At 44.5% G+C, this 121,896-nt stretch overlaps 2 protein-coding genes across 4 annotated transcripts; one reads left to right on the forward strand and one right to left on the reverse strand.

Annotated features, from left to right (window-relative positions):
- The first annotated feature begins 21,654 nt into the window (after nucleotides 1-21,654).
- Nucleotides 21,655-92,269, forward strand: LOC137528880 (inositol-tetrakisphosphate 1-kinase-like). 2 transcript variants are annotated; one of them, XM_068250602.1, is made up of 11 exons: nucleotides 21,655-21,901; nucleotides 45,046-45,070; nucleotides 47,645-47,767; nucleotides 54,213-54,330; nucleotides 55,425-55,520; nucleotides 71,687-71,727; nucleotides 72,467-72,514; nucleotides 77,357-77,522; nucleotides 80,096-80,163; nucleotides 82,667-82,826; nucleotides 86,422-92,269. In XM_068250602.1, the coding sequence occupies exons 1-11, from the start codon at nucleotides 21,807-21,809 to the stop codon at nucleotides 86,634-86,636; spliced, it is 1,155 nt and encodes a 384-aa protein (XP_068106703.1). In that variant the 5' UTR covers nucleotides 21,655-21,806; the 3' UTR covers nucleotides 86,637-92,269. The 2 variants fall into 2 exon arrangements, with proteins under 2 accessions (XP_068106703.1, XP_068106704.1); XM_068250603.1 differs by lacking the exon at nucleotides 72,467-72,514.
- Nucleotides 91,573-107,998, reverse strand: CCER2 (coiled-coil glutamate rich protein 2). Of its 2 annotated transcripts, XM_068250600.1 has the most exons (6): nucleotides 107,861-107,998; nucleotides 103,185-103,231; nucleotides 101,040-101,133; nucleotides 99,123-99,191; nucleotides 97,573-98,327; nucleotides 91,573-91,951 (listed from the first exon to the last, which is right to left on the reverse strand). In XM_068250600.1, exons 1-6 carry the CDS (start codon nucleotides 107,904-107,906, stop codon nucleotides 91,877-91,879), a joined length of 1,086 nt encoding a protein of 361 aa, XP_068106701.1. In that variant the 5' UTR covers nucleotides 107,907-107,998; the 3' UTR covers nucleotides 91,573-91,876. The 2 variants fall into 2 exon arrangements, with proteins under 2 accessions (XP_068106701.1, XP_068106702.1); XM_068250601.1 differs by lacking the exons at nucleotides 103,185-103,231; nucleotides 107,861-107,998 and adding an exon at nucleotides 101,525-101,598.
- Nucleotides 107,999-121,896: the final 13,898 nt, after the last annotated feature.

The raw sequence follows: 121,896 nt of genomic DNA on the forward strand, positions 1-121,896 counted from the left end.
TCACTTCCTGAGGCGGAAATATGAAGTTCACTGAAGTGTATTGACAAAATACATTTTCGCACATGCGCGACGCAAAACAATTTAAAATATCTGCAGCGCCATTGATTTACGTGTCTTCATGTCGCCGCTGGTGTTCGCCGATAACGCGCTGTTGTCATTGCGTAAAAAATGGATACTTCTGGTATATTGCACCACGGTAAGTTTGAAATGCCCAATAGGTTTTCATTGCTTTTACGTTACCCTGCGGTAAAAAGGGGGAACGCGACGCAATGAAAATGTCTCAGTGTGAAAGGGGCCTCTGTTCTCTCTGAAATAATTAACACTGTGTACAGGGTTTTTTTTGTTGTTGTTTTTTTAATATTATTAATTTATTTGTAAAATTCCTCTATTTCAACCTTCTTTACTATCACTATGTTCCCTATATGCACCATGGGGCTGTCATGAAAAGTAATTTCGTTGTGTTACACAATAACAATAAACTTCTAGAATCTTGGAGGTATAAAGCATTTCATTTAGCTCCCTGGTGGTATGATTCTTTTTGGAGTTTAGGGTCTAGAAGCGGCACAATATTTTCATGAGCTTTTAGACCCTAAAATTCTGAAAAAAAAATCATACTGCAGAGAGATCTGCAGCAGCCCTTGCATATTATGCACCACCTAGGAATCCAGTGCTGCAATTCTTCCTCCTGTCCTCTGGGTGGTGCTGCTCTACCACTATGGTGAGATTGCTGTCTGTGGACATGTGCCAAATGGCGATCTCACCCAAGGGATCTAAGTGCTGGTTCACACGGGCGCCTGCCGGCTTTCGTCTGCGTTGCGTTTGGTGGCGTTGCGTTTCGGCTTTCATCGGCTTTCAGTTGTGGTCATCGTTTTTTCCCCCCAATTAGCTGTGGTGGTTAACTGCCCCAGAATGCTACATGTAGCGTCCAGGGTCGCCTCGAACGCCAGGGAAAATCGGGATCGGAACGCCACGTTTGCATGAACGCCAGTAAAAGCCTGGTACAAACGCTCCCATTCAGTTGAATGGGAGCATTTAACGCCAAGTCCCGAATGCTGGTGGTAAACGTGGGGTAGACACCCGTGTGAACCAGCCCTAAAGCCTTGGAGGACTGGAAGAAGACTGGAAGAAGACTGGCAGCGAACTTCCAGATCCCGAAAGCTCTGCCTATACCTCCCAGCGACTGCTCCAATCCAGGCTTGGAATTACCGCTCCCAGCTTCTTTTCTTCACCCCAAGCCTGGATCAGGATCACCACTAAGGAGGTTAAAGCAAACCTGTGAGGTTTGTAAACAAAGAAGTTAAGTACTTAACTCAGGATATGGAAGCCTCTGGATCCTCTCGAGGCTTCATCCGTCTCCCTCCACCTTGCTGTTCCAGCACAGTGTCCTTCTGAAGCTTGCGGCTCCGCTTCTAAACAAGCACACACTTTGCCTGCACAGTAGCACGGACCCACTCGTGCTTCAGTGGAAAAAGCCAAGCACAATCTGGTCCGTGCTACTGCGCAGGCACGAGCGGACAACAAGCGCTTGTTGATGGTTTTCAGCTGGACCCAGTGAAGGAACGGAGAGGAATAAGCTTCTGGCTACCCTGTACTTAGGTGGCTACCCAAATTGGGCTCTTTTTCACTACAGGTTTCCTTTAACCACTTTATCCTATCTGGAAGGCTCATATGCAATTCACTTTTTCACCTAAGTTTTCTCCTAGGAGATAATTTTTAATTTTTGATTTCAAATAACTTTCCAGCACTTTTCAACTAAAAAAGCACCAAAAAGTAGGTGAAAAGGTACTATAAAATTTTAATTATTTTCTTCCTTTCGTTTAAAAATATCACCTAGGAAAAAACTTAGGAGAAAAAGTTAATTGCATTTGGGCCTATCTGTGCTTGTCTACCTCGACACATATGCATGTCCAGTGTTGCTGTGGGGAGTGCCTACGCAGGCGTACGCTCAGGGCCGGATTTGTACTTCTTACCGCCCAAGGCCGACTATTACCAGCCGCCCCAACCGAAACCGTATCCTACCACCTCTCTCCACACACACCAATCCAAAAATTTTTGGCCCTATGGTGTCCACTATTGGGGCTAGTGCCGAGGTCTCCATGGCAACATGAAGTGAATCAATCATGTCACACGGGGGAACTGGTCAATCAAGCGATCTACAGGTGATGGGCGTGGCGGGAGCCTTCCACCACACACACATAGTCAAAAGTGGCTCACAATTGGACATTGGGTGGGGTCAGCAACACGTAAAAGTGAGTCCTGTACCCACTGCTGTCTCCAGGGTAACAGCGCTGGCCAATCAATCATTAAGAAATGGGTAGTGTAGGAAGCTGCCTTCTGTATTCTGTACTATTTGCTGGTGCTGCCCTTGGTCCTTTCATCCCCCACACCAAGTGTGTGAGACCCGGCCTTCTGTAACTGCCTGGAGCTGCTGCTATGTCATTGGACAAGGTCTGGCTTTTTGCTAGTCACACACTGTTCACAAACGTTTGGTTAATGGACTGCAGCTGCCTGTAGCACAGCACAGGCAGATGCCAGCTGGTACTAATAGTGCAGTTATCCTGACCACTTTCATTTGTTTGGACAATTGCAAATAATGCCCTGAAAATAATGCCCACTGTCTGCAGGCCGCCCCTTGTTTATCTGGTGCCCTAGGCCATGGCCTATGTGGCCTTGCCAGAAATCCGGCCATGCGTACGCTCCCATCGCTCATTCATGGCGGGATTTACATGGAAGCGATTTGTAAAGGGGAATCAGCTGGCAATCTCAGTACCTATAAATGAATGAATGAATGATGAGGCATGTTGATTTATAAAAGTGAAAGTAGAAAGTGTAGTTGAAGAAAAGATTGAACACTTCCTGGTACAAACACAAACAAATACATAATATATTGTCGTATTGTCTCCATACATTTCAGTTTCCTAGAAGTTGATGAGGACCAAAAGTCTGAAACAGGCTGTCTGCATGTGGGGTTGATGTGGCTCTGTAATATTTAAAGCTATAGGCTTTCTATACACCAGCGGTTCTGGATGCTTGCCTGGCTTACAGGGGCGAAAAGAGATAATTTGCATATTCAGTAGTGGTGCATTGTGGGTAACCACAAATGCTCACTTATAGCTGAATTATTGCAAGTTTCCTTTTGTTTTAAGAAGGCAAATTTCACCTACAAGTATCAATAAACTCTCTTTCTAGATGGTGTGTAATATTTCTCTGGACAGTAATGAGCAGTTATGTGAAAAATAAAGTACGCTCTCTTTCAATTTTATCTATCGGGGCAGAACGAAAATCATCTTTTCCTTAGCAGGTTCTACAATTAATATCTACTCTCAAGTATAAAACAACATATAGCAGATTCCACCATGTCATTACAGTATTTATATGACAAAATCCAAGAAAAGGGGACACATGAATCTGCACATAGGGTCTGGAGGGGGGCCGGTCCGTTGAGAGCACTTCATCTCATACAGGGTGCCACTTGGGTGCCTCTGCTTTTTTTTTTCAGGTTTATTTCAGAGATTCAGGCAAGGATGAAATCACCTACCTTGGACGTCTGGTCCTATTCCCAATTTAAGAATTTTTCATCCAGCTAAGGCAGTAGGCCGGATTTGGGCCATGATATCACCTCATTTGAGGCACTCTGCAATGCAAAGGTCTTTATGACAAAAGGAATCTCATAGATATGCACCCTCTTGGTAACCTGTGGAGATCAGGCGACCACCCTAGATGGGTGACTGATCTTGGATAGACCTTCTCAGACCAACAGTGGCAGAAGACTGATCCTGGCTCATAAAACATCAACTTCAGCCTGTAGACAAGAATCTTAACCTAATGGTACTATACTCCCGATAAACTTCATAGAATGTCCCCAAATTTTAGTTCCCTATGCTGGAGATTTAAATCTCAGACAGGCTCTCTTTTCCACATATTTTGGAGCTGCCCACTTATAACCATTTTCTGGGATTCTGTTAAGTCCAGTATCACTATGATTACAGATGTCAAGCCCTTATTGGACTTGTTCTATTATTTCTTGCATAATATTCCCAGAAGCCTAGGTAAATACAAAAAGTTTTTTGAGTCTTTAAAGACATTTAATAAACGCAGCCAGGATCATAGTTGCCTGTAGTGATGGCCCGAACGGTTCGCATTCAAACGCGAACACACAAACTTCGGTGGTTCGCGTTCGCGGTGAACCGCAAACTATATGCGAGTTCGAACCGCCCCCTATGCTACATCATTAGGCTCAACTTTGACCCTCTACATCACAGTCAGCAGACACATGGTAGCCAATCAGGCTACACTCCCTCCTGGAGGCCCCCCTATAAAGGCAGGCAGCGTCGGCCATTTCCCTCACTCGTGGCTGCAGTAATTAGAGAAGGGAGAGGTTGCTGCAGAGACATTAGGGAAAGCTTAGTTAGGCTCTTGTTAGGCTTGTTAGCTTGCTCCTTGCTGATACTTATTGCTAAAAAGCGCCCCTCAACAACTCTTTTGAAAGCTAATGTTGTTCTTGTGATCTATTTTTGTTTTGTGTGGAGAAACAACTTGCCGGAGAGGCGCTTGATTTACGATAGCCCGACTCGCTGGAATTAAACGCTCCTGATGTTTAACCGCCTGCTACAACAGGAGAAAACCGTCAAGCAGTATCTCTACAACTACAGTAAAAGGACATGCTCTGGGAGGATGGGGATGTTTTGGCCGAAGTACTGGACACTCATGCGAAATGCCTGCAGGCTCAGGCGGCGTTTGAGGAGGTGACAAACATGGTGAGTCGCAGTGAAGGCGCCATCAGCGACTTGATCCCATATGCTTTCTTCCTGAATTGTGCCATGCGTAGAGTGGTGGATCAAGCTGTGGAGGAGCATGAACAGGAACAGGAGGAAGAGTTGTGAGATCAATTACCAGGAGAACCAGATGTTTCCTCAACACCTGCAGCAGCACAGAGGAGGGGGGAGGAGGAGGAAGAGTCGTGTGGGGAAGAGGAGTCAGATGAGGAAGGTGTTTTTTGTTTTTTTTTGAGGAGGCGGAAGAACAACTGCAGCAGGCATCGCAAGGGGCTTGTGCTGCTCAACTTTCCTGCTCAACTTTCCCGTGGCATTCTTCGTGGCTGAGGGGAGGAGGAGAACTTACCTGACATCACTGAGGAAGAGCAAGAGGAGATGGATAGTACGTCTGCATCCAAATTTGTGCAGATGGCAGCTTTCATGCTGTCCAGCCTGTTGAGGGACCCCCATGTAAAAAAACTCAAGGGGAGTGACCTGTACTGGGTGGCCACGCTACTAGACCCTCGATATAAGCACATAGTTGCGAAGATCTTACCAACTCACCTGAAGGCAGAAAGGATGCAGCACTTGCAGAACAAGCTGGCAACTGTGCTTTGCAGTGCGTTTAAGGGTGATGTCACAGCACAACGGAATAAAGGTACCACTGCCAGTAATCCTTCTCCCATGTCCACGCAGGCAAGGACAGGACGCTCCAGCGATCTCATGGTGATGTCAGAAATGCTGACATTCTTTAGTCTAACGCCTCGCCTTAGCCCTTCCGGATCCACCTTCCACCAACGCCTCGACCAGCAGGTAGCCAACTACCTGGCCTTAAGTCTGGATGTAGACACTATGAATCCCTGGACTACTGGGTGCGCAGGCTTGACCTGTGGCCAGAGCTGTCACAATTTGCCATCCAACTTCTGTCTTGCCCTGCCTCAAGCGTCCTGTCAGAAAGGACCTTCAGCGCAGCTGGAGGCATTGTCACTGAGAAGTCGCCTAGGTCAAAAAAGTGTTCAGTACCTCACCTTTATCAAAATGAATGAGGCATGGATCCCGGAGGGCTACTGCCCGCCCCAAGACTAAGTCAGCCCCCATACACAGCATCTCTGCCTGCACGCCGTGTGACTGCCTGCCCCAAGACTAAGTCAGTCCCCACACAGCATCTCTGCCTGCAGGCCGCTTGACTGGCTTCTCCGCCACCACTAACAGGGTCCAGGACTCCAGGCGGACTCCTGAATTTTTAAGGCCGCTGCTAGCAGCAGCCGCTATATTAATTTTTCTGGAGCGTGTACATGCCTGCCTAATTTTTCTGCCTGCACTGCGGCTGCAACAACAAAACAAAAGGTATGTACAAGTGTCAATTCCCCTTCGTGATCTTTACCTTGCCGCTGTAAAGGGGCTTGCGTATCACAATGAAGCAATGATCGCCGCCTATATGAGTGTCTCGGGGGGGGGGGGGGCACACCCAAGATAATAAGGTCGTTGCTTCATTGTGGACAGACCAAATTCGATCAGCTGGACAGTCACTGTTGTTCTGTCATTGAGCTACCTCAGCCCAGCGACTATATGGGCTTGAAAACCGCTATCGCCTGCACTCTCGCCATGGTGCGCACCAGTCCAGCACGGGCGTCACTACACAAACAGCTGTTTGTGGTATGTTACACAGTGAGTTTGGTCTGTCAGTGTGAAGCAGTACACTAATTACACTACCTGATTGATGTATATGTTACGGCCAGAACCCGAAGTTTGGCCACTTCTAGTTCTGGCCGGCCACTTCGGGTTCTGGCCGGCCAATGTGCGAAGTGGCCGCTGCGCTGCGGCCAATGTTAGAAATGGATTTATTCCTGTGACATGAATGTATCTTCTGGCCGCAGCGCAGCGGCCAAACGTATAACCACTTAGTTAATTTAATGCAATTAAGCCGGCGGCAATGTAACAATTCAAGCCGCCGGCTTTTTCTCTGCCTCTCTCTCCTTCTCCCCCCGCCTCTCTCTCCTCCTTCCCCCCGCCTCTCTCGCTCTCCTATGGGCAGCCGGCGGGGACACGAGTGCAGGGCCGGTTTAAGCAACAATGGGGCCCCAGGGCAAAATAAACCTGGGGGGCCCCCCCAACATATACCCCGGAACAAAAATCGGCATTAGGGGACCTTTTTTGCAGCTGGTATAACAGGGTGTGAAGTCCCAATCGGTCGGAGCTCCACATTCTGGCTATCCCAGCCTGCATGGGGGACAAGGGGTTAAAAAGTTTCAGGAGGGGGGACCCCACATAATTTAAAAAAAATTTTTTTCCCACACTCTAAACATAAAAAAAAAAATTGGGAAAATAGGAAAAAATGCCAGGGATCTTCATACAGCCATATTGCGGCTGTATAGCGATCCCTGTCCAAAGCACTGCGGCTGCGTATAGACCCCCTGGAAACCCCGTCAGGAAATTTATTGCGCTTTCGTTTGATGCATGTAAAATTACACTACCGTTCGAAACTTTAAAATCGATTTTCTCAAAAACTATAAGGTCTTTTTGAAAAATTGTTTTTTCCTCTTATTCCTAATGATCTCCTTAACATATCCTGCAAATTTAGGGTTTCTAGCATTTAAGGTGGATTTGCTATTAACCATTAAAGTCGGCAGGTTTTTAAATGTGTATTTTTTTTTCCTTTGAAACTTTAAAATCGATTTTCTCAAAAACTATAAGGCCGATTTGAAAATTTTTTTTTCCTCTTGTAGCCCCTGGGGGCCCCTACAAGCCCTGGGGCCCTGGGGCAGCTGCCTCCTTTGCCTTAATGGTAGCGCCGGCCCTGCACGAGTGTCCCCCCCGGAGTCGTTCGTCGCGGCAGGGGAATCCTGCCGTTCTTGCAGAGCGGGTGCTGGCAGAAGCAATGTCTGCAGCCTCCCCGCTCTGCTTTCCTGGTGCGACGAACAACTCTCGGGGACACGCGTGTCCCCCGCCGGCTGCCCATAAGAGGAGAGAGAGAGAGAGGCAGATAAAAAGCCGGCGGCTTGAATTGTTACATTGCCGCCGGCTTAATTGCAATAATTTAACTAAGTGGTTATACGTTTGGCCGCTGCGCTGCGGCCAGAAGATACATTAATGTCACAGGAATAAATCCATTTCTAACATTGGCCGCAGCGCAGCGGCCACTTCGCACATTGGCCGGCCAGAACCCGAAGTGGCCGGCCAGAACTAGAAGTGGCCAAATTTCGGGTTCTGGCCGTAACATATACACATGCAAGATGTTTTAAAGTACTTTAGGCCTCCAATTTAGCAATAAAATGTGATTTCTGCCCTTAAAACGCTGCTGTGTGTCAAATCTGGATTTTTCCCCAGGACTTTTGGTGTGTATCCCACTCCGCCATGCCCCTTTCCAGGTGTTAGACCCCTTGAAACATCTTTTCCATCACTTTTGTGGCCAGCAAAAATGTTTGTAATTTTCAAAGTTCGCCTCCCCATTGAAGTCTATTGCGGTTCGCGAAGTTTGTGCGAATCTGAAGTTTTGCAGAAGTTCGCGTTCGAGGTTCGCAAACCTAAAATCAGAGGTTCGAGCCATCTCTAGTTGCCTGCCACTGGAAATCACCTCAAACACCCCCCCTCCCCCAAATATGTGACTGGCTCAAGGAAGTAAAAGCGATTGAACAACTTGAGGACCTTACTCAATCCATGCATAAACGAGACAAACGATTTAGTAAGACTCGGAGACCGTGGCTTAAGTTTACAGAATCGGACACCTACAGGCAAATCATGTCTGTGGGAGATGGAACACAGTAATCTCTCCCCCCCCCCCCCCCCCGCACCTGTTTAAGCTTTTAAAAGCGGCCCTTTTTCTTTTTCTCTTTCATCCTTGGGGTTTCTTTTTCTCCCTTATATTCTTCCTATTTTCCCTTTGTTTGCTACTCACCCAAGGACAAATATCTCCACTATGTCTGGAGAAATATTACCATAAGGCAACTAGTTGCAAGCCCTGTGGCCTCTCTAGCTTGGGAGCTCTGGGAGAATGTTCCGTATGGGCACTAGGGCTTCCAACCCATGGATGCAACCGTGTGCTTCTTTATCAGGGCCTACAGCCCAAGTAATATATTGCATTTGTTTTCTGCTTTGATATAGATAAAGCATGTACCTGTGTGACTTTCAAGTCACTGGTTGTATCTAATTGCTATGACGTCGCAGAACTGGTTGGCTGCGTATGTTTAATTCTCTTGCTGTTATTTGACATACTACTGTATTAATTTATGCTTTACTTCTTTTGTACGTTTGTTTTTTTTCAAAAATGTAAAAAAAAACCTATAAAAAAACCTAAGATGTGTGAAAAGTACTTTCCATGATTCAACAGTGACAGCGCCCACATTACTCACCGAGTTCCACTATAGCCGTAATTCCTATCACAGCCTATGGCGGCGCCGGCTGCACCCAAATCTCCGGTGCTGTTTTTGCCGTGCTGACATTTTCCACAGCGCTAATAGAATATTGTCCCTCAAAAGGGGCTCACAATCAAGTCCCTACCATATTCATTTCTCCATCATAGTGTAGGCCAATTTAGGTGGAAGCCAATTAACTTAACTAAAACTGGAGTACCCAGAGGAAACCCATGCACACATGGGAAAAGCATACAAACTCCTTGCAGATTGTGCCCTGGCTGGAATACGAACCAGGGAACCGTTGTTTTTTGTACGACTTTATCAAGCTTTTTACAACATTGCTTTAGTTCATTGAAGGTTGCAGGCATTGGTTTTTGCATAACTCTCTTAAAGTTCCACTAGAGCAGGGGTAGTGAACCTATGGCTCGGGAGCAAGATGTGGCTCTCTTAATGGCTACATCTGCCTCACAGGGGTTGATTCAATAAGCTACATACAAGTATAATTTTCAAAGTAGGCATGCTACTGCTATAGCGTGCACTACTAACTTACTCGCACTCCCCCCAAAACGAACGGTCGCTCCAACTGTCCAACCCTGGACCCTGTCGGGTCCAGTGACATTGTAGGACGAGATCCCCACACTTTGATTAGCCCAATAGGCTGCCTGTCACTTGACAAGCAGTCTATTTGGCCAATCAAAGTGTGGGGATCTTGTCCTACAAAGTGAATCAACCCCCAAGTCAGCTAGCTAATTGTACAAGCTGTTAGTTTTTCTCCTGTCTGGCTCTCGGGGAAAATTGCTGATGTTGCTGAAATCCAAGAGAAGCTGTAGACATGTCTGACACTTCCACTGCCTGGAGGATCAACTGTGTACACATCAACAGGTACATGAGCCCTCTGCTGCGCATGCATTTGAAACATATTGTATGGCTCTCACGGAGTTAGATTTTAAAATATGTGACGTTTATGGCTCTCACAGCCAAAAAGGTTCCTGACCCCTGCTCTAGAGCATTTCAGTTGGGTGGAGATTTGGACTTGCCTATTGCAACACCTTGATTCTTTTCTTATATAACTACTGTGGAACCTTGGTTTGCAAGCAGAATTCGTTCTGGAAACATGCTCGTAATCCATAGCACTCTTTATATCAAAGGATTTTCACCATAAGAATTTATGGAAACCCAGTTGATTCGTTCCACCATCCAAAAACAGTTAAAGTAAAATAGTATGATATAGAAATGTAAACAAGACTTTCGCTATAACCAAATATTTTTGTGTGTGTGGCTTTAACAAGGAACTTGTCCAATGAGAGTTACTTTTGAAGATTTAATGGAAATGTGACTTTGCACATTCTCTACACTCAGAGTAAGTACTATTAAGTACAATCCTGCAGCGCCAAAGGGGGAAGAACTATCGGGCTCAGTTGTGATGACGTGAACCATTCATATATATATTTTTTTGCTTGTATATCAAGTCGTTGCTTATATATCAAGTCGAAATTTCACAAAAATGTTTGCTTGTTTTGGAAAGCACTTCTAAAACCTAGTTACTCTGTCCAAGGTTTTACTGTAATCTGTTTTAGATTTTCTGTGTACTTGGGATTATGAATCTGTTGCATGATCCAATGTCCTAATTCAACCCCCCCCCCCCCCCCCAAGCATTACCCCACCCCCAACCGCCGCGAAGCTGCGGAATGCCTATTGCTTTACTTCTTTGTATATCATTATCTTGCGTTTCTGCCATTTTACATGACTGTTCATTTTTGTAGAATACCCCTGCGGGGTTTATTGTTGACACAATGGGGTTGATTCACTAAGAAAAATAGCGCAGGTAACCTCCTGTTACTCACACTATTTAACCCTGTGCGCCTTAAAGAGATGCTGTAACAAAATTTTTATCCTTATTTCTTCTATCCTATAAGTTCTTATACCTGTTCTAATGTGCTCTGGCTTACTGCAGCCTTTCCTATTTGCACAGTGGCTGTATTATCTCTGTTATATGATCTAATCTTCTCTCCTCTGTCGGGTCTGTCGGGCTCAGGCAGTCAGGCTGGAATGTGCTGTGCTGCTTGTGATTGGCTAGAAGCTATACACACCCTCTCCATGCCCCTGCACACTCTGTATGACTCACACACTCAGCTCTTCTCAGCGTATCACTTGCTATGTCTTTTGTTTGTAAACACTGGATAAAAATGGCAATTACAAGCCAGGATTGCAGCAGGGAGAGGCAGAAACAGCACAGAGGGGCCCAGGAGAACATAATGAATAGAATGGTATGCTTTTTATTGTAAGAATTTTAGACTACAGATTCTCTTTAATGCACGCTACATGCGCTATTGGCTGCGTATATTGCATTGACTTTGGTCAGAGGAGCGCTCGTGCATAATAACGCATTAAGGTGCGCAGGGTTAAATAGCGCAAGTAACAGGAGGTTACTCACGCTATTTTTCTTAGTGAATCAACCCCAATATGTCTTCATTTTTCAATTGTTTCTCAATAAAAATCTTTGAAACTAAAAAAATAATAATAAAATGAAAAGCACATAGCTTCTACGAAGCCTCTTAAACCCCTTCCTTATGCAAGTTGTTATTGCCAGAATGGCTGAGCTGTCCAGCGTAGGGCCTCCCTGCCTGAACCATATCAGCCTACATGGTCCGTGACATAAGTGAGACTCTGCAGGAGGGGAGGTATAAATCTTTACCCTCTCTTGAAAATGGAATTTGTTCATGTCAAGGACAAGAGGCTTATTCCTAGGTCATGCCTGGGAAGATGAGAGTAACTGTCAGCAACACATGCATACATTACTCTGAATAATTCATGTGATTAACTGTTCGATAAAGGAGCTCACAATCCGATGTTGGTACCATAATCCAATGTCCCTACCAAAAGGGACATAGAGGCATGTTCCCATCTGCAGGACATGCATCTGTATGCCCTAATCGCCGCTCTCCGAGTCTGCTGCGCCTTAAACAACCCCCTCCGTAATCTGGCGACATTCAGAATGTTGATAAACTACGGGAAAGGGGCTTCCCACTGCAGCCTACGGAACGCCTGCAAAACACCCCTTCACCACCTATCAGAGCCTTCTAACAGGCTCCCCGCTGCCTGCTCCCCTCCTCTCCACCTCCGCGTCAATCAGCGATGTGCTCGCACAGGCGTTTCCTCTGCAGCGTTGTGACCCTAAAGGTCACCGAAGTGAAAGTGATGGATGGCTGCAGATGGGAGCGGTGGGGAGAGGGGGTAATAAGCACTGCCTGGTCCAGCAACCCCTCTTCCCCCCCCCTCCCCCCACCCACACACACACATACACGGACCAGGCAGCATTATTTTTTTTTATTGTAGACCCGACTCGGGTTCTCTTTAAAGGGGAACTGAAGAGAGAGGTATTTGGGGGCTGTCATGTTTATTTCATTTTAATCAATACTAGTTACCTGGCGGCCCTGCTGGTCTATTTTTCTGCAGTAGTATCTGATTAAAACCAGAAACAAGCATGCAGCTAGTCTTGTCAGATTAGACTTATAAGTCTGAACCACTGAAACACCTGATCTGCTGCATGCTTGTTCAGGGGCTATGGCTAATAGTATTAGAGGCAGAGGATCAGCAGGGCTGCCAGGCAACTGGTATTGTCTAAAAGAAAATAAACATGACAGCCTCCATATACCTCTCTCTTCAGTTCCCCTTTAAGTCTAGTACACACTTTTAATTATGATTGGCCAATCACTGAGCAATCTTACCAACTCCATATAGTACGAGGGGGGTTAACCTTCACAATCTGAACATAGTATTCAGGAGCTCTTGAATCTTCTACTACATGAAGGTGGTAAAATTGGTCAGTGATTGGCCAATCATAATTGAAAGTGTGTACTAGGCTTTAGACCTGATACAACAGCAATGCAAAGCAAGAGTACTATCCACTTCGCTACTTTGCTTAGATTGTTGGCTCCTCTTAGGGACAAATAGTGATGTAAATTAAACCTGGTACACACATCCAATTTGTGATTGGCCAATTGTATCACTGCCATGTAGTATGAGAGCTTACCTACACAATCTATTTATAGTATTCGAGGTCTGTTGGACGTCATATTCATAAAGGTGCAAAAATTGGTCAGTTATTGTCCAATAAAAATTGGATGTGTGTATGCATACTAAGATGACAGAAGCATAATGGGGGTAGAAGCAGTGAGGGCAGATAAAAATGTTATTATTATTATCTATATATAAAGAGCTGCTGAGAGTACACTGAATAAAGCTTGGTACTCACTTTCAATTATGATTGGCCAATCACTGACCAATTTTACCACCTTCATGTAGTATAAGGGTAAAGAGCTTCTGCATACTAGGAGCTGATTGTGAAGGTTAACCCTCATACTACATGGAGTTGGTAAAATTGGTAAGTGATTGGCCAACCATAATTGAAAGTGTGTACCAGGCTTTAGTGTGGAACACTGGGCAGCTGCACTGAGGAATGTTCCTTCACTAGTGTTGCACCCTTGTCTGTATTTGGCCAGCCACAAACAAAGCTGTGTAACATACCAGTATACATTGCACAGTGATTATACCTTAGAAGAAAATACTGGTTTCTCCACATTTTATGACATATCTGATAACAAGACCGCCATCTGCTTGCCCTTAGCAGTCAGATCCCATGTCTAGAGAAGTCCCGAAGATCTGCACACTATATACAAAGCTTGCCCGGGGGATGTACGCAAGAAAGCTAAAGCTGCTACAAACAATCAGGTAGTTAGACAAGAACAACATAATCCCACTGCTATACATGCATGCAAGTTTATGTGGATAGTTTTGTACAGGTGCTTCTATGTATCTGTGAAAGATAAAGCAGAGATTCCTACTTCACAAATAGAAGAAATCCAAAAACCGGCAAAACTGCATCCAGATCAGCTCTCTGCAGTCAGTCATCCAGTGCTCAACAACATAACACGGTTACAGTAGGATTAGCCATACTATGCCAGGGAAAAAAACACATATATAAGTAGATAAATACTTGATCTACTTACATAACACATGTATTGTACTGTCCACGGTTTGATTTCAGTGAATTTTATATAGTAAATGAAGAGAATTCTGTTCCTGGTGGGGGCCATGTCTTTTGCCCACAGCTGAGGCTATATACTAATGTCATTTTTGCCCTCATCTTTTTTTTCTTTTCTCCTCCAATCGCTGAATTGCCTCAGCCTTGCTTGTAAACACAAGTGAGCAGGGGATTAGGTATCAGATATGCACTTAGGCAGGGAAATAAATGGAAGAGGAGGAATATATTATAGATAAAAAGAACCCCCAGCATGCAGCTGTTTGGCACTGACTACTAAAGGGCCAGTGCTCCTTAAAGGATACCCGAAGTGACATGTGACATGATGAGATAGACATGTGTTTGTACAGTGCCTAGCATACAAATAACTGCTGTATTCCTTGTTTTCTTTCTCTACCTGAAAGAGTTAAATATCAGGTATGTAAGTAGCTGACTCAGTCCTGACTCAGACAGGAAGTGACTATAAAACTATAAAACACTTTCCTAGCAGAAAATGGCTTCTGAGAGCAAGAAAGAGGTAAAAAGGGGAATTTCTTATCAGTGAGGGTCACACTGTAGTCACTTCCTGTCTGAGTCGGGACTGAGTCAGCCACTTACATAACTGATATTTAACTCTTTCAGGCAGAGAAAGAAAAAAAGGAACACAGCATAGTTATTTGTGTGCTAGGCACTGTACATACACATGTCACTTCAGGTATCCTTCAAGTATTTGATAACCCCAAACCATAACAGCAGAAAAACTTTTGAAAGTTTTGAATGCAGGATTAGCATCTTTATAACTTAATACACTCAGACCAGTTGTTGTTGAAATTTGATTTTTATGGTGACAATCCCGCTTTAAAATGCAGGAATAGTTTTACTTAAACATTGAAGGATTAAAGCTTTAAAATGAAGCTGAGAGCCTGAATATAGTGTAGTATTTAAGTCAATAGTGGTATAAATAAAGAAATCAGTAATTATACAAACAAACATGGGTTACCTCACAGGCAGCCACTGATCAAGCAGGTGGGGAGAATTATAACCTGACCCCACTCAGGTGTAAAAAGTCGCTCTCTGTAGATCGGAAGAAATGGGGATACACCCATCCACCAAGGGTGGACTAGACTGGTAGAAATTTGTATACAGAGGCGCCAACAAGGATAAAATTGATTAAACCCGTTTAAAAAGGGGGACGTTGGTGGACTTACCTCCCTCGTAGAAAACAAACAATAGTAAGTTTGCTAAAAATCACATTTATTACAATCTCCAAGGTGCAACGTGTTTCACTTTAAGTTAATTGCCTCATGAAGCAGGATTGTGACCCGTGAAATGCGTTGCACCTTGGAGACTGTAATAAATGTGAATTTTAGCAAACTTACTATTGTTTGTTTTCTACAAGGGAGGTAAGTCCACCAACTTCCCCCTTTTTAAACGGGTTTAATCAATTTTATCCTTGTTGGCGCCTCTGTATACAAATTGCTACCAATTGAAGGATTAAAATGCAACACAAATACTCACATCATGGGCCCTGTACAACAGTGACGCTTCAAGCTCCTTGGACCACCATCAGTGGTCAGGAGAGACCCCTGACGATGGCGCAAGACCGGTCGGGAATTGGAGAGTGGGCACCATTACAGCAAACACTTTGCTTGTACATTATATGCGTTATTGAACTTGATGGGTCCCTGTTGTACAGGACCCACAATGTGAGTATTTGTGTTTCATTTTAATCATTCAATGCTCAAATAAAACTATTCCTGGATTTTTAAAAGCAATGACAGTGCCATGGAATCCCAATGTTACTTGAGTCCCCTTTTACACTTGCAGGGTAAACCTATGTTGCGTCACCTTATTTTACCGCAAGGGGACGAAAAAGCAATGAAAATCTATGGAGACTCTCACACTTATTGCAGTCCGTTGGGGTGCGCAGGAAGTATCCGATCCGACACAAGGGCCACAGTATGTTACTGCTAGCAGCTTAGCACACGTTGCTTGGCGTACATGGCATCTTGGCGCAGAGGCATTTTTGGCGGCTCACTCTGCTCCCGCACAAATTCGGGGTGGTGTTAAATACCATTACCCCTCCGAGTTGCTATGGCAATCACCAAATCCTCAATTGACTGCTATATCTGCACAAAGTTTTGGCACTACGCGGCGGGCGCCAAAAGGCCCTGCTGCGCGGTGCTTGGGTTAATGGAAGTCTATGGCCTACACATGTAGTGTAAACGATGGAGTACAGTGCATTGCAGCGTGCATGCGCGGACCAATGGGAATCCCAGGAAATCCCGATGACATACTTACTGCCCTTCCGTTGCTCTATAAGGTGCCGCTAGCCCCTCCGAAAGGTCACCGCCCACAGCTTCTGCGCATGCGTGATGCATTCTGTTACTATGGAGGTCTCGCGGAGACACAATGCGCAGCGCACAACTGAGTGGGAGGGGTAAGCAAGGCAAAACAATAGAGTCAGCCTATGCTAGAATGAGATGATCTGACATAATGAATTTCTCGCCGATGCATCAGGGAGTGTCGGAGACTGATGTACACACATTAAACTCTTGGCAATGGCAGCTCCTGAATAGCCGTTTTAGCTGAGAACAAGCTAAGGTGTGTACAAGGCATTTGTTCACTGTTCAACTCACCCTCCAGGCATACAACAGTCTTCTCCTTCTGTCGGCTTTGGACTCTTTAATCAATTAAAAGTATGAGAAATATGAGCACAATGAAAGAATTACTGGGTTAGAAACCTTCTTGATGCCTGCATCGCGCACATGCCTTTGTTGACTGAAGAGCTGTCAGATTCACTTTAAAAACCTGGTATGGTTTTAGGATGGTTGTGTATTGCTGCACAACCGATGTGTAGAAAAACTGTAACTACAAGGGGTACTCCTCTTACAGAACAAATGCTTTGTACAACCCAGTCTGTACAGAGTCACTATTCCAGTCAGACTTGAGTCAGAGCATCTGATCTGCATGCTTGTTCAGGGTCTATGGCTAAAAGTATTGGAGAACCGGGATCAGGAGGCAGCCAGGCAACTTGCATTGTTTAAAAAGAAATAAATATGGCAGCCTCTGTATCACTCTCATCTTAACCCCCTTGCCGTTCCAATTATGTCGGCACGGGGCGGCGCAGCACTTTTTTTTTATTTTAATTTTTTTTATTCATGTAGCTAGCCTAGCGCTAGCTACATGATAGCCGCTGACAAGCGGCATCCCCCTACCTACTCCGATTGCCGCCGGCGATCTTTGCAAGCAGGAAATCCCGTTCAGAACGGGATTTCCTGCTTGGCTTCTCCCGTCGCCATGGCGATGATTGCGATGACTTCACCAACATCATTGACGTCGGGACATCAGAGGGAATCCCGATCCACCCCTCAGCGCTGCCTGGCACTGATTGGCCAGGCTGCGCAAGGGGTCTGGAGGGGGAGACGGCGCGGCAGGTAGCGGCAAGCGGCGGCGATCGAGATATGCACGCAGCTAGCAAATTACTAGCTGCGTGCAATAAAAAAAATTGTGAAAATCGGCCCAGCGGGGCCTGAGAAATCCTCCTGCGCAGGTTACCCCGAGCTGATTTTTTTTGTGGTCGAAAAAAAGCAAGTTTAACTTACCTGGGGCTTCTACCGGTCCCCTGCAGCCGTCCTGTGCCCATGCCATGCCAAATCAATCCTCCCCCACAGCAGCTCAGTTTTGTTTCTGCTGACTGATCAGTCAGCGGGCCACTGCGCCTGCTCGGCCCTGGCCACGCGCGTACTCATTAGTGCTCCCGTCGGCGCGGATCGGTTTGGCACGGCACAGTACAGCTGTAGGGGCAGGTAGAAGACCCAGGTAAGTTAAACTTGCTTTTGTTTTTTAAACGCTTTAGGTTACCTTTAAGCGTCAAGAGGGGAGGTTGGGATTAGGGAGAAGAGGGAAACATTAGCATTAGGCATCAGGGTAGAGGTTAGGGTTAGGAATCTGTTGTGTTCAGTAATCACAGATGCAGACTAACTGCATATTAACTGTATATTTGTCCTAGCGTCTGGGATGCGGCGAAAACGTCACTTCCGTGCCGTATCACGTTGGTATGAAAGTCACCGTAGACTTTCATTGCCCTGCGATGGGGTGCGGTAAAAATACCGCACTGCCCCAGTGTAAAAGGCCCCTGAGGGTTTATCTGTTATCGACAGGCTGCCAAACTGCCTTACCTTACCTCAGCAGCACTGCAATACCACTTCCAGTTCTCCCTGAAACAATGGTCACATTCCTGCTGTGATATCCTGTTACAGCCCGATAAGCTGTGGCTGGATCTATGTTTGAATATGATCTTGGTCAGCTGAACATAGATTGCATTGACTAGGTTTCCTCACAGCAGGGATCCAACTCTGACCCATCAATGGCAAACTCTACTTGAGAAAACAACATTTCACCATACTAATGGTTATTCATTGTACTGCTCCCTCCCGCGGACTCACCTTCTAGCAGTGACATTAAGTGGAAACTATTACATTGTTTGCCATACCTTAACCTACCATATTGTGAATAACTACTCAAACATGCCACGGTAATGACATAATTGTGTGAATTGTAAACGAAAGCCACCGCCACACACAAATACACCATCCTGAATGAAGTATTGGAAAGTGTACGGACTAGGTGCAAAGTCCAAAAGACCTTCTTCCTATTAACTGAGCAGATTAAAGGGTACCTGAAATGGGAAAAAATGTATAGTGGATAGTCACTTCCCCTACCCTCCTCTGCCTCAACTTTTCAGTGCTGGGACCATCTGAACATATTTGACAAGCCTTGTTGAATATGTTCTTGCAGCCCCACTCCTGTCCATGTTCGATCCAATCCGCACTGTGCAGATGCAACTTGACCTCATGTACTTTGCGTTTTTTTTAATGTTACACATTTTCATAATAGTTTTCCTTTAATAAGAAGCCAGCCAGATGCTGGTCTCTCAACATGGTGCCAGTGGCGTAGCAATAGGGGTTGCAGAGGTTTCGACCGCACCAGGGCCCTTGGGCCAAAGGGCCCTTTCTCAAACGCAGTATTGGCTCTTTATTGATCCCTTACTGGTAATAATCCCTTCTGTATATGATTTGAATAGTGGTAATCATTAACAAGCTATTCCCCATGTCCTTCTTGCAGCGTTAACAGTCGGGACATCGCTATCTGAGATTGGGGAAGAGGAAGAGGCAATCTGAGAATGGGGGATTGGGGAAGAGGTCCTCTACCCAATTGCAATGCCTGGAATGAATGGACATGACCGTGAGCAACAGCCATGTGCATTCATAAAACAGGAAAGAGTCACAGTTTAGTTAAATGTAAAAAAAAAAAAAAATGAACACTTCCTATAAAACAAGAGTGTTCACTAGCGCCTTCTAGTGGCCAAAAAGTAAAATTACACATAGAGGCACATACATACACTTATATACAATATTAATAAAATGAATAACTTAGCTTCCAAAGACACCCCCCCCCCCCCCCCAAGAAAAAAAAACACTTGTTAAAAAAAAACAGTTAAAAAAAATTACATAAATATTTGCCTTAGGGACTTTTTTAATGTATATTGTTTGTGGGAATATTACTATAACTTTACTACATGGGGGCTTGTAATTATGGATCAGAAAAAAACAAAAAACTGAAAAATAACACCTATATTTCCAGATAATATATTATCGCCATACATTGTGATAGGCACATAATTTAAATGGTTCAATAATCGGGCCAACTGGACAAATAAAATGTGTGGATTTTATCCACAGGAGAACGTTTTATTTTAAAACTATGATGGTCAAAAAAACTGAGAAATAATGAATTTTTTCCATTTTTTTTCTTATGTTTCCCGTTTAAGTGCATTTAGAATAAAAAAAAAAATTCTTAGCAAAATGAGCTACCCACAGAAAGCCTAATTGGTGGCGAAAAAAACAAGGTATAGATCATTTTGTTGTGATAAGTAGTAATAATGGTATTGGTGAATTAAAGGGAGGAGCACTGACAGGTGAAAATTGATCTTGTCCGTTAGGGTAAAAACCCCTATGGGGTGATGTGGTTAATGTGGATTTTTCAAATGTAACATTTCTGGACATCTATCAATTGTATCACAATTACCACTGCACAGCACTCATTGGTTTCTGCTTATTAGTGAAAATAAATAAACCAAGTACAGTACAATACAGTTACTTTTTATTATTATTCAACCTAACAATCGCTTTTCCATATATATTATTTTCAAATTACATAACATGCATACACACTCTTTCATAATTCTATCCTTTTTGTTGTTTATACAAACTACTGTGAATGTCCCGCCAATACAACAGCACGAAAATAGGTACAAGTAAAAAACAATGTTTTTTTTTTTTCAAAAAGAGCTTGTAGAAATTATATTTTAAAAAATTAATAGAAAAAAAATATTTCAGTAAAATGACACTTTGCTGCGATACAATACACTACATAGCAAGTTCCGAGTTTTGTCTAGGGACAGGGATGGCGAAGTGATCCGACTTAAGGTGGACCCAAATTAAGAATATAAGATTTCAGAAATAACATTTATTTTCTAAATTATAATAATAAATAGCAGCCTTTTTTCAGCTGCATGATGACAAATATAAAATATTTTACATTTATTGGAGGAACCCCTCCCTACCTTTCATATTTCACAGAATCCGGCAGATTGGTGGAGTAGGTGGTGTCCAGCAAAGGAGGAATTGCTAATGGCTGCCACCTGTATAATCCTAGTTATAAAAGAGAAGGGTGAAAAGCAGGCACTGAAATGCTGATAGGCTTGAAGGAGAATTTATTTATCTTTGTATGTGTCAGAGTGGTGCAACTAAATATTTTGAATTAAAAAAATGTTTGGTTTGGGTCCGCTTTAAGAACATATTTAGGTTAAGAAAGAACCTACAGTCCCTATCTCGTTTGTTAACTAGGGACTAACTGTACTTAGATTCCATTTAAATTGAATGCAAATTTACAATCTATCACACACCATACAATTCATGGTAAAGTTGGTCTGAATTTCCTAACACGTCATGGGAAATTCAATCAATTTTCTCAGTCAAAAAAAACAAACTCTCTTTCAATCTTTTGGTACAACTGTTCCTTGTACAATCGAACTGCAGTAAAATCAAACAGAAAAATTGTAACGTGTGCTAGAATCAGCCACAATCTGAACCAAACCCATATAACCTAATGATTTCTGGTGAAACCTCAGCCTGACAGCGTTATCTAAATAAATCCATAAGCCCAGTGGAAGCATCTACTGTTTACTTTTTTTGTTTTTGTTTTTTTGTAGTTTTCTGAGGTGGAGTGTCTCTTTAATTATTCCTGAGGCAGAACAATGCTGATGTACTGTGGCTGCATCTCACATATACAGCTCTGTTTATGTTGGGAGAATGCGCTATCTGTCAGTCACACCTCTGTCGCTTGGCCAGGCAGTTGTCACAGCAAGGTGTGGCACACACACTATCCGTTGCTTACTGTGACCTGATCAATATTTATGGCAATCAGCTGATAGATTCCCGCCCCGACCTGGGTGTACTCTAGGCAACCGTAGCCCTCATCACCCTGTGCAGGGAATGCAGCCTCCTGTACTGTACAAGCACCATGTACTGGGCAGGTCAAAGGTGACTGGAGCAGACAGGTGCTGGCTGAGCAGACTGGTTTCCATAGCTGGAGCTGTGAGCAGGTGAGCACAACATGCCTGCCTTGCAGACCAGGAAGAGGATTGGAATCTGTTTGAATGAGACCAAGAGGAGAAAACTCAATTTTCACGTATTTGAGGAGCTGTGCAGGTAAGTCTCGTTCTCTCTCTTTAACTGGGTTGTGTAATACACTAAGTCTCCGGTTATAAGACTGTACAGGTGTGCTGCTATTGTTCGTATTACCTGCTAGCATAGTAATAGAATTTTTAAGGCACTTTTCAGAGACTATGTAGGCTGGAATGCAGATCATGTAGCTGCCATAGGACCCAGCACGATAAGGGGGCCCTGTGCTGCCTGCCTACATACTGTTTTACACTGAAAATAGCAGCATTAGAAACATACTTTGGGGGAAAAAGAATACAGTATATGTTTAGGGAAACTATATTTAGAATCGTAGTGCCTGCTACTGCTTTAGCATGGCACACATTTCAGTACAGGGGTTGCCTTAGAAACTCAGGGGAACCTTAAATGATGGTATCGCATGGGCCCCCACACACTAAGTTTCGCATCTGTACAAGTGTCAGATGTGCCTCAAATTTAGACATACTGCTCCGCAAGCCCTCCAACTTTTGAAAGCTGTCTCACATAGGCAGTTTGATTTTTGTTATGTTTGGTGGTTCTGTTTAAGGTGGACCACTAAATGCTATAAGTGCTGCTTTAGGGTTAAAAGTAACCTGAAGTCAGAGGGATATGGACACCAAAAGTAAACTGAGAGCCCACACTGGTGTAGTACGTTAGGTTGCAAGTGTTGATTAATAAAGATTAATGAATTATACTCACAAACACAGGTTACCATTCAGGCAACCACTATATAGGCAGACGGGGAGATTAGACCTGTCCCCACTCAGTTTAAGAAGTTGCTCCCTGTAGACAGGAGAAGAGGGGGTTGCGCCCGGGCGCCCCTTCAGCAAGGGTGGACTATAATATGAACTGTAAATTGGAAGGTGCCAGTACAGTATAAAATGCATTAAAAACTGTTTAAATGAGGAGGTTGTGATGGACTGACCTCCCGAAAGTAGACACAAATCTGTTGATTATTGTCAACAAGTAGCTTTATTCATATACTCCACAATGCAACGCATTTCGCAGGTTCAGTCCTGCATCATACAGGCAGTAATTGGATCAAACTATTGCAGTATGACAGGAACAGGTATAATACATTTTATACCTGTACTGGCACCTCTGTTCATGAGAGGGGCATGGAGGCTGCCATATTTATTTCCTATTAAACAATACCAGTTGTCTGGCAGTCCTGCTGATCTCATTTGCTTCAGTGGAGCCTTAAACAGAAACCTGTAACAAGCATGCAGCTAATCTAGTCAGATCTTGTCAGAAACCTCTGATTTGCTTGCTTGTTCCAGGTCTAAGGCTAAAAGTATAAGGGCCTGAGCCCACTGACGCAGTTGTGTCCGCTACTGTTCGCTTTTCAGCATCTGTGACATTGCTGTGTAGCTGAAAAGCGGGCACAACTGCACCAGTGGGCTCTGGCACTTAGAAGCAGAGGATTAGCAGGATTGCCAGGCAACTGGTTTTGTTTTAAAATCAAATAAATATATCTGTCTCACTTTAGGTCTGTTTTAGGAAAGCAAACTTTTGTTTTTCTTAACATCTTAGTTAGGGGGCTTTTAGGACCATTGTAGTCCCTTACACACTCCAATGAGTTCTGGGTCACCATGAGCTTGCTGGTTAGTCTGTGCCCCTTAATGGGGGGGGGGGGGGATTGCTACAGATAAAGATGTAGCAGCAACACATCTAGCAGACCTGTAGCACAGTTACTGGCAATGATATCCAGGGAAGCTTCTACCAGCTATGTCACACTAGCAATAACTTGACGTTCCATAGACTTGTAGTGCAGTGGCTGTAACCTGCTCCTTTATGCCAGGTACACACGATGCAATCGTCTGACAGATATACTGTCAGATCGATTATTTCCAACATGTCCGATCTGATTTCTGATCCATTATTTAATCAATTTTCCATTCTCTTCTATGAATAATGGATCGGCGGCAGGGTCGAACTGGGACACTGGGGGCCCACCAAAGAAATTTCAACCTGGGGCCCACACATCCCATGATTGCGGTGAAAAAAGAGTGTGACCATGCACCGGATGGTGGGAGTGGTCATGATGTATTATGGACAGGGCCAAATCTACATGATCTTAGCAGCATTGTAATTCAGAGACACTGCTGCCCAGCAAAACTTTGCATAGAGTCCCCTCCTTCAATATAAAGTAATGTCCTTCTTTGCAGAAGTTGCGACCGCATTGGGGCCCTTGGGCCAAAGGGGCCCCGAAGGGCCCTCCCTCAACTACAGTATTACCTCTCTATTGGTCCTGTGCTCATAATAATCACTTCTATAGATACTTTGAACAGTGGTAATCATTAACAAGCTATTTCCCATCCCCTTCTTGCACCTCTGACACTGTAGTTGCCATTGGCAGGTTTTGGTGCGTCATATCAATTGTTATGTATAGAGTGCTTGGGGGGCCCCATTGTAAAATTTGCATCGAGGCCTACAGCTCCATAGTTACACCACTGCTCTCAGCATGAGTGATTACAGCACTGAGAAGAGAATTTTTGTGTTGCAGGCAGCAATTGGAGCTCTGTCAGACAAGGAGGGGGGGGGGGGCCCACCAGAGACCTGGAGGCAGGGCCCACCGAGGGAAAAAACTGTACTACTGTGGTCCAATCCGACCCTGATCGGCAGTCTGGTCTGAAATGTTGGAAATAATTGATCTGACAGTAAATCTGTCAGAAAATTGCATCATTTGTACCTAGCATTAGGGCTAGTTCGCACTGCACTGGCGATCAGCGTAGCACTGCGACTAATCCAATGGGGGTGTTCTCACTGCAGCAGTTCAATTTTCTTCAAAGCGAAGATGTAAGACATGTAGCATTTTTTTGGTGATATGCAACTGTGTCAAAAAAAAAAAAAGAAATAAAAAAAAAAATGGCTTTGCTGCCCCCTGGCGGATTTTGATAAACCGCCAGGAGGGTTAACACATGATCATGACCAGCAAATCAAAACCTTCCAAATCTATCAGCTGATCAAACTGATCATGTGCTTCTCCATGAGTTCTCCAAGGCTGGGCCATCCCTACTTATAAATGACAGAGCCACATGATTCAGGTCAGATATGTGGAGTTACCTACTATAGATTGCATTGTAGATCAATACTAGTTAGCTATTAAGTGTTTACCTATGTGTGCATTATGTGTTCTTTGTACACAGATGTGTTGTATATACGGTATATCTGCATGCAGCACTGGACAGCTGCTTTATTAGTATACTACATCTTGCTCTTGCAACTGTCTGTGTTGTCTGTTTTCTTGTTGTAAAAATCTCTTTGATTAATAAAAAATCTTTAGGCTGTTTTCACAGTGGGACGTTAAAGGCCCACGTTACAGCAGCCAGTAACACAGCTTAACTCACAGCAATGATAAATCAATGTGCTCATTCACAGTGCCCACGTTGCGTTACATAGTAACGCAGCATGTTTAAAGGGGCACTATGGTTAAATTCTTTGTTTTTAAGTCACTGTAATATTTGTAGGTGTATGTAGAGCATAGTAGGTTACATGTAATGAGGCAGGTGACATTTTTTTTTACACTGACATACTGCTTGATTACTTTTAGAGTCACGTCGGCAGATTTAGCTTACCGACGCGACTCAGGGCAATCCATTTAGTTGTAGGAGGCATCTGTACCTGCTGAGTTTTGTCGTTACTGGTTACCCCTGTGTGCTGCGCTGTATGGCTTGTTCCTAATCTCAACCGCACAATCTGCACGTTACACAAATCCCCCATCCGCCGTAAAGAGCAGAATTTCATCTGCTGCGCACACTGGACTACATCATCCCTCCTTGGTGGGACGCAACTGCCGTGTGAGGAGGAACGCTGCGCAGCAAGGACCCCTGTAGCGAAGCTGGCAACAATAGGTGTCCGTTTCATTGCCAGCTTCGCTACAGGGGTCCTTGCTGCGCAGCGTTCCTCCTCACACGGCAGTTGCGTCCCACCAAGGAGGGATGATGTAGTCCAGTGTGCGCAGCAGATGAAATTCTGCTCTTTACGGCGGATGGGGGATTTGTGTAACGTGCAGATTGTGCGGTTGAGATTAGGAACAAGCCATACAGCGCAGCACACAGGGGTAACCAGTAACGACAAAACTCAGCAGGTACAGATGCCTCCTACAACTAAATGGATTGCCCTGAGTCGCGTCGGTAAGCTAAATCTGCCGACGTGACTCTAAAAGTAATCAAGCAGTATGTCAGTGTAAAAAAAATATGTCACCTGCCTCATTACATGTAACCTACTATGCTCTACATACACCTACAAATATTACAGTGACTTAAAAACAAAGAATTTAACCATAGTGCCCCTTTAAATAAAGTGCTGCATGCTGTACGTTATACTGGGCTAAGCCACGTTAGAATGTTTGCACATGCTCAGTAATGTTGGAGGAAGAGGTCTCCCCTCCTCCTCCGCCTGCCACATGGCTAATTTAATATTCACTGCACTGTGGAGACTTGTGGTGGAACTGTAGTGTTGTCCGGATCATGAAGGAATCGTTCATTTGATCCGGATCTTTTTGTGAGTCGAATCATCCGGATCATCGCAATGAAAGATTTGGTTCACAGTGGATGTCTGTCTGGAAGAAACAGGAACATACAGAATGTACAGTGCAGGGAAAGTTCTGTCCTGCTAGTCATTTCACCCAATCTGCTTCCCTAGTAAAATAATTCAAATGATTTGGTTCAAAGATACGGATCTTTTCAATTATCCCATTCAAATGATCCGAATCCTTAAAAAGATCCGGACTTCCTATCACTAACCTGGATCGGCTGCTTTGAAAGCTGCATAACGCAGCTCAATCTGACGTCCAACTTCAACACCACCATGCGTTGCATTAGGGGCACGTTATGCGACCATAACGTCCCCTAAAACGCAACGTCTTGGTGGGAAAGTAGCCTTAAAGTAAATCTGAAGCAAAAAAAAAGACACCTTATGATATAATGAATTGTAATGTGTAGTACGTATAATGAATTAGTAAAGAAAAGAGTCTCATATTTTTATTTTCCATTATATATCTGTTGTTGTTGTTTTTATTATTACATTGCATCATCATCATACAGTCAAAGTTGCCGTTTATAAACCACACTCTGTCTTTTAAGCTATAAAACAAAGCAGAAAAAATGATCCTTTCAACTTTCCTGCAGTAACACCTTATCTCAAGCTGTCTCTCAGGCCGGGTTCACATTGTAAACCGGCGTTAGCAGTGCGTCAAGCCTGCCGCACTGAACCGCCAAAAACAGGCCTTCAGGGAACACCGTGTTAGTACACGGTGTTCCCTGTCTGGCCACCAGCCAAGCAGGAAGTGACGTGCTCTTGCGGTCACTTCCTGCTTCGGGGTATGCAGAAAGTGCACGGAAGTGTATTGTAAAAGTACGCTTCCCCACATGCGCGTCGCGACGTCAACTTTTTTAAAATCCCTGTGTCACAATTCACTAATGACTTCCGGGCCGACGCAGATTGCCACAAATCACGCGTGGCAACATAGTTCTGCGCTAGCGTACCGCAACGCGGGAAGGATGAACTTCCCCATAGGGTTAAATTAGGCTGCGGTAGCAGTGCGGCAATTCGCTGAACCGCACCGTGCCAGTGTGAAAGGGCCCTCACTGTTTCTTGGCTGTTTAAGTGCTTTAGAAAACAGCACTGTGTTGGACGCAGCGAGTCCTCTGAGAAGCTCTTTTGCATAGATAACAAATAAAAGTATTTTTTAACTCTTCTTGTACTGAAAAACAATATGAGACTCTTTTCTTTGCTGCTAATGTTTTATTTCTTAGCTGTACTACACATAAAATTCATGATCTCACGAGTCAGGTTTGTTTAAAAAAAATTAATAAATTTGAAAGCACAGAGCATTTGCAATGGCAATGGCGTTTGGGTTTTATACAGTGAACTAACTAGCAATGTGATTTTGTAATGCTGTTTTTCTGCAATTGCATTTTGCGATTTCTACTGTGAGCTGACTTAGTTTCACCACAATAACAGCCATACAGAGCCCCTGATGATCTGTTTGGGAAAAGGAAAAGATTTCTCATTGGAAAGGGGGATTCAGCTACTGATTGGGATGAAGTTCAATCCTTTGTTACAGTTCCCACAGTTAGGGAGAGGGTAGAGTTAGTGTCAGGGATAGTTTGAGAGTAGGATAGTATGAGGCTAGGGGGAATTGCCAATAAACGTGAACGCCTGTTTAATCTTAAGGATGGGGTAATCTAATAGCAAAGTAAAAAAGTAAAAAAGATGAAGCCGGCACCATCTATGTAATTCTTCTGCTCTTTTATTTGTCAAAGCATTTCATGCTTTGACAAATAAAAGAGCAGAAGAATTACATAGATGGTGCCGGCTTCATCTTTTTTACTTTGCTGAATGATCCAGAGTGCTGCAGGATCGCTGGCCAGGCACATCGAATTGAAAGCCACCGTTTGGGAGGGTGCAGTCACATCATAATCCACAGGTAATCTAATAGCAGGGATACAGAGGCCCCACACCAGGGTGAGCAATCGGCTAGAAACGTGTTTATATAGTGTCGCTCAAGGATCGAGTAACGATTATTAGTGTGAGAACACGGATAATAGTAGAGATAAAGTGAGGGTAGGGTTAATGTGAGAATAGAGATAACAGGAGAGAGAGTGCAGGGTAGGTTAATCTTCAAACTATTCAAAAGATAAAGACTGAGTACTCTTTTGCACATAATAATCGCTTCCCTGATAAAATGCTTGGTTGATGCTGAACACACAGACACCACTGTTGGCATAAGGCGCATACACACGCCGTACTTTCAAACGACGGGTCCGTCAGACCCTCCTGCTGGGCGGTCGTTCTGCCCACAGTTGCACGTGAGTACAAGATGTCGGCAGACTGATAGGACTGTTTTTGACTGATCCGCCAACAGTTTTTACTCACGTGCAACTGTCGACCAGTGGCGTATTTGGAGAGGTGCAGGTATGGCTCATGCCATGGGTGCCGATGCGCCCATGGGCGCTATGCCTGTCCTGCACTTCTCCCATGCTGTGCCGCCTGCATCACCATTCATGGCCGCAGCCCCCTCCTCGCTGCCATACTGTCACGTCTGCGCTGTCTTGCCGCCTCCTCCCCAGAAACAGTAGGTGACACTTCCTGTATTTGAAGCGCACCCGCGATCACTGTGAGCCAGTGGATGCTCTTCTCCTGTGTTTTTGGTTGCGCTGAATAGAGGAGGTCTGTCTGCTGAGGAGGCGGGCGGGGGCAGAGACAGCAAGCATGGGAGCGGGGAGACAGCGCAGATGAGAGGTCTGTTGGTGTGCTGAGGATGGGAATGGCACAGCACGGGGTGGGGAGTCTTTTATTGCATATTCGTAGGGGACTATCTTTTCTATGGGGACACATCTGGCCATTTATACTTTGAGGGGAGGGGCTGCGTATCTATAGTATAAGCAGGGCCGGGCCGAGGCAGAGGCTGGAGAGGCTCCAGCCTCAGGGTGCAGTGTAGGAGGGGGCGCACAATTCATTCAGCTGTAATTCCCAATTGTGTTTGAAGCAGAAAGAAATAAGAAAAGGGAATACATGACAGTGACTGTAAGCCAGATAACTAGAGATTAAGGTGTTGGGAAGGTTGGGGGCCTTGGGGCACCTATAAGTCTAATAGCAATCAGTGTGTGACGGCTGGGGTGGGAGGGATGGGGGGGGGGGCGCACTTTGGTGTCTCAGCCTTGGGTGCTGAAGGACCTTGTCCCGCCTCTGAGTATAAGGGGCACATTCAGCCCATTATACTTGTGGGCGGGGAGGTATCTATACTATGGGGGACACATTTTGCCCATTATACTGGGTGGGGGCGGTTATCTATACTACGGGGAACCATTTAACCCATTATACTGGGGGGAGGGGGTTATCTATTATATGGGGGACACATTTGGCCCATTATGCTGGGGGGGGGGGGTATCTATACTATGGGAGACACATTTGACCTAATGTACGGGGGGTGGGAGGAGGGGCGGTGGCATCTATTCTATGGCGACACACATTTGGCCTATATATAGGGGGGGGTGGCATCTATTCTATGGGGGACTCATTTGGCCTATATATATATATATATATATATATATATATATATATATATATATATATATATATATACGTGCAATTTCAGAGTTTGCCATAGGCTCCGTTTTACCCAGATACGCCCCTGCTGTCGGCAGAACGACCGCCCTCCGAGAGGGTCTGACGGACCCGTCGTTTGAAAAACTATGGCGTGTGTACACGCCTTTACAGTCACTGTCTGTGAACTAGATGAGGAGAGGGTTAGGCTAGGTTCACACATAAATCTGCACATTTCTGGTCCAGTACATCCTGTACAGTCAGTTTACTATCAGTTTTATCTGACAGGATTGGAACTGTACACCTTTTGTGTGTGTACACAGTCACATCCATAGAAAAAAATGATACAAAACTGACTGGACTGGAACTGTACACCTATTATGTATGAACACACCCATAGAAAACTCATACAAAACTGACAGGACTGGACTGGACAGGAAATGTACAGATTTATGAGTGGACCAAGCCATAGAAAACTGATGCCATCTGTCAAAAACTGACAGAACAGGGTTGGACAAGTTTTATCTGTGAACCTAGCCTAAAGAGTTTACTGTGTGTATCGATACTGTGTATCTATACAAGATAAGAATCAGCATAATGACCTTTTAAAGAAAAACATTTATTTGTTGCAGCTTACATAATGCCTGTAATAAATCTGAAGTTTGTCTATTTCCTGCTTTCGTGGAAGCAGACAAAGAGTTAACATCCTGTGTTTACATATTAACTGTGCTGACACAGGTGAGACTGAGAGATCAAATCACACTCGTGAATCCTTACAGATGAGGGGGAATTAGACAGACTCTTCTCTCTAAAAACATACAAGGTGCATTTCTCTCTTGTTTCCTTGTGTGCTGTGCAATAGTTTAGGTCCACTTTGACAAGGGTATGTTAGACTTACTGTGGGATAACAGTAGTGCTGATTGTAAAGTTAGTGCGAGACTAGGGATAATGGAAACATTAGTGTGAGAGCAGAGATGATGATGGGGAGAGTGTATAGTCACTATACAGAGCTGGTGTGTGCGCTTTATTTTTCAGTGACCCGCAAAGCAAAGGCGATTATAGCATGATCTGACTGTGGTCGGTTTTGGGAAAATTCCAACACCTGTAACCAGACTCATCCATGTTCAGGGTGGGTTTATCTAAACTCGAAGGACTAGTCGTTTCCTGGCATTTCACTGGTGCATTCCTGGGCCTGGTAATGTAAAGTTTGCACTTTGCTGTAGTCCTGATTTTGTGAAGATTCACAGCAGAGTTGCAACCTGTGAATATTCATCATTCTCTCCATCATCCAACAACAAACAGCTTTACCATTATATCCTAGCAAATCATACTGGCAAATAGTGGGGAACTCCGGTAAAGCTGAGCTAATGAACCTGGTTACGATACAGGTATAGGCCAGATTGCTTCATCAACTTGGATACAATTGAATCCTTCAAAAACGGAGTAAAGCTTTGCACTGTAATTGAACATCAAAACAATACTTTGCAGCTTTATTGGCATTCCTACACTAATCACTCGTAATGCTGTCTTAACTGATATATACCAGTGGGTTGCAAAAGTATTCGGCCCCCTTGAAGTTTTCCACATTTTGTCACATTACTGCCACAAACATGCATCAATTTTATTGTAATTCCACATGAAAGACCAATACAAAGTGGTGTACATGTGAGAAGTGGATGGAAAATCATACATCATTCCAAACATTTTTTACAAATAAATAACTGCAAAGTGGGGTGTGCGTAATTATTCGGCCCCCTGAGTCAATACTTTGTAGAACCACCTTTTGCTGCAATTACAGCTGCCAGTCTTTTAGGGTAGGTCTCTACCAGCTTTGCACATCTAGAGACTGAAATCCTTGCCCATTGCCCATTATTCTTTGCAAAACAGCTCCAGCTCAGTCAGATTAGATGGACAGCGTTTGTGAACAGCAGTTTTCAGATCTTGCCACAGATTCTCGATTGGATTTAGATCTGGACTTTGACTGGGCCATTCTAACACACAGATATGTTTTGTTTTAAACCATTCCATTGTTGCCCTGGCTTTAGGTTTAGGGTCATTGTCCTGCTGGAAAGTGAACCTCCGCCCCAGTCTCAAGTCTTTTGCAGTCTCCAAGAGGTTTTCTTCCAAGATTGCCCTGTATTTGGCTCCATCCATCTTCCCATCAACTCTGACCAGCTTCCCTGTCCCTGCTGAAGAGAAGCACCCCCAGAGAATGATGCTGCCACCACCATATTTGACAGTGGGGATGGTGTGTTCAGAGTGATGTGCAGTGTTAGTTTTCCGCCACACATAGCGTTTTGCATTTTGGCCAAAAAGTTCCATTTTGGTCTCATCTGACCAGAGCACCTTCTTCCACATGTTTGCTGTGTCCCCCACATGGCTTGTGGCAAACTTCAAACGGGACTTCTTATGCTTTCTGTTAACAATGCCTTTCTTCTTGTCACTCTTCCACAAAAGCCAACTTTGTACAGTGCATGACTAATAGTTGTCCTATGGACAGAGTCTCCCACCTGAGCTGTAGATCTCTGCAGCTTGCCCAGAGTCACCATGGGCCTCTTGACTGCATTTCTGATCAGCGCTCTCCTTGTTCGGCCTGTGAGTTTAGGTGGATGGCCTTGTCTTGGTAGGTTTACAGTTGTGCCATACTCCTTCCATTTCTGAATGATCGCTTGAACAGTGCACCGTGGGATGTTCAACGCTTTGGAAATCTTTGTGTAGCCTAAGCCTGCTTTAAATTTCTCAATAACTTTATCCCTGACATGTCTTGTGTGTTCTTTGGACTTCACCGTGTTGTTGCTCCCAATATTCTCTTAGACAACCTCTGAGGCCCTTACAGAGCAGCTGTATTTGTACTGACATTAGATTACACACAGGTGCACTCTATTTAGTTATTAGCAATCATCAGGCAATGTCTATAGGCAACTGACTGCACTCAGATCAAAGGAGGCCGAATAATTATGCTCACGCCACTTTGCAGTTATTTATTTGTAAAAAATGTTTGGAATCATGTATGATTTTCGTTCCACTTCTCATGTGTACACCACAATGGCCTCGATTAATAAAAGTGCTGTCGGTAAGGTAAATCCGTGCGGGAAAACACAGCTGTCGGTATTTCAGCCTTCTGGGTGGTCATTCATAAAAATGTTTCTAGTTGTGATAGGAGTGCGGAGATATTCCGCTGTAGGCTAGCGTTAGGCTGTCGGTAGGCATGCGGAAACAGGAGAAGCTGGCCGAGTCCCTCCGTGCGGTGTTCTCTCTGCTGCTGCTTGGGAGGTCTATCCCATTCACTGCAATGTATTCCGCACGCTTCTCGCCACATCAGAGGTAGCGGTAATCATAGTTTCCTAGTATAAGCCATAGTTTCCTAGTATAAGTCATGGTTTCCTAGTATAAAACATAGTTTGATGGTATAAGCCATAGTTTGATGGTATAAGCCATAGTTTGATGGTATAAGCCATAGTTTGATGGTATAAGCCATAGTTTAACAGTATAAGCCATAGTTTCCTAGTATAAGCCATAGTTTGCTAGTATAAGCTGTAGTTTCCTACTATAAGCCACAGTTTTATGGTATAAGCCATAGTTTCCTAGTATCAGCCATAGTTTGATGGTATAAGCTGTAGTTTCCTAGTATAAGCCATAGTGTGATGGTATAAGCCATAGTTTTCTAGTATAAGCCATAGTTTCCTAGTATATGCCATAGTTTGATAGTATAAGCCATAGTTTCCTAGTATAAGCTATAGTTTGATTGTACTGTATAAGCCATTCCACCTTTGTGTGCACAGTACACTATGATTTACTCTGTCCTTCAGCTCTGTTCTGTGTGCGACCTGCAGAATACATTGTCCTGAAGCTGGCCATGCCAGTCTGTCAGATGAAGTTGTCTAGGCATTAAAGAAATTTGCATGCCTAAAGTAAACTTAGTAGACAAAGTATGGTGTAAGTAATAGTCGGTGTGCTAGCGTGCAAGAGATAAATGCTTGGTATGTAAGAACACGTAACTTGTATAACAATGCTATACCATGCACTCCATGTATTCCTGCTATGCTCAGCCTGGAAGGAGTAAACCATGGGTGCAGCATGATTAAGGATGCCCATAGACGGTCACCAAGAATGATTGACCTCTAAAACTGGCCGTACATGGGATGGATTTTTTTCAGTCACATTTGATCGTTTCAACAAATCATCTGCAAATTGATTAAGAATTTTTCAGTTCAGTCAACCAAAGTTGATCAGTATTCAGTGTAACTTTACATGATCCTCGATTAGTCAGATTGGAACATTTAAATTGTACAGTTATGTGACGGGCTATTGAGGCCTCTTAATCATTCCTCACTCAACCAAATGGAGCAGTTTACTCCCAATGCGCCTGTCTCCGAGGCATTCTTCTCCGATTGGTATTTCCTGTACTTTTAATACAATGGCATGTGTCACCTGCCATCCATTAATTTTCACAAAGTGGTTGATGTAGATGTATTTATTAAATGAGCCAATCAAACTGAGGATTGTTTGAACGTAGGTCAGTTCATTTATTCTTAGCTAAAGCTATCAAAACCTGACTTTAGAGTAAACCAAATTCGGACTTATGGACGCTGTGCACTCCACGGCGCTGGTGGGGGCTGACAAGCCACCGGCAGTGGAAGGTCTGGATTCCTTTCATGGGATCATCTGGCTGCCCCTGCTATTTTCTGGCGTGCTTATCTGCAATGTAGTCCAATTAAGGTAGGACCATGGGTGGCACCCAGGAGCCTTGTAAGTGCACCCATGCCTTGACCATGCTTTGAAATCATGTGACTAATACCTGTGCTTTGGAGTGTACATGAGGCGGCATTACAAAAAAAAAAAAAAGATCATTACGTAAGAAGAGGGAAACCTCTGGATCCTGCAAAGGCTTCCCACGTCCTCCTGGCCCCAACCGTTGTCGACCCCCGAAACATGCACGAGTATGGTTGTACTGCGCAAATTCGGCTGCACCTGTGCATTAACCACTTGAGGACCATAGTCTTTCTACCTCTTAACCCCCCTGGCGGTATGACTCCCACGGCTGCGCAGCCGCGGGAGGGTTTTTTTCACTCTTTTTTTATTTTTTAGCAGGTAGCTAGCCTAGCGCTAGCTACATGCTTCCCCCCTCCCTGCGGCGTCCCCCCGTAGCGTCCGATCGCCGCCGGCGCCGCTTGCCCATAAGGAAATCCCGTTCTGAACGGGATTTCCTTGAGGGCTTCCCCCGTCGCCATGGCAATGATCGGAGTGACGTCATCGACGTCGCTGACGTCGTGACATCACAGGGAATCCAGATCCACCCCATAGCGCAGCCTGGCGCCGATTGGCCAGGCTGCACAAGGGGTGAGCGGGGAGGGGGGTCCCTGTATTGCGGCGGGTAGCAGCGCATCGGGGGCGGGCGGCGGCGATCAGACCAAAGTGCTAGCTGCGTGTTTGAAAAAAAAATGTGTAAATATGTAAATCGGCCCAGCAAGGCCTGAGCGGCACCCTCCGGCGGCTTACCCCGTGTCACTCACGGGGTTACCGCCAAGGAGGTTAAGGACCAGAGTCTTTTTCTCCATTCAGACCACTGCAGCTTTCACGGTTTATTGCTCGGTCATACAACCTACTACCTAAATGAATTTTACCTCCTTTTCTTGTCACTAATACAGCTTTCTTTTGGTGCTATTGGATTGCTGCTGCGATTTTTAGTTTTTATTATATTCATCAAAAAAGACATGAATTTTGTCAAAAAAATTATTTTTTTTTACTTTCTGTGCTGACATTTTTCAAATAAAGTAAAATTTCTGTATACATTTTTGTCCAAATTTATTCCGCTACATGTCTTTGATAAAAAAAAAATCCATTCAGTGTATATTTATTGGTTTGGGTAAAAGTTATAGCGTTTACAAACTATGGTGCCAAAAGTGAATTTTCCCATTTTGAAGCATCTCTGACTTTTCTGACCACCTGTCATGTTTCATGAGGTGCTAAAATTCCAGGATAGTATAAATACCCCCCAAATGACCCCATTTTGGAAAGAAGACATCCCAAAGTATTCACTGAGAGGCATGGTGAGTTCATAGAAGATTTTATTTTTTGTCACAAGTTAGCGGAAAATGACACTTTGTGACAAAAAAAAAAGAAAAAAGTTTCCATTTCTTCTAACTTGTGATATAAAAAATGATATCTGCCACGGACTCACTATGCTCCTCTCTGAATACCTTGAAGTGTCTACTTTCTAAAATGGGGTCATTTTTGGGGTGTGTTTACTGTCCTGGCATTTTGGGGGGTGCTAAATTGTAAGCACCCCTGTAAAGCCTAAAGGTACTCATTGGACTTTGGGCCCCTTAGCGCAGTTAGGCTGCAAAAAAGTGCCACACATGTGGTATTGCCGTACTCAGTAGAAGTAGTATAATGTGTTTTGGGGTGTATTTTTACACATACCCATGCTGGGTGGGAGAAATATCTCTGTAAATGACAATTTTTTTATTTTTTTACACATTATTGACCATTTACAGAGATATTTCTCCCACTCAGCATGGGTATGTGTAAAAATACACCCCAAAACACATTATACTACTTCTCCTGAGTACAGCGATACCACATGTGGCACTTTTTTGCACCCTAACTGCGCTAAGGGGCCCAAAGTCCAATGAGTACCTTTAGGATTTCACAGGTCATTTTGCGACATTTGGTTTCAAGACTACTCCTCACAGTTTAGGGCCCCTAAAATGCCAGGGCAGTATAGGAACCCCACAAATGACCCCATTTTATAAAGAAGACACCCCAAGGTATTCCGTTAGGAGTATGGTGAGTTCATAAAAGATTTTATTTTTTGTCACAAGTAAGCGGAAATTGATTTTAATAGTTTTTTTTCACAAAGTGTCATTTTCTGCTACCGTAACTTGTGACAAAAAAAATAAATCTTCTATGAACTCCCCATACTCCTAACGGAATACCTTTGGGTGTCTTCTTTCTAAAATGGGGTCATTCATAGGGTTCCTATACTGCCCTGGCATTTTAGGGGCCCTAAACCGTGAGGAGTAGTCTTGAAACCAAATGTCGCAAAATGACCTGTGAAATCCTAAAGGTACTCATTGGACTTTGGGCCCCTTAGCGCACTTAGGGTGCAAAAAAGTGCCACACATGTGGTACCGCTGTGCTCAGGAGAAGTAGTATAATGTGTTTTGGGGTGTACTTTTACACATACCCATGCTGGGTGGGAGAAATATCTCTGTAAATGACAATTTTTTGATTTTTTTTTTACACACAATGGTCCATTTACAGAGAGATTTCTCCCACCCAGCATGGGTATGTGTAAAAATACACCCCAAAACACATTATACTACTTCTCCTGAGTACGGCGATACCACATGTGTGACACTTTTTTGCAGCCTAGGTGCGCTAAGGGGCCCAACGTCCTATTCACAGGTCATTTTCAGGGAATTATTTTCTAGACTACTCCTCACGGTTTAGGGCCCCTAAAATGCCAGGGCAGTATAGGAACCCCACAAGTGACCCCATTTTAGAAAGAAGACCCCCCAAGGTATTCCGTTAGGTGTATGGTGAGTTCATAGAAGATTTTCACTAACGTGTGACAAAAAATAAAAATGACACTTTGTGAAAAAAACAATAAAAATCAATTTCCGCTAACTTTTGACAAAAAATAAAATCTTCTATGAACTCTTCATACACCTAACAGAATACCTTGGGGTGTCTTTTTTCTAAAAAGGGGTCACTTGTGGAGTCCCTATACTGCCCTGGCATTTTACGGGCCCAAAACCGTGAGTAGTCTGGAAACCAAATGTCTCAAAATGACTGTTCAGGGGTATAAGCATCTGCAAATTTTGATGACAGGTGGTCTATGAGGGGGCGAATTTTGTGGAACCGGTCATAAGCAGGGTGGCCTCTTAGATGACAGGTTGTATTGGGCCTGATCTGATGGATAGGAGTGCTAGGGGGGTGACAGGAGGTGATTGATGGGTGTCTCAGGGGGTGGTTAGAGGGGAATATAGATGCAATCAATGCACTGGAGAGGTGATCGGAAGGGGGTCTGAGGGGGGTTTGAGGGTTTGGCCGAGTGATCAGGAGCCCACACGGGGCAAATTAGGGCCTGATCTGATGGGTAGGTGTGCTAGGGGGTGACAGGTGGTGACAGGAGGTGATTAATGGGTGTCTCAAGGTGTGATTAGTGGGGGGAATAGTGGGGTATTTTCAATAAATGTGTATATCTATACATTTACAGTCCTTGGTGTCTGCTTTAACGGAGGCGAGTCCACCACTTCCTCCCAGCAATTTTTTAAAAATGTTATGTACTTTTATCCTTCTGGCGCCTCTGTTCACCTACCAATATATTTGAGTCCACCCCAGGTGGAGGGGTGATCTACCCCTTTCTTCCTATCTACAGAGAGCGACTTCTTAATCCTGAGTGAGGACAGGTCTAATCTCCTCACCTGCCTAATGAATGGTTACCTAGGTGGTAACCCGTGTTTGTGAGTATTACCATCTCACTGTTTCATTTATCCAATCAATTTTGACATACTACACCATAATGGGCTCTCAATTTCTCTTCAACTTTAGATGCAAGCAATGCACTGGCGAGGTGATCAGGGCTGGGGTCTGAGGGTGTGTGTGTGTGTGTGGGGGGGGGGGGGGGGTGATTGGGTGCTCTAGGGGCAGATAGGGGTCTAATCTGATGGGTAGCAGTGACAGGTGGTGACAGGGGGTGATTGATGGGTAATTAGTGGGTGTTTAGAGGAGAGAACAGATGTAAACAATGCACTTGGGAGGTGATCTGACGGCGGGTCTGCAAACAATCTGATGGTGTGGTGGGTGATCAGATTGCCCGCAAGGGGCAGCTTAGGGGCTGATTGATGGGTGGCAGTGACAGGGGGTGATTGATGGGTGGTAGTGAGAGGGGGTGATTGATAGGTGATTGACAGGTGATCAGTGGGTTATTACAGGGAAGAACAGATGTAACTAATGCACTGTCGAATTGATAAGGTGGGGTCTGAGGGCAATCTGAGTGTGTGGGCGGGTGATTGGGTGCCCGCAAGGGGCAGATTAGGGTCTAATCTGATGGGTAACAGTGACAGGGGGTGATTGATGGGTAATTAGTGGGTGTTTAGAGGAGAGAACAGATGTAAACATCACACTTGGGAGGTGATCTGACGGCGGGTTTGCGGGCGATCTGATGGTGTGGGTGGGTGATCAGATTGCCCACAAGGGGCAGCTTAGGGGCTGATTGATGGGTGGCAGTGACAGGGGGTGATTGATGGGTGGCAGTGACAGGGGGTGATTGATGGGTGATTGGCAGGTGATTGACAGGTGATCAGTGGGTTATTACAGGGAAGAACAGATGTAAATAATGCACTGGCGAATTGATAAGGGGGGGGGGGGGGGTCTGAGGGCAATCTGAGCATGTGGGCGGTTGATTGGGTGCCCGCAAGGGGCAGATTAGGGTCTAATCTGATGGGTAACAGTGACAGGTGGTGATAGGGGGTGATTGATGGGTAATTAGTGGCTGTTTAGGGTAGAGAACAGATGTAAACAATGCACTTGGGAGGTGATCTGGCGTCGGATCTGCGGGCGATCTGATGGTGTGGGTGGGTGATCAGATTGCCCGCAAGGGGCAGGTTAGAGGCTGATTGATGGGTGGCAGTTACAGGGGGTGATTGATGGGTGATTGACAGGTGATGATCAGGGGGGATAGATGCATACAGTACACCGGGGGGGGGGGGGCTGAGGGAGAATCTGAGCGGTGGGGGGGGGTGATCAGGAGTCCCCAGGGTGCAGTTAGGGACCTAATAAAAAAAATAGCGTTAACAGATAGTGACAGGGAGTGATTGATGGGTGATTAGGGGAGTGATTGGGTGTAAACAGTGGTCTGGGAGGTGGGCAGGGGGGGGAGTCTGAGGGGTGCTGTGGGCGATCAGGGGGCGGGGGGGGGAGATCAGTGTGCTTGGGTGCAGACTAGGGTGGCTGCAGCCTGCCCTGGTGGTCCCTCGGACACTGGGACCACCAGGGCAGGAGACAGCCTGTATAATACACTTTGTGTACATTACAAAGTGTATTATACACTTTGTAGCGGCGATCGTGGGGTTAACAACCCGCCGGCGGGTTGTCGGCGAAGGTGGGCAGAGCCAGTTGCCGGGGAAGCACGCATCATCAATGACGTGATCGCTCACCCGGCATGCCGAAAGGACGCAACGCCCTTGGGCGTATTGCGGTCCTTTTGGCGTCCACTTTGCCGCCGCCCATCGGCTGTGGGCGGTCGGCAAGTGGTTAAAGGATACCCGAGATGACATGTGACATGATGAGATAGACATGTGTATGTACAATGCCTAGCACACAAATAACTATGCTGTGTTCCTTTTTTCTTTCTCTGTCTGAAAGACTTAAATATCAGGTATGTAAGTGGCTGACTCAGTCCTGACTCAGACAGGAAGTGGCTACAGTGTGACCCTCACTGATAAGAAATCCCAACTATAAAACACTTTCCTGGCAGAAAATGACTTCTGAGAGCAGGAAAGAGAAAAAAGGGTCAATAGTTCATAGATTTTAGCTCTGGCATACTTCAATGAATCTGTCATTGAGCAAAACAATAAAACAGTTAAAACTTAAAAAGTAGATTTAAACCTAAAATAAAACTGTGGAATATCTTAAAAAGTCATTTTTAGGAGACGGAAAATAGATACAATCGTTTGTTTCATTAGTTTATTTTCACCTCCTCGAGTATCCTTTAAGCCACAGCCGTGCTAAGTGCACGAAGAGGAGCGCAAACATGAGCTTCAAAAGGGTCACAGACATCAGCGGTGGTCTGCAGGAGGATGTGGGAAGGATCCAGAGGTTCACCTCTTCTCTTTTGTTTACTGCCACCTCGGGCTCACTTTAATTAATGACATGGGTACAAAATTATGGTCTTGCGCCAATTGGACTATTGCAGCAGCTAGGTGGATAGTAGATCATAGTTCTACCTGATAATTTGTAACCATCTAAAACAAATCGACACCACTAATTGATTGGAGAATTGAAATGGACGTGAACTTTTGCACAGGACAGAAGGAAAATGTAGAGAAATCCACCCTGTATATATTTAGAGGGTTTAACCTAATTCCCCATCATCATTGATTAATCACAAGTGTAATTTGATCTCTCAGCTTTGTCAGGACAGAAATCTCGGCAGCCTCAGCAGAGCAGCTAAATTTTAAACACAAGATGTTAACTCTATGGCTGCTTCCATGGACGCAGGAAGTAGACATACTGAAGATTTATTGCAGGATTTGTATCAGCTGTAACAAAGACATGTTTTTCTGTAAAGGTTATAATGCTGCTGCTTATCTTTTAGAGCAGAGAGGAAGTTCTTAGTTCAGGTCCGCTGTAAATCATCCTTATTAAAAATATCAATACATGAATAATAATAGCTCTAATGGTACCCATACACGGTACAATAAAAATGTTTGATTTTCCAATTTTTTCGACCAAAACAAACGATTTGAATGAAAGTTGAAAAGGATTTTTGATCAAGAAAACGAACGATTATCCTGTTTTTTTCTATAAAAATCCGATCAGACATGTTGTAAAAATCTTTATATTCGATCTAACGGAATAATCAAACTAAATTATCTAATCGGAAAAAAAAAAAAGAAAAATTGTACCATGTATGGGCACCTTAACCACTTGCCGACTGCGCACTCATAACGCGCGTCGGCAAAGTGGCAGCTGCAGGACCAGCGACGCACATCTGCGTCGCCGGCTGCAGGCTAATTAATCAGGAAACAGCCGCTCGCCCGAGCGGCTGCTTCCTGTCAATTCACGGCGGGGGGCTCCGTGAATAGCCTGCGGGCCCCCGATGGCGGCTCGCAGGCTAAATGTAAACACAAGCGGAAATAATCCGCTTTGTTTACATTTGTACAACGCTGCTAACAGTAGCAGCGTTGTACCAGATCAGCGATCCCCGGCCAATCCGCGGCCGGGGATCGCTGTCACATGACAGGCAGGAGCCTGTTAGAGGCTGCGCAGGACAGATCCGTTCCTGTGCAGCCTCGGATCTCCGGGGAAGGGAGGGAGGAGAGGGGGGAATCCTGCGGTGGAGGGGGCTTTGAGGTGCCCCCCCCCCCCCCCCCCGCCAGCCACACGCATGCAGGAGCGATCAGACCCCCCCAGCACATCATCCCCCTAGTGGGGAAAAAAGGGTGGCGATCTGGTCGCTCTGCCTGGTGTTTGATCTGTGCTGGGGGCTGTAAAGCCCACCTAGCACAGATCAGCGAAATCAGCGCTGGTCCTTAAGGGGGGGTAAAGGCTGGGTCATCAAGTGGTTAAAGAGGCTCAGAGACGAAGAACAGTAAAGCTCTGATACTTACCCGGGGCTTCCTCACGCCCCATAAACACTTCTAAGTCCCACGCCGTCTTTTCGCTGTCTGCCATTTAGCCGCAGTGAGCCCTGGTAACAGGCTCAGTGACATCAGTCCGGGTCTACTGCGCATGCACAAAAGGTCTGCGCATGCATAGGAGACCCTGACTGGCATCGACTGAGCCTGGTAACAGAACTCACCACGGCTGAACGGCAGACCACAGGAGGAAGGCGTGGGACTCAGACGTGTTTATGGGGCGGGAGGAAGCCCCAGGTAAGTATCAGAGGATTCAGAGCTTTACTATTCTTCGTCTCTGAGCCTCTTTAACCACTTGAGCCTATCTGGACGAATATGTTCATCCAGATACACTGTGCTGCTGCCGCTGCCTGCCGTTAGCCAACAGATTAATGAATGGCCCACTTTCACTTTCGTGACATCTGGGTCACAACACTGCAAGGAGAGACTGTGTGTCTCTCTCAGCATGCAGGGAGGCAGGGGGTGCAGCCAGTGAAGGTGAGCGGCCCAATGGCAGCTCTGGAAACCCTGCAGGAATTCCCTGGCGGGCTTTTGAACAGGGAATCACTCTCCCACATGATTACCTCTGAGATAGCGACAAATATTGCCAATAATCTCGGGGCTATAGTGGGGGGGTCAGAACGGCATGGGGGACACAGAGGTAAGTCAGGAGGAAGAGAACATGCCTCTGTGTCTCATCTGCCCACCTCGGGTTCTCTTTAATAAACGCTGGTGGATTTTTCTGACTTTTTATCATGGCTATTTTTTTTTTCCTTTTTTTCTTGCCCGACCTCGCTGTAGTGGGGGTGGGACCGCAGTGTGAATGTGTGTTGGTGGGTCTAGAGTTTAGTTGGCAGATGCTGTAACAGGCTTAATATTAATGTATTTGTAAATTTAATTAAACGATTGTTTAGTTATCCAATCAATTATGTTTCGCTATTTTGCCTCAATTGCTTTTTGCGATTCTCATTTCAGTGAATGAGCATTGCATCACAATTGCCTGGAAATTGCTGTATTCAGCGCATTTGTGATTGCCGGAAATCACAATTGCCGCAGTGTTAGTAATCCCAAATCCAAAAATAGATTGCAATTCTTAAATTTAAAAGATATTTAAATATTGTATGGTGTGTGGCAACCTTAAAGGACCACTATTACCAGCATTGAAAATGTTTAAATACATGTGCACATGTACAAATAAGAAGTACATTTCTTCCAGAGTAAAATGAGGCATAAATTACTTTTCTCTTATGTTGCTGTCACTTACAATAAGCAGTAGGAATCTGACAGAACTGACAGGTTTTGGACTCATGGGATATTCTCAGGGTTTTCTTTATTTTGAAAAGCATTGTAGGAATGCGTAACTCCCAACTGTCTCTCTTTTGGAGGGACAGTCCCTCTTTGTAAGCCCTGTCCTTCTGTCCCTCTTTCCTCCTCATTTGTCCCTCTTTCAGGACTTTGTCCTTCTTTCTATGTAAATATACATATTTCTCTACTAAAAATGTATTTGATTGACTCTAAACTTTATTCCCATCCTTTACACTGATATATTACAAATTGTAAAATGTTACTATGAAGGAAAATGACCCAGGATAGAAAGGACCAGTGTGGTTTGAATTATAAAACAACAGATTTTTTTTAATGAAATCTTTATGGTTTGCGGGACTTGGGCTGTGATGGGGGCATGATCAGGGGTGTGGCAGGGGCGTGGCTTAAGTGTCCCTCTTTCTCATCTCAAAAAGTTGGGAGGTATGGGGATGGCAGTTGCTTTGTTTAACAAATCAGTGTGCAGTGAGCAAGGAGGCTGGCCAGTATCTTTGTACGAATCCTTTTCAGGGAGTGTCTTTATAGAGAATAAAGGCCATGCTGAGAATCCCCCTATGTAGAGATGGACTAGTCCAAAACCTGATTTCTACTACTTACTGTAAGTGACATTAACATAGAAGAAAAGTCATTTATGGCTTATTTTACTCTGGAAGAAATGTACTTCTTGTTTGTACATGTATACATGTATTTTACACTTTACAATTTTCGCAATAGTGGTTCTTTAAGGGCTCATTTCTACTAGCTGCACCGCCTTCTACGAAATGCGCGGCAGCATTTCCCATTTGTGTGAGTACGCAGCCGAATCTCGGATGTTGTGCCATGCACGGCTATAGGATTCGCTGCCACTCGTGCAGAAAAAATGCTGCAATGCAAGCGAATCGGATAGCGGCAGCATTATCCCCATGACAGTGTTTCCCTGCCCTAGTGGAAATGGGCCCTCAGGGATCCTTTTGCACTTAAAGTGTACCAGAGCTGAACAAAGTAAAAAGATTTATACATACCTGGGGCTTCCTCCAGCTGACTGTCAGAAGTGACAGGACCCGGTCTCCAAAGCTGCTGACAGCGGAGGACCGGCAGCGTGGGAGCGAACCGAGCGGATGGGGTTGGAGGAAGCCCCAGGTATGTATAAATCTTTTTACTTTGTTCAGCTCTCAGTCCCTTTAATCAGTTTCTCTTAATTATAACTAAAAGACAACTGATTTTCGAAGTAATGTCCATGTTTCCCTATGGCTCATTTCCCACTATACACGTTTTCACTGAAAGCTTTTTCACAATGCACTGCTATGGAGAGAAAAAAAAAGAACTCGTACCAACGTATACCAACACAATTAAGTGTAAAAGGGCCCTAAAAGTGAATACACCAGTAATGTTTACAATAATATTTTGTTTTATGTACATACATCATAATATGTTTACTTTTATGTTTTTCAGGAGCCGTGGATATGAAGTGACAGAGGTGAGTTTACCATAATATTTTCTTCTTGTCCTAGAGATGCATGTGACATTGTGACACCCAGACCTGAATGGACTGGTATTCTTTAGACTGGGGCCTCCCCTGTCAGCATTCCTACTGAACAGACTACACAGGAGAATGTGATTACCTCATCATGCTGGGGCTGTTTACTGATAGGTGCCTGACTAATTCGTCATAACGAGGGCCAAATCTATAGAGCTATAAACAGGTAGCTATAGACATGCTACTCCAGTTAAACCAAACCATCAGCCCTGAAACCGCCTGCCGTGCGTGATAAACAACCACTGGGTAGCAATGGATTAGTGCCTGAATAGAGGTATGCCCTGAGGCATCACCGCCGTCATTCATGAGGTGAATTTGACACAACCACAGGGCACTATTCCAGCAGACAGTAGTCAGTAACAGGCTGGACAAAACAACAGCTGGCTACCAGTGGCCTACATGAGCTTCATGTGTATGGACAACCATCTTTTCTTAGGACAGCCCAGGTATTTAGCCCTTCCCTTGGCACTCGGGGAGAGCTAAAATGTCAAGTCAAACTGGCTATAGACAGAGAGAATGACAAGCAGAGAGGAATACCATTGTCCATTAAAGGCAAGAGTACTGTACATGGTACTAACTGTATGATCAATTGTCATTGTTTGGTAATAACGTCTGACGCTGATTAATGCCCAAATTGATCCACCAGGAGGGATTGATCTTAATGGACAATAATCGCTGTCTTTTACCGTCGTAGGGACATTTTTTAAATGATTATCTGCCAACCCATCATTATTGTTTGTTTCCTTTAATGTATGGTCTAGCACAGGCATGGGAAAACTTGGCCCTCCAGCTGTTAGGGCCCTTTTCCACTAGCAATCGCTAGCGTTCGCGCTGAACGCTAGCGATTGCGATTTAGCAAAAGTGCTAAATTTCGCAGCGATTACCCGACATTTGCGATCGCGATTTTGCTATGATATGCACTGCATAGCAAAATCGCAGCAATAATCGTTCCGCGGCGCGATCGCGATTCAGTAAAAAATGAATCGCAGTAGTGGAAATGGCCTACCGCGATTCCTATGTTAAAAAGCAAACCGTAGCGATTTGAAAATCACTAGCGGTTTGCGTTTTTGCGATTCAGCCATCGCAAACGCCGTAGTGAAAAAGAGCCCTTAAGGAACTACAAGTCCCACAATGCATTGCAGGAGTCTTACAGCCACAGTCATGACTCATAAAGGCAAATGCATTGTGGGACTTGTAGTTCCTCAACAGCTGGAGGGCCAAGTTTGCCCATGCCTGGTCTAGCATGTGGTTGGAGCTTTTAAAGGGATACTGTAGGGGGGTCGGGGGAAAATGAGCTGAACTTACCCAGGGCTTCTAATGGTCCCCCGCAGACATCCTGTGTTAGCGCAGCCGCTCACCGATGCTCCGGCCCCGCCTCCAGTTCACTTCTGGAATTTCTGACTTTAAAGTCAGAAAACCACTGCGCCTGCGTTGCCGTGTCCTCACTCCCGCTGATGTCACCAGGAGTGTACTGCGCAGACACAGACCATACTGGGCCTGCGCTGTGCGCTCTTGATGACATCAGCAGGATCGAGGACACGGCAACGCAGGCGCAGTGGTTTTCTGACTTTAAAGTCAGAAATTCCAGAAGTGAACCGGAGGCGGGGCCGGAGCATCGGTGAGCGGCTGCGCGGGCACATGATGTCTGTGGGGGACCATTAGAAGCCCCAGGTAAGTTCAGCTCATTTTCCCCCGACCCCCCTACAGTATCCCTTTAATCAAGCCCATGAATATGTGGCATTCCCCAAACAACCCCCTTGCACACACAGCTGGTGACCAGATGGCAGTATGATGCAGTAAAATGCCTGCATTTTATATCCGGGAATTCTAAGAAGGATGAACCATCCCTCTGTCTTTGTGTATTCCAGAAGTAAATTAAATATGTGTCTTCCCACCAGCAATTGTAATAATTCTACATATGTTTAACTTTTATGTAGGTTGGCATGGCAGTGCAGTGAATAACACTCTTTCCTTACTGTGCTATGTTCCCAGGTCCGAATATGGGGCCAGGGCACCATCTGTATGGAGTTTGTATTGGATACCCATGTTTGTGCGGGTTTCCTCTGGATTCCTTCACATCTCGAAAACAGCCAGATAATAATTAATTGTCTATTATCCTCCCTCAAAAAAGAAATGGCCTTCCTTACTCTAGGATAGGGACATTAGGCTATATCTGTGGTAGGGGTTCAATTGTGAGCCCTCTCAGGGGCAGTTAGAAACACTAATAAAAGAAAGAAGTTTTGAATCAGGATGTCAAGAAAAAGATGTCACTGTCCAGCCATGCAGGTTTATTCAGGCCTCTTTTCAGTTCCAGGAATGTGCGGTACATTGTGGTATCTTTCAGCATTGTTACTTTTACTCATGGCTTACACATTACCATTCTCTACTACTGACGCTAATGAACTAGTGCATTGTTTTAAAATTAATTATGCATGAAAAGGTTTGAAAAAAAAGTTTGCCCTACCATATTTATGTACGGTTTTCTTAGTTTTAATCTGTCTACTCTTTTTCTAGGTGGACCTTACCAAGTCCCTGAATAGCCAAGGGCCATTCGATTTAATCATCCACAAGTTATCAGATCTCCTGGTGGAGGCTGGCCAGGACCTCACCTCCCATCACCTTGTACAGGGGCTGCAGGTAATCAGCAGACTAGTCCGGTATTCTTTTCAGTAATCAGTGATCATCTTCAACCAGAAAGCCCTGTAATATAACATTAGCCTGCAAGTGGAGTCTTTTTCTAAGTTTTGGCTAAAGTGGGAAAAGGGTACAACCTTTGTTGGGTTTTTATGCTTGTCTTTTTCCTCCCCTATCCTATTTCTTAAAGTAGACCCAAATAAAAATACAAGATTTCAGAAATAAAATCTATTTTCTAAAGTATAATAACAAATAGCAGCCTTTTTCAGCTGCATGATGACAAATATAAAATATTTTACATTTATTGAAGGAACTCCTCCCTTCCTTTCATATTGCCGGGACAGAATCCGGCAAACTGGTGGAGTAGGTAGTGTCCGGCAAAGGAGGAATTGCTAATGGCTGCCACCTGTATAAACTAGTTATGAAAAGCATGCACTGAAATGCTCATAGGTGTAAGGCTTGATGGTGTATTCTCCACAGTCAGCATGCAACGCATGAGCTGGCGTGGAGGAGGTACACACACTAGCACCAGGAAACAGGCTATCCCTAGTATAGTGGAGGGGAGGACTGACTCCAATAGGAGATTGTGGCGCACAGAGCCGGTGCAGATCTGACAGCCACAAACAATGCTTTCGTTATAACGTCTCAGCGCAAAGTAGCGCTGAGCGCATAAACCAGAACTGAGGAGATCAGGACAGGTAGACAGAATGAACGCTTGCTAGCTAGCGGCTACTTAGCGACAGCAAGCGTCCAAAACCAGACAGACTGGAATGAGGCAGCCAATGCGTTGCGGCGATGGCGTGCCTCACAAAGACAGGACAGGATAGTCAGAAAATAGCAGGATTAAGATAGATGAACGTAACACAGATAAATATACAATAAGTATGATTTCCTAGCGTATTACAATTACAGCTATCAATGAAACTATTTGTAACGTCTGACTAACATATGTATATATCGGCAATGAACCGATATAAGACATAAGCAGGAACGCTGACTAGGAATGGAGTAACACAGGGAACAGGACTCAGAAGGATTCGCTATCTCTTCGCAGAGATGAACGCAATCCACAAACGGTAACAGAACAGGATTCAGAAGGATTCGTTATCTCTTCGCAGAGATGAACGCAATCCACAAACGGTAACAGAACAGGATTCAGAAGGATTCGTTATCTCTTCGCAGAGATGAACGCAATCCACAAACAGTAACAGAACAGGATTCAGAAGGATTCGTTATCTCTTCGCAGAGATGAACGCAATCCACAAACAGAACCAGGAGCAGGGTAACTACCTCAGCACGGGTGGTCACGGTACGCGCAACCTACCAAAACGTGCTGGAAAGCTGACTAACTGCACACAGGATATAAACAGTTCGTGTACGTATACATCAGCGACACTGATGTATCACGTAACACAAATACAAGGAAAATAATAAACGTGCTGGTATGCATATATATTGGCAATAAACCAATATATGATGCAAAACCAGCAAAGTATCTTTATAACAAGAAACACGATCGGGGGCTAAAGCGACAGCAAGGCAGGCTTAAGCTGAAGCTATGAAAACCCAAGGAAACCCTGCAGGAAGCAGATCTTTATACTGAGGTCATCCAATGGGAGCAGACATGCAGATTCCCACACAGGTGAATGATAATCAGTCACAAGCTGACAGCAGGGAAAGACAGACAAGGCTATGCAGCTTGCATGGAAATAGATCAGAACTGCCTGAGCTGCAGCACTACTACTTCCAGTAATAGCTGCTGCAGCAGCGATCATTACAGTACCCCCGCCTTTAAAAGCGGATTCCAGACGCTTTTCAAAACCGAAATTCCCAACAAAACAGTCTGACTGATAATTCATGATGACCGGGACAGCCCGGCAAGACCGAATTCCAGAATCAGTCCCCACAAGACTGGACCCATCAGAACCAGAACCTACAGAACCATGCCCATCAGTACTACAAGCCCCAGTGTGACACCCATCAGAACCATGATTTCCAGAAGAAAGCCCTCCGAAATTCCCTGAGCGATACCCACCGCCTTCCAGGAACCGTTCAGAAACGCCAAAGCCTTTGCAATGCCCACCGGTACTGTCTTTACCAACACCAAACCCACTGTTGAACCAGTCCAAGGCACCAGGACAAGTTTTCTCAGAGACCTCCCAGAACACCTTGAAGCTCCAAAGAGATCCCCATAGGTCAGAATGCCCCTTAGGCTCACATGGAGAACCATCAAGAACCCCTATGGAACCTAGGGCAATTCCCAAGTCAGGGCCACAAGGACAAACATCAATATCAGGGCTTTCAGGGACCAGAACCATCTCTGGGCATGCAGGCAGACTGGCAACATCAGAACGTGTTCCCACTAAGGAAGCATCAGAGCACGCTAACACCTTAGACACAATGTTTGCGCATCTGAATCACCATTCATTTGTAAAATTGGAAAATTCAGATGCTGGGGTTCTGAGTTTACTAGACAGGATTGCTGGGACTCGGAAACTGATGTAGTGCATCTATTGGCATCTGCTGGATCAGACAGGAGTTGAACTTTATTAACACAGGTAATTTCTGCAGAAGTGTTTGCAGAGACAGGCAAGATTTTTCTGGTGTCTGTTTCACTAAACAAAGAGTCATGAGTACTGGCTAGGCTGGACTCGGAAGTCAGCAGGACCTCTGGATTCTCTGCTGAGAAATTTGCGCAGGGCAAGGTTAAGAATGTATCAGTGGCTTCTGTTTTACTGGGAAGTAACACTGAGTTATCCATGGTACAGGGTGGAATTGCAGGAACTTCAATTTCACACAAAAAGAGCTCCGAATCACCTGCTGAATCAGCCAAAGGTGCTGAAGCAGGCGGGTCAGAACGCCAAATTTGCGAAATCGGAGTCACATAAAAATCATCCAAAATCAGTTCCCACACATCAATCAAGGGAGCCACACAGTCATACCTACACACACCAGCCTCTATTAGGTTATAGGCTGACTTAATGCATGCGTTCAATACCATTTCACTTTTTGCACTGTAAAATTGACAAAATGAACTTGAATCATTCTTCCATTCACAGACCAGGGCTTCCATCTCTCCCCTCTCGAATGGAGGATCCCATGCATACTTAACAGGCAGATCATGGTTTGCAGATATGATTGTGGCAGGCACATGTATAGGGTTAATTAGCAGGTGATTGGCAGATTCCTTATTCTTAAGAATCTCCAATACCTGTAGCAAGTGTTGAACTGTAGTGTATGCAAACTTCCCTTGGTTCACAAATAAGTTGATTTGTTCAATACTCTGTAATATCTCATCATAATCATACTCAGATAATTCTTTTAAACAAAAATCTTTATTTTCCCTAGCCAGGGAGGAAAGTTCATTAGTAGTTTCATAAGTCCATTTAACTCCCCTGAAAGACAATTGCATTTCATTATCTGTTAATGGCAGAATCTCATTATAGGTCTCAGTCGCTAAGGATAACGATTCTGCAGATTGGACACGTTTTTTAGAACGTTTGCGTTTTGCCTTTGACCTTGCGGTTTTTGGTGATTTATTCAAAGCTGCAGGAAAATTATCAGTAACACTTTCTGCTTGCTGCTCATTCTTGCAAGCAATTGAAGGAGCAGCTGATTGGCCTGCTGCCAGGAGTTCATTAAGAGGAAAAGGCAATGGATCTATGCGCAACCAGTTATGGATCACAAACGCTAGAAATTCCAGCGGTCTATCTTTCAAATCGGAATGATTGAGAACATCAAATGCCCACTGGAATAATTCCCCTTTAAACAAAATATAACTTAGTTGGAGTGCCCAGGTTGAAACAGGAGTCGCTTGGAGATCAGGATTGGTCAGGAACCTGGCACATTCAGAGAAAAACTCATTTTCTGTTTCAGAGCTAAGTTCTTCAAATTTCTTAAAGGAACAGAAACCATAATTAACAGTGTCATACTTTCTGGGAATCCCCCCCACAATGGGGATTGGTAATGGGGTTTTCATAATGTAAGGCTTGATGGTGTATTCTCCACAGTCAGCATGCAACGCATGAGCTGGCGTGGAGGAGGTACACACACTAGCACCAGGAAACAGGCTATCCCTAGTATAGTGGAGGGGAGGGGAGGACTGACTCCAATAGGAGATTGTGGCGCACAGAGCCGGTGCAGATCTGACAGCCACAAACAATGCTTTCGTTATAACGTCTCAGCGCAAAGTAGCGCTGAGCGCATAAACCAGAACTGAGGAGATCAGGACAGGTAGACAGAATGAACGCTTGCTAGCTAGCGGCTACTTAGCGACAGCAAGCGTCCAAAACCAGACAGACTGGAATGAGGCAGCCAATGCGTTGCGGCGATGGCGTGCCTCACAAAGACAGGACAGGATAGTCAGAAAATAGCAGGATTAAGATAGATGAACGTAACACAGATAAATATACAATAAGTATGATTTCCTAGCGTATTACAATTACAGCTATCAATGAAACTATTTGTAACGTCTGACTAACATATGTATATATCGGCAATGAACCGATATATGACATAAGCAGGAACGCTGACTAGGAATGGAGTAACACAGGGAACAGGACTCAGAAGGATTCGCTATCTCTTCGCAGAGATGAACGCAATCCACAAACGGTAACAGAACAGGATTCAGAAGGATTCGTTATCTCTTCGCAGAGATGAACGCAATCCACAAACGGTAACAGAACAGGATTCAGAAGGATTCGTTATCTCTTCGCAGAGATGAACGCAATCCACAAACAGTAACAGAACAGGATTCAGAAGGATTCGTTATCTCTTCGCAGAGATGAACGCAATCCACAAACAGAACCAGGAGCAGGGTAACTACCTCAGCACGGGTGGTCACGGTACGCGCAACCTACCAAAACGTGCTGGAAAGCTGACTAACTGCACACAGGATATAAACAGTTCGTGTACGTATACATCAGCGACACTGATGTATCACGTAACACAAATACAAGGAAAATAATAAACGTGCTGGTATGCATATATATTGGCAATAAACCAATATATGATGCAAAACCAGCAAAGTATCTTTATAACAAGAAACACGATCGGGGGCTAAAGCGACAGCAAGGCAGGCTTAAGCTGAAGCTATGAAAACCCAAGGAAACCCTGCAGGAAGCAGATCTTTATACTGAGGTCATCCAATGGGAGCAGACATGCAGATTCCCACACAGGTGAATGATAATCAGTCACAAGCTGACAGCAGGGAAAGACAGACAAGGCTATGCAGCTTGCATGGAAATAGATCAGAACTGCCTGAGCTGCAGCACTACTACTTCCAGTAATAGCTGCTGCAGCAGCGATCATTACAATAGGCTTGAAGGAGTGTTTATTTATCTTTGTATGTGTCAGAGTGGTGCAACTAAATATTTTGAATTAAAAAAATGTTTGGTTTGGGTCTGCTTTAATTATTATTATTAATTTATTTATTTTTTACTTTTTGTTCATAAACTAGTAGGGGAACTTTAAAGTTTATATAGGGGAACTTTTTAGTTGATAAACCAGTATAAGCACTTTTGGTTGATAAACCAGTTTGAGTTCTTTTTGGATGAAAAATTAGTAAGAGCACTTGTTGGGTGATAAATTAGTAGAAGCACTTTTCGTTTCTTAAACTAGTGAGAACAATTTTTGGTTGCTCTTGTCCAATGGTTTAAGCAAGGTGTGGAAGAGATCCGAAAACATTTTTCTGTGAGTTTTAGTATGCGTTTGCATTTTGTTTACTTTTTTCATGCATTTTTTGTGTATTCGCAGTTTTCTTCTTTTTTTTTATGGCATACAAAATGCATTAAAAACACACGTAAAAACGCAGTGAAATGCACTTCTTCCTAATGCTTAACAATAACCTCCCTCCCATCCTAAATGCCTTCCTAATAACCCAAACTACCTCCCAATGTACACTCCTTCCCAAAACCTAAACCTACCTCCTCATCCTGTTAAATATCACCTCCCATTACCCTATCATTTAACACCAGTTCTCCTAAAATAACTCCTAACTTTAACTACTAACTCTAAACCAATGCTGGCCTTCTGTGTTCATTCGTAGTTTTAAGGTTTGGATGCTTGTGATCAGTTATCGTATAGCCCAAATTCCTGATCTCAGTGATGCTGCTTCTTGTTGCTATTTATCTTTGCTCCTATACCCAACTCAAGCTGCATGAAAAAGCCTTGAAATGCTACAGTGTGTAATTTTTACTATGAACTGAGAAAATAAAAGTATTTTTAATGGTAAAAATCAATCTTTTTGGCTCAGGGAACATGTATTCCCTCTCACAATGTAGTGCTGCAGCAGATAGTGCCAGAGTTGTGCACAGCTGTGCTTCAGCTACTTAGACTTATATCTACATCCTCATGGCTTAGATGAAGTCACAGATGACATAGATATACTGTACTGGTAGATAAAGTAGGTTGCTCTTCCTTGTGATAACAGATTTTCTGGTTTATGCAGGTTTATCTGGACACGCATCCCTTTACAGTTCTCCTGGATCCTCTCTCTGCTCTGCACACGCTTTGTGACCGCTTCCAATCTTACCATCTTCTTCGTAGCCTGGAAACCCACAGCCAAGGTCAGTAATAGGAGCATGACTAAAACAAGAAACTTGATGAGATACATGTAAACTAAAATAAAGCATCTTCCTAAAGTTAAAGAGGGGGAAGGGGAACATGGGAGGAAACCGAGAGCCAATATATTGTAGCAAGCTTTGACACAGAAATTAAGTAAAATTACATTTCATAACTTCGCCACTGAGATTTTTTCCTCACTTGTTGTCCCTTGAATACCTATGGAGCTTTGTGGCTTCAATGTAATAAATTAGGGTCTCTGCAACAAGAAAAGAAAGAAAGCAATACAAATTAGCCAGAGGTTTCAATTCTTTTCCAAGCTACAAAAACAGTTAATTTGTTGGTACATAAGGGGGAGGCACCCAGATAAAGATAATATGCTTTAAAACTGTTAAAAATGAGAGTCAATGGAAGGCTTACCTCTTCTGATGAACCCACCAAACTTCTAAGACTGATACGTTTATTGCACACAACAAATATAAAACAATGCGTTTCGTGGGTGTCTCCCTCTTAGGGACGGATCAAGACCAAGTTGCGCCTGGGGCAAGGTCAGGTTTTGGCGCCTAAAGGTCAGGTTTTGGCGCCTAAACTGCCATTCATTTTGCCGCCTTTTTAAGAATTCAACAAACTGCGCCTGGGGCAAGATACCCGCTTGCCCCCTCCTAGATCCGTCCCTCTTCTTCAGATCAATGACAAAAAAATGTACCAAGTGGCTTAGGGAATGGGAGTGAATGCCTCTAGAATCCCAATGGAGCTTTGTGGCTTTAATGTGAAAATTATGAGTCTCTGCAACAGGAAATGAAAGCGAGCAACAAAAATGAATCAGGGGTTTTAATAATTTAAAAGTTACAAAATAAGGTTTATTTGTTGATGTTACTGTTGCTCTTGGATAGATTGACTTACTTCCTGTCTAAACAGAAAGTAGTAGAAATGATAAATGGGGACACGGGACACCACACTATCCAAAGCTAAAACTAGATTATTGAATTGGGCTTTCAGTTCGGTTTGGGTTATTATACTGTAGTTGGTGTTATTGGAAATAGTATTTAGTGGTGTTAATCTTTGATGAAAATGTGTTTGTATGTTTTGTATCCTGCAGAGGTCAGTGCTGTGTTCTCCCCTCCATGCGTGGAGCTGATGACGAAACGCAGCGATGTCGTGGCACTTGTCAGAGCCAATCTAACCTTCCCTATCAGTATGTACATTATTATATACTACTGACACTGTGTGATTTTGCTATTTAGCTTCATTATCCACTTTGTTGAAAGAGTTATGTATTTAGTTGTCTGTCTGTTATTTACTGTCTTTCTGAGTTTATTAGATCAAACAATCCAAAACAGTCTGTATGCATGTTGGATTATTGTGGCTCTGTACAATTAACAAGCTGACACATCATTGCATTCCAGCGGTTCTGGAGGTGTGGCTAGCTTACAGGGACAACAAGGGATAATTTGCATATTCAGCAGTGATGCATTGTGGGAGACATCATATGCTCACTCCAAGCTGAATTATCGCTAATACCTTCTGTTTTAAGAAGGCAGACTTTTGATTTGCTTAACATTTTAGTAAGAGGGCTTTCTGGTCCTATGTAGCCCCTTAGACACTCCAGTGAGTTCTGGTTCACCATGAGCTTGCTGGGTAGTCTGTAACTCTTGGACTCCTTAGAAGACAACTAACCTGAAAGGGATATGGAGGCTGCCATATTTATTTTCTATTAAACAATGCAGATTGCCTGGCTGTCCTTCTGATCCTCTGTTTCTAATTATTTTGCTCATAGACTCTAAATTAGCATGAAGATTACATTTTTTTTTACAGAAATCTGACAAGATTAGAACCATGCTGGTTTCAGGTGTGTGAATCAGACACTACTGATGCCAGAATGATCAGAAGGATAGCCAGGCAACTGGTATTGTTTAAAAGGAAATAAATACGGCAGTCTCATTATCCCTCTCACTTCATGTTCCCTTTAAAGCAGGGGTCTCAAACTCGCGGCCCGCGGGCCATTTGCGGCCCTCGATACAATATTTTGTGGCCCTCGCCGGCAAAAGCTTCCTTATAGTTTGCTTCAGTGCTCCCAAGTAATCCGCCGCATCCCCGCCGCTAAACGAGGGCTGCAGAGCCCCCAAATCGCCCGGGGGGGGGGGGGGTAATCCGCCGGCATTTCCTGGAAGGGGCAGAGCTTTTAGCTTCAGCTCTGCCCCTCCTGACGTCAATTGCTGCACGGATCGCCGCCTCTCCCCTCTCTGTGAGGGAAGAGTGAGGGGGGCGGGAAGAGGCGGCGATGCGCCGTGATTGTGAAATTCCTTATGCGGCCCAGCCTCATCCTGACTTTGCCTCCTGCGGCCCACAGGTAAATTGAGTTTGAGACCCCTGCTTTAAAGGTACGTACACACGTCTGTGTCGTTCAAACCGGTCGTTTGAATAACAGTATGGTGTGTGTATGAGTGATCGTTAGACTGATAGCAGCAGTTTTGACTGATCCGTTTGGCGGATCCGTGGACTAGCTGTCGTTCAAACGAGGTACACACCATACAATTTTCTGTTAGATTCTTCTGTTAGATTTACCTACAACATGGAAAAAAGCTATCTGGCAGGTAAATCTAAGAGAAAATCGAATACCTAGGTCCGTACATGTGTAAAAAAAAGTCTTGTTGTTTGAAAGTCTGTTTCACACTAATAGATTTTCAAACGTCGTTTGATCAGTCATTTGATCTAGTCCATTGTTCTATCCAGTCCATTGACCAATCAAATGACATGCAAATTAGCTGTAATTAGCATTTCAAACGTTTTATCGTCTTTATGTACAAGGAGTCTGAACAACTTTTTGTTTCAATGACAATCGGGCATAAAATCAGACCTGTGTATGCACTTAACTCCTAATCCTCTCCTTCCCCGGTGTGGGACACATGTAATGCTGGGTACACACAATGCATTTTTTTGGTCGATTTTCTGTCCGATTGTTTTCTGATTCGATTCTGTTATCTTTTCTTATCTATTTCCATTCACTTCAATGAGAAATCGATCAGAAAAACAATCGAAAATAAGATCGGACATGTCGGAAATTATCTAGCGAACCATCTATCTAAAGGTGGCCATACACGTATAGATTTACAGCAGATTCAACCATCAGATAGATTTCTGTCAGATGCCTGTCAGGTCGAATCTGATAGGAATCTGATGCGTGCCGCACACTAGGAACAGATTTCCAATAGATTTCAGAATGAATTTCAGAAATCTATTGGAAATCTGTTGTACATCCATTAGATCCAATGCAACTCTATGATCGAAATTGACCACAAATCAATCGATCGATCAATCAGCAGTCGATTTCCTGAAAATCGACCAGTGTATGGGCCCCTTAACACAAAATTGTATGGTGTGTACCTAGAATTATATCCACATTATCTTTGCATAACATTCAAAAACCTCTCTGTGACTTGGTACGCACTGTATCATCTTTGGGGGCGTAACAGCAAAACCTTCTTGGGCCCCCCAAACATTAACACCCCTGTCCTGGGATAACCCTGAAGACCAGGAGGCCCATCTGCATGGAATCATGTTACAAGTATAACAACCACAATGACTCTGTGACCAGTAACCAGATTTACCGGCTTTTGTATCCTGTAGGGCTCTTTTCCACTGAGGATAATTCAATGCAAATCGCAAAACACTATCGATTTTTAAATCAGTAGGGTTGTTACTTTAAAATAGGAATCGCAGAAAGTATTCTCCATTTTTTCCGCAATTCTTTTTTTTTTGTGAAGCGCAGTCGCTTTTTGGAGTGATTTTAAGTGCCATTTCGCTTGTTTAAATATAAACGCATAATCGAAATCAATGAAAAATCACAATCGCTTGCGTTTCCATTAGGCGATTGCTAGTGGAAAAGAGCTCATAGAAAGTTTAATCATTGTTTGAAATCTCTGACCTTGAACGTGATCAGAGGAAGTGCCTTCCAGCATCTACAGTTCCTCTTGGTGTATTAGAACAGTTATTACACCTTATATTTTTCTTCAAAGCTCACATTACACATTATTAGTACCATGACTTCGCCATATACATACACAATGATGAACCACTATATTAAAACATTGATGGTTACTGTGAATAATATCAATTAAAGTAAACCTGGATTGAAATCCACTTCAGGTTTGATACTTACCTGAGTAGAGGGAAGGCTCTCGATAGAATAGAGCCTTCCCGTTCCTCTGCCCGGCCATTCTAATGCTGTTTGACCGCATAGCTGTTTGGAACTAGACTTGTGCATGCGCAGTAGTAATGCACACATCCTCGGAACCGGTCAAGGACATGTGTAGTTCCAAACAGCTGTTTGAAGAGCTTCACCAGATGACATCACTGGAATGATGGGCTAGATGGAGGGATGGGAAGACTCTACAGCAGGGGTCCCTAAACTTTTTCAGTCAAGGGCGGGGTCAACATACTTTAGACTGCTGGGGGGCCGGAACATACATACGATGTTGGAAAACATTACATTGAATCTAGGTATTGATTCCTCCCAATCATGCCCGGAGCAGCCATTCAGTCATGCGGCGTCTGTGCACCAGACTGTAAAGCATACTCAGGTGACAACCTGTCCTTTTGTTGGACAGCAGTGTCACCTGATGCAGAATTGCATTGGAAGCCAGCAGGGCCATATTTACCATAAGGCACTGCGGGCAAGTGCCTACAGGTGCCTGATGATGGGAAGACGGCTCACTCCCCTCTCCAAGCCCCTCTTTCCCTATGCAGAGTTCTGAAGAGAGTGTAAATGTTACTCACCCTGCTCTTGGCATTCCACTGAGGAGATCTCTCTTCAGTCAGGGGCACCACTAGCTACTTAATACTGAGGTGGTTCTTCTAGCTACCTAATATTAAGGGGCATCTGTAGTTACATACTGTATGACGGGCAAGGGAAGTAAGAGAGAAGTGACACCTGGGATAGCCAGCACTCTTGCGGTGCACTTCGGTTGGGGGTTTGTAAGTTCACGGAGGGGGAAATCTGGTGTGCCAGGACATCTGTGCCTATAGGCTCCTGTGAGGTAAATCCGGAAGCCAGCGAATGACTGCTTGCTGGTTTCTACAGTATGTGGATGGGTGGTGCCAGCACTGCTATTCTGTATGCGTGCCACTGATATTTAAAGGTGCATCTATAAGTTATACATTCTGTGTTTGGGGGGCCAGTGAAAAAGCCTCGGAGGGCCGCATTTGGCCCACGGGCTGTAGTTTGAGGACCACTGCTCTACAGTATCCAGAGCCTTCCCTCTAATCACTTCAGGTGTATTTTAACTTGTCACAATGTATCCACTTAAAGGAAAATCAGCAAAATCATGCTTCCCCATGATATGCTTACTTGAGGCTTCCTCCAGCCCCTTGCAGCCGACATGTCCCTCGCAGCATCTCCGCTCGCAGCCCAGGGTCCCCACCGGTGCAGAGTCCAACCTCCCATACTGCGCCTGTAAGAGCACTGCTGTCAATCAAGTCCACGTTGTCCGGAGTGTACTGCACAGGTGCAGTAGTTCTGTCCCAGGGCAGTACTCTGTGGACAACATGGACTTGTTTGACAGCGGCGCTCACACAGGCGCAGTAGAGGACGACCTCAAGGTCGGCCTCTGCACTGGTGTGGACCCCGGGCCAGCAGCTGTGAGTAGAGATGCTGTGTGGGACATATCAGCTACAAGGGGCTGGAGGAAGCCCCATGTAAGTTTATCATGGGGCAGCATGATTTGGCTGAAAACTCCTTTAAGGGGTGGATCATATTAAGCAACAAGGGAACAGTCAGTTCTTGAAGGTCAGGGCAAAATAGGGAAGTGTAAGGATATGAGTAGCTGACAAGGTCCAAATTGTGAAGGAAGGATAGGTGTCTGGGTTAGAACATCTCCTAATGGCAAGTCTTGTGAAGGTTTCTGGTATCCAGCTGGTCAGCACTTACCAAAATTGGTCCAAAGAAGGACAGCTGGAAAACCAGCAACAGAAACATGGGCACTCATTGATGTACAAGGGAAGCAAAGACTAGCACATCTGGTTCAGTCCAGTAGAAGAGCTACTGTAGCACAATTTGCTGAAAACATACTGGTTGCAGTTTGCTGTGTATGGGGCTGCAGAACGACTTGAGAAATTTGTTTTTTGGGTAATGGGATAGGTTCTCCAGTAAGCCGAAAAGTAAAACACACAAGTCAACCAGGAGCCTTAGGCATGCAGGGAGGCACTTGCACTTGCTTGGGTCCATGCCACAGAAACATGGACTGATTATGATGGCCACTCTCCCTAAAACCTCCTTACAACCTCCCAACATAGGTGTGATGATACCTACATGTACATGTACAGTGATGATACATGTACAGTAGGGAGATGGGAGGCACCCAAACAATATGTAAAGCAGTTAAAAACAGGTTATGAGGTCTAACCACATGTGATGTTATACCTTTTGCATGCTAATTAATTATTGTCTAAAACAGCATTCGGCCTTCTCTTTCAAAGGAGCTACTTTCATTTTAACCTGTTTTTAACTGTTTTATATATTTTTTAGGTGACTTCAAACTGTTTTGCATGCTATAGCTGCAAGGCAGTCAGAGTGCCCATGTTGACCCCTGTTCATTGTCAACACTCAACAGTGGCTGGACAGGGATACTCCCATGAGTATCAGAACTGGACCATGGAAAATGGTGCTGTTACAAGACTGATTCATGGAGGCCCCACCTAACAACGTACAGGACACAAAGGATTCTCTGCTAACCTCCTGGTGCCACATATCACGGGTCACCTTCTGAGGTCCTGTAGTGTCCATGCCTCGGTGGGTCAGAGCTTATTTGATGGCACAAAGACGAGGACTAAAAGAATAGTCGAAAATGATTTTTATCTATTATATTAGTCATCATATTGGGGTAAGTTCCCCACCCCCCTTTAAAATGTTTTTAATCCTTTTACACGTCTTTTGGGGCGTCTCTCTCCCAGTGCCACACCTCCAAACCTCCTTGAGGGTTGTTTTTTAATTTTCCCTTTTACTAACTTATATTTTGCAGTGCGTCCTAACAACAGCAAAGTAAGTCATCCCACCATGGGTGGGTGGCTCCACCACATTCAAGCTGAAACCCTTGATTGCCTTTCTGCAACCTAGTTTTTTGAGCACTCATTTGTTGATGTACTACAACATAAGGGGCTCCCGATTCTCTCCTGTTTGATTTTTTTGTTACCTTCCCTTGGAAGAACAACAGGTATTCCGACCCCCAGCAACATCATATGTTATATGCATGTGCTGAACGCATATATGTTTCTTGAGTTCAGGTCTGCATTAGAGATGTCGCAAACCTCCGATTTTCGGTTCGCGAACCTTCGCGGAAGGTTCGGTTCGCCGAAAAGTTCGCGAACCACAATAGACTTCAATGGGGATGCGAACTTTGAAAAATAGAAAAAATTATGCTGGCCACAAAAGTGATGGAAAAGATGTTTCAAGGGGTCTAACACCTGGAGGGGGGCATGGCGGAGTGGGATACATGCCCAAAGTCCCGGGGGAAATCTGGATGTGACGCAAAGCAGCGTTTTAAGGGCAGAAATCACATTGAATGCTAAATTGCAGGCCTAACGTGCTTTCAAACATCCTGCATGGGTATACATCAATCAGGGAGTGTAATTAGAGTTCTGATTCACACTGACGCACCAAACTCACTGTGTAACGCACCGCAAACAGCTGTTTGCGTAGTGACGGCCCTGCTGGACTGGTGCGCACCATGGCGAGAGTGTAGTTCGTGGCGGTTTTCAAGCCCATATGGTCGGGCTGTGGTAGCTCAATGATAGAACAACAGTGACTGTCCACCTGATCAAATTTGGTCTGTCCACAATGAAGCAACGACCTTATTATCTTCTTGTATGTAGGTAGGCATAGGTAGGTGTCCCAGTAGTTAGCTAGGCATAGGTAGGAGACCCAGTATAGGTAGGTAGGCATAGGTAGGTGTCCCAGTAGTTAGCTAGGCATAGGTAGGAGACCCAGTATAGGTAGGTAGGCATAGGTAGGTGTCCCAGTAGTTAGCTAGGCATAGGTAGGAGACCCAGTATAGGTAGGTAGGCATAGTTAGGTGTCCCAGTAGTTAGCTAGGCATAGGTAGGTGTCCCAGTAGTTAGCTAGGCATAGGTAGGAGACCCAGTATAGGTAGGTAGGCATAGGTAGGTGTCCCAGTAGTTAGCTAGGCATAGGTAGGAGACCCAGTATAGGTAGGTAGGCATAGGTAGGTGTCCCAGTAGTTAGCTAGGCATAGGTAGGAGACCCAGTATAGGTAGGTAGGCATAGGTAGGTGTCCCAGTAGTTAGCTAGGCATAGGTAGGTGTCCCAGTAGTTAGCTAGGCATAGGTAGGAGTCCCAGTATAGGTAGGTAGGCATAGGTAGAAGTCCCAGTATAGGTAGGTAGGCATAGGTAGGTGCTACAGTAGTTAGCTAGGCATAGGTAGGAGACCCAGTATAGGTAGGTAGGCATAGGTAGGTCCCCCTAGTATAGGTAGGTAGGTAGGTGTCCCCGTATAGGTAAGTAGGTGCCCCAGTAGTTAGGTAGGCATAGGTAGGTGTCCCAGTATAGATAGTTAGGCAGGGCCTGGCTGGCACAGTAATAACAATTACCAAGGTCCAGTTGCAACAGATAGGGCTGTATAATTCAGTGAGCAACACACACAAAAAAAACACATCAGGAAAACATTAGAGCTCTCAAAAGAGCTGTTGAGGGGTGCTATTTTAGCAATAACAATCAGCCAGGAGCAAGCCAAGAGCCTAACTAATCTTTCCCTAGGAGAACAAGTCTGCAGCAGCTGTCACTAGTCTGTCTCTAGCAGGCACACGAGTGGGTGTAATGGCCGGCAAACCTGCTTTATATAAGGGGGGGTGGGGCTCCAGGGCTTAGTGTAGCCTGAATGGCTACAATGTGCCTGCTGACTGTGAAGCAGAGGGTCAAAGTTGACCCTCATAGTGCATTATGGGGCGAATCGAACTTCCGCAAAAGTTTGCTTGGCCCAGGCGAACGCAAACCCCCAAAGTTCGCCTGGAACCGTTCGCTGGCGAACCGTTCGCTACATCTCTAGTCTGCATTGAACAGGTTAAGAATGGGTTTAATTGCAGTTCATTCATGTGAAAAAAAATCATAAAATATCCGTGAATGACCTCACATGACTGCCTGTGCTGTCTGTGTCAGTCTGTGATGTGATGCGGAGTACCGGTTTGAGGCAGTTCCTGATGTCCTGTACATATAAGGAGGTGACCGAGCCTCCCTACTGTAATAGTCCCTTATCTGTACCGATGGGTGGAGAGCAGCGCCTGCATCTGTGTCATATGCACACCGGGAGCAAAGTTCTTTGGGAGTGTCAGTCACAACAGCATTGTGTACACCAGCTATGCTACAGGTGTGACTGACGGTATGGTTACGTCTTTGGACTCTGCGTGTGTAATATTGTTTGTATAGGTAGCACGGCGCTCTATGTATTTTGGTGAAAAGGCCTGAGTGCATATTACCGAGTGTCCAGGAAGCCGTCAGTATTTGGAGATGGTTTCTACAGATACGTAATGGTTGACATTAACAGCATTGTCGCTGGGCTTAATCATGATACTGCTCCATTATATTATCAGCCCCACAGTTCAATGACTCTTGGCAAACACTGCAGACTACATGTGGCATGCGGGGCGGAGGAGGTGCAGCTCTAATTCATTAACCCCTCAAGGACCATGGACTCTGCAGTGAGGTACCTGTTCGTGAAAGAGGCAACATGTTAAAGCGGCAGACTGCTAGATCGCCCTTGTGTCCGCCTATTGAGGAAATTGTTATAATCAGTTAAATGATACTGCTGTTTGCAAATGGAGAGAAGCTGCACGAAGGACTGGGAGCCAACATTAAAACAGATTAAAAGTGGGAGGTAGTGGTGGACTTACCTCCGAATAGATGATACGATTAGTCTTATTTCCCAAAAATATAAACTTTATTGGAGCACATTCCAGTTTGGTGTGACACATTTGCGGGTCACATCCGCTTCTTCACGCAATAAGGAAGAAACTGGGAGGCACAAAACAATGTCAGGATTTACATGTTTGGCAAATGGCGTAGTTTAGGGCACTAGAACTTCTGTGCCTATAACCTCCTGGGATTTAAATCCAGCCTAAGGCTAAGCAAGAACCCCCCTTCTATCTCACATAGGGAGGAGATGGTGGGCAAGGCCATTTCTATGTTCAGAGTGAACGACTGGCCGGTCTACCGCCTCTCCTCCCAGATTCTCCCTCCCTACTTCCTGTGAGTTATAGTGGCAGAAGGGGAGGAGTTTAGACTAATCGCCATTTGCTATTCAGTCTAACCATGCGCTATATAACAATCACACTTGACATCAGAATAGCAAACCTGGCCAATTATGTCATAAAAAAAGAATAATAAATGGGTTATGTGTAATACACAAAACTTTGTGCATTTTAGATTATGTTCTGTTCTGCACAACATGCATTAAATAACAGGAGCCTGAACTTAGACTCAAACTACATTAAAAGTGGTGTTTCTGTCACACTTGGCCATTACACACCCATATTGTTTGACTAACCTCCTACCCAAAGGCTTGTCAATAAGGGCCTCACGGAACTATGTGTGGGCCTTCCTGAATAGGCAGCTGAAGTACATACTACTGAGTCATTCTAAAACAATAATTAACATTGTTGTATACAGATTCCTTTTAAAGCATTGGCTCAGAAATCCTTGAACTAGATTTACAAAGCGCTTATTGAATGATGCAGTCTAGTTCTGGATTAAACAGCGTGCAGTTACAACAAAGCAAGACATGTAGTCATGTGGTTGTCTGGGCAGTCTTGCCCTCATCAAGATAAGACAACATATCTCCAGTTGTTATTACTACATAGGAGCTATGATATCTCTAGTTTCTATAGGGGGCTGTACACTTGACAATTTTACCTGTCTATATCCGGCAGATTTGAACACTGTGATCAAATCTGCTAGAAATCAGTACAGCAAACGATGCTCGATCGATTTCCACCCAAACTTTGTTGAGATGGAAAATTTTGCTAGATCGGCAGTCAGTTAGCAGCACATCGCTAGACACGTTTGATTGGGCAACGACTGATGCAGAGTGTTGGCAGCACTGTCACCTGTCTCGCCTGTCATATGACAAACTTAAGTTCAGACGCTAGAGGTCCAGCGTGCATGCTGCCAAACCTCTAGTGTTTAAAGAGAACCCGAGGTGGGTTCTAAGAATTCAGTGGTGTAGCTAAGGAGCTGTGGGCCCCGATGCAAGTTTTACAGTGGGGCCCCCCAAGCACTCTATACATAACAATTGATACAGTGCACCAAAACCTGCCAATGACAACTACAGTGTCAGAAATGCAAGAAGGGGATGGGGAACAGTTTGTTTATGATTACCACTATTTAAAGAGTGATTATTATGAGCACAGGAACAATAGAGAGCTAATACTGTAATTGAGGGAAGGCCCTTTGGGGCCCCTCTGGCCTAAGGGCCCCGATGCTATCGCTACCTCTGCAACCCCTATTGCTACGCCCCTGTAAGAATCCTAGTAGCACACAGAGGCTGGGTCTGCACATAATGCCCACCCTCTGTTGCTATACAGCGTCCCCCCAGGCCCCCCACCTGTGCTCTGCTGTCCCCATAAATCAAACGCCGTGCTAGCAACATCCCTAGCCGGCTGTTTACCTCTTGATGTGTCAGTCTCGCCGCTCCCCCGCCTCCACTATGTCGCCGCTCCCTGCCTGCGTCCCTTCTCTCCCTGCTGATTGGAGGGAAGGGATGCAGGCGGGGAGCGGAGATATGGAGGAGGCGGGGAGCAGCGAGACTGACACATCCAGAGGTAAACAGCCGGCTAGCGACACACTGTGTGTCGCTAACACGGCGTTTGATTTATGGGGCAGCAGAGCGCAGGGGGAAGGGGGGGCTGTATGGCAACAGAGGCTGAGGCAGGGAACACACTTGACTGTTTTCGTGCGCGTTTTCTGCACGGAAAAACTGAGAACTCATGTTAATCAATGTGCTAGTTCACACTTACTGTGTTGTTCGCACACAGAAAAAAAACTGACATTCTGCATGATGACTCTGCACATTTTGGCAGTTTTCTCTATCAATTACATCAGCTGCTGTGAAAAAAAACGTGCACGTTTTCCTGCATAGAAACACACTTGGTGTGCAGAAAAAGTATGCAGAAAAACGCGCGCGGAAAACTGAAAGTCAAGTGTGTTCCCTGCCTGAGTGTTATATGCAGACCCAGCCTCTGTGTGCTATTAGGATACTTAGAACCCACCTCGGGTTCTCTTTAAACTTTTGTCACATGACACAGGAAGGATGGGCCTCGCAGCATGGAGAAAAGCCACCGGACATGGGAGGAGGCAGGCCATTGAGAGAGCTTTGCTGTCAACATCCAGGGGAAGCACAGATGGGAAGCAAAGTCTGGCTGTACTACTTCAAAGACCTATTCAGAGATATTCCTCAAAAATAGATTAAATTCCTACAGGGTAAAAAGTCTAGCAGCACAGATGGAATTCTACCAGCAATGATCAAATATGGCTTCCCTCAAATACATGTTGCAATATGGAAACAATTCAAACTGGTTCTGTACGCTGGTCACATCCCTGAAGTCTTGAATGAAGGACTAATGGCCCATACTCACGGGCTACAATTGTCGCCGCAACACGCGGCGCGCGCATGTTGCGGCGACAGGTCGCCCGTGAGTATGCGGCGTTGCACTGGCGCGCACCCCGAACTGTCGCTCATCGCTGATGTCGCCAGGCGATTGAACCGCTCAATCGCCTGGCGACAGTTGCCGCCGCAACTCCGCCGCAACTGTCGCTACAGCAACAAGATAGGAATACATTAGGCTTCCGGCGGGGGGAGGAGCAACAGCGACAGCTTCCGCCGCATCAGTTGCCAGTTCCCTCCGCCGTGTGTATGCGGAGGGACCTGGCGACGAGCTGTCGCCGGCCTGTCGCGCACACGCTCACGTGTGCTGGTGACAGGCCAAAAAAGTTGCCCGTGAGTATGGGCCATTACAACTCCCATATAAAAGATTGGAGCTCACATATGACCCAGCCGGGCCAGCCCACTACAGAGGCATCTGTGTGAGCAGCACACTGGGAAAACTGTTCAACAGCATCCTAAAGGGAATCCTCACCTTTATTACACAGCACAATGTTCTCAGCACAAGACAAGCAGAAATAGTACCAAACCATTGCACCTCCAACCACATCTACACCCTGTACAACTTTATCAAGCACCATGTACGCAGGCCATAGAATGGGAAAATATTTGCCTTTCTTGTGGACTTAATAGGGCTTTTGATTCAGTGTGGCATCGTGCATTATTTTTGAGACTCCTATAAAGCAGAATAGGAGGAAACACATACGATTTAATAAAGAGCTCATACACTGGGAATAAGTGCAGTGTGAAAGTAAATGGGAAAAACACCTTTTTTCCCCCAGGATCAGGACTCAGGAGGTAAAGCTGGTCACTAACGGTCCAATTTCTAGCGAAAAATCGTTCGATCGATCAGAAATTCTGATCGGACGAAAAATCGTTCACTACACCATCAACTAACCAATGTTTAATTCCTATCTATCACGACCACCAAGAAAATCCAAATTTTCGTTCGATGAAAATTCATTCGGGCGACATTTTTTTCACTCATTCATAATCGATTGTGTCCACCAATGGAGATTATTTACAACCAATCCGATCAGAATTTCTGATCGCTCGAACGATTTTTCGCTAGAAATTGGACTGTTAGTGGCCAGCTTTAGACAGGCCTGTAGCCTAAATCCAAGCCTGTTCAACATATACATCAATGCATTGGCCTCTGCCCTAGATGCCTCATCAGCACCAGGACTCACCTTACCATGGCACAACAGTGGAGTTTCTACTTTATGCAGATGACCTCTTATTATCACCAACAGAGTGGACTGCAAGACAGCATGAAATCCTGGCAAAATTAAGTACAACATGGACCCTCCCCATTTATCCAAAATCATGGTGTTCCAGAGGAAAAACACAAAGTCAGCCCAGAACCCATCCTCTAGACTCAATGATTGTAACATCAGCAGAACTGACAAATATACCTACCTTGGTCTGAAAAACAACTGGAAGCATTGATCCAGCCATAGAGGCCCTAAAAGTCTAAGCATGCTGAACATTCTGTGCCGTCAGGAAAGAAATGGACCACCTCAAACCACTGGTAAAGGTCTGGCTGATTGTTCTTGACAGTGTCACCACCATAACAATACTCTATGGAAGTGAAGTATGTGGCCCTATCAACTACCCAGGGAATCTAACTCAACAGAAATACTCTACCCGGAATATTGAAAACACCTTCTCCACATCCATCGGAGTGCCTCAAACATTGCCTACCGAGCTGTGCTGTGTAGATTTCCATTACTGCTTGAGATACAGAAGAGCATGTTGTCCTATTAGACCCACCTACAAAACAGCAGCTCTGATTCACTCCTCTATAAAGACATGATGCACAATGAAGGCCAAGAAAAGCTACGTGCCGTGAAAGAAGTGGTCAGCTCTATGTTAACCCCAAATCCACATCCACGGGTCCAAACAAGACCTCAGATAAAACACACCACAACCAAGAGCAAAGAAGACGATGGATAACTGGATGAGAGAAGTAAAACTGCCCTACAGTGAGACCATTAACTGGCCTCATACTGGAAAAATTTTTGAAAACCCCGGAGGCAAATCATGAGTGTTTACAGACTGAATGCTCACAATCTGGAGATCAAATCCGGGAGACACAGACATACAAACCCAGGAGATTAGACTGTGCCAACACTGTGACCAGAGGACCCTAGATGAGGCTCACTTCCTGCTGCACTGCCCCATATACACTGCAGTGCAACCAGGGACACCTATTCTGCTGGACCTTATCCCAGACTTTAACTCCGTAGGGGATGAGAGAAAACTTTACATTCTACTGGGAAAGGAGAAATCCACAGTGAGAATCACTGCACACTATGGGCTCGATTCACAAAGCGGTGCTAACCCAGTTAGAGACTTTAGGCGTGATAACCATTGCACCACACTGGTGAAAAGCCAGTTTAGGCGTGATAAGTTTAGGTGTGATAAGTTTAGGTGTGATAAGTTTAGGCATGATAAGTTTAGATAAGTGTAGATAGCGTGCAAAGTCCCGCACGCAAAGCAGCGCCATTAAACTCTATGCGAAGTGCACCAGACTTTGCAAGCGCAAAACTTTTGATCAGCTGTGCACTGCGGTGCTAACGCAGTTGGTGCTTAAACTTATCATGCCTAAACTTATCACACCTAAACTTATCATGCCTAAACTTATCACACCTAAACTTATCACACCTAAACTTATCATGCCTAAACTGAGTTTAGGCGTGATCAAGGGCTTTTCACCAGCGTGCTAACTGTTAGCACCGCTTTGTGAATCAGGCCCTATGTCACAGCATGTCACATGATGAGAGCAGCATAAATGAACTGTGTACCTAAAAATTACCACAAACTGCTTACCCCACACGAACACCTTAAGGGTCAGCCCTTTCAAGTTCCCCATTTCTCCTTACTTTGGCAATAGCTGTATGTATTTGTGTCGTGTCAATAAAGTTCTTTTTGATTTGATCTGTTTCTATTATTAATCTATACTGTATATAAGCATCTTACACAACTATTGTCACAACTACAGCTGCAATAATTTGTATTTGTGATAAGGTTCCTGCTTGTTTTGTTTTTTTCTTACTGGTCACACTGTTTATATTGTGGTGTCAATGCATTTAAATGATCCTGTGAAGAGTTGAAGGTTTCTAATCTAGTATTATTAATCGTTGTGTACCTTGCACATTGCCCTGGCAGACGTGTCGGGGCATTCAGATGTCAACTATTCCTCAATGACTGTGATTAGCAGCACTTATTTTGGTTTTGCCCCAAATTCTTACAGACTTAAAGGTGCGTACACACGCACTACAGCAGCCAACGACGGGTCCGTCGGCACCTCCCGCTGGGCAGGTTTTCAGCAGACTGTAGTGCATGTGTACGCACTGTCGGCGGACTGATAAGGCTGTTCCTGAACGATCTGCCCCGCGGATGGTTGAGGAACAGCCTTATCAGTCCACCGACAGTGCGTACACATGCACTACAGTCTGCTGAAAACCCGCCCAGCGGGAGGTGCCGACGGACCCGTCGTTGGCTGCTGTAGTGCGTGTGTACGCACCTTTAAGTCTGTAAGAATTTGAGGCATGACTATGTAGTCTGTAAAGCGATGAGGAAAACATTGGGTCTTTATAAATACATTATAACAATATTATTAATAATAGTGTGTTGGTCAGCCTTAATCTGGGACATTTCTAGGGACAGGCCATCCAGCCATAGTGCTGTGGTGCCCTCTGGTGAATAGTGCATCATACTCACCCTCTGTATTAATGAAATTCAGCATGCAGCACAGTATATTCCAACTTTTGCAGTGCCCCTCTTAAGTCTTGCAGCTTGTAGTGTAATCCTTATCTAATGCTAGTCCACCCATCTCCTGCCCTCTGTCCATGTATATTTGCAGAGGAGGAGGAGAAGGGGGCGGGGTTGTTGTGCCTGGGGTACCACATGGGTCAAAAATGGTGCTGACATTAGTTAACAATCTTCAGGCTTGGTAAGTGTCAAGAGGCATACCTGCATTTGGCAGGATTGGCACTGTTTACAACCATTAATATCAGTCATCGTTTCAGCAGGAATACAGGGTTCAGGAAGAGAGCTTTCCCTTATTAAACCAAACATGTAACTTAAAAAAAAAGTTACATACTTATCCATGTAGAGGCTTCCTATGTCCTTGACTCCACTGCCACAGGCTGGAACCCTCTTCTAGTTTGTGGCCAGGCTCTCCTTCATGTATGAGCGTGGGCATGGAGCGCGGCCATAAAAACTTTTCCAACAAGCTCTTGTCGGATATGTCTGGAGGGCTCCTGCACGGCAGTGGTGGGCTCCAAGATGGAACAGCAAGCCACTGATCCATCCAAGGGCTTCCCTCTACGTGAGTAAATAGGTAGCTTTTCTTTTTCTAAACTACATGAAACCCTCCTGTTCTCTAGCTTGGTCACCTCCTCTTATTGGCCTATCCAAGACTTCTGTCTGAGTGTCACCTCTCCTATACAGCTTCATAATATTAAAGTAGGCTGCAAATACAGAGTTTTCACAAGTATTGTGAGCATTAGTACCACCTACGTATGATGGATGTATCCATGCAGAGGATACTGTAGTAAGTGATGGTGGCATTATTACATGGATGGGATTACTCTGGTAATACTAACACTGGATAGTTTTCCTGTGTTAGTTTCTCCTGGAGAGCTAGAGCTATGATGTCACATTGAATGTGTTTCTTTTCTCTTTTTCCAGTTTGCAAAACACGTGTGGCTCATGGTCCGCGCTCACATGAGGTAGGTATTGTGATTGGCTGGCAAGATGTGTGCACCTTTCATATTTTTACCTTCCCTCTCTCTCTCTCTCTCTCTCTCTCTTTCTCTCTCTCTCTCTCTCTCTCTCTCTCTCTCTCTCTCTCTCTCTATATATATATATATATATATATATATGTGTGTGTGAGATTTGTTTTCCTTTTTGACTGGATACATTAAAAATAAACTCATTGGGCTTGATTCACTAAGACAAATAGCAATCCTTATCAGAGATAACACGCCTTATCAAAGTTAACACGCCTTATCAGAGTAGCATAGCGAGAGCTATGAACTTATGCCTGCTAATTGGCAATGACGAGAGCTCCACTCGTCCTGCCCTGAGTCGCCGCGGGTTCATAGCACTCGCTATGCTACTCTGTTAAGGCAGGTTAACTTTGATAAAGCGTGTTATCCCTGATAAGGCCCGTTAACTCGGATAAGGCATGTTATCTCTGATAATGTGTGTTAACTCGGATAAGGCATGCTATTTGTCTTAGTGAATCAAGCCCAATGTGAGATACATATGTGGGCTGCCATGTTTATTTCCTTTTAAACAATACCAATTGCCTGGCAGTCTTACTGAGATGTACGCACGATACAACTTCCTGTCAGATTACCCATCATTCAGATGGGAAATTGCATCATGTGTACCCAGCGTAAAACCAGCATGCAGCGTATGTTTTCGGATTTTTGTCAGAAACATCTTATCTGCACGTTTGTTTAGGGTCTATGGCTAAAAGTATTAGAAGCAGTGGACCAGCAGAATAGCCAGGTAATGTGCATTGTTTACAAGAAAAGAAATATGGCAGGCTTCATACGTCTCTCACCTCAAGGAGCTGTCAGCCATACTATTTCAGAAAAAAACACACATATATAAGTAGATAAATATTTGCTCTACTTAAATAACATAATATGTATTGCACGGTCCACATTTTTATTTTAGTGATTCTTCTATATTAAAAAAAATTAAAAAAAACCTTCTTAGGAGTCTCTATTTTAACCATGTCTACCTTGAAGCCAATCCTAATGTTATTTCCTCCCTTACTCTCTTCTGCTAGATTGTGTATGCATTGCCCGCCCTCTTCCCAGTCTTCAGGCACTCCCCAGCTCTGCAATAGAAAGTGCATTGTCTCAACATGAGAAATATTGGCCAATCAGAGAGGAACAGAGGTGTGGGAGGGAAAAACAGTAGGAAAAGTGGCTTCAGCCAATCAGGCTGCATTAGTTAAGTCTGAAAGGGGAAAGTAGAAAAGCAAAAAAGGACAACACAGCATGCCTTGCAACTTCTTTTGTGCAGCAATGTACCAAAGAAGAGTCAGGGAAACTGGGGAAAGATCATTTATCAACAAGAAAAGTAATAATGATTTTTAAGTTTTGGATTGCTTGATTAGCATCCTTATTACTTGTTTACCAGATAAAAATAAAGAATTGATTTTTGATTTTATGCCCGACAGTTACACTTTGAGCTTTACCGTCAACAAGTAAAGAAAAAATTTAAAAGACAACTAAACTGAGAGGGATATGGAGACTGCCATGTGTATTTCCTTTAACCACTTGAGGACCCACCCTTTACCCCCCCTTAAGGACCAGCGCTGTTTTAGCTGATCTGTGCTGGGTGGGCTGTGCAGCCCCCAGCACAGATCAGGGTGCAGGCAGATCGCCCCCCTTTTTTCCCCACTAGGGGGATGATGTGCTGGGGGGGTCTGATCGCTCCTGCCTGCCTGGGTGTTGCGGGGGGGGGGGGGAACCTCAAAGCCCCCCTCCGCGGCGAAATTCCCCCCCTCCCTCTCCTCCCTCCCTTCCCCGGAGATCCGAGGCTGCACAGGAACGGAGCAGCGTTGTACGAATGTAAACAAAGCGGATTATTTCCGCTTGTGTTTACATGTAGCCTGCGAGCTGCGATTGGCGGCCCGCAGGCTATTCACGGAGCCCCCCGCTGTGAAATGACAGGAAACAGCCGCTCACGCGAGCGGCTGCTTCCTGATTAATTAGCCTGCAGCTGGCGACGCAGTACTGCGTCGCTGGTCCTGCAGCTGCCACTTTGCCGACGCGCGTTATGAGTGCGCGGTCGGCAAGTGGTTAAACAATGCACATTGCCTGGTTATACTGGTGATCCTCTTCCTCTAATACTTTTAGCCGTAGACCCCAAACAAACATGCAGATCAGGTGTTTCTGACTGGATTAGCTTCATGCTGGTTTCAGGTATGTGATTCAGACACTACTTCAGCCAGAAAGATCAGCAGGATGCCAGGCATCTGGTATTTTTTTTTAAATTAATAAATGTGGCAGCCACCATATCCCTCTCAGTTCAGTTGTCCTTCAAAGCGGACCAGAACTCAGAACTTCCTCTCTGCTCTAAAAGATAAGCAACAACATAATAGCCTTTAAAGGAAAACATTTCTTTGCTACGACTCATACAAATTCTGCAAGAAATCTGCAGTGTGTCTACTCCCTGCTTTCATAGAAGCAGACATAGGGTTAACATTCTGTGTTTACCATTTAGCTGCTCTGCCATAGCTTCCAGCGAACACAGCTGAGAGATCAAATTACAATGGTGATTAGTCACAGAAGAGGGGGGAATTAGACAGGCCAATATATCTGAATACATACAGGGTGCATTTCTCTATGTTTTCCTACTGCCCTGTGCAAGCGTTCAGGTACACTTAAAAGTACACCTGTCACTAGCTTTATCTCTTGATTTTTATTATGTCATGGCTGTTTACAATGACACAATATCTTTGCAGCAAGCCCTTTTTCAGGTTACTCTAAGGTCTACTATGCCTTGAAAGGTGTAGTGACACTTCCCCCAGAGCCTACTGAGGGTGACTGGCTGGAGGCACTGTCAATGCATGACAGATCTTTGGACTTTCAGGTTGACTTGAATGAGTGTTTCCTGGATGTTCCCCTGGCCTACCAGCACTTTACTTGAGTAAAATTAGTGACAGGTGTATATTATCGGGCCAACCCCTGAAAAGCAGTGGCGTAGCTAAGGAGCTGTGGGCCCCGATGCGAGTTTTACAATGGGGCCCCCCAGGCACTCTATACATAACAATTGATACGGCGCACCAAAACCTGCCAATGGCAACTACAGTGTCAGAGGTGCAAGAAGGGGATGGGGAAGAGCTTGTTAATGTTTACCACTACTCAATGTATATATAGAAGTGATTATTATGAGCACAGGACCAATAGAGAACTAATACTGTAGTTGAGGGAGGGCCCTTCGGGGCCCCTCTGGCCCAAGGGCCCCGATGCGGTCGCTACCGCTGCACCCCCTATTGCTACGCCCCTGCTGAAAAGCATGATGTTTCTATGGAATTCCAGCAATGAGATCTCTCTCTACCAGCATAAATAGCTTCACTCCCTTATTCCATTGCAGTGCTAACCAAAGAAGCAGCAAGTCACAGCTTGAAAACACACCCCTTGTAGTCACATGTGCATGAAGCTGGGAGAGTGATTGCTCCATCAGATTAAGTCACACCTCCCTGCCAAGTAACAGCCTATCATGGCTTCTTCAGACTTTTTGAAGGAGCAGGGGCAAACCCAGGATTTTCAAGGGGGGATTCCTGAAAGGTCTATAATAATATGGTAGGTAGGGCATCATACTGGGTACACACAGTGCAATTTCCTATCCATTTGAGGGGATCTTTGGCACGTCCGATCTGCTCCTGATCGACAACGGGATCGATCAGGAGCAATTTGGATACAGATAATAATGAGGACAGCTGACATCTGTAATGAAGGAGAAAGTTTACTAGCACACAGCAGGGGGACAGGACTGTGCTCATACCTGGCTCTGTGCTTTGCCAAGTTCCCCAGAGCTGCTCCATGCTCTGTACACACGCTGTTGCTCCATGCTCTGTACACACGCTGCTGCTTCATGCTCTGTACACACAATGCTGCTCCATGCTCTGTACACACGCTGCTGCTCCATGCTCTGTACACACGCTGCTGCTCCATGCTCTATACACACGCTGCTGCTCCATGCTCTTTACACACACTGCTTCTCCATGCTCTGTACACACGCTGCTGTTCCATGCTTTGTACACACGCTGCTGCTCCATGCTCTGTACACACGCTGCTGCTCCATGCTCTGTACACACGCTGCTGCTCCATGCTCTATACACACGCTGCTTCTCCATGCTCTGTACACACACTGCTGCTCCATGCTTTTTACACACACTGCTGCTTCATGCTGTACACATGCTGCTGCTCCATGCTCTGTACACATGCTGCTGCTACATCTAAAGTCAACTGTAGCCAGGAAGTAAAAGGGGCAGTGGTGTGAGCTGCAGGATGCCTGCAGACAGTCTGGTGTCTAAACTTGTGCCTGTCCCCAGACACTGCACTGGCCCTGATCTGAGGAACAGTAATCCTAAACTTGCCTATGGAGGAGGAGAAATGAGGATGGAAAGATCAGGCAGAGGAGGAGATGATTATCTTTAATTTGGTGCACCAGATATCTTCCTTTTTAAATTGAAAAATACCCTACTTTTTGATTCAATACTTTTTCTGCCTAATTCATTTAAAACCATGTTCTATTAAATGCCTTAAAAAGTACACCTGAACTAAGTGGGATATGGTGGCTGCCATATTTAGTTGCTTTTAAACAATACCATTGGCCTGGCTGTCCTGCTGATCTTTCATGCATCACTAGTGTCTGAATCACACCCCAAACAAGCATGTGACTAATCCACAAAGATGAAGACACCGAGAGCCCAATATAGTGTAGTATGTACTGGTAGAGTGGATATGTAAGCTAAGTATGCAGATATGGTCACAAACAAGGGTTACCATCCAGGTAACCACTATATCAGCAGGTGAGGAGATTAGACCTCTCCCCACTCAGGATTAAGAAGTCGCTCTCTGTAGATAGGAAATGTGGGGCAACACCCCTCCCCCAAGGGTGGACACAGGAACTGTATATACAGACAGAGGCGCCAAAATAATACAATTTACTAAAAATGTTAAAATGAGAGGAGGCAGAGGTGGACTTACCTCCTCCAAGCAGACACACGAAGAGACTGTTGTATATATTCAAAACAACAAGGGTTTATTTGTATACTCCAAAAAGTGCAAGTGCAATGCGTTTCACGGGCATTTCCTGCTTCATCAGGCAATAAAAAATGGAGCATGTACTCATACAGGTCTGGTGCAAAGCTAAGCACCTCTGTTTGTAGACAGAGACGCTGAGCGCACCTCTGTCGGTAGACAGAGACGCTGAGCTTTGCACCAGAGCTGTACTGGTGCACCATTTTTAGTAAATGTTATTCTTTTTGGCGCCTCTGTCTGTATATACATGTGACTAATCCAGTCAGACTTCACTCACAAACATATGATTGGCATGCTTCTTCAGGGTCTATGGCTAAAAGAGGCAGAGGATCAGCAGGACAGACAGACCATTTGAATTATTTAAAAGGAAATAAATATGGTAGCCTCCATATCCCTTTCACTTCAGGTGCTTTAAAGTGATCTGTACAGCCCATGACAATAAAACCCCCTTATATACTCCATTACAACATAGTTCTCACTGTGCTTGTGTTTTCCAGTAGATGATTAACAGCCATGTGCCTCCATCGAAAGCGTTATCTCACTGCCCTTCTCTCTTCCCATGCAGATGTCCCTGATATTTAATGAGCGAGGACTGAAGGACGTAACCCCACCGTGTCTTCTTCAGAGCTTCATCAACCACAACGCTGCCCTTTATAAGGTGTTTGTGGTAGGATCCCAGCACTTCGTGGTGAAGAGACCTTCCATACGGAATTTCCCTCTGGAAGAGACAGGTCTGTGTGACCCCATCATGACAGAGACGTAAAGCTGACTATGGACTCTAGAAGGACTGTTTTGCCTAAGCCCTAAAACACAGCATAGCACCTGACTAATAAAATGCTCTGCATCTCTCGGGGAAACTATACATTTGAGATTATAAATTCCTTTTATAGCTGAAATGCCAAAAAAAAACAAAACAAATTGTCTCCAAGACACGAGGTGGTAAGGATACATATGATACAAGGTATCAATACTGTCAGCACTTTAATATGTGTTGCGACTGAGTCTCAGAGGGTCCCCATTTTTGGCCATCCATACTCATGGCCTCATCCCTCCCATCCCGCCCACCCCATGTCTCCCACCCCATGTCTCCAACCATATCCCTCCGGCAGCATCAGACACAACCTCTACACAATGCAGATACCATACATTAGCCACATCGAGAAGGCTTGGCTCGCTGTCTCTGCTCTCATTTTTTGCAAATATAAATAAGTGTCATTCAGATGCATGCATGCAAAAAAATCAATGTACCTCCTTGGTTAAATGTCTATAAGCTGTGTGTTCTAACATTGTGTCAGGCTACAGGTAGAGAGTCTGAAGAAGGCTTGTTGGTTGAACGCTTACTCTTTTTCTGTTAAATTAGTCGATAAATGGTATCATCCTGATTCAAAATTTCCTGCTATGTGTTTATGGACTTTTTTCTCTTCACTGGTGTGCAGTCATGATGAAATAGGAAGGGGTCATCCTCAAACTATCCCCAGGAAAATAGAGGCATGAAATTGGGTGCAGCTGCTGAAACCAGTTCTTCTCTACGCACTTCTCTTGAGCTATCTTGAAGATTAGGGAAGGGAATTGGGAATAAAGTACAATTACTTTATTCCCCCTAAATCACAAGGTAATTACAACCCCACACTTGTTTAATACAATCAAAGCGTGACTCTGGTCAGTAGTGAAAAGGGGGACAATTTACTCAGTGACTACAAAGCATAAAAGTGTGCCTGGATCTATTAAAATCAACAGCGCTGTTGCACATGTGTCGGGATGATTTTACGGCACAGAGGCAGTGCTGTGTGAGGAAACAAAAATGCTCCTAGTACTTGTGGTAATGTGTGCCATAACAAACAGCATTTAAAAAAAATGCTTGCATCCATACAGGCCCCTTTTACACTAGCAGGGTAAACCTACATTGTGTTACCCTATTTTGCCACAAGGGGCTGCAAAAGCAATGAAAGTTCATGGAGACGTTCACACTTATTGCGGTCCCTTGCAATAGGCATCATGTTGTTTACTTTGGCCATGCCATCATGCTCCTCTGGACTATCTGAAAACTATACATCCTGGATGGTCATTTAGCCCTGGCCAAGCATCGCTACTGATTATTGCTACATACACACTTGAGATAAAAGTCTTTGGAAAAGGCAAGATCACAGACCAATTTTACCCCCTTTCATGTAGAATGAGAGCCATACTCTACACAGTCTATTCTATGGAGCTGAACTCCTCATCAGATAAAAAACTTTGCAAGATACTGCAAACAAAGATGCTGTAGACATTCAAAAGATCATTATCTGCAAAAGATCTGTTCCTGCAAAAGATCCTCATACGGTGTTTAATGCTGGGAATACGACTCCCGCCGCGTCCCCGCTCGTCCCCGCGGGCACTTCTTATCTTCTCTTCATTTCTCGTCCATTGTCCGCCCTCGGGGAATGAGCGCGGAATCGATCCGCCGCGTGATCGGACACGTCGGAAATTACCAATCGAGCCATCAGCGGCTCGATTGATAAGGAAAAACTGACCGTGTATGCCCAGCATAACAGACATTCATCTGCATATCTGACAATCATCTGCAGATCTGAAGATCCATCCTGGTGGATCTGATCTGCAGATGAATGTCTGTTAAACAAGGTGTGTATGATGATCTGCAGATCTCATAGACTATGAATGCATTTTGCAGGAATGGATCTTTTGCAGGAACAGATATTTTGCAGATACTGATCTGTTGAATGTGTACAGCACCTTAGTGTGTGCAGCATCTTGCAAAGATTTCTGTCTGATGGGGAGTTCAGCTCCATAGAATAGACTGTGTAGAGTATGGCTCTCATACTACATGGAAGGGGGTAAAATTGGTCTGTGATCTTTCATTTTCCAAAGACTTTTATCTCAAGTGTGTATGTAGCATTTAGCTACTGTTTTCCTGGCCTGTTTTCAGTGATTATTACTGACATACACAAACTGACCAGACCAGAAGGATGCCTTGAGCAGCTGAGATGTGGATATAATTTTAATCACCCTTTGTCGTGATTTCTGAATTTGCAACATTATGCCTCCGCGGTTATGCTAAAAGCCACAAAACGTGCGTTAAGCCATCTATATTAAGACTTCACGACTGATGGACTTTTTACTGTATTTGTCATAGCTGTCTATTATGTATAATTACAATTAAAAGCTATGTTTTATTACTTGATTACTATTTATGGGCCTGTAAACCCTAACCTTTATTTTTGTTTAGTAATTTATATTTCTGTAATGACAGGTGCACTTTCACGCCCTTATTTCACACCTCACTTTTTGTGTTTTCTGTTTGTAGACCAAAAGACAATCTACTTCAATAGCCATGATGTCTCCAAAGCAGAATCCTGTTCTCATCTCTCTCAGGTAACCTCATTGCACTTTTATTTGATCTATTAAAGGACACCTGAAGTAAGAATCATATGGGGGCTGCCATATTTTTCTTTTAAAAAATACAATTTCCCTGGCAGTCTTGCTGATCTCTTTGGCTGCAGTAGTGTCAATAACACAAATAAAAAGCATGGTTTCCAGTCATACTTCAGCCAGGAGCAGCTAATCTGCTGCATGCTTGTTCAGGATCTACGGCTAAAAGCATTAGAGGCAGAGTATCAGCAGAGCAGCCAAGCAATATGCATAGTTTAAAAGGAAATAAAGATGTCAGCCTTCATAACCCTCTCACTTTAGGTGTGCTTTAACCAGCCGGGCGGTCTGGACGAGCTCAGCTCGTCCATCACCGCCGGAGGCTTCCGCTCAGGCCCTGCTGGGCCGATTTTAGTGAAATAAAAAGCAGCACACGCAGCCGGCACTTTGCCAGCCGCGTGTGCTGCCTGATCGCCGCCGCTCTGCGGCGATCCGCGGCGAAAGAGGGTCCCCCCAGCCGCCTGAGCCCAGCGTAGCCGGAACAAAAAGTTCCGGCCAGCGCTAAGGGCTGGATCGGAGGCGGCTGACGTCAGGACGTCACTCCGCTCATCGCTATGGCGACGATGTAAGCAAAACAAGGAAGGCCGCTCATTGCGGCCTTCCTTGTTTATTCTGGGCGCCGGAGGCGATCGGAAGAACGCCTCCGGAGCGCCCTCTAGTGGGCTTTCATGCAGCCAACTTTCAGTTGGCTGCATGAAATAGTTTTTTTTTTATTTAAAAAAAACCCTCCCGCAGCTGCCCTGGCGATCTTAATAGAACGCCAGGGTGGTTAAAGCCTAAGAAACCATAATTAACTGTGGAGAGAAAGTAATTCTCATCTTTCCAGCTTACACTGTTCTCTGCTGCTGTTTCCGGTCCTCTAATAACTAGTTCAGTGGCGAAGTCTGAGGTGGGTATAGCTATCCAACAATGTCTATCCATTGTAATCCTTCCGGGTCACCCATTTGTAAAGCGGGTAACAGTCCTCTCAATAAAAGGTCAAGTATCTTGCAAGCAAGGCCGAGACAAGGTTCTCCAGTACTAGAGGTAGAGAACCCAAAGTGCGCCCCCCCCCCTCCTGAACTGTGCCCTCCCCAGTATTGGTAGTAATTGTGCGGGTATTGGCTCCCTCCCCAGTACCATAGCCAGCTGTGCCCCTATACAGTATTAGGCAACCACTCTCCCCAGAACAATAGCCAGTTACTGGGAGGGAGGAGGTGCCCCAAGATGTGATGTATGGAGTGGCTAATGTAAGCTGGATAAAACATACATAAATAGGCTTACCTCTAAAAGAAGGGGGTAGCCCAAAAAAGTAATAACATTTTTAATAGAAACCAGACACTTGAATGATAACGGGTTTCACTGATCGCAGTCCGCTTCCTCAGATCAAATAACAAAAGTGTCTCAATACTAGCGATTTGCAAGCAGGGAGCGTCTCTGCTCGTGGTGTTGGCTGCGTATGTTGGTTCCTTGGAACCCTTACACCCTTTTTTTTTCCTGGAGTGCAACCTACATTGTCGAAGACTAAATAACCCGTGTGAGAAAGGGCTTTCTTCACCAGCCGTTACACTGTGGTTCCTGGTCTTGCAACCTATTTTTTTGAGTATTCTGCACATACTGTTGTTGAGTGTCCCATACCCTCAACGTGCTACACTGTCAGGGGCTCCTGGTGTCCCTCTCATTTTTTTGTCTCCTTTCGAAGGTCCTCGGATTCCATTGGTACCACACCCTCTAATAGCCAGATGTGCTCCCATACAATATTAGGCAGCCCCCTTCCCCAGTATAATAGTCAGATGTGCCCTCCCTTATGGAGCAGTGTGGAAGGATTACAGGCAGCAGCACACTCACTCACTACTCCCAGGTGCTGCAGGTCCATCTGTCTCTTCTGTAGTGTTGCTTCTCTGCACTTCCTGCTTCTCCGTTTGGGCTCTAGTGCCCGATGTGAGAAGCAGGAAGTGCAGAGAAGAGAGACAGGACCTGCAGCACCTGGAGCTGGGAGGAGGTGAGTGAGTGTGCTGCTGGCTGGTCCCGCTGTACTCTGTAACATTGCAGTAAGGGGAGCCTGGGGGGAGGGGAAGGAGTATGGGAGCGAGCATGGGTTAAGGTCAGTATGCTGACTCAGTATCTAGGGATGTGACAAATAGCAAGGCTTAGAGATTGAGAAGGTTAATATGCCAGCAAAGTACCTACAGTATGTGCCCAATGGTGAGGTCCAGGTGTGTATAGCATCAGTATGCTAGTTCAATGCTTATATTGCATAGCTGTTTATACAGAAATATGATGCGAAAGCAGTAGGTTTTATGTTTGTCAGTGCCCTCTCTGCTTTACATTGGTTTTATTAGATAGGTTGTCTTTTAGATGGAGGGTAGTATCATGGGTCCACTATATGAATGTCTTATAGGCCCCATCGCACATACAGTAGTTATGTCCCCAGTAGGTATGCAAGTTTCACGGATCTTCTTCCTTCCAGACTCCCCTGTACTCGGATGTGCGGTCTCCATCAGATGATGCTGTCAAGCAGGTGGTCCAGAGTCTTCGGCAGGCTCTAGGAATGTCCCTCTTTGGTATAGATTTAATTATGGACACACAGTCTGGCCGCTGTGCAGTGATTGACGTCAATGCTTTCCCAGGTATGTGTCTAGTGCCAAATAACACAGTGGGAACTGGTATGCAAAGCTGGACCTATGAATGTGTGGCCAGAGAGGTGAAAGATGTGACCAGAGCAACTATTTTCCTGATGAAGGTTTTAGAACAAAAATAAACATCTGATTGGTTGCTCTGGACACCTTTGTGTTATTTGCTGTGTGTGCTATACAGGGACGGTCAAATGATTCTGAGTTGGTGCAAAATTATGCACATTTTAATGCAAATTTATACAGCTTGAATATGTATTGAATGAAGCCAAGGTCAGATTTAACTGGTCCATTTTGAAGTTGCATGAATGGTAGTTGGATAGTGTAATGGTTAGGGGCTCTGCCTCTGACGTAGGAGACCTGGGTTCAAATCTCGGTTCTTCCTCTCTAGTAAGCCAGCACCTATTCAGTAAAGAGTTCTTTGGGCGAGAGCCCGTAGCACTGCTGCTGCCTACTGAGTGCGCTCTAGTGGCTGCCTCGCAAGCGCTTTGAGTCCGACAGGAGAAAAGCGATATACAAAATAAGTAATTATTAAAGAAATAAAATAAGCATAATTCTGCATCAACGCAGAATTACAGTAAAACCCCCACTTTACAGCACCAATGGGGATTGGCTGATGCCGGATATATGTTGTTTCTGGTTGCTTTAGAGTCAATGTTACAAATAGCCCTAGCTACAAAACAGTACTATAGTACTATAAAGTAGATTTATGCATCCTGCAAGGGCAGGATTTGTTTTTTCTGGTTGCTTGAGTCTTCTGGTTAACTGAGTTCTGGATAGCAGGGATTTTACTGTATTTGCATCTCTTTGACCTTCTCTGGTGCTATATACAAATACAGATTGGGTAATTATAAGAGAGTGAAGGTGTAATACAGTCAAGGTTAAAAGATCACTACAGTGTAAAGTGATAATAATTATAGGGGTAGCAGAATGTCATAGGGCCGGTTCAGACGGACGGCTCCTGGCAGCTCATTTAACCGTTGCTAAAAGATTTCCTGGTCCCGAAAACCGTTTAGCAGAAAAGCATTTGACATCGGTACCCAGCGTTTCTTCATCATGTTTAGAGTCCCTGTGGGGACGCGGAACGGCGCAGGAAGCCGGCGCTAGACGCTACATGCTGCCTCTCTGAAAACTGATCAAACACGACGCGAAAGTCACCAATCAACAGTAAATGCACGGAGATGAACGCTTTCATTCATCTTAATACAGAACGCGGTGGATCCCAACAGTAAATACCGTGCACAGCTGCCGACAGTCGCTCATCTTAACCGGCCCTTAAGGTGCCCACTAATGATACAGTCTTGATTGTACAATCTTACCAGATCTATTCCATCTAGAAGATTAAAATAATATACTTTGAATGGTTACTTTATGTAGTCCATCATATTACACAGAAGTGGTAAGATTGTACAATCAATATTGTATCATTAGTGTGCACCTTTACAATACCAGTACAACAAAATCATCAGTATCCCTCGTGTCAGTAAAATGCTCAGAAATGGCATTATCTTACATATAAGGGCTGGTTCAGACGGACGTTTGGAGGCGTCGCGTTCATTGGCGTCGCGGCGGCTATGCGTTCGGGCTTTCAGCAGCGTTCGCGTTGCGTTCGGATGCGGTCGCGTTTTTCTTCCCTTAGGGGGACATTACCCGTAGCGGTTAACCGCCCCTGGAAGCTACATGTAGCTTCCAGGGGCTCCTTGAACGCCAGGGAAAATCGGGACCCGAACACCGCGTTTGTGCAAACGCGCATGAAAGCTTGGTACAAACGCTCCCATTCACTTGAATGGGAGCGTTTAACGCCAAGCCCCAAACGCTGGCTGTAAACGCTCTGCAAGCATCCGTCTGAACCAGCCCTTAATTTTACCAGCCATTATCCTACAGGTTAACAGTTGTGTACAGAGAGGTAACGGCTCTCAGAAGGCAGGGCTTTTTTGGGGAGGGGGAGGGCTTATTATTTTGGCCATTCCCTCTTTTAGTTGTCAGATGGTCATAACTTGAATCTTTTATTCTAAGAATCAATCTATTAATGACCAGAGCTACATTAGGAAGGAGGCCCACAAGCACCAGAGAAAATGTGGGATACAGTGTCTACTAAAGATTAGTAAAACTCAGCTTAATCGATTAGCTGGCAGCTGTGTTAATTTATCAGCTGGAAGCTAATCAGCCAGTGGCATAGCAACTGGGGATGCAGAGGATGCGACCACAGCGGGGCACATCGAGCAGAGGGGCCCACCTTCATCCATCTTATTAGCTTTGCATTGGTGTTATGCTGATAATGAACACCTCTATATGTGCATTACATCGTGGTAATTCTTAACAAACTGTTTCCTTACTCTGATTACACCTCTCTGACACTGCAGCTGTCCTTGGTAAATTTTGAGGTGTATGTCAGTAGAGTTCTTGGGGCCCCATATAAAACTCGCACTGGGACCCCAAGCTCCTTAGTTACACCACTGGGTAACTCATTTACTAGCATGACATTACTTTCTTGTCTGAGCAGAGATTTACGCGTTAGGAGAATTTTCTGCTACTTCGTAGCGACCACTCCTATATATAGGAGATTTTTTGGTGGGTAGAATCAGGCCCGATCCACCCATGATGCGAAGTGAGGCGACTGCCTCAGGTAGCAGAAGTCTGGGGGCAGCACCAGGCGGAAACAGGAAGTGAAGAGAGTGCCTGGCCAACCTATACTGGGGTAAACTGTACCTGGCTACCAACACTGGGGGCACCTATACCTGGCTACCTACCTATACTGAGGGTGTTTTGGGGGGGCTCACAGCAGCTATAATGTGCGGTGCAAATTGTTGGGTGCTGTGAGATCACTCCGATATGGGGGGGCATCCTAACAAGTTTGCCTCAGGTAGCAAAAAGTCTAGAAACGGCTCTGGGTAGGATTACACTGATCACAAGTTATAACTGTGTTCAATAGTGGCGTAGCTATGTGCCCCAGTGTTTTATGTAGGGCCCTCAAGCACTCTAAACATAACAATAGATGTGGCCCACCAGAATCTGCCACGAGCAGCCTCAGTTTCAGAGAGGCTAAAGCCTGGTGGGGGAAACGATTACCACTAATCAAAGCACATAAAGAGATGATCATTACCAGCAAAGCACCAATTAAGAGCTGATAAAGTGGCTGAAGAAGGTGCCTCTGCATCCCCTATGGCTAGGCCACTGGTGGGAAACAAGGACTCTTAAAGTAAATGGGGACTTTTATTGGGAAGATGTTGGTGGGATATTTTATTGGGCATAATCACCACCAATGGAAATGGAAACTATAATTAGAGGCATGGTAACCACCAAAATGAATGGAATAAGTAACGAGGGAACGTGCAATGGTGCCCTGTGGTTTCCAGTTGGTCCATGCCCTGACAAGTGGTGTAGCTCAGCTAAAGCAGAACACCACAACCAGATTTCACCACAAAAATAGGGAATGCATTGATGATAAGTGATGATACCATTGATGAGAAGTATAAAAACTGTTGAAAATGGTTAGGTCACGTTCTTTTTAAAATGCTCCAATTAGTCAACAGTATCATGATTGATGACCACAGCAATTAAATTAATCTGCACTGCTAAATTTCTTTTGCAGGTTATGAGGGTGTGCCAGAGTTTTTCACTGCTTTACTCTCACATGTAGAGAAAATCCTAGGAGGTAACAAAGAACCTGCCCTGGAGGCCCCACCTTCTGGCCCTCAGTGTGAGGAGAACAGCAAGGAACGGAAGTCCCTCCCAGAACGCTACAAGTGCCAGCTCAGCACTTCCTATTTTAGTATCTGTTCCCCACCCCTGTCTGCTGACAGCTAACAAAGAAGATATCCACTCTCGTGGATTTCCTGGTGGACAATAATTTGTGTGTGGTACAAACTTGAACAATTATGGAATGTCTGTTCTTTGACAATGATTCTGGGTCTCAATTTTTCAACTAATCTGATGGAAGAATGGCTTTTTATGCACTGCAACCCTTCATTCTTCCTGTTATTTACTCAGGGCCAGTTTTATACTTACGGCCAACTTTTGGCATCATCTTAAACTATATTTATGACTACTTTCCACCTCTCCGAATTTATTGAAAGAGAAAACGATCTTGCTTTGGCCTCTGGTGGTGTTTCTGCATACTGCCTCGTGGTGGTGGGGCACTGAGCATGATCATGAATTCAAAGCCAGAAAATGTTTCCTGTGGCCTATCTGAGAAATCCAGCCCTTCCTATCCTGCCTTGGGGGAATGAAAGGAAAAGCTGTATCTAACTCGTATTTTCCCAATGAACACTTTAAACAAGGCCCACTTTGTGCAACACGTTTCATCTCTGAGCTTTCATCATGGACTTTCCTACAAGACATAGCAGTAAATGTGGTGGCTGTCCCTGAAGCATCCAACATTCTCAGCAACTGAAGGTGGACCCTGAATTTTTCACTTTTATTTGATTTTCACAGCAAAACATAAAAATAATCAGAGCACAGAGACTGAGAGAACACATACGACCAACACATCATGTTCATTTCATTCCTAGGAGGAACCAATGATACCTGGTCTCTCGTTCCCCTTCACTCTCCTATCACACTCCTTTCTTTGTGCTAATAATCATCAATGAACAAATATTATTTCTATAAAGCAGAGATATGTCATAAGTACATGTAATAGGTTTTAAGAATGACCCTTCGAATAGCAGATAAATGAATCTGGGCGACCTGGCTTTGGGTAGGTACAACATGAGCTGGAATCTTTGGCTATAGAGGGATAAATAAAATCTGCTCTGGCTGCAAAACAAGCAGGCTTGGATCTAAAAAAATAAAATAACCCTAACTAATAAGAAATAAAATCATCTGAGGTGCCACGGAATCCACGTATGTTAGTGAAAACTGTTAAAGCCTGAAGTGATAGAAGATTATATTGCTTGCAGGGGCATAACTACAAATAATGGAACCCCCTTGATGTTTACAAACCCTCCCTTGCCTCCCCTTGGTGACATCCTGGGGGATGAGCTTATAAGGGCCATAAAACAAGTGTGCCCATCAGGATCCTTACACCCATAACGTCTAGCCACAAAAACACCTGTTCTGGACTATCAGAGGGAGGGAAGGTTAGTAGGTAGGGTCTCCCCTTGGGTGCCCCTGAGTGCTGGTATCCCTTTTCACCATTCCTTATCACTTTTCACACATATAAAGCTGAAGGTCCCATTCATTCACAGTGCCACCTTGTGGAGCTGCGTTATAAAGGCTTATAATGCAGCTTACCGCACTGCAATGATAAATCTTATGGGCAGTTCACAGTGCGATATTATCATCACATTTAAAATGTTGCGTTGTGGTAACTCACTGCTTACAGTGCGTTACCTCTGAACGCAGGCGCGTTGCGACTTTAAAGAGACACTGTAACAAAATTTTCATCCTTATTTCTTCTATCCTATAAGTTCCTATGCCTGTTCTAATGTGGTCTGGCTTACTGCAGCCTTTCCTATTTGCACAGTGTCTGTGTTATCTCTGTTATATGATCTAATCTCTCCTCTGTCGGGTCTGTCGGACTCAGGCAGTCTGGCTGGAATGTGCTGTCCTGCTTGTGATTGGATAGAAGCTATACACACCCTCTCCAGGCCCCCTGCAAGCTCTGTGTGACTCACACACTCTGCTTACTTGAGCCTATCACAAGCTTTTAGCAGCCATGTCTTTTGTTTGTAAACACTGCCTAAAACTGGCAATTACAAGCCAGGTTTGCAGCAGAGAGTGGCAGAAGCAGCGCAGAGGGGCCCAGGAGAACATAATGAATAGAATGGTATGCTTTTTATTGTAAGAATTTTAAAGTACAGATTCTCTTTAACGCCGCATTAAAACGCAACGTCCCACTGTGAATATGCCTGAAGTCTATGAGATATTAGGTTAGTGTGGTGGCCTTTACTAATAAGCCATGTCAATGGTAGCTATTCAGAAATGATTAACTGTTTCTAACCACTTATTTGTTTTCCCTGAAGGCAGGACGGTTTTTATCCATTTTAGTGCATTAGGTAAGACAGCTCACTGTCACCCACTGTGTAAAAATAAAGTAAATTAAAAAAAGAAAAAAGTAACTACAAAATTGCATAGTGGTAGTGCAGTATGCTCCCTCATCGCTAGGTGACACTCCAGGCACTTGTCTGGGTGGCCTATGCTCAGAAACTGCCCTGCCTAACAGACTTGATAAAAGAAAAAATAACAAAAAATAAACCAAATGTGTAAAAATGTAAACTCCTTGTATGTGGGGAAAAAAACAGAATGGTTTGTTTTGAAAACATCATGAAAGCGAAAAAAAAGTGTGGTTTCCACATTCCTGTATTTATGTTTTTGTAGAGGAGAAAAATGATTTGTGACTGGAGGATCTTCTCCCTTTAACAGTGAATCACTGATCCACGAAGAGTATACAGATGATGTGTTATAACTTTATTGGCTGCAACACGCATGCTGCACCAGCTAGAAATGCAGTATACCGCCCCCTAGTGTAAATGCATCTTAAACAGAAACCTGCTATGTACCTAATCATTGCCTTTTACCATTTTTTTTTTATTTTTTGTAAGGCAAGCCCTTGAAGCATTGAGGGAGGCCTATTTTTTTCTTGGTTTAAGGCAGACCTGAACTCAAAATGTACTCTCTTCAAAAAGATAAGCAACAGTATAATAACCATTAAAGAAAAAATTCTTTGTTACAGCTTACAGAACTCCTGCAATAAATCACCAGTGTGTCTACTTCCTGTTTTCATGGAAGCAGACAAAGGGTTAACATCCTGTGTTTACATATTAGCCGTTTCTGCCAAGGACTCCTGAATTTCTGTGCTGACACAGATGAGAAATGAAAATACACTTGTTTAGTCACAGATGAGGGGGAATTACACAGGCTCTTCTCTCTAAAAACACACAGGGTGCATTTCTCTCTGTTTTCCTTGCGCCCTGTGCAAGAGTTCAGGACCACTTTAAACCTTCTTAGCTGAGACATGGTGATATGTGGTTATTTATATAACCTCATGTTCCCCACCTATAACCAGTTGACACCATAAAATATATATATCCACAGAAAAAAATAGAGGAACTACAACTGGACACCCTTTTCTTTCCTACAAAACATTTTCTCATGCCTGCTGGGCAAATTCTTATAAGTACAGATAGGTAATCCATTTACTCCAACCAACAGGCAGTTCAGCCAAGTGACAGTCATTGAGCCTGCTTATAATTTAAGGAGGGGCTTAACAATAGACCCTGCAAGGGCTGCAGCTGCATGGGGGCCCAGAAGCCACAGGGGGCCCCGTGGGGGGAGAGGTTTCTTTTCCCTTTCCTAAGAGACTGTCAACTGAGGGCACAGAGAGAAAAAACTCGCTGCACAATTGGTCTAATGACTGCATCTGCTCAGCCACAGATAATGAATCATACAAAGTTTTGTTGACAAAGATTTGTAGATCGTCTCTATTCAGTGTGCAGCAAGGACTTGTGTACAACGCCCAGCCCCCAACCTCTCTACCCCTCCCCAAGTGCTGTGTACTGTAGTGATGCTGGAGGAGTCTGCAGAACCAGTTCGGCTCCAGCAGAGGAGGACAGAGACAGCGTAATAAGCTGAGGCTGGGAGCACACTCATCTGTTGGTTTTCTGTATGCATTTTCTGCACACCATGGGTTTGATTCACTAAACCGTGATAACTCATATCACGGCCGCACTAGCGGTTTTGTGCGCAGTCGCAAATTTCCACGCACAATCCCGAATTTTGCGATTGCGCATGAAAATTCGGGATTGCGCATGCAGATGCTAGCTCAGCCGTGATATGAGTTATCACGGTTTAGTGAATCAAGCCTCATGTGTGTCTGTATGTGTGAAAACATGCATGTTTTATCACAGAAGCTAATGAAATTGATAGTGAGAATGTGTGCAGTGCTTCACTGCTGTCTGTTCTTATCTGCATGGGGAAAACACATTCAAGTGCGCACTAGCCACCTGAATGACATTCTCAGTGTACCTGTGCAGAAAGCAGGGGTATAGGGGAGCCCAATCCAAAGTTTCGTAGGGGGGCCCAGTGATTTCTAGTTACGCCCCTGAATGTAGGTAACACAGCTGCAAATGAACATGCATGGCTTGCACAATAATTCAAATTACATTTTAATATATAGTAGAAGCAGTAGGGTATCCGTGTTAGCCGTCAATAAAAGCAAGAAGTTTTGAATCAGGATCATACTATTTATTGGACATTTCAGTAATCTCTCTGAGTGCCTCCTGCACATTTATATCCATATAGTCCAATAAATTGTATCATCCTGATTCAAAACTTCTAAATGTTAATATGAAATCATGATTTATTTATTTTTTACGTAAAAACATGAATTTAAATACTTGCAAACTGAAGCCCCCACCCCCCCATGCCATTCTAGATTACTAGGCAAGTAATCTGGCAGGATCATGTTGCATGCTGGCACAACTGCTACACACACTCCCAAAATCACAAACGCTAACAAAATCACGAGTTTTGCGATTTTCAAGATGGCAGTAACCTGAATTTGATGCAGCAGCCCACTAATTGAGAATTTTCAACAGTGGGTCAGTTTTAACCAGATAGTATTGCTGTATTTTCTATTGATAATGCTATGGGTACAATATGAAGTGTCAGTTGGTGAGACTGTTGGCGGAAGTGAATAGATTGCTGTACCTACAAGCAACTGGTAATCTCTTCCGCCTCGTTAGACCTGATGAAGTGACCTGTTGTAGTGACGAAACGTAGAACATAAAATGGTGTCCAGTTCGAATGCTGCCCTTTTAATCTGGATGTAACATGACCTGGATGTACGAGAACTTCCAAAGACATAAATTTTATATATTTTCACAAAACAAGGCTGTAGTTGCTGGAGTTCTTTTTTACCATAGACGACATATCAGAAGAAAGCTTCATTTTTACAAAAGCCACAATCACAGCCTGCCGTCATAGAGTATATATACATGAAGGAATAGCAGAGAATGCTGTATATAGTGTGAGCTATCAGACTACGTGCAAGATATGTGCAGGTTATTGGCTGGAAGACGCAGGGTTAACTCTCCATCCTTCTCTCATCCCCGATGAATCTCCTGCAGACGCTGGGCAGCCTTCCTTAGCTCCTCCTCCACTGCCTGGATGTCATGCTCCTGAAACGCACAACAACTTACTCAGCACTTTATTAGGAACACCTGCTTATTCATGCAGTTATCTAATCAGCCAATCAGATGCTAGCAGTGCAGGACATACCATCATACATATACATACAGGCCAGGAGCTTCAGTGAATGATGAACTGAATTGTGGAAAAAAATGCAATTTCTGTGACATCATTATTGGTGCCAGAGAGGCTGTTTTGAAGATTTGTAACTGCTGATATCCTGGGATTCCTACATGCAACAGTTTCTAGAGTTTAGTCAGAATGGCGTGAAAAATAAAATGGACTAAAGAAATAAATACAAGCATTCATTGGGCGGCAGTTCTTTGGGCAGTCATCCTTTGTTAATAAGAGATGTCCAATAAGGTGCGTGCACACGCACTTCAAAAGGAAACGACGGGTCCGCCGGACACTCCCGCTGGGCGGTTTGTAGCCGACAGTATGCGCGTGTGTACGCGCTGTCGGCGGCTTGATAAGGCTGTTTCTGAACGATCCGCTGATCGTTCAGAAATAGCCTTATCGGTATGCCGACAGCACGTACACACGCGCATACCGTCGGCTACAGACCGCCAAGCGGGAGTGTCCGGCGGACCCGTCGTTTCCTTTTGTAGTGCGTGTGTACACACCTATAGACTGGGTGTAGCTGACAGACTCAGATAAAAGGGGTTTACAAGTGTGGTGCAACTTTAAATGAAACTTGTGATAGAAGAGGACAGCAGGAGCGGCAAGACAGCTGACTATATAAATAGAAAATATCACAGATGTCAATGGGGAAAATTGGTAGATAGAAATATGTCAGGAAGGTCCTGAACCACATTGTGAGGCTGTAAATGGACATGTTCAGGGAGAGACAAATGGGCTCTGTTTTTACTAGAGCCTGGTACACACATACAATTTTGACTGGCAAATCACTGACCAATTTCACCAGCTCCATGTAATATTAGGTTCAACAGATATCGAATACTATGAGCAGATTGTGTAGGACAGGTAAACGCTCATACTACATGGAAGTGGAAAAATTGGCCAATCAAAAAACTTAAGCCTGGTGCCTTCAATTATGATTGTACAATCAATGACCAATGTCACCCCCATGTAGAATGAGAACTTACCTACTCAATCTGTTGACCCTCATACTACATGGAGGTGGTAAAATTGGGCAATCAAAATTGAAGGCATGTACCAGGCATTTCCGGAGATCTTTATGCATCTCCAGTGGGGATATCATTGCTTCTGCCACTTTGTCCACTCAATTTGTATTAGATTTTAGCAGAAATCCAATGTAGAGTCTACTGAAGTAGGGTTGTGCTGTTCAGTAGGGATGGTCAATGAGATGCAAATAATTCCGAGTTGATGCAGCATTATGCAAATATATGCAGCTTGAACATGAACCAATCAGATCTTGCTGAGCTAAAATGGATTGGTCCATTTTCAAGCTGCATAATTTTGCACAATCAAAATGATTTGCATCTTATTGACCACCCCTACTGTTCAGTGCAGGACCGCACAATGAGTAGAGTGTAATGCATTGCATGTAATGTATTGCATTCTGGCTGCTCTATTGTTTGTGATGTAAGCAATAAACTGCTTAGGGCAATTTACTGATTACACCCCTATGAGGCCGCTATTTCCCTGCCACCTAATGGGGATTCTCCAATGTGCCCAATCACACTTTCAGTTGTGTTATTTGAACATCTGCCTTCTGGAAAACGTTTTAGACTTATAAAAACTAAGACAAATAGATTAAAGAACAGTTTTTATCCTTTAGCCATTTCTATGTTAAATGCTGCTAAGTGGCCATGTTGAAAAGGGGTGTGTGCAATGCAATGTATGTAGGAATGGAATGTTGTTATGCTGTCTTTGCTTTTGCTGGAAAATTGCACTTAAGAATTTCGTTGTACAATTTCGGTTGTTACAATGACAATAAAGATTTTCTATTCTATTCTATTCAGTTAACAAACTGCCTAAAGCAGGGATGTCCAACTCAAGGGCGGAGGTCCTCACTCATTTCTGGCACAGCTCTAATTAATTGATGGGACTTAATCAGGAAAGGTGCGGTATATCAAATCAGGGACGGATCTGTGGGGGGGGGGGGGGGCAGGCGGGTATCTTGCCCCAGGCGCAGTTGGATTCTTAAAAAGGCAGCAAAATTTGGATGGGGAATGGCAGTTTAGGCGCCAAAACCTGACCTTGCCCCAGGCGCAACGTGGTCTAGATCCGTCCCTGTATCAACTCAGAGGTGTGGCTAGGGTTTTCAGCACCGGGGACAAAATGGGCATGGCCTTGCATCAGAATGTGGTCAAATGTACAAATGCTGTATATGTATAGCCATATGTGCCCCCTTTCCCCCATTTAGATAGCCAAATGAGCCCCTTCCCCCATTCAGATAGCCTGATGTCCCCCCCCCCCCCCTTAGATAGCCAGATATGCCCCCCCGTTGCCCTCTTTAGGCAGCCAGATGTGCCCCGCTTTTTCTGCTGCTGTTAATGCTTCTGCACGCCTCTGCAGAGGGAGGGAGAGAAGCGGGGGGACTTCAGGCAGCCACCTCTCACGCTTGTGGGGGTGCCGCGGCTGTACTGAGCCGCCTCATAGTGATACGCCCGGGGACATATGTCCCCCTTTGCTCACCCATAGCCACTGGCGTAACAATAGGGCCTGCAGCCCCTGCTCCCGCGGGGGGTGGGGGCCATTTTGTGGGGGCTGGAGGGGTGGCAGCATGAGGGGAAAGCCGTGGGCACAGTCGGTGGGGAGAGGGGAAGTTCCCCCCCCCCCCCCTCTCCCTCACCTCGGGGCTCTCCCCTCTGCGCTCTCCTCCAGCTTAAATGTGTGTCCGTGGGCAGCGGCGGGCAGCAAACAGATACATGCCTTCCGTGCGCTCCAGCCTGAATTCCTCTTGCTAGCCTCTGACGCGACCTCCGGTATAACAGGAAGTCGTGTCAGAGGCTAGCGAGAGGAACCCAGGCTGGAGCGCACGGAAGGTATGTATTTGTTTCCTGCCCGCCGCTGCCCACGGACACACATTTAAGCTGGAGGAGAGCGCAGAGGGGAGAGCCCCGAGGTGAGGGAGAGGGGGGGGGGGAACTTCCCCTCTCCCCACCGACTGTGCCCACGGCTTTCCCCTCATGCTGCCACCCCTCCAGCCCCCTACAAAACGGCCCTGTGCGGGCCCCAGGGAGGGGGGGGGGCCCGCTCTGAAAATCTGCAGGGAGGCCCGGTAGGGCCTAGTTACGCCCCTGCCACACCTCTGCATCAAGTAGAACACACTTCTGCATTTCTCTGTCCATCCTAAGCTCTGGCATAGATATGGCCCTCAAGGACTGGAGCTGGACAGCCCTGGGCTGGCCTAAAATCAATCAAAAATAGACCACTTGGGCATGTTGTAGCACTAGATCCCCAGCAGTTCATCTTAGTGTTTTGCAGCTGCCTGCACAGGCTGAACGTTTCCCCATGTAGTCACATGATTATGAAGAGGAAGAGCGATTGCTTTTACAGCTGAAGCCACACCTCCTGGCAGTATTATAGCCTATCAATTTTGCCAGTCTCCATTAGGGAGGCGTGGCTTTAGGACTGACTCCTAGGGGGAGTGTGCAGACAGCTACAGGTTGCTGAGGAGATGAGATTCTGTGAACTGGTGCTTGTATTTTCCTTTTTGGGTTTGCAAAAACATTTTTACAAACTTTTTTAGCGCCTGATTTTCCATTAAATGCACATATAATATCAGTGCCTGAAATGTCCTTCCAAGTTTTCAGTTCTCTTCATGATGAGATGGAGACAGAATTGAACGTGAATAATCGCTGACGGCGCACAGTCTCTGTGATAAGCGTACTATTTATCTTTCACAATGTCCTCCTTATATAATGATATTACTAAAGTTCAGCAGATTAAACAGCAGCCATAAAATCTGACTGCATCAAACTCAAATGAGTGCAATAAATCTAAATGTTCCAATGCCAAAAGTGCAAACAGTCAATAGGGGAGCAGCGCGCCCTTTGCTACCCTTCCTGGCCCAACGTGGACTTATCTCTGGGATAAAAAGCCACAAACAAATCCATTTACATCCTGCAATCGTGATTAGCACTCTGCCCTGCAGTACAGTAATAAAGGCTAATGCTTCCAATGATGGATTACAGGAGGAACGGCCCATGACTCACAGCTCAGGCCAGAGTGGCACTGCGGATCCCATGTACACAGGGGCGTAGCAATAGGGGGTGCAGCGGTAGCGACCGCATCGGGGCCCTTGGGTCAGAGGGGCCCCAAGGGGCCCTCCCACAACTACAGTATTAGCTCCCTATTGGTACTGTGCTCATAATAATCACTTCTATAGATACCTTTAATATTGGTAATCATTAACAAACTGTTCCCCATCCCCTTCTTGCACCTCTGACACTGTAGTTGCCATTGACAGGTTTTGGTGCGCCGTATCAATTGTTATGTATAGAGTGCTTGGGGGGCCCCATGTAAAACTTGCATCGGGGCCCACAGCTCCTTAGCTACGCCACTGCATGTACAATCCACTGTGTCCATCTATGTAACCGTAAATAAGGAGCTTGGGGCCCCATTGAGAGTTTTACAACACACAACACCGCTCTGACAATGCAGCTGTCTTTGATAGGTTTGGGGGCTCTATATCAAAAATGTTATAGAGTATATTGACCAATGTATACCATTTCTGTCCCTGAAAGGGGTTCTCAGTAAATGTTTCCAACTTCATACAAATTTGTTGCAATTTGCATAGAGATTGAAACTGGTCCAATCAAAAGCAGTTGCTGCCATTTTGTATTGGTTCAGTTTGAATCTGCATACTAATTGCAACAAGGTAGAACAATTAGAATCTCATCGATTATCTCCAGTTCTCAGTCTAAAGGCTCGTACACACGTGAAACGTTTTCACACGAGCAACCCGGTGGCATGACCGGCCGCAGGACCAAGGGATTGCATGACTTGTAATTTCCGTGCGCCAAGCAACTGAATGACCAACTCATTTGCAAACTGCGCGTGCAAGCGAAGGTCAGATTGCTGATAAGGCCGCATTCAAAACAAGTTCACAAACGGCCAACTGCACGATATCAGCTCAACAAGCGTGAGTGGAATCGCCTGTTGGATAGGGCAAGCCGCCTTTTATCAGGCCGACTATTCGTTGCTATGCGAGGTACACATTATGAGATTTTCTGGCAGATTTACTGTCAGATCGATTATTTCCAACATGTCCGATCTGATTTCCAATCGTTTTCATCCAACAGACCAAATTTGGATAATAGTTGAGTGGGAAAGTTGCACATGTATACAAGACTTAATGTACCTATTGTTTAATTCCAGTTTGGCATGTTTCAATGTTCTGCTTAGTGACTGTCCGGGCACCTTGCTATGCCAGTAATCTGGGTTCAGGATTGACACTATCTGCACTGAGGTTCTATATATGTGTCGTGTATATGGGTGGTAATTTCTTCCTATGCTGACCTTGTATGACTGTGGCAAGTGTTTTGGTTTGTAAGCTCTGCTTGTGCAAGTGCTCATGTCTCCATACATGTCTCCATACATAACTCCACACATAGCTCCACTCCACCCACGTCTTGGGTCTTTATCACTACATACTGCACATTGCTCATCATAGACTCACCTCAGCTCTGTGCTCCTCTCGTTCCTCCATCTCCTCCAGCTCTCTCTCCTCTTCCTCCTCTCTGTGCTCATGATTGCCAGGCCTTTCATGATGATATCTCTCCCTCTCTAACTCATCTTCATCTTGACCATAGAAGTTCCTCTCCCTGCCCATGTCTTCTTCTTCTGGGTGGTGCATGTGCCTCTTTTCTTCCCCATGAAACCCTTGCATGTGGCTCTTAGTGTTGTAATACTTCATGCCTTTGTTTTCATTTTCAAACTGAGCGGTTTCTTCTTGTCTAGGGTCCTCTGCCATCCTCCTCTCAGACGCCCTTTTCCTCTCTTCCCATTCCTCATGGTTTCTGTGGTACCATCCTTCTCTATTTCCATGAAGCCCTCTTCCATGCTCTTCCTCCTCTGAGCTATCTTCATTACTCTCATCACTATATTCTTTTTTTTGTTTTTGTTTGGTGGCTGTTGCACCATCTGCTTTCTTCTCAGCTCTTTTTCCTTCACTGTCGTCTCTTTTTGTGGCTGGACTTCTTTTGTCCTCCTCTTCCTCCAGTAGTTCCTGAGCTTTTTCCTCAGCAGACGTGCCATGTTCTTTCTCTTTCATCTCTACCTTCTCAATCTTCTCAAATTCTTTTGATTCCTCATTCTCATGTCCCCTCTTGGACTCATTTTCTCTTTTAGTAGCAGGTGCAGGGCTCTGGCTGTTCCTCTTTTTGAGTTCTTCTTCTTCGCTGCTTTCCTGTTCTTCGTGCTGCTCTGACTTTTCTAAAGATAGTACAAATGATAGTTAGGATTTGTGGAGAACATAAAGTCCCTACAGCATAGTATTACTAAGCTAAGATAGCCAGAAAAAAAAATCATCAGAGGTGATGCATAGGGTCATAGATTAGGTAAGTTAATACTGATGATGACTAAATAATGAATATTATAGACAAGGAAAAATAAATAATAGGAAGATGATTTGCATGTAAATATGAAGAATTGATACAGTAGGGTGACTTGTAGAGTTGTAGTTAAACAAATATGCAGAATAAGTAACTCAGAAATCCTTATAAATGACTTCAAAGACCCAAATGAGGCTATGGGAAATGCAGCTGGTCATTCATGGTAATCAGGTCATCAGGGGTAAGTAGGGGCCATAATAATGTCATGCTGCCGAACATATAGGCCTCGATTCATAAAGCATTCCCGCATGCGGAAATGCTGAAAACGGGTCACTTTACCGACCACATAGCAAAATCTGTATTCATAAAGGCTTTTTCCGCATGAAAAGCCGACATTCGCGAGCAGAGTGATAAAATACCGCCTTGTGCGGTGATTATCTTAACAAAAGTAACAAATGTCACAAATGTAACAAACTAACGCCAGCCTACAGCGGAATATCTCCGCACTCCTATCACAACTAGAAACATTTTTATTAATGACCACCCAGAAGGCTGAAATACCGACAGCGGTGTTTCCCCGCACGGATTTACCTTACCGACAGCACTTTTATGAATCGAGGCCATAGAGATGATAAAGAACTATAACAGATAAGTTCACCAGAGGTGTTCAGTTTACCCCGATGGCTCAGGTCCTCCAATTCCCTCAGGAGGTGTTGATGACGCAGAATGGCGATCAATCTTTCATCTGGAAAATACAAATATCCTTAATGTAACCTCAGCCATATAAGTGCACAAAGTGCTATCTTTGACTAACAAACTGCCCTTAATGATCAATACTAGTCTGAGGAGGCAATTGTGTCATCTCCATTACAACTAATCAAATATTTTTATTTTCTGAACAAGGTTGATGGATGGTTATGAAACAACTGTGATTGCCTAAAATTATAATAAAAACTAGACAGCACCAACTGCCATAATGGCAGTTGGTGTTGTCTAGTTTTTATTATAATTTAACCCACTAACAATGCGATAGGCTAAAATGTTGTTGTTTTTTTATAGACCTATAAAAGCACAAAGGGAGACACTGCTTGCTTGGCAGTTGGAAACAGCTGTTATTTCCCACAATGCAACAAGGTTCACAGAATGGCCATGGTCAGGATATCCCACTGTGGGAGGGGTTTCACCACAATATCAGCCATAGAGACTCCCCTGGTGATCTATTCCAGAAAAGGTAAAGATTTCTTGTGGGAAAGGGGGTTTCAGCTACTGATCGGGACAGTCACAGGATGAAGTTCAATCCTTGGTTAATTTAGCTTCCTTTTAAACACTTTCAAAAAGTATCACTTTCTCTCTCTCTCGGACATCTGCACTGTGGCTCCCTCCTCACCCTCTCCATAAATGGAACAAGACCACCTAGCCTGAAATAATGTTCACAGAACAGTCAGGTACTGCAAAACCAAGAGGGTGGTCATCATGCCTGTATGTCTAACCACCAACTATACAGATTGATAGATGCTAGCTGGTTTAATCGGCTCGAAACAGCTAAAGTTGGAAAATATGGCATTAAATGATGAAAGTTGCCTAACCAAAGACTGGTTCTGATATAACATGCATGGTTATGCATGGTTCTGATGTAACATGCATAAAATTAAAGGAAACATCATGGGTTCGGGTGGCTGCATCTGATTCCTCAGTCTTATTTCCACCACCATCTCACTTCTTCCTCCGTCAAGAACCTGGCTGCAGCTGACTTCCCTCTCCCAGCCCTCAGTAGCTGCAGCCTACTTCCTTCTCCATCTCCTTCAGTCAGAGCCTGGCTGCAGCTGACTTCCTTCTCCATCTCCCTCCATCAAAGCCTAGCTGCAGCTGACTTCCTCCAACATCTCCCTCTGTCAGAGCCTGGTTGCAGCTAACTTCCTCCTCCAAACCCTTACTGACAGAGCTTGGCTGAAGCTGACTTCCTCCTCCATCTCCCTCCAACAAAGCTTGGCTGCAGCTGACTTCCTCCACCATCTCCCTCCATCAAAGCCTAGCTGCAGCAGACTTCCTCTTCCATCTCCCTCCGTCAAAGCCTGGCTGCACCTGACTTCCTCCTCCATCAAAGCCTAGCTGCAACTGACTTCCTTCAACATCTCCCGCTGTCAGAGCTTGGCTGCAGCTGACTTTCTCCTCCATCTCCCTCCATCAAAGCCTGGCTGCAGCTAAAATGGGGCCCTGGGCAAAGATGAATGTGGGGCCCCATACATTTTCATACTGTACAGACATTAAACTGGTGACCTCTACAGTCCCAGATGTGTGGAGCCCCAAAGGAGCTTGGGGCCCTAGTTAATGAGTTTGACCTTTTCAAAGCACTGGTCCTGGTCAGAGCCAGAGCTGAAACTGACTTCCTTCTTCATCTCCCTCAGTCAGAGCCTGTCTGAAAAGGACTTCCTCCTCCATTTCACTCAGTCAGAGCCTGGCTCTGTCTGGCTCTCTATTTGCAAGTTAATAGCCATCTTTAATGGGCCTTTATAGAGCTTGATGCAATATTATTGACATAATGAATGGGTGGATGAGGAAAGACAAATATTAATCTTAGGCAATGAATATCAACCTTCTCGGAGTAGCCGGATACATCCGCTGCTGACCCTCTCTGACCCCTGTGTAGACAGCGATTCCGCTAGAACCTCCATGATGCATCTTGTGACCTACAAACACAAGGACATGTAGAAATTCATATATGGTAGTCATAAAAGCAAGCTTGCCCTGATCGTCACATGAGAAGATAAGCCAATCAGAAATGACATAAATTACATGACAGCTACTAAGGGTTCTTTTCCACTACTGGCTTGCAGTTTCTGTTATCACATCTCACATGTGGCATCACTTAGAACCAGTATGGGGTACTCAGACGTGAACATATGCAGAATGCGGAGAAATGCAGCAGGCTGTCAGGGTTTTTTCTCGCCACACAACACAAATGAGAATTTGCGTGTACAGGAAATGAGCCCATACTGGACCATGTAATATAAATATTACCAGGGTACATTTGGGCTGCCTGTGCCGCCGCCAGATCTAGTCTGGAACGACGTCAGGTACCTCAGATCAATGGGTTGGACTACATCCGACACCTTGATCCCCTTTGGAACCACGCTGCACTGTGTAATTCTATATTACACTGGCGCAATGAGGGGTGGAGCTACAGCGTGCGAGCTGACGCCGACAACCCCGCCCCTTCTTGCTGATGGATGGGTCCTCCTCACACTAGTGCATGGAAGTAGAGAGCATAATAACTCCCCCTGCAGCAGCACACAGCAGTCCCCCTCCCCCCTCAAAGTGGATTCAAAAAATGAAAGAGGGGCGGGGACGACATGGGTGAGCTAATAAATACATTGCTGTTCATTTTTTTATTACTATAAAATAAACTTTATCTTAGTAAGGAACAAAAACCTTATTATTTCACTCGAGTCGGCTCAGGTTTACAAAGCTTGCAACCTTCACCTGACTCATATCAGATCATAGTAATGATTTTCTCAAAGGGCAGTGAAATATCTATTGTACAACTGCTGCAGTGCACACACACCTACAGTGAGAAATTCAGGACTACCTGGTTATATCATGAATATTCTGCACTGTGGCGAGTGGCAACTATTGCATGAAGGCTATTTCACAAACCTTTTAGCAATCCTCACAATGTTCTGATATGATTCTGGTGTAAGTTAGAAACTCTTAAAGTGACACTGAAGCGAAAAAAAAATTATATAATGAATTGGTTGTGTAGTATCTATAATTACTAGAACATTAGTAGCAAACAAAATATTTTCATGTTTTTATTTTCAGTCACTGGTATATATATATTTTTTTCTTTATAACATTGCATCATTCTCTAATATGTGCAGTTTACACACTACACTCAGCATTCTAAATGATTTAACAGAGCAGAATAGTGAACTTTTGAACTTTCCTCTGCAGAAAAACCAAATACAGCGACAGACAGTTGAGATAATAAGCTTCAGAAGACAGAGCTCTCTGCAACTTTGAAAGTCGTGGAGCTCAGTGGCTCTTTTGCATAGATAACAACTGGAGTTTCTTAACTCTTCCTGTACTGGAAACAATGAGTCTCATATCTGTGCTGCTAATGTTTTATTTCTTAGCTGTACTACACATACAAATCATTCTATCATAAGTTTATTTTCACTTAAAATAGAAGGAAACTTTTAAAAGTATCCAGTCCAGGTTTGCTGGATCGCTCTCAGTGGGGTCCCTGTCTCAACAGGGTTTTTACTAAGGTCCAATGTACAAATCATTTATATCTCTGCCCTCTCACTTTTCTCACAGTCCCCTCCCTCTCCAGAGCCTCCTGCATTTCAAGGTGCCACACACCAAATTAGGGTACCCCAAAGCAAAATGTTGATATTGCCGCTGACCCTAAATACCTTTGAGCCATAGCTCCCCTCCTTCCCCCAAGATAATAAGGGCCTGCAAATATCCCATAGCAGCCGCCATGGCATTACACCTCTAGAGCCACAGCTGTTACAGGGGACTGCAACTCCTTGAGAAAACCACACATATTTGTTGGGATTATACAGATCCTACTTAGTATTAATATGAAAATGACTCTAATACCCCAATTCCACAGGACCAGAGTGAACAGACACCTCCCTGCATCACACAGCGAGAGCATGCAGTGAAGCGACTGCTCCTTATCTGCTGTACTGGATAACAATGTTATATTTGTATTCAGAACAAGATCTCTCACCTTCTCCTCTTCCTCTGAGAGATGGCTGGACAGGGGCATGGAGGAAACTGAAAACAAGAGAAATCAATAGATTTTTTACAGACACAACAACGCCTGTGTGAATATAGTCTTACACAGTCATGCTCTGGCCTCTTATATGTATGTGTGTCCCCATTGACAGCATTCTCACAAGTGGCTCAGACCTGCCTTCTGTTTTCATGAAGTCTTCCTCCTTCTGCTGCATTCCTCATACTGTAAAGCAGACACATATACCTAGCTAGGCTGCCATATAACCTAATGGTGTGTGTGTGTCAGGTTGGTCTGGGAACACATAAATGGAGATATTTTCACAGCAGTCCAAAAGACATAAAAGCCAGATCGTGTATATCAGTTTTTTTATGGACTGACTAACTAAATCTTAAAAGGGGAGCCTTGGTGCCCTGAGGAGGCGTGGCATCATGCGAAACAGCTGTCGACACAGGCGTGTTTGTAAACCTGTTGTAACCTTTTAAACCGTGCTTTAATAAATCCCCTCTGCAATTGGAGTGCCGGAATCCTTCCTCTTTCTTCATTTTAAATCTTAAAGGGCCACTATCGCAAAGATTTGAACATGTAAAATACATGAAGACACATAAATAAAAAGTACATTTTTCCCAGAGTAAAATGTGCTATAAATTACTTTTTCCCCCCTGTGGCTGTCACTTACAGTAGGTAGTAGATAGCTGACAGGTTTTGGACTAGCCCATCTCCTTATGGGGGATTCTCAGTGATTAATGTATTTTTAGAAGTAACCGCAGTTGCTAGTCCAATTGCAAGTATAGTGTGAAAACGTGTGTGTGTGTGTGTGTGTGTGTCTGTGTGTCTGTGTGTCTGTGTGTGTGTGTGTGTGTGTGTGTGTGTGTGTGTGTGTGTGTGTGTGTGTGTGTATCTGCATCTTTATATAGGTCTTGTTCACACTATCAACATTTGCTGTGGGTTTTTTTTTAAGCGCTGGCAATTTTGCAAATCGCCCTAAAAGCGCTTGTGTAATGATTTCCTATGACAGTGTTCACACGTAAGCATTTCGATTTTATTGAAATTGCGAACGCACTACATGTACCATTTTCTGGGTGCTTTGGCTCAATGGAAGGTATAGGAAAATCGATTGAAAAAGCGCTTTGTATAGAGATTTTCCGAGCGCTTTAATTAATAAATACATTGTATTTATTCATTTCCGAGTTAAAGAGTTCACTTCCTGACTGATGTCAGGAAGTGAAAAAAAAAATCATCGCTGAGAAAAAACACTTAGAAAAGGGCTTTTCCAAGTGAAAAGCGGTGGGAAAAGCGCTGTGAAAATCACAGTATAAATCGCTTAGCGCTTGCGATAGCAATTTATAATGTGAACAAGGCCTCAGATCCTTTCCAGAGAGTGCTTTTGTAAAGAATAAATTAAATGCTGAGAATTCTCAATAAAGAGATGGACTAGTCAAAAATCTGTCAGTTCCATCATATTTCTACTAACTAAGTGAGAGCAAGGTAGGAGAAAAGCAATTTATAACTCATTTTACTTGTCTTTTAAGCACCACACACTAGTTGTCAGTCACCTGAGATAATTAGTTTTTCACAGTGATTGGTGACAATGGCATCTAGTGTTTGTACAGGTCGTACTTGACCTTTTTGGCTCCCCGTTGAGTGATTGGCTGTGGCGGATTGGTCTCCGGTAGTAGCTGCAATAGCTGTTAGCACAGTAAGGAGCCTGCTCATTTATTTTAAAATTGCTAGAAATCCAACAAAGGTCTAGTTCCCGTTATAAATCGCTAGAGCAATCGCAAGCGCTAAGCGCTTTTGTGAGCGATTTTCAACGATTTTCCAGGCAACTTTTTTATTGTAAGCAGTTTTGTTTTGCGATTAGCGGTTTTTTTAACCACAATCAGGAAGTGAACTCTTTGCCCTGGGACTGAATCTATTTAATGTTATTTTTTACAAAAGCGCTCACGAAATCGCTTTTACAAGCCCTTTTTCAAGCGCATGGCGATTTTCCTATACCTTGCATTGAAGCACAAACACTTAGGAAATGGTGCAGAACCTATGTTGGCGATTGAAAAGAAAGCTCATCGCTCATGTAAGAACACTCACATGTAAAATCATTGCTCGAGAGCTTTTATAGCGCTTTTTAAAATCACCAGCACTTTTAAAAAGCTCAAAGCGCTCATAGTGTGAACAAGCCCTAAATAAGTTCAAAGCAGTTGTTCAACTCCATTACAATGAATCGATGCATTCCAGTGATTTAATTTTGATTGTGCACCGAGCGATCATTTTACTCAGTTGAATGTTTCATCATAGGATCATATGCTTTCAGGAGGACTAAGGCTATGTTCACACTAGGGCGTTGTGTTGCTTTGGACAATATAATCGTATTGCAAGTGCAGTGCATTTATATTGTAATAGTAGGTTCACATTGGTGCATTACCGGTAGTATGTGATTGTATCGTCCACTGAACCACATTGCATGATGAGGTGTGAACTTTTTATAGACTTTAAATGGCACCACACCGAATCCATTGTGTTACATCAGCTTTCACAAAAAGTCTCAGCAAAACAAAGTCCCAAAAACTCGCTTGCGGTACAACGTAAATTTTCCCTCTATATATGCGCCGTCACTTCCAGTGGGAAAGGCGCACTCCGGAAAAGATGTATCTGCCACCTTTATAAAAGGCGCATGCACAATGGAGGAAAAAAGTTGCATTTTTTTTTCAGGCAAACTTGTGTTGCCATTAGTGCGTCATAGTGCATTTTTGACGCATAACGCACATTGTGTGTTGGGTCTCAACATACTGTTTTGCTGCATCACAACGCAGTCGGTGTGCGCTGCAAATAGGGAAGTCGCATTGCATTATTGCGATAGCTTTAGTGCCCTTTCACGCTACTTGATGCAGTTGGTGTGTAAGGGACTGAAAGAGTTCCAATCAATAAAATATTTCCACCATACTGATCAAACAGCATGGGCAGCACGGTGGCGTAGTCGTTAGCACCCTTGCCTTGCATTGCTGGGTCTCCAGGTCAAATCCCAGCCAGGGCACTATCTGCAAGGAGTTTGTTTGTTCTCCGGGCGCTCGGGTTTCCTCCCACATCCAAAAAACCCCACAGTTAAATGATTTGGCTTACCCCTAAATTAACTCTAGACTACAACAGATACACTACAAGATATAGACATAGATTGTGAGCCCCTCTAAGGGACTGTTAAGTGACAATGTGGAAGGGGTGTCGCAGCACCCTAAGGTAAAAAACACAGGAAACAAAAACGGGAGCCCAATGGTGCAGTAAGTCAAGACAAAAGGGTTATATTGAATAGATGTTAAAGTACTACTCACAAAGGTGGGGTGCAAGGGGCAACCAACCCCAGGAAGCAGGTGGAGACAATGAACTTGATGCCACTTGGGATGGTCCAGCCTGACCTGCGTGTGGTTGCTTTCCTTAGAAAAAAAAGACAGTATACTTCTGTGGTGGACCCACAGGTATTCTGTCTAAATCCCTACAACGGGGGACGTTGGGGGGTATGTGAAGCACAAATAAAGGGAAAAAGGCGCCCTGGTGTGTATAAAATGGATTAAAAACAGTTTAAAAACGAAAAAAAATGAGGTGACATACCTCAATAACAAAATTCTTGTTTGAACAAAGAAATTTATTTAGCATAGGCATCATGTTTCACGCGTGTAAGCCCACTTCCTCAGGCCAATCACAGTGCCAATTAGAACAAAATCAATAGCAAAGGGAGAGGAGGAGTGAGGCTCCCTTTGCTATTGGTTTTGTTCTATATGGCACTGTGATTGGCCTGAGGAAGTAGGCTTAGACCCACGAAACGAGTTGCCTGTGCTAAATAAAATTTTGTTCAAACAAGAATTTTGTTATTGAGGTATGCCACCTCATTTGTTTCATTTTTAATTGAGTCAAGTGACAAGACAATATACCCTGTACAGCGCTGCAAAAGATGTCGTTGCTTTATAAGTACTAAATAATAATATTTCGAAAAAAATGATCAAGCTTCATCAAGAAAAGCAGTTTTATTTGATTATAGAATACCATTGATCATCTTGTTGTACAATTGGTAAAATATAACAATTTGTTTGTATCTTGTTGTGGGGACATCTTTTTTTGCATCTGATTTGGGCAAGTTCAGTTTGTACTTCGCCACGGCTATTGGTTCTGCCTCACTGAATAAACCCATTAGCAACTGGGTATCCCAATACATAACATCTTGTAGCCATTGTTATTTTATTTTTCTTCGCCATAAACAGTAAATTTGAGTGACGAGCGTGTCATATAGGCACCCACATCAGCAGCTGGCATGGCAGCAGTCTGGCAATGCCACTTAAGACCGAAACAGGTGTTATTTTAGAGAAATATTTAAAAAATGGCAAGACTCAGATTTCCACGCTGTCTGGAGATCCGAAAACGCCAAGTTCTCCATTAACAGCTTCCTTTGTGATCAGAAAAATATCATTTTTGGACATTTGAAAAATATTGTTTTTCAGAATCATTAACAAGGTATCTGATAATAGACATAGTAGAGAACCCACTAAGTCATTGTAAGTCATGAATCCTTGGCAATCATTGTATATTGCTGATCCTGCTGATGTAAGAGATAGTTAGAATGATGGAGAGATTTTTCCAGATAAGATATTAGGGATGTAGCGTCTCTCTGCCGCTGCAGTTCTTACCTTGCATGCAGACAGCAGCCAGCAGCAGATATCTCACAGGACCCATCCTGGATGATGTGCCCGGAAACTGGAGGCAGGGAAGATGCAGAGAGCCTGAACACAGGCTGGACCAGAGTTTGCACAGTGTGTTATTGCTGCAGATTATATAGCTGGCACAGAGCACAGGCAATGTGGTCATGTGACAGCCCCCCTCCTCCTTCTCTTCTGCAGGTGACTGTGCCCCACTGATCAGCATTCGTCTCTCCTTCACCTGTATGCACAGCCCCCCTCTCTCTCCTGCAGATGGTTCTGTGCACAGCTGTCTCTCCTCACCTCCCAGCTCTCTGATCATCTGTACATCTCTGTGTAGCTGCTTACAGTACTTCCCCTCATCTGCCCTCTATGTCTGTGACCATCATTCCCTCCTCTCAACCCCTGTGTGGCCATCTCAGGGGGAACTGCTACAGACCTATAGTAAAGTACATATGAGGTGAAGGTCTAATACCTAGCACACAATTTAGAGAACTATTGTTCGGAATAATAGATTGTTAGTCAGTGAACGAGCATTCATTGCTTCTCTTATCCCCGCAACTAAAAAAAAAATACATAAATTGTTACCTTAGGGACTGAACTTTTTAAATAATATGCATGTCAAGAGGGTATCTTACTGTTATTTTTTAAATTATGGGCTTGTAATTAGTGATGGATGCAAAACTGAAAAAACGTGCCTTTACTTCCCAATAAACTATTGGTGTCATACATTGTACTCGGGAAATATTTTAAATGTTGCAATAATCGGGATAAATGGGCAAATAAAATGTGTGGGTTTTATCCACAGTAGAAAGTTTTATTTTAAAACTATAATGGCTGAAAACTGAGAAATAATGTATTTTTTTTATTTTTTTTCTTATTATTCCATTTAAAATGCAGTTAGAATAAAATAATTCTTAGCAAAAAGTACCACCCAAAGAAAGCCTACTTTTTTGGCGAAAAAAAAACAATGTATAGATTATTTCAGTGTGATAAGTACTGATATAGTTATTGGAAGATGAATTGACACAGCGCTGATATGTGAAAATTGCTTTGGTGTTTAAGGGGAAAAAAAAACCCTTAGGGGCCATTCACACTTGCAAAACTCAGGCGATTTTTGGCGTTCAACGTGGAAAAATCACCATTCACACTTGGCGTTTTTTTTTTCACGAACGCGATTAGCACTCCTATAGCACTAAATGCGATTGCTGGGAAATCACCTTAAAATGGTGCAGGCTACAAATTTGCGTTTGGCAATTTGCGTTAATCGCCGGCTATTAACGATAATCGCCCACGTGAGAATGGGCCCTATGACAGCCGATCACTCCCCAGCCTCAGGAGGGGACAGCCGTGTCGCACGGCTGTCCCCAGTACAGAGCTGCTGCTGATCGCAGCGCTGTACATGTTAATTAGATGGCGGTTTTACCATCTAGAAGTCTCCCGAGCAGCAATCAGTGCTCAGAGACTGAAGGTGGGGCGGAGCTCCGCCCCCGAGCAGGAGATGCGCTCGCAGCCTGCGCGCGATCTCCTGCATCTGCAGCCCCAGGACTTGACGCCAATCGGCGTTAGGCGGTCCTGGGGCTGCCACTGTGGCCACGCCCGTTGGCGTGAGGCGGTCCTGGGGAGGTTAAGCTGTGTACACACTTGAAAAATGAATGAAAGATCACAGACCAATTTTACCACCTTCCATGTAGTATGAGAGCCACACCTACACAGTCTATTCTATTGAGCTGAACTCCCCATCACATAAAAACCTTTGCAAGGTGATGTACACAAAGATGCTGTACACATTCAAATGATCAGTATCTGCAAAAGATCTGTTCCTGCAAAATGCATTCATATCTGCAGATCTCATACACACCTTGTTTAAAGGACATTCATCTGCAGATCAGATCCACCAGGATGGATCTTCAGATCTGCAGATGATTGTCTGATCTGCAGATGAATGTCTGTAATGCTGGGAATACACCGTACAATTTTATGTTATGCCGGGCATATACGGTACGTTTTCACTCGTGTAATCGAGCCGCTGGCTCGATTCCAGCGCGTCCCCGCTTGTCCCCGCTGGCACTTCCTTATCTTCGGTTCGTTGTTTCTTTTGTCCTGCCCGCCGGTATCGAGCTCGGAATCGATCCGGCGGGTCATCGGACAAGTCGAAAATTATCAATCCAGCCATCAGCGGCTCGATTACATGGTACGAAACGTACCGTGTATGCCTAGCATTACATTTTCTGTTATAATGGGGATACACGGTACGTTTCTGTACTGTGTATTGACCAGCTCATCTGGGCAGCCGATAATATTCAGCTGGCCCGATCAAGCCGCTCAACCCCCGCCCGCTCGATCCCTGAGCGGTAATCGATCCGCATGCACGAGCGGACGAGCGGGGACGCGGCTGGGGTCGATCTGGCGGCTAACCGAGCCGCCGGTCGACCCGTGTATTTCAGCCATAACATTTACCTGCCAGATAGATAATTTCCAACATGTTGGAAATTATCTATCTATCTATCTATCTATCTATCTATCTATCTATCTATCTATCTATCTATCTAGCAATTAGGCATTTTTCTACTCAGCAGGAGATAACCAGAAGACAATAATAATGGCAGTATTTGTATAGCGCCTTTCTCCTGTCGGACTCAAAGCGCTTGCGAGGCAGCCACTAGAGCGCACTCAGTAGGCAGTAGCAGTGTTAAGGAGACTTGCCCAAGAAACTCCTTACTGAAATAGGTGCTGGCTTACTGAACAGGCAGAGCCGAGATTATAACCCAGGTCTCCTGTGTCAGAGGCAGAGCCTCTGACACAGACAACGGAGGGAGGGAGGATGGCAAACGAGACAATGCACCAGAGATAATGACCAGTCTCTACAGAAAATAATCTAATTACAGTAAATCTAACAGAAAATCTAACAGAAAATTGTATGGTGTATTCCCAGCATTAAACAAGGTGTGTATGAGATCTGCAGATATAGACTGTGAATGCATTTTGCAGGAACAGACCTTTTGCAGATACTGATCTGTTGCATGTGTACAGCATCTTTGTGTACATCACCTTGCAAAGATTTTTATCTGATGGGAAGTTCAGCTCAATAGAATAGACTGTGTAGAGTATGGCTCTCATAAGGTGGCCATACACTGGTTGATTTGCCATCAGATCGACCAACAAAAATCTATTAACCCTTCGCACTCTCGCATGCAAATGTTCAAACAAATGCATTCACAGATTCACTCATCCAGGCACCACTGTTATCCCTACAGCTAAGTTAAAAGCCGGGGTTTTAGTTCACAGAAGAATGCATTCTTATGCTTAGTCACCTATACTGCGCAGAAGTACCCAGGTAAACATAGGTGACCAACAGATCGATCCCTCTCTGAACAAATCTGATCAGAGAGGGATCGTATGGCTGCCTTTACTGCAAACAGATTGTGAATCGATTTCAGCATGAAATCGATTCACCATCTGTGAAGCTGCCGCTGCTGCTGCCGCGGGCATCTTGCCCCAAGCGCAGTTTGTTAAATTCTTAAAAAGTGGCAAAATGAATGGCAGTTTAGGCGCCAAAACCTGACCTTTAGGCGCCAAAACCTGACCTTGCCCCAGGCGCAACTTGGTCTTGATCCGTCCCTGCCGCCGCCCCCTCAGGCCCCCGCATACATTACCTGATCCGGCCGGCGCGAGTCCCCCGGTCTCCGCTGTTTTTTTCTCCGCTCTGGGCTCCAGCTTCACTGTACATCCTGTCCGGGGAAGTTTAAACAGTAGAGGGCGCTCTACTGTTTTTAACTTCCTGCCAGGACAGGAAGAAGTGAAGTCTGCCGAACTCGAAGCCCAGCGCAGAGAAGCAGCAGCGGTGACAGCGGGGACGCGCGCCGTCCGGATCAGTTAATGTATTGCCACTAGTGTCGGTCATCGGCCATTCGAACGCCGCTATCGACGCACTCCTGACCCGCCGGCGATCGAGCGAAATCTTCCGCACAGACAGGAACGACGGGAACGATCGATTTCGGACGAAAATCGATAGTTCGGTCAGCATTTGCGCAATAATTTCACAGCCGATTCGATCACAGTGATCGAATGGGCTGTATATCGGCGGGAAAATTGGTAAGTGTATGGGCCCCTATACTACATGGAAGGTGGTAAAATTAGTCTGTGATCTTTCATTAATCTTTCGAGTGTGTACACAGCCTTAGAGGTGAAGTGGTTGATTGGCCAATAGCTGACCAGTTTCACCACCTTTTTGTAGTATGAGGACCAGCGGATTTGGAATACTATGAACAGATTGTGTAGTAAGCTCTCATACAACATGGAAGTGGTAAAATTGGCCAATCATTATTGGATGTGTGTATGCAACCTGATTCACACAGGCACAGTTCAGTGCTAAGGTCACTGCTTCTAGCGCCTGTTGGCTGCAGCCACTAACCATTTGTGTTCATGTCGCTAATATGAAGGTTCTCATTTATTCCAGCATTAAAAGAAAAAACTAATGGCATCATATGGTGTATTTATACTTACCTGGGGCTTCCTCCAGCCCCATGAGGTGTGTGGGCGTCCTCCCCGGGTGCTCTGCGCTCTTTTGCCCCTCGTTGAGCTTCCACAGCCGGGAGCGTTTTGCACCTGAGCAGTAGTACTGTCTGGTGTAGGAGAAGTCGTGCATGCACAGGAGCACACAACTGGCAGTGACTGGCCGGAACCCCGGGGTGGGGGGTTGGGGGTGTGAAGACAACGGAGGGAGGGAGGAGGATGGCAAACGAGCCCACACACTGCATGGGGCTGGAAGAAGCATTAGGTAAGTATAAATACACCAAGGAAACCCATCTCAGGTTTCCTTTAAACCTGGAATAAATAAGTACTCTTATATTATGCATATACATACGATACATACACTACACAATACATACATAGACATATTGCTATGGTAGGGATTAGATTGTGAGCCCCTCTGAGGGACAGTTAGTGACAAGACAATATACTCTGTACAGCGCTGTAGAAGATGTCAGCGCTATATAAATACTAAATAATAATAAACACAAATAGTGGCAGCAGCCAACAGATGCTAGAAGCAGTGACATTAGCAAGGTAGCTGCCTGTGTAAATCAGGTAGCTAGAGGTACACACAGGCATACACACATCCAATTTTGATTGTTTCCCATTACTGTTTAATAAGTCATCTCTGGTGTAGGCACACGTTGTTGTTGTTTTTTTTATGATGCCCATTTATGGTACAATCCTTAAAAAGGAATTCTAAAACATGATGTGTTAAATTGTAAATAATCCATTGTGCCCAACAACAAATTCTACAAAGAAATGACATTATCACTTACAGAAGAACCGATGATCACACCTCATGAGCTGTGAGTTGGGATATTTAGGCAAATATAGTGCTATGTACACACGATACGTTTTTACGCTCGATTTTCCATCCAATCGTTTTTTCCGCTCGATTCTCTTCTCTTCCGCTCGTTTTTCGTATCTTTTTCCATTCACTTCTACGAGAAATCGAGCCAAAAAAACATTCGGAAGGAATATCAGACATGTCGGAAATTATCTATCAAAACCATCTATCGGGGGTAAAAACGTATGGCGTATTCCCAGCATTAGAAAAGATAGATAGATAATAAATTTGATCTGGAAGGTTAAAAAAAAAGTAGATAAATGAATGTTTGAAGCATATAGCAGCAATAAGGCTCCTTTCAGTTTGCATGCATACTTCACTGCCACTTAGTGTTGGGCGAACACCTGGATGTTCGGGTTCGGGCCGAACATGGGCCAGATGTTCGGCATGTTCGGCCCGAACCCCGAACTCAATGCAAGTCAATGGGGACCCGAACATGCCGCAATACGGCCCCCCTATGGGGTCGCAGGCATAAGGGGGGAGCATGCCCCGATCGCGCGCGCGGGGGGGGGGGGGGGTCGGAAATTCCCCCCACCCCCTCCGCTAGCGCTCCCCCCTCTGCCCGCTTCCCCATAAAAAAGTTGGCGTAAAGTTAAATATTACCGGTGGTGGCTGCTGCAGTGGCTGGCTGCAGTGGCTGGCTGGCAGTGGTGTGAGTGAGGACTAGGAGGAGGAGTCCGAGTATGACGCGTTGAGGCCAGGCAGCGGGCGGTTCAGCGCCCCTCGTATGCGTCATCACGTAGAGGACGTGAGGTCAGAGAAAGGGCGGAAGTACCACAAGGGTACTACCGCTGAACCGCCCGCTGCCTGGCCTCAACGCGTCATACTCGGACTCCTCCTCCTCATTCACACCACTGCCAGCCAGCCACTGCAGCAGCCACCACCGGTAATATTTAACTTTACGCCAACTTTTTTATGGGGAAGCGGGCAGAGGGGGGAGCGCTAGCGGAGGGGGTGGGGGGAATTTCCGACCCCCCCCCCCCCCGCGACAGGGGCATGCTCCCCCCCTTATGCCTGCGACCCCATAGGGGGGCGGTATTCGGCCGAACAGGGGCCCTGTTCGGCCGGGCATTTAGTAGTTCGGGCGAACCCGAACGGTTTGGCCGAACACCATCAGGTGTTCAGCCGAACTCGAACATCACCCGAACAGGGTGATGTTCTGCAGAACCCGAACAGTGGCGAACACTGTTCGCCCAACACTACTGCCACTGCACAGCATGCTGCGTGTTATTCCAACAGAAACTGCAGATGCACCCTGAAAAGCCATTGTGAACGAACCATTGAAATGTAATTGCATCTTGTTGCAACGTGATAATATTGTCTGCTGCAACAGAACACAAAGGCTACAGTGTAAAATTGTTGCAGTAGAATCCCTTTAAACTCCAAGGGACCAGGAAAAGAAGTTTACTATATCAGAATTGGTCATACATTGTAGACATGATAGTATACAGACACATTTTCTGGGATCTGAGAACTGAGTTTACAATTTCTAGAAGTTTGCTATACCAGAGTTTACTATAATGTTATTCTACTAAAAAAATTATTTTAAAAAAGCAGGTTTTTTTTTTTTCTAATAATGATGAGACTGGGCTGCACATGCAGTGCTGATCACAAATAGTTGACCTCTCGGCAGAGGGAGAGTGTGAGAGAGGTCAGGTGAACGGTACCACGGCCGGGCCGAGGCAGAGTCGAGAGAGGCTCCAGCCACAGTGTAAGAGGGGGCGCACAACTCACTCAGCTATCATTCCCCTATTGTGCTTGAAAGAAATAAGAAAAGGCGATACATGGCAGTGACTTGAAGCCAGATAACTGGAGATTAAGGTGTTGGGGGCCCTTGGGCGCCTTTTAGTCTATTAGCAATCAGTGTGTGATGGCTGGGGTGGGAGGGATGGAGGGGCGCACTTTGGTGTCTCAGCCTTGTGTGCTGGAGGACCTTGTCCCCGCTCTGAATGGTACTCACAGAGAGAAACTGGCTGCTGCCTCCTCACATCTCCTGACTACTTCAAGTGTGGGTGATGATGGGGGAGGGGGAGAGATGTGAAAAGCATTCGACCCAGTAAAATTACACCGTCATGTCAACTACAAAGACAATTCAGAACTCAGCCAGACAGATATTTAAACCACTTGTCCACTATAGGTGGTGTTCCCTTTAAGAACCAGAGCAATTTTTACCTTTCAGTGCTCCTCCCATTTATTCGCCAATAACATTATCACTACTTATCACACCAAAATGATCTATATCTTGTTTTGTTCACCACCAATGGTGGTAGAACTTTTGGGTGAGACTTTTTGCTAAGAATTATTTTATTCTAAATGCATTTTAAACGGAATAAGAGAAAAATGGAAGAGAAAAAAAAAATTATTTCTCAGTTATCAGCGATTATAGTTTTAAAAATAAAAACGTGCTACTGTGGCTAAAACCCACACATTTTATTTGCCCATTAGTCCCAGTTATTATGTTTAAATTATGTCCATAATACAATGTTTTATTTGGAAATAAAGGTGTATTTTTTCCATTTTGCATTCATTTAGACTATATTACTAATTACAAACCCTTATTTGCAAAAATAACAGTAATATACCCTACAAATTAAACAAAGATACAAATTAAAAAAAGATGAGTCCGCAAGGTAACTAATTTTGTATATTTAACCTATTTTGGTTCCTGGACGTAGAAACTACGTCCAGGAACCATGTGCGCTACCGCGCGCCCCCGCGGCCGATCGCGCGCGTGCACACGCACTCCCGGCCGCGGATTCGGTAGCCAGGGAATCAATGTATCGGGCTATGGTGTCCGATCACTGATTTCTCTCCCCCGTTGAAAAAGCGACAGCTTCTCTCAGAAGCTGCGCCTTTTCTGGCCGTTCCCTCCCCGATGCGCCACTCTAAGCGTGTTACGCTTAGAGTGACGTCATGTAAACAAACTCATGTCACAATCTTGTGGCCAAAAAGTAATACTACAACTGAAAATAAAAATGAACACACATTTACATTATAAATCTATTGTTTACCCCCCACCCTCCCAAAACTACCCAAATAAAATGTTTACTATAAAAAACAAAACAAAACATTACAATAAAAAAAAAAATGTAAATATTTACCTAAGGGTCTAAACTTTTTAAATATCAATGTAAAGATGAAATATTTCTATATTTGTTTTATTTTAAACTTGTTAATAATGATAGATGCAAAATGGAAAAAATGCACCTTTATTTCCAAATAAAATATTGTCGCCATACATTGTGATAGGGACATAATTTTAATGGTGTAATAACCGGGACATATGGGCAAATACAATACGTGAGTTTTAATTATGGAGGTATGTATTATTTTAAAACTATAATGGCTGAAAACTGAGAAATAATGAATTTTTCCATTTTTTTCTTATTCTTCCTGTTAAAATGCGTTTACAGTAAAGTGGCTCTTAGCAAAATGTACCCCCCAAAGAAAGCCTAATTGGTGGCGGAAAAAACAAGATATAGATCAGTTCATCGTGATAAGTAGTGATAAAGTTATAGGCTAATGAATGGGAGGTAAACATTTCTCACGTTAAAACCACGGAACCTGAATGGGATATGTATAGTAAGAGGTTAATTAACTGGGCATTTATTTTTATAGACGATGGTGCCGCCTGTAACAGGCGGCACCATTGTCTATTGATCTACGATTGACCATTACATGCGCGCTAATCTTCCGGGGTTCCCTGTTTATGGGCCCCGTATGTGAGTTATCGTTTTTATATCTACTGCCTTTTAAAGAAATTTTATCTAAATAAACGGGTTACGCTTAGATATTGCCGTTTTTGTTTTCCTATATAAATTCCTGAAACTTTACCTCCATACGGATGTCCACTGGATCTTCACTACGTCTGATGTTCCCTGGACGTTATCTGTGACCTGAGCCATTTTACAACCTTATAATGTGGGTTGTTGGGAGCTGGTAAGCCTTTTCTAGTTTTGATGTTTGACGGATATCTACCTCTGAGCATTTGATATATTGTGGTGAAGAATTTACCATTCCCTACATATAATGACTTTCTAAACCTGCGCTGACCTTTGATGTATGCCTGACTTCTGAACTTTTGGACATTGTTCTTCTCAGCGGCGGTTCCATTGTCCCTTGGCGCCGATATATTTGCTACTATATAATAATACAATCTTAATTGTACAATTGTACTAAATCTAGCAGAAGAGTGAACTGGGGTGCCCCTGGGGGGTATATACCTCGGGAGGGGAAGCCTTTGGATCCTAATGAGGTTAACCCCGTCCGTGCTGTCAAGCTTGTCGGCGGTGCTGTGCTCTAGGATAACGATCCTGTGTTAACCTCACGCAGGCACAGCAGCTGCTTTCGTTCAGGCTCAGGCGGAAATGGCCGAGACTGATCGGGTTCACTGTACTACAGGCACGGTGAAGATTTTCACCAACTGACAGCACTGGAATGGAGGGACAGGGAAAGCCTCATTATGATCCAAAGTAAGTAACCCCCAGGGGATTTTTTGTTTTTGTTTTACAGATCCTTTTTAAAGAAAATCTGAACTGAAAATTAAAAGTCAAAATAAACATACACAAGTCATACTTACCTCCTGTGTAGTCTACTCCTCAACCCCTTTCTCCTCTCCCGCGTCTTGTTTGTCCACTGTGATCAAGGGAATTCTCCGTCCTCCATTTTGAAAATGGCCAGTTGGCCACTACCCCATTACCGCTTTCTGGTCAGCACACTGTTAAACTGTAACATCGCCGACTTGAGCCATAGGGAAATATGGACACGACCTGGCACATCAATTGTCCTCTCAGCTATAACGGACAGCAACTGATATATAACTGACAGCAACTGATATATTTTAGTTCTGACAAAATGTTGTCAGAACTGGAAGGGATCATTGTCAGAAGAAAATGGTGAGGTTCTGAGAGGAACTAATGGCAAGGTAACTATTTAATGTTCATTTGAAGTTACCTTATGTGTTTATTTTAAATAATTTTACTCAGTTCAGGTTCCCTTTAAGGTAGTAATCACCTTTGTTCGACAGCTGAAAAAAAACTGTTTTCATACAACAAAAACCCAAAACCAAAAAAAAGTAGTACTTGTAGCTTCTGATGACCTATTAGATAATATTTGTAGAGCTGTGATCGGAGATAGAATTAAAGCGGACGAAAAAACCCCAAAAAGATATAGGTTTGTAGTATATGGTAAAATCTGCAGTATGCAGGGTGAGAGTACATTCTCTGTGTAATTTAGTCTTCTAGTTTTTATGTTTTGGAAGGCAAGTGGCAGGTTTACTTGTGCATCGGCAGCAGGCAGGGAGAAGCGATCAGGTTATGTTTTTATTTACACACTGTAAAATAAGCTCTCATGTGCAGAGCTAAACCCTGGCATGCAGTGCTGGGGACACAGAGGTGGGGTGTGGGCTGGGGACATAACAGGCTAGAGATGAATTATAATGTGTGGCACACAGGTAACCCACAGTTACTGAGAGCTCAATCCTACGCTCGCCATTGTTCCCAGCACATCCCTGGCAGGTGTCCTCCCTTCTATTGTGTCTGCCTTTGTCTACAAATTGCTGGCCGCAGGGGCTGCTATCTGCCACCTGGATAAGGGTGGAAAACTGCCTGGAGACTCCAATTCAAACTGCATCAGACTGGCGCCCCAAACAACCTACTGTCTCTGCACAACAATCAGGGATGGATGGAAGGAGGGGAATTTTACCCTCTTACATTTAAATAGTAATGCTAAAATGTCCACTTCATCATAAATATATTGTTAAGGCTGAACGCCAGGGAAACAGCTCACTACACAGCACAAGTTTCATATGTGTGAAAGATACCCAACTAAAGCCTTGTACACACATGCAATTTTGATTGCTCAATTTTACCACTCCTATGTAGTATGAGAGTGTACCTAACCACTATGCTCATAGTATTCACAGTCTGTTGATGCTCATACTACAGTGAGGTGGTAAAATTGGTCAGTGATTGGCCAATCAATGACCAATTTTATCACCTCCATGTGGTATGAGGGCCAGCAGATTTTGAATACTAAAGCTGGCTACACACAAGATAAAAGTCTTTTTAAAAAATGAAAGATCAAAGATAATCTGCAGATAACCTTTGAAAAAAAAAAAAAAGGTTCACAAAAGACCTCCAAAAATGGCAACTAAAAATATTTGTCTATCATTCTTTCAGATCCACCCCGGTGAATCTGATCTGCAGACGACTGTACATTACACAAGGCGTGTAAGAAGAAATACAAAAAGGAGACACCGAGAGCCCAATATAGTGTATGTACTGGAAATATGGGTATGACAAAGTAAGTATATAATCAGAGGCGCTTCTAAGTACAGACAGTACAGCAAATTGCCTAGGGCGCTGAGCAGTCTGGGAGGCGGCAGTCCAGGTATAAAAAAAAAAAAGTATATTTTACTGAAAACTAAGGGTCCGGAGAGAAACTTTCTATTCTGTGCGCAAGGGTTCTGATGACTGCAACTGCTGACTGAGCCACTGATAAGGAGTTTTGTAGAAGAGATTTGCACCAAGTCCCTATTCATTGTTATCTGGTGATCTCCTGCTCTGTGCATTTCTACTGTTCCGCCCCTCCCTGTGCCAGAGAGGAAAGTAAACAGCAGAAGATGTCTCTTGGTGGAGGTAACAAGGTATGCAAGTCATGCCAGGAGTGCAGAGCTCCACGTTAGAGAAAATCAATCCCCAGACAGTTACGTTACTTGGCACTGACCGTCTCTCCTGCCATGCTGTTTGTCTTTTGCAGCACTAGGGACATTTGTATTTCCTCACCAGACCCCGATCACCTCCTGAATGTGATGGCTTCCAGACTCCTCTGATAAGGTGCTGTGTGAATAGCAGGAGGACTGGCTAAATTAAAAGCTGAAGTCACTGAACCAGCACACAAAAGGTTAAAGGGAATGTTCAAGCAAAATAAAAAAAATGAGTTTCACTTACCTGGGGCTTCTACCAGCCCCATGCAGCCATCCTGCGCCCTCGTAGTCACTCACTGCTGCTCCAGTCCCCGCTGGCAGCTTGCCGACCTCGGAGGTTGGCGGGGCGCATTGCGTACATTTTTACGCATTCCCGCTAGTGCAGGAACATGAACACATACATTTTTACGCGTTACTGGTTCAATGCGTACATTTTTACGCATTGAACCAGTAATGCGTAAAAATGTTAATATTCCTGCACTAGCGGGAATGCGTAAAATTGCAAGGGGCTGGTAGAAGCCCCAGGTAAGTGAAACACTTATTTTGCTTGTTATAGTGATACAGACTGCGCCCACCGTTAAATGACAACCACAAAACCTTTTAAAACGTCCTCTATCATCCACATCCAGAGTATTCGCTATCAAAAAATCCACCAAATTGTCTTTATAAGATATGTATGCTGTGACAGCGCTCCTCTTCCTTTATAGTACAACCTGCAGGGTTAAAACGCTTAACATAGTGCATTACTGTTAAATTAAACAATTTTCACACAACCACCCAGTGCAAATCGTGTGTCACTCGTGTTTCAATTCTTGTGCGACCAATCATGCGACTCTTTTAAAATACAGGCTCACCAGATGTTACCCACCTCAATTTCCAGGTGGGTCTTGCGCATAATTCAATGTTACCACTCAGGCACTTGTAAATTTTCCAATGGCTTTAATCCGCTTTTCCACTTAAAAAAATCACAATAAAACACACATAGTGTAAATCCATAAAAACAATTGCCAGTGCCCTGCGCTATATAGCACTCACATCAGTAAATAGTTAAAAGGCATGTCAGGCTTAGAAAGCCTTGCGGTGTCACCTCCACTGTGGTTCCGGCGTCCCGTCTCCACTACGGCGCATCCGCTGTATACGATACTCCCGGCCGGCTCTCGTGTCTCCGTCTACTACCAATGACGTCATACGCTCCAATGCTCCGCCTTACGCGTTTCGGGACTCATCAGAGGCTCTGATGAGTCCCGTGGGACGAAACGCGTAAGGCGGAGCATTGGAGCGTCTGACGTCATTGGTAGTAGACGGAGACACGAGAGCCGGCCGGGAGTATCGTATACAGCGGATGCGCCGTAGTGGAGACGGGACGCCGGAACCTCAGTGGAGGTGACACCGCAAGGCTTTCTAAGCCTGACATGCCTTTTAACTATTTACTGATGTGAGTGCTATATAGCGCAGGGCACTGGCAATTGTTTTTATGGATTTACACTATGTGTGTTTTATTGTGATTTTTTAAGTGGAAAAGCGGATTAAAGCCATTGGAAAATTTACAAGTGCCTGAGTGGTAACATTGAATTATGCGCAAGACCCACCTGGAAACTGAGGTGGTTAACATCTGGTGAGCCTGTATTTTAAAAGAGTCGCATGATTGGTCGCACAAGAATTGAAACACGAGTGACACACGATTTGCACTGGGTGGTTGTGTGAAAATTTTTTAATTTAACAGTATTGCACTATGTTGAGCGTTTTAACCCTGCAGGTTGTACTATAAAGGAAGAGGAGCGCTATCACAGCATACATAACTTATTTTGCTTGGACATTCCCTTTAAAGGGGAGCAGATGAGGAGACCAGGTCATCAGGATGTAAGTAGAGTGACTTGCTGTATAAGGTGTTGCTCAGGCTGCCTACAGATTGTTCTTCAACTGTCAATTATCCCT

Source organism: Hyperolius riggenbachi, chromosome 8 (assembly GCF_040937935.1).
Source record: "Hyperolius riggenbachi isolate aHypRig1 chromosome 8, aHypRig1.pri, whole genome shotgun sequence".
NCBI classification, from domain to species: Eukaryota; Metazoa; Chordata; class Amphibia; order Anura; family Hyperoliidae; genus Hyperolius; species Hyperolius riggenbachi.

What these genes read in the sequence shown, in the direction of transcription:
- LOC137528880 (XM_068250602.1), top strand. Translation starts at nt 21,807, where the DNA reads ATGCCTGCCTTGCAGACCAGGAAGAGGATTGGAATCTGTTTGAATGAG. An exon ending in GTGGATATGAAGTGACAGAG is followed by an intron (nt 45,071 to 47,644) that starts GTGAGTTTACCA and finishes CTCTTTTTCTAG; the next exon opens with GTGGACCTTACCAAGTCCCT. An exon ending in ACCTTGTACAGGGGCTGCAG is followed by an intron (nt 47,768 to 54,212) that starts GTAATCAGCAGA and finishes TGGTTTATGCAG; the next exon opens with GTTTATCTGGACACGCATCC.
- CCER2 (XM_068250600.1), bottom strand. Translation starts at nt 107,906, where the DNA reads ATGGGTCCTGTGAGATATCTGCTGCTGGCTGCTGTCTGCATGCAAG. An exon ending in GGCTGCTGTCTGCATGCAAG is followed by an intron (nt 103,232 to 107,860) that starts GTAAGAACTGCA and finishes TCTTGTTTTCAG; the next exon opens with TTTCCTCCATGCCCCTGTCC. An exon ending in TATCCGGCTACTCCGAGAAG is followed by an intron (nt 99,192 to 101,039) that starts GTTGATATTCAT and finishes TGTATTTTCCAG; the next exon opens with ATGAAAGATTGATCGCCATT.